This window comes from Cupressus sempervirens, chromosome 10, assembly GCF_028749045.1.
Source record: "Cupressus sempervirens isolate cs-2001-9-10 chromosome 10, ASM2874904v1, whole genome shotgun sequence".
Lineage (NCBI taxonomy): Eukaryota > Viridiplantae > Streptophyta > Pinopsida > Cupressales > Cupressaceae > Cupressus > Cupressus sempervirens.
In genome coordinates this window covers 223669983-223814161 of record NC_143127.1, presented here as the reverse complement: position 1 = coordinate 223814161, position 144179 = coordinate 223669983, and the positions used below count along the sequence as shown (strand labels likewise).

The window sequence follows — 144179 nt, the reverse complement described above, 5'->3', positions numbered from 1 at the left end:
GCGTTCCAATATACCCAGAGCTCCCAATGTAGAAACTAGGGCTCTGATACCAGATGTAACGCCCCGCCAAGGGATCCAAAAGAATTAACCTAAAGTTTCACTAAGTTTGCTGAACATTTTTTTTTTTTTTTTAAAGTAAGAAAGTATGACATACACATCAAACAAATAGTAGCGGAAGCAATAACATGTAATCATCGACAAACATACATTGCAAGTTACATTTCTTAAAGATCCCAAGACGTTGAGTCACGTTTAAATTTAATTAATTCTAAGTCTAACAACTATCACATACATATAAAAGAATAATCAGAAACTCCAATGTCCATAATATACATTTGTTCCGAATGCTCCTTGGCAAATTAATTCGGAATGCTCATTCATCCACTGTACATGTCATAGGGTATGAAACGCTTAAAAGAATATACATATGTAAAGATCAAGATACAACATCCTCAAATCCATGATACAAAGTACAGTAAAAATATATGAAACTATTCACCATACATGATACATCCATACATCCATAATGATAAAACATCTATCATAAAATCTAACCATCCATCATACTAATCCAAGAACATAGTTTAGGTAAATGCCAATCACGAAATCTCCAACCACGGTGACCACAGAACGGATCTCAATGGTAAGAGTAAAAGCACTACCACCCGACCGCGTGGAACCTAAATGGTCCACTCCCACCGCGCTGAGGAGATAGTCTCAAGTCCCAAATAGGATAACAAAACCTATAATCATAAATACTCTCTAAGTCCAGGAAATCCTATAAGTATGCTAACTCAAGGGTTCCTAAAAAGATCGACATCTAAATCCCAGAGGTACCACAAGACACATAGGAAACCTAATATGCAAGCGGGAAAGTGTCATCGCAAAAGTCATGTAGAAGTTACCCGAGCAATCCCTTAGGAATCCCGGGTCCCTACTGATCCTGCGGCCACTAGTATCCTCTCGTACTGACGAGGCATACTATGGAATGCAAGGTCGTAACCAAGCATCCTCTCTACCCCATCCTAGTCTGTACTAGCACTCATGGCATGGGAGAGAACATACAATTATCTTGTTAGGTTCATTTTCTCTCATTTAGTGTAAATGTTTTCACTTATTAAAAACGACTTACAATGTGTTTCTCAAGGCAGCCTCTTAGGGCTCCGACCCCCATTGCAAGCCACTTCTCGACTCTACACATAGATAACCTACCCTAGCTCATGAACTCGTAAAACAAAGAATCATAATAAAAACATCTTAGTCCTATACGAGCAACTGAAAAACATCATCAACAGATAATCCACAAATTATATCAGTTCTTCATGAGCAACAGATAACATCAAATAGTAATCATGTAATCACGACAGTCCTCTATCAGCAACTGAAGGCATCAATGATAAGTCACAAAATCCAATGGTTCTCTAATGAGCAATCCAGAAAGTAATACAAGTATAACTGATCGAGACTCAGAAATGGTTATTAAATATAACTGATCGAGACTCAAAAATGGTTAAGTTAGGTATTCTCAATTACATACACCTCAGCTTCACACAAGGAAACTGAAAAGCAATAACAAACAGTAAACACAATCATGTCATAGAGCACTTCATCACATTACCATGGTCAGGTTAAGAAAGATCGAGACCAAATCATCATGACATCACATTCACAACCCCGAGCCTCTGGTAACAACCTGAACTGGTCAACGCTAAACCAACCCCAAAAAAATTCAAAGTACAAAGACAACATCAAAGTCTCAGAAATTGGATCTGAAAGTATATTGTTTGAGTTAAGGTAAGGTTTATGTTTCAGTTTAATGTCAAATTCAAGTAACTAGGTTTTCTCAACTACCCTTTACGATTATCCCTTTTCTATAATAACTTTCATTAAATCAATATCCAAATTATAATTTAGTCAAATAAAATTCATTATTAATTAACTTAATTAAACTAATTTTAATTAAATTAATCAATAATCATTTGATCTAGTTACTTATTTTAAACTAACCATTAATTGTTAACTTATTAATATCTAAGCAAAATTATTAATAAGTTAAAATTTACAAACTATGTTAAATGCATTATTATTTAATTATAAAAAAAATATTAATAAAAATTAAATCTTTATTAATTTAAAAACATATATATATATATAATTTATTAATTAAAAATTGTATATAATAATAAAATTTGCTTTTATAAATTTTAAAAATTTTATAACAAAAAAAAAGGCAAGTTAGGTATACGTTTATAGCCCGTCGGCTGAGGAGACACTGCGGTCTGCCGCAGGCCTACGGTCGCAGTACCTGCGACGTAGGTACTGTCGGCCTGCCGACAGTGGGGGGCGGGTACGGGGTGATTCCCTCCCCCCCCACTAAATATTATTATATTTTTTTTTATATATATATATTTTTTTTAAAATTTCAAATATAATAAAATAAATCCAATTTTATTTTTAAAAAATTAGTTTTTATTTAATTTTCAATAAAACAATTTTTTTTTTTTTTTTTTTTTAAAGGATATATATATATAGAACTTTCAATTTCATTAAAACAAAACCCTTATTAAATTAAATCTTAATTTCTAAATCAAGAAAACAATGGTTCTAATTAATTCATCCAGTCTCCATGGATACAGAAATTATTGACGAACAATTAATAAATTCACAATATTGAAAGCTTAAAACTTTCATCACAGAGAATTCAGATCTACAAACCCCAGACACGAAGAAGGCAGGAAGGGATAATTGCATATTTAATGGATAATCAAAAACACAAGACCCTACCTGATCTTGATGCTATTATGCAATCTCCAGGAACTGTATGCGAATTCGCTCCTCTCAATAACCTTCCCCTCCAAGACTTTCTTCGTATCAGCCTTCTGAAATTTGCTTCCAAAAATTGTCTTCCAAAAATTCCCGTCCAAATTCGTCTCCCTCAAAAATGAACCCCCAAAGTTGTGTTAAGCAATTTCTCCTCAATTCGAGGCACTAATTGTGCGTTTACCCGAGAAGACTCTTTGCACAACTCAGTTAACTCCAATTTAACTTTTATTATCTTTTCTTATTCTTTTGCATTCAACTTTCATGCACATTAAGTTGAATTATTAAATAACTTTATTTAAAATTTCACTTGACTTCAATTCTTAATTAATTTATTACTTTAAATCTTATGTGCACTTTTAAGAAATTAAAATAACATTATTAATTTTTATAATATAATCTTTTAATTTAATTCTTATATTTAACTCATGTTTAGATCATGCGATCTAGAATTCTTAATAAATTAATATCTTTCAACTTTTTAATTTATTTTAGAACTTAATTGATAACATATTTAATTAATTTAAATAACAATAATATTTAGCATTTATTTAAAAATGAACTCCAAATATATTATTATTAAATTAAATAAATATTATCCTGTTCTAAATATATCTTGAACTTTAATTTCCAACTTTAATTCTTTTATTTAATTAATTAATTAATTAATTAAATATAAAGATATCATAATAATTCCTTATTAAATTAAATCATTAATTAGTCTTTTTAATTAGACTTAATTTATAGAAAATACACCAAGGACTCATAAAGCAACATACGAAAATCCATCATAGAAAAATACATACCAAATCAAACAAAAGGGTTATAATCACAAAATTACATCATTTGATGCATTCGGAGGGTACTTAACTCATATACTTGTCCTAATTATCAATTAGAACAATTGGTTAAAGGGTTTAGGATTTGGACTTAAGAGTTTATCTCCCCTCTCTTACCATTGAGACAATGCGATAGGGTACGCTCATCCTGACAATTCAGGGAAGTCGATACCCGGTACCTGCAACCTGCATAAAATCCACGCATGTACAAACACAATATTCTAAGCTAAACAGGCAATGGCAGGAAGTGGTGCATCGTGTAGATCCCGACTAGCAGGTGACTACGACTCCCTTCCTTAACCATATCAGGAACACCATACATAAATAAAACAACACGCACACCATACACATGCAGTATGGGGTAAGTATCCATAAGAGGCACATGAAATAATAAGCCATCTAACTAATCATCATCGATAACTAAAACCTTTGAATAATCATCATACATGCATGAAATATAGAGTACCAAGTAATCTCATCATTTAATAAACTGAGTGTAAACATCCTCTGATAATCTCTAAAATAATAATACTACTCATCAAACATAAATTGGCCTAAAAGAGTTTGGCAATCATATCATAAATGTAGCTCGAAAAATGTAAACTAGGGGCAGGCACTACACATGCCTTCCAAGACAACAATGATGTTGTCAAGAATATACCTAGATTTGATAAAGCCAGTTTGCTTTGTCCACACAATTAAAGGAAGGAGATGACAAATTTTAAGAGAAATTGCCTTAGCAGTGATCATGTAGCACACATTAAGCAGGGTAATGGGCTACCACTTACAAATATCCTCAGGATTGCCAACTCTAGGTATGAATTTGATGTTTCCTTTGTTGATAATATCTCCTAAGTTTTTTGAATGGTAGGCTTCAAGATAAACTTTGTGCAGGTCAGGACCGATATACTCCCAGAGGTGTTTATAAAATTCACAAGGAAACTCATCACACCTATGGGACTTGTCATCAACCATGGAGAAAATTGCCTCTTTAAGGTCTCGGATGGTGAGAAGTTGCTCATAGAAAGCACATTGCTGAACTGATACGCGGTTTGGACTAATGGAAATACACTTTTTGAGGGCTTCCTCCCGAATAACCGAATTTCCCTCTGAAGCAAACACGTTTTTATAATGGTGAACAAAAGCTTGTAGGATGTCAGAGAGACTGGAAAGAATAGAAGTGCCTTGTTTTATTTTTTAAATGCCAAAATTGGTATGATGAGCTTGAAGAGCCTAAAAAACCTCCTTCGAAGCCTTATTGCCAACCTCCAACCAATGGAGGTGAGCTTTGATTTGGGCCCCTTGAGTAACATAATTGTCCGCAACCTGTTTGTCATGGTGCAGTTTGGCAAGCTGAATTTGTAAATTTATTGATCTCATATTGGTTTTGATAAGTGAGTGTCTATACACTTAAGTCATTTACTTAGTTCATGTCGAACAAGTAGTACATGTCGATTACAACATGTATAAGATAGAGCATGCCAAGTCCACAGTGAGAGCCAAGTCACTCAAGTGTCAAGTAGACAATGTATGCCAAGTGATATAGAAGTAGAGCAAGCAGTGCATGCTGAGTCATTTAGATGTCGAGTAACAGTATAGAAAACAATATATGTCGAGCATCAGAGACTTTAGATGTCGAATAACACAATTTTGTCATAGTTGTTTGTAATGGCACAAACTACTATGTAAACCATTTTTGAGCCAACTTATAGATTGAATTACAATATTTTGATGATAAGGATGAATCTTAAGTTAGAATCCCTATGTATTGCATGCATCCAATCAGGTAAAGGGATGGTTTAAGCGGCAAAATGGATGAATCATAGTCATTGATTCATACCTAACCCTAAGTCACCTAGGTCTTCTTAAGGAGGACAAACCCTATAACCTCATACGTGTATAGAAGGAGTGAAGTAAGAAGTTTGCACACAAAAATAGAGTATTCATGGTGGCCAAGGAATTGCGAATTGAAATTGCATTGCAGAATCAGTTAAAGGAGAACAAAGGAAGGAAATAGTACACAACAAGAGAGAGAGAGAGAGAGAGAGAGAGAGAGAGAGAGAGAGAGAGAGAGAGAGATCTGATCAAGAAGGATCAAGAATACATCAATTTAGAGGTGATCCATCATCAAACAACAAAGTGCTAACCACAGGATCAATGCTAAGTCATTTTAATGGGTGAATCAGTTAAATCTCTTAACAAAGTAGTCCTAACAGGTTGTATTGGAATCCTCTAACAAGGTGCTTACTTTATTGTGAGTTGAAGTCCTTTAACAAGACACACTTTTAATAGGGTGTTGAAATCCTTTAACAGGGTAAGACCTAACAGTCTTTGTATGCCTTTAACAGGGCAGACCTTTCATAGGGTAGATCATGTCTCATGATCAAACATTGTAATTTTCATTAGATAAATTTTCATTAGATACACTTTATTACCGCAGTAGTGAAGATTTGTGGGTGTCATCCCCACCCCAGTTTTACCTTCTCATTGGAGGATTTCTAGGTAATCATATCTGGTGTCATATATGTGTGAATGTCTATTTGTTTACATGATTTAGATATACATACTTTACATGGTATTTCAGTTTACTTATTGAATGTATGAGATGGATGTATGATGAAAGTTTTATGGGTTAAAGTTTAAATGAATGATTCACACCCCCCCCCCCCAAAAAAAAAAAGTTTACCTTTCCTACTATAATTCCAACAATTTCTATCAGAGCCTAGTTCTCTAAAAAAGTAAGCTTTGCAGGTTTGAAGAAAGGTCTTGGAAATGGAAGTCTACAAGTTGGGAAAGATCATTGAGAATTAGGGAATGGAAATACAACTCATTCTACATCATCTGAATGAAGCAAGAGAAGAATTAAAGAAATATTTAAAGAGAAGGAAGGAAATTGCTATTGAGGAGAATGACACATAATACAGAGAAATGGACACTACTAAGCTATTTGCTAATAGATAATCCAATGAATTTGATGCAGTAGTTGCAGATCTAATGTAAAAGAATAGAGCCCAAGTTGAGGAAATCAGAAATCTCAAGTTAGAGCAAGAATCACAAGCCATACTACTATGTGAGGTGACTAAATACAAAAATAAAGCTATGGAAGACAAAGCCATGATTGAAGAAGACAAAAGATTTTTGACCAACAGACTGGAAGAGAAATTATCAAAGCTAACTAAGATTTCTAACATGCAATTGGATACTTTGAGTCAAATGATGAATGCCAACTATGAATTGAATATCAAATACATCGAGATAACAACATTGAAGTTACATAATGAGCAATTGAATAATGACCTAAAAAGGGAAAAGGAATTTGTTGAAAGTTTCAATAAACCAAGTGAAACTTTAAATACTTTGAGCAATTAATGAGATCCTCAAGGCCTGACAATGATACACCTGGATTGGGATACAAAAGTACTAAAGAAGGAGAGTCATCCAAAAGTGATGAAGAAAGGAACAACAAAGGTAAGAATTCCAAACCTACTTGTCATAATTGTGCTAAGAAAGGACATACTGCTAATATGTGTATGAGCAACAGTATAAATTAGAATGTCAAGCATAAGAGCATGGTTCATTGCCATAAGTGCAACAAACAAGGTCATCAGGCACATGAATGCAAAACTAAGACCATGCACACTCAAAGATTTGAAAGATATTTTTATAATTCTCGAAAGTACGAACATAGAGATTTTGAGTGCAAATCCAAACCCATGTGGTCATCAAAGATGCAAACAAAGGTAAAGAACAATGGCAACTCTTATAACTGGGATTATAATACAAGATATAGCTATCACTATTGTCAAGAGTATGGACATGTTCCTAAGAATTGCATTAGAACACACTTCATAAGTGACCACAAAAGGTGGTTGAGTCAAACCACATATTTTGGTTGTTTGAAGATTGGTCACATCAGTCGATATTGTCCAACAAGGTCAAAGGCACCAAGTTGTGAGTTCAATAAAGGGAAAGGCAAGGCAAATGTTTAAAATGTCAGAAATTATATGAACAAGATATGGAAGAAAAAGGAGGATTGCAACACATCAAGTGGAGAAGGGATCACTTCACCCAATGGGTCAGGTGAACACCTCATCAAACTAAGCAATCAAGAGGTCTATGGGATTGATATTCAAAATTTATATCATACATCAGTACCAAAGGATTTAGTACTAAAAAGTCTACATAATCATGAATAAATATGCAAGATGTTATTAGGAATCAAAGAAAAATATTTAAGTTTTTCATGTTATTGCCGAGCATGAAAAGTTTCTTATGATTTCCGAGTGAAATGCTAAAGGATGTTGAGCTAATAGACTGGCTAGCTGTTGTTGAGCTCATATTGATTGTCAAATGAATGAAAATACTAGTGGATGCCAAGTGAGCCTGAAATTAGTTGATGCCAAGCTTACAACTGTATAAGCACTCAACATTAATTACAGTGCTTCATAGAAGTATTTGATTGATTTCATCTCATTTTTACATCATTTCAAAATTGAGAAAGAGCAAGAAGAGCTAGAGGCGATTTGAAAATTCCATTCAAAGAATTTGTAGAAGATTTGAACAATAATTCAACACCATTTCATCAGATTTTGCAAGGTATTTATCGTGTGCCAAGCTACGTTGTTTCTTATTTCATAAACCTTAGTTTCATAAAATGACATCTAGTTCAAAGGGTGTAGAGGGTAAGGAGGTTTTGAATCTTCAAATTGGTTAGTAACAAAGTTAAAAAACCTATTTTCAAAGTCATACCAAACATTGCATACAAACAAGATCCCTCTAGTGCGTTATCCATGATACCGCCAAAAGTTTTAATGATTCAGGATGTCAGAAAGTGTTACAATTGTAAAATTGGAAGTATTGGAGATATGAAAATTAGAGAAGTGTATGGTAAATTATGTGGAAATAGAGTGTTAAGGGAAGAATTTAAGATTGTAGAGAAGAAAGGGTTAACTCGTGCCCTAGATTTCCCTAATTATTTCAAAGTTGAATGGATTAGGATTGTATTAAGTAGGATTCATGATAGTTCACTATGGTTTGACAATGGACCTATCAAAATCACCAAAAGAATAATCCATAGGGTAACCGGATATCCAACCCTAGATTGACCTAAGACTATGAGGAGTGAATCCAAAGAAGTTATTGAGAAGAATACAAGGGCTGTGTGGAATAAGAGGGGAATGACAATTAACACCATCATAGATCCTCTAATAAATTTTGTAGTAATGGTAATTGCACATAAGTTTTATCAATTAAGAAGATTGAACAGTGTGCCCTATATTGTAGTAGATGTGGGTTATAAGATTGTGAAGAAGGATCATACATATGATCTTGCCGAGCTACAACTACAACATTTTATTGAAAACCTAGGAGCAATAAGGAAAAGAAAGAATGCTCAGTGAAAATTTGGATCTATTTTGATATGTATCTTCTTTTATGTCCAAAACACATTTCCTACATTTGGCGCTATGCCATGGAAGACAAATAGGTCTATGGCAGTTCAAATAGGAGAGTTCATTGAATAGCTAGGCGATAATTTTGAGTCATTAATGAACAGTTACTTTGTGTAATGCCCCGCCAAGGGATCCAAAGAATTAACCTAGAATTTCACTAAGTTTAGTAGCAATTTTTTTTTTTGAAAGTAAACACCACGTATAACTTATGCACAATAACGGAAGCAATAGTAATGTCCATCTGAAACTAAACATAACATACATAACAGATTACATTCTTTAAAATCCCTTAATGTTGAATTACATACATAAATCCATCTAGTACAACATCCACATGAAATAATAATGATAAGTCCAATGTTTATACATTACATTTCAAATACTCAATCATCCACTGTACATGTCACAGGGTATGACAAGCTCAAAAGAATACACATACATGGAATAAGGTACATCATCCTATTCTAATCCATGATACATAAAAGTAAAGATAATCACATGATACACATGATACATCATCATAGAAGTCATATACATCCATCATAAAGATCAAACATAATAAACTAAGTGCACAGTTCCTCCCAACCGTTAATAGCATCATTAGACCATCATGGATCCTAGCCACCCCTTCGTGCGTAACATTCCAAATCATCGAAGAGATCATCGGTATTACATAGTAGGAATGTCACTCCTAACATATACAACATCATATGTAGAAAGTAATCTAACATGCAAATAAAAGCATAAGATAACATCATCTAACATATGCTAATCATCAATGAAAAGGATACATATCCACCATCATGAAGGACGCATTAGCCACGATGTCTCAATGAATCTCAAAATGATAAGAGTGGAAAATACACTACCACCCGACCGCGTGGTACCTACGTGGTCCACTCCAACCGTGCTGAGGAGATAATCTCGAGTCCCAAATAGGCTATCCATAACACATACACAAATCTCCATAAGTCCAGGAATCCTAAAAGTATACTAACTCAAAGGTTCCAAACACAAAATCTAACATCTAATCCCAGAGGCACACAATGACATGTAGGAACCTACTATGCAAGCGGAAAAGTGTCATCGCAATTATCATGTACAAGTTACCCTGGCAGTTAGCTAAACTCCACGGGTCCATACTGATTTCATGCGGCCACTAGTATCCTCTCATACTGACAAGGCATACTACGGAATGCAAGGTTGCAACCATGTGTCTCACTACTCCCATCCTAGCCTGTACAAGCACTCAAGGCATGGGCGAGAACAAAACTCTTATCTTTTTAGGTTCATTCAGTTAGTATTAGGTGTGAATGTTATCACTTATTAATCCAACTTACAATGAGTTACCTTGGCAGCCTCTTAGGGCCCTGGCCCCCATTGCAAGCCACTTCCCATCACAACATGCAGATATCCTACCCTAATGCTCATGGAACCATAAATCTCAAAATCACAAAAGATAAACCATAATAAAATCATCAAATATGCATAAAAGCAACAAATCTCCACGAGCAAACATCCATAGAAAATCATGAACACAACAGCTCTCTATTGGCAACTGAAGTATCACTGATAATCAAAGTATCCAATGGTTCTCAATAACCAAAATATATCTCAATCATACTGATCGAAGACTCCAAAAATGGTTTAGTCAAACATGTCTCAACATGACATCATCAAGAATAAATCCACATTTCAGTCCCATCATGGCGACTAGAAAATAATCAAGGATAATTGATCGATGACCAAAATAATGGTTAAGTCAAGTGTCTCACACATAAGAATCTCAACTATAACAATTAGTAATCACATCCAATACATAGAGCATTCCATCACATAACCATGGTTGGGTTTATAAAGATCGAGATTAAAACATCACCATGTCATCACAAACACATAATCCCCAAGCCTCTGGTAGATGTCCTATAGGTCAACACTAGTCAACCCAAAACCCAAAACAATAGCATAAAGAATACACAATGTAAACACATGTTTTGGTTTAGCTAAATTTACAACTTGAATTTAAATGTAGAGATCTCAGTTTATGTTTCCAAGTTTGGAGAATGAATGAAGGAACATTTTGTACAATTTTCCTAACTCATATATTATTTTGGATGGATAAAGGTTTTCCTATATAAGTCTAAAACCCTATTTTCCAATTATAATATTTTGTTGAAATCATTCCCCATCAAACTACCAACTAATTTCATATATATATATATTTTTTATAATTAAAGACTATTAATTAAACCTTAATATTATAAAATAATTCCTCATCATAAAAGATGAACCCTTAATTCTTTTATCAAATAATAATAATTCAAATTTATTAATAACATATTTACATGTTACATATATATATATATATATATATATATATATATATATATATATATATATATATATATATATATATATATATATATATATATATATATATATATAAATAATAATTATCGCATTTTATAAAATTGAATTAATAATTTTGATTTATATCATATAACATATGAAAATTTAATAACAATAAAAGTCGAATTTCATAGCTTACGTTCTTTCCTTTTAACAAAACGGAGCCGAATCATAAATGTCATCGTATCAACGACTGTCACCGAAGTGACATCCGCCGCGGGTACCCTGCTTACGCAAGTACCCTACGACTGTTGCCTTGATGGCACTGTCGCGGGTACGCTGTGTAGCAGGTACCCAGCGATCCATTAAAAGGCATGGGTACGGGGGGGTGCAATTCCGGCCCCACCCAATATGTAAATTTTATTATTATTATTTTTTTCTATAAACATTTAAAAACGTTTTCCCTCCGATGCGAATTCAGAATTTTTAGTAAAGTTTATTACTACAATTTGACAATCGACTTTTCCAATTTTATGTATGTATGTATGTATGTATGTATGTATGTATGTATGTATGCATGTATGTATGTATGTATGTATATATATATATATACAAATGTATGTATGTATATATGTGTGTGTGTGTGTGTGTGTTTAAATATATGCAGAATTTATACAGTATATATTCATATGCAAAAATGCAGATCTGAATTATATATATTTTTTCACAAAGAATATATATATAATTTTATGAGTTTTCTATAAATATTTACTTTCTAAATTTTCTCAATAATTTCCTAATGAATTTGGCTAAAATTCAACCCTAGCCCCTTATTCTTTTTAGATCTATGCATATAAAGATTCTCAAATAAATTTTAACTACTCATATTGAGCATGCATACAATTAAAATAGGAAAAAATCTCAGAAGACATATGGAAGACACGAAGAAGACAGGGAATGCAAGATGCAGAAATATCATAAGTAAAATCACAAGAATCTACCCAGATTCTGATGCTAATTCGCTCTTCCTCAGAAACTCGCAGAGCAAGCTCCTCCCTTCTTCAGAGTTCTCGAGTCCTCCAACGCTCCAATTTGCATTCCAACCGCTATCTCTAAGCTTCTATGAATGCCTGAATATAAAGAGCTTTCAGGAAACATCTAAAATGCTTCTAGAAACAACTGGAAGGTGTCACCAACTAAGCATGGGTCTTTTCCAACCTTCAAGATGAGCCATAGGGTTGTAGACACCATGTGCTTAATTGATGCACTAACCCCCGTGTTGTTGACACTTGAAAAATAGAAAAGTGCGTTAACTCTCATGCAAGCTTATAACTCCAATTCAATTTTTATATAATTTCCATTTAAATATTTATAACTTCCATTTTAATCTTCATAACTTTCATCTTAATTTTTATAACTTTTGTTTTAATTTTTATAACTTTTATTATTATTATTTATTTGTTACTTTATTATTATTTTATAATTATTATTAATTCTAATTTCTAATTTTCTTTTATTTAATTCTTTTTCCTCAATTAATTCTCATTTAATTAATTATAATCAAAATATTAAAGATTATGATATTTTATATTAATTTTCTCAAATAATTAATTTATTAATTAAATCTATTTATTAAGACTTAATTAATAGAAAATTCACCATAGATCTCCAAAATAAAATATGAAAACCCATCATAGAGCAAATCACTTAAAATCAGTCTAAAGGGTTAAAAATCACGAATCATGTCATCCAACACATTCGGTGGGTAAAATATCCTGATACTTGTCCTACCTCACTAGGACAATTGGCTTAAAGGTTTGGCATTTGGACCTGAGAATTTATCTCCCTTCTCTTATCATTGAGATAGTATAATAGGGTACGCTCATCCTGGCAATTCAGGAAAGTCGATACTCGGTACCTGCAACCTGCAGAAAAACCATGCATGTACATACAATATATAATGCTAAGCTAAACAGACAATGGCAGGAAGTGGTGCATCGTGTAGATCCCGACTAAGCAGGTAACTACGACTCCCTTCCTTAACCACATCAGAAATGTCATACAATAAGAAAAAAAGCACACCATACACATGCAAGTATGGGGTAAGTATCCATAATAAAACACATGAGATAATAAACCATCCAACTAATCATCAATAATAACTGAAAATAATATAATGATCATCACATAACCACTGAATCCATATCATAATGTCTGATAGTCTCAAAACAATACCACTAATCCATCAACATAAAACTAGTCCACCATAGTCTGATAATAATAGCAACAATATATCCAGAAAAGATGTGAACGAGGGTAGGCACTACATCCACCCCCCCTTGGGTTAGGCTTACTCCTGGAAGCCTACAAATAAGTAGGGATATAACTCCCTCAATCTAGTTGCATCCTCCCAAGTAGCTGAAGAATCATCAGTAGGGTCCCATTGGACCCTTACCTGCTCGATGGTTCGACCCCTGAGGGTCAACTCCCGCTCCTCCAAAATACGAACCGGCTCCAAAGCTAGCTGCCCGTCCTCTACCTACAACGCATTCCAATCAAGAACATGTACAATATCAGGTATATACTATCGAAGTACTGAAACATGGAAAACATCATGAATGCGAGATAGGCTAGGCTGTAGAGGAAGGCGGTAAGCAACCGGGCCAATCCTCTCTAAAATTTTGAATGGTCCCACAAAGCGAGGTGCTAGCTTAGAACCCTTTCCATATCGGATCAGACTCTTTCGCGGATGCACTCTCAAGAAAACCTTATCTCCCACAACAAACTGCTTATCAGTCCTATGAGCATCGACATACTTCTTCTACCTATCCTGTGCCATAGTCAAGTGCTCACGGATACGCACTACCTATTGCTCCATATCACGAAGCATCTCAGGACCCAATAGGATGCGATCCTCAAGACTGTCCCAACTCAATGGTGTACGACAAGGACGTCTGTATAATGCCTGAAATGGCGCCATGCCAATAGAACTATGATACCCATTGTTGTAAGCAAACTCCACCAGGTAGAGATAATCCTCCCAATGTGTCTGCCTATCCATCACATACATCTGTAACATATCCTCCAAAACCTGATTCACCCTCTCTGTCTAACCAGTCTCTGGATGATATGCCGAACTGAAGTTCAACTGCGCTCCAAGCTCATGTTGCAGCGATGTCCAGAATGCAGATGTGAATACAGGATCCCTGTCAGAAATGATCTTTCTAGGAATACCATGTAATCTCACAATATCACGCATAAAGACATTAGCTACAGAAGCTATTGTGTAGGAAGACCTAATCGGTGAAAAATGCGCCACCTTAGTCAACCGATCAACAGTGACCATGATAGCATCATGACGTCGAACAGTCATAGGTAATCCCACAATGAAGTCCATGGAGATAATATCCCATTTCTAAGAAGGAATGAGATTTGGCTGCAAAAGTCTAGCCGAGTGCTGATGTTCTGCCTTAACTCTCTTACACTTAAGGCACCTAGCCACAAAATCAACAATATCTCACTTCATCCCAGACCAAAAGAACAAACGTCTCAAATCAACATGCATCTTCTTGACACCTGGATGTGCTGAGTAAGGTGTACGATGGGCTTCTACCAGTATCAAGGTGCGAAGCTCATCTAAAAATGGCACATATATCCTCCCTAGATGTCTTAAAAGACCATTTGATTCTCGAACATAACCTGCAAACTTTCCTTCCAAAGATCTTCCCGAATCTATCTCTCTGCACACTTCCTAATACCAAGAATCCATAGGAAGTGCCTAAAGAATTTGACTCCTCAAATCCACACTAAGGTTCATCGAAGATACCACATGTCTCTTGCGACTCAAAGCATCCACCACCACATTCTCCTTACCCTAAATGTACTTAACCTCAAAATCATACTCGCATAGAAACTCCATCCATCGCCTCTGGCGAGCATTCAAATTAGGCTGAGTAGAAATGTACTGAAGACTACGATGATCGCTATGTAGCTCAAATCTGTGCCCCAACAAGAAATGTCTCCATCTAGTCAAAGCATGAACTACTGCTGCTAACTCAAGGTCATGCGTAGGATAATTTAACTCATGATCCTTGAGCTTGCGTGATTCATATGCAATCACCCGTCCATTCTGCATCAACACTGCCCCAATCCCTTCAAGCGAAGCATCTGTACATACCATGAAATCACCTTCTAGATCAGGTACAGCTAGAATCGGTGCACTGGTCAAAAGCTCCTTGAGCTTCTGAAAAGCTTGCTCACATTTCTCTATCCATAGGAACTTCTTTCCTTTCCTTTGAAGAGAAGTGATAGGATGTGCTATCCTAGAGAAGTTCTGGACAAATCTGCGATAATAACCAGCTAAACCCATGAAACTACGAATCTCTGACACATTAGTCGGTGTCGGCCAATCTATTATCACTTGAATTTTTGCAGAATCTACTAAAATACCATCACCTGAAATAACATGCCCTAAATACTAAATCTCCAATTTGAAGAATTCGCACTTAGCTGCATTGACATAAAGCTGATTGTCCCTCAAAAACTGCAAAACCAACCGCAGGTGTTCCTCATGCTCCTTCTGAGTCTTAGAATATATCAATATTTCATCAAGAAACATGAGTACAAACCTGTCCAGATAAGATCGGAACACACCATTCATCAAACTCATGAAAATCGATGGAGCATTAGTCAACCCAAAAGGTACCACTGTGAACTCATAATGCCCATAGCGGGTTTGAAAAGCGGTCTTGTGAATATCTGCTTCCTTAATGTGAAGCTGGTGGTATCCTGACTTAAGATCAATCTTGGAGAATATTGTAGCTCCCTTGATCTGATCGAATAAGTCATCAATCCTAGGTAAAGGATACCTGTTCTTAATAGTCACCTTATTCAACTGTCTGTAATCAATACAAAGGTGCAAAGAACCGTCTTTCTTCTTCACAAAGAGTATTGGATCTCCCCATGGTGATACACTAGGTTGAATGCTCCCTTTGGCCAAAAGTTCCTCTAGCTAAAGACGTAGCTTACCCAATTCCTGTGTCATCATGCGATAAGGAGCTTTAGAGATAGGCTCCACTCCAAGAATCATATCAATACTAAAATCAATGTCCCTCTTTGGAGGCATGCCTGGAATCTCACTTGGAAAAACATCTGCGTACTCCTACAAAATTGGGTGATCTAAAGTCCCCCTCATGGGATCTTCCTCATCAAGGTCATTTACAATGACAGCAAATATCTGACATCCCTTACGGAAACTTCGTTTCAATTGCATAGTAGAAATCATCTGCAGAGATATAGGCCTTGGTATCCCAACTATCTGCACATCATTCCCTTGGTCATCTTGGCATAAAATAATCTTCTTCGTACAATCTATACTGGCTCTATGAGATCCAAGCCAGTCCATGCCTAAAACCACGTCATAAGAACCAAGGGATATGACTTGAAGATCCACTGCCGTATCAAAGCTTCCTAAGCTAAGCCCACACTTATGAACTACAGAGTCTGTGGAGACCTTAATGCCCGAGGCTAGTTCCACTTGCCAACCACGATCTTGCTTCACTACATCCAGCTTACACTTAGAAACTATAGATGGTGAAATAAATGAATTTGTAGCTCCTGAATCAAACAATACTGAAAGAGATATACCTCTAATAGCACCTTTGGTCTCAACCACTATTCCTTGATGATCTGCCTGATGTTGATCAATTGCTACAAAAACTCTATGAGCTCTACCTGCATCACCAACTATAGGCTCTGAAACGGTAGGTCTAGGTCCAAAAAACTGAGGTGCTCACTGAGGACACTGAGCTGCATAATGTCCAATCTGACCACATGAAAAACATTCCATATTTCTGCCAGAACCTCTTCCCATAGGTGGTACATTTGATTGCTGACGACTGTTCCTGCTCACAAAAGACTGGCTACTCTGAGCTGGCTGATTAGACTGATTCTGTTTATTGCATTGAGCATTGCGGTTGTTCTTCGTGTTAGAACCCTTGCCACCGCCTTGAGCTTGAGAATTTAAGCCCTTCTGTTGCTGTGTCTGCTGAGACTACTGCTGATACTGTTTCCCCTTAGAGAAAGAAAACTTCCTGTTACCACCTAAATTGTAGTTGCTTTTAGATCCTGATGTTGCTGGTGCTCCTACAAAACCACCTTGACCAAGGTTGACACTTTGCTCAACAAGGATAGCTCGATGTACCGCATCCTTGAGGGTTTTTGGCTCAAATACCTTGACACCCCCAATTATACGGTTATTCAAACCCCTAATAAAATGTTGTGTCAACTGAGCTGAATTTTCACTGAACCCTGAAAAAGACATGAGCTCATAAAACTTACGCTCACACTCGGTCACTGACAAGGTATACTGTCTGAGATTATGAAATTCATCAGTCCTTTTCTATTTCCATTCCTTTGGTAGGAATCGATCACGAAAACTTTCTAGGAATAACTCCCATGTAACACTACTCATATCGATAACCAACTTCTTCTCCTCTATCATCCACCAAGTGGCCCCAAAATTCTCTAGATTAGTGATCACAAATCTTGCCTTAACATTGCTGTCGAACTCCTGCATGGAAAAAATCTTGTCGAGGGAAATAAGCCACTGCTCGGCCACATAACCAGAACCTTGCCCATTGAAAGGCTTAACCTTGGATCTTGAAAGATCCTTCATCTGAGTGGACACAATGGACTTCTGACAATCCTTTCGAGGACTTCTAGATCTGGGTCTATGCTCTTGTTTTGTCTGATGCACTTTGGGCTGTTCTTGAACAGGAGGTAAACGTTCTAGAATAGTCTGCATCATCTATCTCAAACCAACCTCTTCAAACTCAGCATGGTCCTCTCTACGGCTCTCTTCTTGCTGCCTGCTAGAGTGCTCTCCCCTGCTCTCTACATGAGCCAATCCCTCATGGGCAGACTCATGGACACTGCTAGCTCTGCCACGACCACGGCCTCTAACAGAAGACCTAGTCCCAGATACCATCCTACAACAGTACAAGGTACTAAGTTTAGTCCTATGTTTAGGTTTAAGTTAAAAATTTTAGTTTTGAAACTAAGTGTTGAAGTATGAAAAATATTCAAGTAACAATTTTCAAGTTCTGTTTCAGTTCACCTAGTTCAAGTTCGAAAAGTTACACTTAATAGTTCAAAGTTCTAGTTGTTCCAAAATACCCAGAGCTCCCAATGTAGAAACTAGGGCTCTGATACCAAATGTAATGCCCCGCTAAGGGATCCAAAGAATTAACCTAGAATTTCACTAAGTTTAGTAGCATTTTTTTTTTTTTTTTGAAAGTAAACACCACGTATAACTTATGCACAATAACGGAAACAATAGCAATGTCCATCTGAAATTAAACATAACATACATAACAAATTACATTCTTTAAAATCTCTTAACATTGAATTACATAAATAAATCCATCTAGTACAACATCTACATGAAATAATAATGATAAGTCCAATGTTTATACATTACATTTCAAATACTCAATCATCCACTGTACATGTCACAGGGTATGACAAGCTCAAAAGAATACAAATACATAGAATAAGGTACATCATCCTATTCTAATCCATGATACATCAAAGTAAAGATAATCACATGATACACATGATACATCATCATAGAAGTCATATAAATCCATCATAAAGATCAAACATAATAAACTAAGTGCACGGTTCCTCCCAACCATTAATAGCATCATTAGACCATCGTGGATCCTAGCCATCCCTCTGTGTGTAACATTCCAAATCACCGAAGAGATCATCGATATTACATAGTAGGAATGTCACTCCTAACATATACAACATCATATGTAGAAAGTAATCTAACATGCAAATAAAAGCATAAGATAACATCATCTAACATATGCTAATCATCAATGAAAAGGATACATATCCACCATCATGAAGGACGCATCAGCCACGATGTCTCAATGAATCTCAAAATGATAAGAGTGGAAAATACACTACCACCCGACCGCGTGGTACCTAAGTCGTCCACTCCCACCGTGCTGAGGAGATAATCTCGAGTCCCAAACAGGCTATCCATAACACATACACAAATCTCCATAAGACCAGGAATCCTAAAAGTATACTAACTCAAAGGTTCCAAACACAAAATCTGACATCTAATCCCAGAGGCACACAATGACATGTAGGAACCTACTATGCAAGCGAAAAAGTGTCATCGCAATTATCACGTACAAGTTACCCTGGCAATTAGCTAAACTCCACGGGTCCATACTGATTTCATGTGGCCACTAGTATCCTCTCATACTAACGAGGCATACTACGAAATGCAAGGTTGCAACCATGCATCTCACTACTCCCATCCTAGCCTGTACAAGCACTCAAGGCATGGGCGAGAACAAAACTCTTATCTTTTTAGGTTCATTCAGTTAGTATTAGGTGTGAATGTTATCACTTATTAATCCAACTTACAATGAGTTACCCTGGCAGCCTCTTAGGGCCCTGGCCCCCATTGCAAGCCACTTCCTGTCACTACATGCAGATATCCTACCCTAATGCTCATGGAACCATAAATCTCAAAATCACAAAAGATAAACCATAATAAAATCATCAAATATGCATAAAAGCATCAAATCTCCATGAGCAAACATCCATAGAAAATCATGAACACAATAGCTCTCTATTGGCAACTGAAGTATCATTGATAATCAAAGTATCCAATGGTTCTCAATAACCAAAATATATCTCAATCATACTGATCGAAGACTCCAAAAATGGGTGAGTCAAACATGTCTCAACATGACATCATCAAGAATAAATCCACATTTCAGTCCCATCATGGCGACTAGAAAATAATCAAGGATAACTAATCGATGACCAAAATAATGGTTAAGTCAAGTGTCTCACACATAAGAATCTCAACTATAACAATCAGTAATCACATCCAATACATAGAGCATTCCATCACATAACCATGGTTGGGTTTATAAAGATCGAGATTAAAACATCATCATGTCATCACAAACACATAATCCCCAAGCCTTTGGTAGATGTCCTATAGTGGTCAACACTAGTCAACCCAAAACCCAAAACAATAGCATAAAGAATACACAATGCAAACACATGTTTTGGTTTTGCTAAATTTACAACTTGAATTTAAATGTAGAGATCTCAGTTTATGTTTCCAAATTTGGAGAATGAATGAAGGAACATTTTATACAATTTTCCTAACTCATATATTATTTTGGATGGATAAAGGTTTTCCTTTATAACTCTAAAACCCTATTTTCCAATTATAATATTTTATTGAAATTGTTCCCCATCAAACTACCAACTAATTTCATATATATATTTTTTATAATTAAAGACTATTAGTTAAACTTTAATATTATAAAATAATTCTTCATCATAAAAGATGAACCCTTAATTCTTTTATCAAATAATAATAATTCAAATTTATTAATAACATATTTACATGTTATATATATATATACACATATATACATATATATACATATATATATATATATATATATATATATATATATATATATATATATATATATATATATATGTATGTGTGTATATATATATATATACACATACATATATATACATATATATATGTATATATATGTATATATATGTATATACATATATACATATATATACATATATATACATATATATATACATATATGTATGTATATATGTATATATATATACATATATATATGTATATATATGTATATATGTATATATATACATATATATACATATATACATATATATACATATATACATACATATATATATAAATATAAATATAAATATATATACATACATATATAAATATATAAATATATAAATATATGTATGTATATATATATACATATATATATGTATGTATATATATGTATGTATATATATGTATGTATGTATATGTATGTATGTATATATATACATACATACATACATATGTATGTATGTATGTATATATATACATACATACATACATATGTATGTATGTATGTATATATATACATACATACATATATATACATACATATATATGTATGTATATATATATATATGTATATATATATATGTATGTATATATGTATATATATGTATATATGTATATATATACATATATATGTATGTATGTATATATATGTATATATGTATATATGTATATATATATATATAAATATAAATATAAATATATATACATACATATATAAATATATAAATAATTATTATCGCATTTTATAAAATCGAATTAATAATTTTGATTTATATCATATAACATATGAAAATTTAATAACAATAAAAGTCGAATTTCATAGCTTACATTCTTTCTTTTTAACAAAACGGAGCCGAATCATAAATGTCATCGTATCAACGACTGTCACCAAAGTGACATCCGCCGTGGGTACCCTGCTTACGCAGGTACCCTACGACTGTTGCCTTGATGGCACTGTCGTGGGTACGCTGCGTAGCAGGTACCCAGCGATCCATTCAAAGGCACGGGTATGGGGGGGTGCAATTCCGGCCCCACTCAATATGTAAATTTTTTTTTAATTATTTTTTTCTATAAACGTTTAAAAACGTTTTCCCTCCGACACGAATTCAAAATTTTTAATAAAGTTTATTATTGCGATTTGACAATCGACTTTTCCAATTATATATATATATACATATGTATGTATATATGTATATATATGTGTGTGTTTATATATATGCAGAATTTATACAGTATATATTCATATGCGAAAATGCAGATCTGAATTATATATATATTTTTCATAAAGAATATATATATAATTTTATGAGTTTTCTATAAATATTTACTTTCTAAATTTTCTCAATAATTTTCTAATGAATTTGGCTAAAATTCAACCCTAGCCCCGTATTCTTTTCAGATCTATGCATATAAAGATTCTCAAATAAATTTTAACTACTCATATTGAGCATGCATACAATTAAAATAGGAAAAATTCTCAGAAGACATATGGAAGACACGAAGAAGATAGGGAATGCAAGATGCAAAAATATCATAAGTAAAATCACAAGAATCTACCCGGATTCTGATGCTAATTCGCTCTTCCTCAGAAACCTGTAGAGCAAGCTCCTCCCTTCTTCAGAGTTCTCGAGTCCTCCAACGCTCCAATTTGCACTCCAACCGCTATCTCTAAGCTTCTATGAATGCCTAAATATAAAGAGCTTTCAGGAAACATCTAAAATGCTTCTAGAAACAGCTGAAAGGTGTCACCAACTAAGCATGGGTCTTTTCCAACCTTCAAGATGAGCCATAGGGTTGTAGACACCATGTGCTTAATTGATGCACTAACCCCAGTGTTGTTGACACTTGAGAAAGAGAAAAGTGCGTTAACTCTCATGCAAGCTTATAACTCCAATTCACTTTTTATATAATTTCCATTTAAATATTTATAACTTCCATTTTAATCTTCATAACTTTCATCTTAATTTTTATAACTTTTGTTTTAATTTTTATAACTTTTATTATTATTATTTATTTGTTACTTTATTATTATTTTATAATTATTATTAATTCTAATTTCTAATTTTTGTTTATTTAATTCTTTTTCCTCAATTAATTCTCATTTAATTAATTATAATCAAAATATTAAAGATTATGATATTTTATATTAATTTTCTCAAATAATTAATTTATTAATTAAATCTATTTTCTCACATTGATTTTGATAACCTTGGAAAAGTTGAAAAGAATCAAGTGGAGGAAGCAATATATGCCATGATGGAAAATTTTAAGAAAGCTCCACTGGAAATTGCAAACTCTATGCCTTAAAGTTTATATGAAAGAGTGGAGTGGAAATGGCATTATTGTTTGAACATAGAAAGGAAAATTAGGGAAACATCACTTGCTCAAGTTATGCCTGAACTTAGCAAGGCACAAATTGCTAAAGCCATGAAGAAATGTGCTATTAGATTTGTACCCAAATATAGAGCCTTCAACATATTGCAGAACAATATTGAAGATGTTGTAAAGAAGATCACACAAATGTGGAAAATTACTTATGGGCTAGCTACAGTAAAAGGAGGAGAATAGGAGCCTATTGAGGTTAAGGATGATGAAGAAGATGACGACTATGAAGGCATAATTGAGGGAGGTACATAAATGAATATAGATGACCAATCAATAGATGAGGTAGAGCAACAACAATAACAAAGTGTACAAGATACACAATTGCCAAATGCCAACCCTCAACAAATAACAAGTGTAAATATTGAATCAGTTACAAAAAAGTATGTTTCTAATCTCACTACTTAGAACATCAATCCCCTAATAGAGGAAGATATGAAAAAGATACTTGATCAAACTACACTATAGGCTAAATTATGTGAAAACCCTATATTAGTGAGTGTAGATGAAATTCAAAAATCAATGACTGACATCACAAGGGAAGAGGTGAATACACAAGAACCACCTACCATCATCCCCCAAGTCACTAATATACAACCTTTAGACAAAGTACTAGAAGTTACATAAGAAAAGGTTGATACAGTTGGAGAAGATAAAGTGAAAACTCAAGGCACTACTGAAACATAGAGTCAAATAGGTCAGATAGACTTATCTGCACCTCCATCACAATTTCAAGGTGCAATTCAAGGCATTTTGGTAGAAAAGCACAAGCCTGAAAAGATTGAGTTGACACCAAAGCTAAAGGAGCAAGCAACAATTCAAGCCCTAGTAACTTTACCTGAATTTGGCACTCCTTCTAGTCACACTCTTCAGAAGTTGAGCATAGATGCAACACCTTTGTAATTTTTAGTGTCAGGTCCAAGTTCATCAAAGGCAGAAGAGGTAATATAATATGGAGATGTAAGCCTAGATGAAGAGATTGTTTTACCAAAATATGGTTATGCCACAATAACAATAGAGCAGATGGGCATACTACAAGAAGCCTTGGCCAGAAAGAAACATCAAGAACTGCTCAAAAGGGAGCATAGGCATAAGCATGCTTTGCTTGATATTAATGTAAGGAAACTTGGCAACAAAGAATATAACCGTTTCCACATAACCCATAATAGATCTTAAATAAACACGAATTTAAAATCCACATGCAAGAGAATAGACAACATACCCAGAAAATGTGACACAAGATATACCCTGGGAAACCCTCATTGAGGGAAAAACTCAGCCTCCAAAAGCATCCATCATCATGTATTATTCAGCAAAAAATACCATTGCCATACAACCATGGAAGCCTTCATGGGCATAGCCACAACCGAGCAAACTATGTGAACAAGCATGAATCCACACATCCCATGCCATGCTTTCAACTTTCACAAATGCTCCCTTGGCTAACCTATCAAGCCTTGTCTCGCTCGACTCTTGCCTTTTGTCTTCTCCTTGTCACTCTTACTCTCACTCTCTATAACAACTACCCTTGTGGCTGCTTATATAGTAGCAAGTCCAACAAACCACCAAGTGGTATTACATAAACCATGTGCTAATACCATGTGCTACCTAACCCACTAACCCCACATTTAATATTGGGCATTTAATTCTTTTCACCAATATTAAATAATTACATAAAATATTATCACAATGTTACAATACAACTCATCAAGAATATTCTATGGGAATCTTTACATGTTGCACATCCATCTAGGCACAACATTACATAATAAAATAAAATAATAAAATAACAATATTATGCAATGTGTGCAACACCCATTATCTCAACAATCTCCCACTTGTTGTATACATTGCATAGGGTTAATCTATAGCCACATAAATGAACAAGGGAACAATCCCTCCCAGCACATCCACCATCATGGATCAAAATACACCAAGTGCTCCATCCTGGTACCCACGACAAAATCAAAGTATCCAGCATCTCAAACATGAATGATCTCACCTCCTATTATGCCACTCCCATTGGACATACATAGAAGCCATCCAAAGAGAAAAACCACCCAACCTGTCGCATTAGAAGATCATAAAATCCTATACCAACTGAAATTCCAAGCACAAAAACCTGATCCAAAGGTAATCACATGTATCCGTAGTTGTCAAAATATCCATAGCTGAAATAGCACCCACAGCAAGTGCCAAAACCCATCCAACTATCCATACCTCAAAAGGTATAACAAGTGAATCTCATATCACTGACATATCCAATCTACAACCTGCAATCACAAGCTTCAAGAGCAATACCTGCCACATATATACCAAGAAGCTCCCACTGCAAAAGATAATGTCAAATCTATAACCAATCCACTCAACACATCTCAAAGAAGTGAATCCATGTAGTATCAAGGACATCCACAATACATAAACTAATATCCTGCAAGAACAACTCTCATAACAAGTCTCCAATGCTCTCCCAAGTTCACCACAACCAACAGAGGAAAGAGATAAAGTAATAACCATGTCATCTCTCACATGACATACATGAACACAAACCAGTGATCACAATCTCCAACCAATCTCAAATCCAATGTAGGCAAAACCAAACATCTAGGAAGATAACCAAGACCAGAGAAACCATGCAAATCATAACCTGTATCATGTCCTTCTACACACACCTCTAGGTGTAAACTGTGCAAGTATGATCTCCTCCATAAAACCCCAACAAGAAGCCTCAACAACACCCAAACCATACCATATAACTAATCATGGATGTAAGCCTCTCACAAGAAGATCAAACTCATAAAACCATTCCTAATCCAAGGAATATGCCCAATATAAAACCATCTCCCAAATTCAACCAGCACAACAACATATGCAAATGGAGATAACCAATGCTAAACCATCTCTCAAATGAACCCTCCAGAACTAACTCATGTACCATACCTCAAGATCCATATCCATGAAAGACAAGCATAAATATAATGCAATTGAGAGAAACAATGGGCTATACCTCTCAAGTAGCAAACCATCGAGTAGACCAAGAGTGAGGAATGAGAATGCTCATCAAGATACCCAAGTCTCCAACCAAGACTCATCTAAGAACAATCTCCTCTCAAGTCCATATCAGGTGACTGCCCCTCGGACTTCCTGCTGAAACCATCAACTATCCCAACAAATACTTCTCTAATCCAAGAGAAATCAGCGTCACCACCGTCTCTAAGTATCCATGAGCACCTATAACCAATCAATCCATGCCAACTCCAAATGCAACATAGCAATATCATGAAGTATCCAGCTTATGATCAGTGTACTCAATACCAAGAAACTAAATCAAGATCAATGTCAAAGTTCCAACCATGGCCTCAGGAACATAAACATAACAACATGATCTTACCATCTCAACTAAAGAGATAACATGCTCCATATGAACACACCATAACATGTCACAACTCTAAACGCGTATCAAGAGTATACCATGACATAATAATGAAATCATCCTCATACCAAGGATAACATGCCAAATAAAAATATAAACCACACCTTTGCCAAGAACCCTGTGAGTCCTCAAGATGCAACCATCTCCACATACCATGAAGAAAAACCATCTCCACATACTAGGAAGAACCATCTCCACATACCATGAAGATAACCAAGAACTCCATGAGTCCTCAAGATCTAACCATCTTCAAACACCATGAAGATAACAAGTGCACCAAGATGCTTCTGCAGCAACAGGATCTAAGACAAACCTCCAACATCTGCAAACACTCAATAAATATATCAATGCCAACAACTCCCACTCAACCGTGGTACCAAGTCACCTATGGCATCATAAAATCCATCCTCTCAAAATCAAGAAGATATAAACCAAACCAGGAACTAATCCTGCACTGTCACCTCATCACTATCACAAGCTCCCACTAAACTGTGTATCCAAGCTATCCATGACATCATGATAAAAAAAAAAATCATCTTCTAACCATGAGAATCAACCAAGGCATCAAACCACTAAAGAACTCAAAGTGCACATCATGAGCTCCTCAAAAGAAACCAAATAACCATGATCCTCAACCAAGAAGATATACCACCATAACTGAATCAGAAATCCAAGCTAATGAACATCAAGGATGTACTTGTATAACCAATCATGTCATGCCAAAAAATCCATGGCACCATGATCACATCCATGAACCGAGCATTTGGCTCTCAATATGTCCAACCTGTCAGCATAGTCAACCATAATCCTCTGCCATGACTGTACCTGGTAACAACATCTCATCCCTTCTACATGAAGATAAAATCATGTGACTTAGGGCATAGACAACCCAAATTCAATCCACCAATCTGAATATGCATCAATAATGAAAGATCAATGGGCAAAGACAACCCATAACCAAGCTATAAATGCAACATGTAAGTATAGACTACTTACAACACTACACAACTTGTAGATCCAAAAAGTTATCATGCATATCCAAATCCAAACACTGATAACCATATCATCATGAGACCAAACTTGAGTATACAATGACATCAAAACTTAAATCTCCAATGCCATAAACTCACAATGTTACCATAGTCAAAATATACTTATAAATTGTTCAGATCAATATATCACCAAATAAATCATGCCAAACCTGCACCAAATCTGAATCAATGTGTAGAGCTCTCCAAGAGCTTTCCGTTGACTACTCGAAGTCCAAAATCCGACTCCGTATGCCCAAGTTATGCCCCAATTCATGCTCAAAATAAATAACATCTGACTTTAGGGCTTTTAAAACTTGACAAAATTTCAAAATCATAGAACCAAACCTACACCATGTTGTAGTGCTCTGAATTAGCTTTCCAACGCCTGTAAGAACTCTAAAATCCGATATTTTGAGAGAAAGTTATGGCCGTTTTACTAAGAAAGTCTTTTTACTATTTTCAGTACGATTTTTCATTTTTAATTTTTTTTTCAGTGACAAAAATTTCGACGGGATTAAATTTGACGGCCATCATGGGCTAAAACCAAAAAACTCTTTCATTTCCTCTTAACATGGCCAAACTAGGGCATATTATATATCAAATTTTATGGAAATGTCGACCCGGATCCAATGGTGAGGTCTTTTTTTGCCCAAGAGGTCATTTCTGCATGCTACACCTTAAAACCCTCATTTAAATGAAACATCCGAAAAAACTCTTTTGTCCAACAATTTCACATGCCCAAATCTTTTAACATCCCATCATAACAGCAAATCAAAAACCCTTAGATCTGTAAGAAATCATTCATATATCTTGCCCTTTTCTTTTATCCTCTCATGCATTCCCATGGATTCAATCTAGGGTTACAATAATAAAACTACAGCTCTGATACCACTTGTAAGGAAACTTGGCAACAAAGAATGTAACCGTTTCCACATAACCCATAATAGATCTTAAATAAACACGAAATTAAAATCCACATGCAAGAGAATAGACAACATACCCAGAAAATGTGACACAAGATATACCCTGGGAAACCCTCATTGAGGGAAAAACCCAGCCTCCAAAAGCATCCATCATCATGTATTATTCAGCAAAAAATACCATTGCCATACACATGGAAGCCTTCATGGGCATAGCCACAACCGAGCAAACTATGTGAACAAGCATGAATCCACACATCCCATGCCATGCTTTCAACCTTCACAAATGCTCCCTTGGCTAACCTATCAAGCCTTGTCTCACTCGACTCTTGCCTTTTGTATTCTCCTTGTCACTCTTACTCTCACTCTCTATAACAACTACCCTTGTGGCTGCTTATATAGTAGCAAGTCCAACAAAACCACCAAGTGGTATTACATAAACCATGTGCTAATACCATGTGCTACCTAACCCACTGACCCCACATTTAATATTGGGCATTTAATTCTTTTCCCCAATATTAAATAATTACATAAAATATTATCACAATGTTACAATACAACTCATCAAAAATATTCCATGCGAATCTTTACATGTTGCACATCCATCTAGGCACAACATTACATAATAAAATAAAATAATAAAATAACAATATTATGCAATGTGTGCAACACCCATTATCTCAACAATTAAAGATATCTTCCTAGATGCATTTAATCCACCTACTCTAGATGAAACCAAGCCATTGATTAAACAATTGACAAATATAGTGGAAAAGGTACGTGATGCATACCTTGACACCAATGCAAAATTATTAGAATGGTTTGAAAATAAATTCCAAACTAAAGTGAATAAGAAAATATCTAGTGATATAGCACTTACACAAGGTGCATTGGCAACTAAGGTAGAAAGTGTGAAGAAGGTACTTGAGAACATTTTCTCACTATACACCAAATTGTGCAATCCCACACTCTTCACACAAGAGACAAGGAGTCACATTTTGAGTTTGGAAAGTCAAATTACTTCATTAGGTGCAAAATTGCCTATGACTCCAACTCAAAGTGAGAAGCATTTTAGAATTTTATTGCAAACCCAAAGTCAATTAGCAACATTATCTACCAAAGAAGCCAACATAAGAGCCAAATTGATTAGCATCCAAACAACATTGACTCCTCACATGGAGATTGTGCACAAGGAGTTAGGCTATGCAGAAAGTCTTATGAAGAAAGACCCCAATCTTTTTACATTAGATGGTTTAGTCCACCTTGCTGCGGAGCTGGCCATCCAAATTAAGTCTTTGGATGTAGCTTGTGAAAATTGGTATGTTGCTCTCAAAATTATTCTTGAGGTCCATAAATCTTTCTTGGACAAACACACTATCAGTGCATAGCCCATTGACATCAGTGTCAAAAAGGGGGAGAAAGTAAAAAAGGGGGAGAAAGAGTAGCCAAAGCCAAAGGGGGAGCCAAAGGAGGAGGAAGTTATCTTAAAAAAAGAGAGAGAAAGAGTTCTAAACTAAGACAGAGCAAGCGTATAATGGGGGAGCAAGCAAGGAACAATACAAAATATCTACTTAGCAGGAGGAACAATTTGAGCTCAGAATCAAATCTAACAACTCAGAGGGAGTTATCAAATTTTGAGGTCTAAGTTGTTGCAAAATTTTGAAATTTTGTACATAAGCCAAATAAGAGATATGTTATGCCCATAAGAATAAGGATATCAATGCATGACCAAGTGTTTTTGACACTCATGTCAAAGGGGGAGATTGTTGATCTCAGATTGGTTTTGACAGGTGAGTGTCTATACACTTAAGTCATTTATTTAGTTCATGTTGAACAAGTAGTACATGCCTAGCACAACATGTATAAGATAGAGCATGCTGAGTCCATAGTGAGTGCCAAGTCACTCAAGTGTCAAGTAGACAGTGTATGCTGAGTGATACAGAAGCCGAGTAAGCAATGCATGTCGAGTCATTTAGATGTTGAGTCACAATATAGAAATTAGTATATGCCAAGCATCAGAGACTTTAGATGCCGAGTACCATAGTTTTGTCATAGTTGTTTGTAATGGCACAAACTACTGTGTAAACCATTTTTTAGCCAACTTGCAGATTGAATTATGATATTTTGATGATAAGGATGAATCTTAAGTTGGAAACCCTATGCATTACATGCATCCAATCAGGTAAAGGGAAGGTTTAAGCGGCAAAATGGATGAATCATAGTCGTTGATTCATACCTAACCCTAAGTCACCTAGGTCTTCTTAAGGAGGATAAATCTTAAAACTTCATTTGTGTATGGAAGGAGCGAAGTGAGAAGTTTGCATGCGAAAATAGAGTATTCATAGTGGCTAAGGAATTGTGAATTGAAATTGCATTGCAGAATCAGTTAAAGGAGAACAAAGGAAGGAAATAGTATGCAACAGAGAGACATTTGATCAAGAAGGATCAAGTATACATCAGTTTAGAGGTGATCTGTCATCAAGCAATAAAGTCTTAACCGTAGGATCAATATTGAGTTATTCTAACAGGTGGATCAGTTAAATCTCTTAACAAAGTAGTCCTAACAGGCTGTATTGAAATCCTCTAACAAGGTGCTTACTTTATTGTGAGTTAAATTCCTTTGACAAGGCACACTTTTAATAGGGTGTTGAAATCTTTTAACAAGGTAAGACCTAACAACCTTTGTAAGCCTTTAATAGGGCGGACCTTTCATAGGGTAGATCATGTCTCATGATCAAACATTGTAACCTTCATTGGATATAATTTATTACTGCAGTAGTGAAGATTTGTGGGTGTCATCCCCACCTTGGTTTTATCTTCTCATTAGAGGGTTTCTGGGTAATCATATCTGGTGTTATATATGTGTGAATGTTTATTTGTTTACATGATTTAGATATACATTTTTTATATGGTATTTCAATTTACTTATTGAATGCATGAGATGGATGTATGGTAAAAGTTTTATGGGTCAAAGTTTAAACTACTGATTCACTCCTCCCAGAAGTTTACCTTTCCTATTGCAATTCCAACCTAAACCAACATCAAAATGGTTAAGGGTGAGAGCCTCATAAGCTTTCTCGAGAGCAGTGGTAGTGGACTCATAAGACCATCTTCTAAAAACTGCCAACTATCGCCCATAGATATGCAAAAATCGAGTGGTTTTGGTAATGACATCATTCCACCACTAAATCCACCCTGTTTGAGAATGTGGATGTGGCTCCAAATTCTAGATATGTAGGATATGAGAAATAGTGGAAGCACACATCAGCACTAACGTATTAAGGAAAAAACTAAGTCTTGACAACTCGTTGGACAACTATGTGCCACAAAATAGAAAAATAAATGGGATAGTGGTCTGATAACATCACATCTGGCAAGGGAATGAAAGGTAAATCTCGATCCTCAAAAAAAGAGAAAAAATATTGTTCAGTAATCATGGCACGATCGAGATGTTTTAAAATAAGGTCAGAGCCAACTCGAAAGTTGGACCAAGTGCGTCAAACCCCACTATGCTTGCGGTAGTTAGTATTGGGATCAAAAAGGCCCAATTTATTACGCATGTAGACTAGGATTCCCTTTCCCCAGTTGTCCAACGAAAAGACAAAATGCCATCTTTGTCAGAGGGCAACTCAACCATGTTGAAGTCACCACACATAACCCAAGTAGCCGGAGGCAAGTTGTTAGCCATCCAACCCCACAATTGAGATCTTTCCACAACATCATTGGAAGCATAAACATTAAGTACTCCAAAAGAATGATTATTGATAGAAAGCAAAAACCAAATGATTCTGTGGATGGGGTCAGAACCATGTGAAATAATAGTAGAATGAAGACAAGGTGACAGAAGAGTAACTACACCACCTTTGTAAGAATCGCGTTGAGAGGAAAACATAATGCCATTTGATCAAATGACACAACATGCAAAGGAAAGCATGAAACCAAAGATCTTAACTTCTTGCATACAAAAAAAATAAAAATTACCAAGTCTATGATGGGTATGCCTGACATGACACTAACTACTTTATATCATACTACAATCAATACATATGCTTTAGACAAATTTGCACCTTCTACATTGACAACTTAAACTATGTGCAATGAGGAAAGATATCCATACCAATATTTGAATTATAGAACTTGAGGAAGTGATGAAGCATTTGGAGTATCGCATTATATGTTTAAGCATGTTATGCATGCTACTAGAGAACCATAAGTAGTTGGAAAAACTCCTCCAACTATGTATTATAAGTGGGGCCCATTTGCCGTTGCACCAAAAGCCATGACTGTTAGTGAACATGGAACACCACATAATTAACCACCTGTGGGCAGGGGAGCGCGACGCATCACCCAACAATCTCCCCCTCGACGCGCATACTAGGTGCTTACGCGGGTCGGGAAGGCACCGAGGAGATTTGAACCCATGACCAGGCCAAAACCAAGCTCTGATACCAATAGTGGGGCCCATTTACCGTTGCACCAAAAGCCATGACTGTTAGTGAACATGGAACACCACATAATTAACCACCTGTGGGTAGGGGAGCGCGTCGCATCACCCAACATTATACTCATCTTGATTATCAAATGGAAGTCACACTATTTTTAATCATTAGATAGAGATAAATAGTAGTATAGAAAAATAACAACATAAACATATATGCAGAGGAAAAAAATGATAGATAATATAGAGGAGGAAGAGGAAGAGAGATAAAATAGTAAGATAGAGTGATACCAACATAAGTTGTGTGTGTGTGTGTGTGTGTGTGTGAGAGTGAGAGAGAGAGAGAGAGAGAGAGAGAGAGAGAGAGAGAGAGAGAGAGAGAGAGAGTTAATTATTTTTCTTAACAAAGCAAATAGTCAAGATAAAACCATGGTTATAATAAAAAATTAAAATATATTATATTTTAATTAATGAAACTAAGAATTAAATTTTTATATTAAAACTTAAGAAAAAATGAAATGTATTGAAATATAAAAATATTTTATAAGTAAAACTAATTGTTTAATTTTACATAATTAGAGAAGGTTTACTATTTAATGTTTTGTATTTTCAAAATTTTCATAAAATCAAGTAATTTTTAATTATGAAATAATATCTATATAATTTAATATGTACATTTGTAAATAATAAATATATGTAATATATATAAATTTGATGTTGATAAATAAATATAATGTAATAAATAAGAAATAGAATATAACTATTTAATTTTAATACATAGTTTATAAAAACTTAATAATAATTTATATATCTTATAGAATTGAATTATTTATTTTTTGTGGTTATTTCCTTTAGTGTGTGTTTTTGATGTAAAATATAATTATTAATTTAATATTAAAATATATATTTAAGTTTTAAATATATTTAAACTAGATGATGAATTGTTTAAATAAAAAATATTAATAATAATAAATGATATAATTTATAAATTGTAACACTTATCAATTATACATATTACAAACACTATTATAAAATATAATTAAAAATTAATATTATTTAATTTATTTTTATAAAAGTAAAATAATAGTAATAATTTAATTACTTTTATTAAAAAATTAAAGTAAATGATTCTGTGCATGGGGTCAGAATCATGTGAAATAATAGTAGAATGAAGACAAGGTGACATAAGAGTAACTACACCACCTCTGCTAGAATCGCGTTCAGAGGAAAACATAAAGCCATTCGGCCAAATGACACGACATGTAGAGGAAAGCGTGAAACCAGAGATCTTAACTTCTTGCATACATAGAAAATATAAATTACCAAGTCTATGGCGAGTATCCCTGACATACTACTTTCTAGAGAGGTTTGTAAGACCTCGCACATTCCATGATAAAAAAATTCATGAAAATTCTTCCATGTCTTCTTCGTCCTTGAGAGAGGAGTAGCTATTCTGTAAGAAAATTGAAACTTGGTTAAAGCCAGAAGGAAAATCCTCTAGATTGATGACTTGATGTTTCTCCCCTAGTTTCTCAGCACATCTGGGAGGACTGCGAGAACACTGCACATTCTAGGTTGTAATGGAGGAAGTAGCAAGAGGAGTGCGAATCACAACCGAGGTGTTAGCCCTGGCGACCACTTTGATCCCTTGTGAACTAGGGTTTGAAACCTGTCAAACACTAGGGTTTGGTTCCAAAAAAACTGCTTGCATTCCTACAATGGCTGGGGTTTGCGTTCCTGTTGAAATAGGAGGAACCGAAATAACATCTTCATATGACCATTTAGGAGCCAAGGGAGCCTTTCCCTTGCACCCAATAGTGGCCCATTCTTCTTTTTGCTTCCCTTCTGCTAGTTTGACAAAGGCCTCTTTAGGTGGGGGTTTAACCCTGGTTACAACCAAAGGGCAATCCCTAATCTTGTGTTCCGCTAACTGGCACTGATAACATGTGTTAGGCAGGTTCAAATAAAACACCTTTTGAGAGAAGGTTTGAGAACCAATCTATATCTCCATAGAATCCTTAAGATCCTTGGAGAGATCAACCTCAATGCATACATGTTTCTGAGGACAAGCATTGAATTTTTTTTCATGTTCCTTTGTAATAACTTTGCCAAGAGTATTAGGAATGGACTCAATAAAAGGCCAACATGGCAAGGGTAAACCCAGGAACTCTACCCACACAAGAACCCTAAGCTTTTTGTCGTTAGAGACAGTGAAATCTCTCGACCATCTTTGAAAAACTAGTAGGGAAGAACACACTGACCAAGGACCATTGCTAAAAGTCACGTCTACCCGTGACAGGTTGACAAAGCGAAAAAAAAAAAATTTGGTAAAGTTTTGCACAGCGTCAAGGCGGACTCCATGAGGAGTCTAGCTCTTGTTAACCCATTCTTAGAGCATAGCTTCAGGAGGAGTCCTACCCACAAAATACCCTATTAAGGTATGTTGTTTTAACTAATCACAAGCATCATCAAATTCTTGCAAAGATATTAGGATTACCTTGTGAAAAATCTTCGGGACAAATTTGCGAGGACATTTGTTCAGTAGATGCACCATGGCTTTCCTAAGCAGTAGCGTAAACACTAGTATTAACAATTGGGTCACCACTGGTCGGGGCCATTGTAAACTAGCTTAAAAACTCCTGCAATAAATGCGGTTTGAGAGGTGGAAAACACAAAAGGAAAGCTCAAACAAAGAGTCGTACGCAAAGAAACTCAAAGATTGCATGAAACCCTAACATAGTGGCAATTTTAGCCTCTAGCGTAACTTTTAAAGCATAGATACAAAATAAAATTTATAAATTGTCAAATCTATCATCTTTTTTTACAGAAAGGCAAGAGCTCTTGTTTAGAAATCAAAAGTACATTAACAATCATATTGTCATATGAACCTTTGCAAAGTGTTTTGTCATGTCCTCTCAATGTAATGCCAACTGTTAGTTGTTTTGTAGTGATTTGTTTTACATGATGAATCTCTCTTCCAACTACCTTGTGTAGCTATTATTCTTTGTAAGCTTGCTTTGTTTCAATAAAAAAACAAAAAAACAAAAAAACAAGAGCTCTTCGAGAGCTTTAGTCCCTGCCTTTTGGGGTTATAGGAAATCATCTTGGAATATTTATGTGGAAGCCTACTAGTGGAAGATTTTCAAATGACAATGACATATCATGAGTTTATCACAGTTGTTGCAAGTGATGCAGGTATATATTTCTTTAAGCAACAATCTTCAATTCTAGATGATGGAATCATGTAAGCTATAATGGTTGAAATTATTTTTTTACAAATATTATATAATTGTTTGAATTATGGGTATAGTTGCATTTAATGTTTTACATGCAAATTCATATAAAAAATTAAAAACACATTGTAATTATTATTTTTACAAATTAAAAAATGTCATGTTATGAAATTTATAAAGAAAATAGAAATTTTGTATCAAAGTGATCATAATCAATGACATTGAAGTTAAACATATTTATCATAATTTTACTATAATTTAATATTATTTTTATATTTTTAAAATTTTAAATAATAAAAAAAACTTAAATTAATGAATTACAAAAAATTTTTAATAATGAAAATGAAAATAATTGATTATTATTATTAGGACTATCCATCGTTCTTGCCGACCTTGTACCATTTCCAATTCTTGTTTTGTTTGGACCCCATTTCAGTAGAATCATGACTATTTTTATTATAATTTATTGTGTTGTAATTTTAGTTATTCATTTCATAAGTATAAATGTTTTGTGGGGTAATCTTAAATCCTTCTAAACAATTATAATCTTGCCCAAACTCCTCCGATAAAAGTCTTCTTACAAAATTAATTGTTATGTATGAAGTTTAAAATATATTAACAATACATCCATACAAGCATCAAATTCGATTTATTTGACCGTCACATTAGTTTAAGATCAACGATTAGTTTATTCGATGTCAAAATGTGAGAAATATTGTATGACAACTTAGCTTGATAATAGAGAGAAAGACACTTTCATAAATTGGAAAGTTAAAATTGACTAGAAAAACAAGATAAGCGAATGTACTAAAAAGAAAGCCAGCACCTCGTCTTCCAAATTAATAAAATATCAAATGAAATGTAATAAGAACATTAATTGCATTTTTATCTCTTAATTTTAGTTCTGACATGAGCATTAATTAGAATCTTATCTTTGCATTTTTTTCAATTTTTTTCAATTTAGAAAAATAGATTTTATCCCCAAGAAAATAGTTCTTAACCAATGAGAAAAAAGTTTTTTCTTCTGTTAGATGAATTTTAAAATATATAGTCTAAAACTTTAGAAAACTATAGTCTAAAACTTTGGAAAACTGATGTTTGGTTGAAAAAACAAATAGGAAGGGGCCAAACAAAAATAATAGTTCCCTGCCAAAAAAAATCATATTTAACAAGAGACACAATGTGTCATGGTTCCTGCCTAACACATAATGGTTGTAGAGTTGTAGATGATTGAGAACAAGGTTAAATAGTTCTAAATTAACATTGTAAATGCATTAATTTTTGCCAAGAAATGCACTTGTGACCTAATATGATGGCCCATATTTTGTTGTTAAATTCTCGTCCTAGAAATACACTTGTGATCTGATAGGATGAATCATATTTTATTGTTAAATTCTTGTGTTATATTATTATATCTCTAGGCATTTAAGCCCAATAATAAGAGGCCAAAGTCTCCAATATGGCATTAAGTACTTAATACCATACTACAATCAATACATATGCTTTAGACAAATTTGCACGTTCTATATTGACAACTTAAAATATGTGCAATGAGGAAAGACATCCATGCAAATATTTGAATTATAGAACTTGAAGAAGTGATGAAGCATTTGGAGCATCACATTATATGTTTAAGCATGTTATGTATGCTACTAGAGAACCATAAGTAGTTGGAAAAACTCCCCCAACTATGTATTATTCTCATCTTGATTATCAAATGGAACTCACACTATTTTCAATCATTAGCACTGGACAAAAACTACGATAGAGATATAGATAGAGATAAATAACAGTATAGAACAATAACAACATAAACATATATGCAGAGGAAAAAATGATATATAATATAGACGAGGAAGAGGAAGAGAGATAAAATAGTAAGATAGAGTGATACTGACATAAGTTTTGTGTGTGTGTGAGAGAGAATTAAATATAATTATTTTTCTTAATAAAACAAATAGTCAAAATAAAGGGCATGGTTATAATAAAAAATTAAAATATATTATATTTTAATTAATGAAACTAAGAATTTAATTTTTATATTAAAACTCACATTTGTATAAGAAAAAATGAAATGTATTGAAATATAAAAATATTTTATAAGTAAAACTAATTGTTTAATTTTACACAATTGAAAAAGGTTTACTATTTAATGTTTTGTATTTCCAAAATTTTCATAAAATTAAGTGATTTTTAATTATGAAATAATATCTATATAATTTAATATGTACATTTGTAAATAATAAATAAATGTAATACATATAAATTTCATGTTGATAAATAAATATGATGTAATAAATAAGAAATAGAATATAACTATTTAATTTTAGTACATAGTTTATAAAAACTTAATAATAATTTATATATCTTTTATAATTGAATTATTTCTTTTTTGTGATTTTCTTTTAGTATTTTTTTTGATATAAAATATAATTATTAATTTAATATTAAAATATATATTTAAGTTTTAAATATATTTAAACTAAATTATAAATTGTTTAAATAAAAAGTATTATTATTAATAAATGATATAATTTATAAATTGCAACACTTATCAATTATACATATTACAAACACTATTATAAAACATAATTTAAAAATAATATTATTTAATTTATTTTTATAAAAGTAAAATAATAGTAATAATTTAACTACTTTTATTAAAATAATAATTTTAAAAAAAATGCGAAATTCAAATACAAAGATATAATATATTGAAATTATATATATATATATATATATATATATATATATATATATATATAGTGAAGTATAATTTGAACTTTTGCATTATATGAAGTTTTAGGAACAAGTCATATCAAATAGTGAACAATAAACATCATTGTAAAATTAATAATAAATATATTTAAAATAAAAAATAAAAAATATTTAACTCTATATTTGAACTTGCTAAGAATAATAGATTGTGATAATTAATATTGATTAGAAATGTTGTGTGAGGTGGAAGATAAAATAGTTAAAAAAAAAAAATCTTATCAGCTTGTCCCAAATGTGGAAAAGATAAAGTTGTAATTAATGCATTCATTAATGCATGATGAAGTTGTTAGAAAATATTTGTATTTTTGTTGAAAAAAATTAATTTTCTCCCCACCAAAAATAATATGGACTAATAGAATGAATGAAAAATGTGATTTATAAAATAATTAAAAATTAGAAAAAGATAAGCATTTGAAGTTTCATATAATCTTTTAAATTCTTTCATTGTGTTAATGTCATATTAGCACTAACACGAATGCATGCATAAGTATTTTGCCAATGGTAGGCACAAATAACAAGAGACACAATGCGTTATAGTTCCTGCTTAACACATAATGGTTGTAGAGGTGTAAATGAGTGAGAATAAGGTTAAATAGTTCTTAATTAACATTGTGAATATATTAATTTTTTCCTAGAAATGCACTTGTGATCTGATAGGATGACCCATATTTTGTTGTTACATTCTCGACCTAGAAATGCAATTGTGATATGAAAGGATGGCTCATATTTTGTTGTTAAGTTCTCATGTTATATTATTATATGTTTTGGCATTTAAGCCCAATAATAAGAGGCCAAAGTCCCCAACTATGTATTATTCTCATCTTGATTATTAAATGGAAGTCACACTATTTTTAATCATTAGATAGAGATAAATAACAATATAGAACAATAACAACATAAACATATATGCAGAGGAAAAAATGATAGATAATATATAGGAGGAAGAGGAAGAGAGATAAAATAGTAAGATAAAGTGATACCAACATAAGTTATGTGAGAGAGAGAGAGAGAGAATTAAATATAATTATTTTTCTTAATAAAACAAATAGTCAAAATAAAATCATGGTTATAATAAAAAATTAAAATATATTATATTTTAATTAATGAAACTAAGAATTTAATTTTTATATTAAAACTCACATTTGTATAAGAGAAAATGAAATGTATTGAAATATAAAAATATTTTATAAATAAAACTAATTGTTTAATTTTACAGAGTTAGAGAAGGTTTACTATTTAATATTTTGTATTTCCAATTTTTTCATAAAATTAAGTAATTTTTAATTATGAAATAATATCTATATAATTTAATATGTACATTTGTAAATAATTAATAGATGTAATACATATAAATCTGATGTTAATGAATAAAAATGATGTAATAAATAAGAAATAGAATATAACTATTTAATTTTAATACATAGTTTATAAAAACTTAATAACAATTTACATATTTTTTAGAATTGAATTATTTCTTTTTTGTGGTTATTTCTTTTAGTATATTTGTTTATTGTAAAATATAATTATTAATTTAATATTAAAATATATATTTAAGTTTTAAATATATTTAAACTAAACAATAAATTGTTTAAATATAAAATATTAATAATAATAAATGATATAATTTACAAATTGTAACACTTATCAATTATACATATTAGAAACAATATTATAAAATATAATTAAAAAAAAATATTGTTTAATTTATTTTTACAAAAGTAAAATAATAGTAATAATTTAACTACTTTTATTAAAAAATCAAAGTTTAAATTTTTTTATAAATTCAAATACAAAGATATAACATATTGAAATTATATTGCTATTGAAAATGAATATTGATTAGACATGATTGTGAGGTGGAAGATAAAATGATTGAAAAAAAAAATCTTATCAACTTGTGTCTCAAAGATAAAGTTGTAATTAATGCATTCATTAATGAAAGATAAAGTTGTTAGAAAATATTTGTATTTTTGTTGAAGAAAATTAATTTTCTCTCTCACCAAAAATAGTATAGACCAATAGAATGAATCAAAAATGTAATTTATAAAATAATGAAAAATTAAAACAAGATATAAACATTTGAAGTTTCATAGAATCTTTTAAATTCTTTGATTTGATTGGTTAGTGTTAATGTAATATTAGAATGACTTGAATGCATACGTATTCCTGCCATGGCAGGAACTAATAATATGCACAATAATGAATATATTAAAAGTATTATTCGAGCTGGATAAAACCTTGGTTTTCTGTCGGAAGTAAGAAAAAATAGGAGGTTTGAACATTTATAGCGAAGAGAAACCCGTTGCTCCATTACGAAGCTTTTCGGATATTTATTCATTTCAATTCTGTCTTCTACCGTCGGCGCTCGGTAATTTCAACTGCAATGGCTCACGAAATCAAAGACGAGAAGAATGAAGAAGACCTGGTAAACTTTTATTTAGTTTTTGCGCTAATTAATCTACTTAGAACTAGGGGTAGGGTTTTGATTCATTTTCTTTATGCTTTCTCTCGAAATAGTCAGAGGAAGATTTGGCTTTGAAACACCAGTCAGAATTATTTGTCGAAAATGTTCAGAAGACGGCTTCCGAGAGTACGAGGTACGTTATGTCTTTACTTTTTGATTTTTTCGACCGTTGTGTTGTAGTTAAATCACTTTTTCAGATTGTCAATATTTATCTTTTTGTTTCTTTCAATATGCTAAAGGGTACTCTTCCCCCGGTAAAGATAAAAACAAGTATTCTGTAGGTGAGAGAAAATCCAATAGATTCAGATGAATTAAGGAATGCCAATTCGTCTTTTATGTTACAAGCCCTTGGAGGAGAGGGCATGCCAGTTTAGGTTAGAACTTATTTTATTGTAGCAACAGGTGTAGACACATGCGGCATTGCCCCCAGAGCACTACCTCCTGGGATAGTCAGTAGCAGTTGTTGCTTTGCAGAGGTGCTGTTGAGCTTCAGAACTCCCCAATTGCTAATTATGTTTGCACTGGAGTCTGAACTTTAGGTATAATAAACTGGCGAGGAGGCCGAAATTATTCTGAATCTCCTTTGTCATGCACCCTTTTGGCTATGCCAGTAACAAGCAAAAGGGATGGCAAAATTATATGATTGATATTTGAAGGGATGGGATAGGACAAGGGGAACGGGAGCAGTAAACCCTAGGGACGTGGATGTGATCCCGCGGAGCACATGTTTCAGTATATTTGGTACTTTGAAGTCCCTATTTGAACTTATTGCAGAGTCATGGATACATTAATACAGTTAAGTAATGAATTTCACAATATTTCAGAATATGTCAATAAATTTTGCAATGTGGACCCATGTTGATCTACAAGGATGTTGAAAATGCTTTAGAAAACAAAATGACGGTCAATAACACTTTGGAAAGACAAATTATAATTGATAAAATGCCAGTGCTGTGCTGGTTCTGATCATTAGAACTGAGTATTCCATTACTAAGATGATCTGATCTAAGGCGACAGATGCTGTAGCCAAATATAGGAATTGGATTACAGATCAAAATGCCAGATTCAAAATGTGAAAATTCATTACAGTTGAAAGCATATAAACTTTAAAGGCACACTTGTTTTTTTCTGTCAGGAAGGCAACCCACTATGATACATTCCTAATGTTGGGCAACTATGCATACGCGATTTTTGTACAATTCTCTAAACAGACATTTCAAGTCTGATAGATTATAAAAAGTGATTTCTCAGAGTTGAATTCCATGTGGCCTTGGTACGAGTATGTGGCATTGAGAATTGCAGTATTTCATCAACTGAGTTCTTTCAAGACATTTTCTATCAGATATGCCTGATACTATTAAGTAATGCAAATATACCAGGTATTGTCACTTTGGATATTATTTTCCATGAAGCTAGAGAAGAAATGGAAGGAAAAGTAATATAATGATTAGCTGTTGGTGATTTTACAACTTTAAAGCTCTCAATAAGTTGATAGGTCAATCAACATGTATATACTCCATTAAGAATTAATGGGAGATAATTGCTATAGTGAGCTTAGCTGTCTATTCGTGCTCCTAGATATTTGAAATCATTCATTAATCTTGGAGACTAAAAGGTCTGGAGTAATTAATTACTGATCAGTCTTTTGTCTATGGCATGTTAGTCTGAATTTAAAATTGCAAATGGAAAACGAGTTCCATCTCATGTGTATTTATAACAAAGAGATTTGTTTTGAACATTTCTTTGTGAATTAACTTTTTTCGTTATTGAACAAAAAAAGAGGGAATCTCATTTTGTACTTCTATATGCTGGTAATGCCAGTGTCTGGACCTTGGAGCTAATTGTGCAGAAGTACAGACTGGTTGAGTGGGAAAGCACACACACACATCTATAGGGAGATGAATATTCTTAGGATCTGTACTGGTACCATTATAGTGGGGGCCATCCGGTAATTAGAAAACTTGAGAATTTTATTGAATATACTATATTCAAAAGTATGAGTTTATAGATATTGTGATTTCAGTAGGAGCTATTCCATATATAGACACTATAAGAGCATGTGTCAAGAATTACATTTGGCTCCTTTACCAGAAAATAATGGCTCGGATTATAGGGCATGATCACTTCCCTATGGTATGATCATATTATCACAATGCTTACACAACAATGACAGAGGAAAGGTTTTTAAATTTTCTTGGTTACTGGATTCGCACCCTGCAGCCCGATTTAGGTCTGGGTTTGCACGGGTTCGGATTCAAGTCCCGGTTCGCTGCGGGCTCTGGTAGGGTCTGGGTTTTAGACTGTAGGTCCGTCCAGGTCCTTGTTGGCACAAACTTGGGTGAACTCGGGAGGACCTGAAGAAGTAGGGTTCAAAAAATGAAATAAAACAACTTAAAATAATGTTTTTTAAAATATATTTTTATGTAACTCTTAAAGGAGCCTAATATAAAACATTTCACTCATCTAATCTCTCATTTGCTCTCTCATTTTGGTGTGCCCATTTTGCAAGTTTTAAGTGAAGGTTGTAGAGATTGTTTGTTCCAATGATGAGGATCTAGATATTGTTGCAGCCTCAGATGAAGCCATTGATCCCTCATTGTTTGATGACCCATTTGACTCTTGAAGGGCATTTGATACTATGATCATTGATAACTATCAAACACTTGCCATTGATCATTACGTTTCAAACTTAATTATTTAATGAACTACTCTATGTTTTGAGATTTCATTTTGCAATTTAGTAATTTAATGTATGATTTTCTTTACAATCACGAACATAGATTAATGAGCGGGTATTTAATGTTTATCTTTGACATTTGGCATTGACCAATGATCAAGCAACATATATTCATATTATGAAATGACTAAGGTTTGCAATTATGCATGTTTCTCTTTTTTTTTGTACACACACACGAACCCACCCATGAACCCAAACGTTTTTTTTTTGCTTTTGCCTGAACCCACGAACCAGTCCTCAAACCCGAAGTAGTAGCTTGGGGCGTTTTTAATTACATGGATTAAATATGAGATGAAATCACCAAAAAACTCAAAAAATTAGAAACTATGTAGTAATAATAAAGTAGCAACAAAAAGATTGACGTTCATGCCAATTATGGTTCATGAACATCAATATAAAACAAAGAATATGCATTCGAAATGAAAATGATAACAGCTATGTTAATTTTTTTGGAATTAGGTCAAATTTCTCAATACCATTAAACACTACTTTACCCCTATTTTAAGTTTTTTGAAATTTCAATATCATTATCAATTTTTTGCTTTGTAGAAGTTAAGTGGCGTCAAGCTAAAGATGTACATAACAAAACAATCAGAGTAGGAGGCTTTAGTTATGAAGCCAAAGTTCTTGTATTTTTGTTATTCTTCATCGGATGTGAATTCCCTCATTTTAGGAAAAGAGTCCATCACATTGGGCATTACATTACAAGGTTATCCTATTTCAGATCAATTTGACAAAACTTATTGAGGCTACTTGATATTTAGGGTCTCAATGGAATAAAAGAGGAATTATTAATTTCATAAATTCCAATTTGATCAAAGACATCAAAATTTAGAATTGGTGACCAAGTTATAACTTCTAACCTCATAATTACAATCTAACCTCATAATTTTGTAATGTAGAATGGTGTATATGGTGGAAGAATGCCATATTGTTTGTCTCATCTAGCTCAATTAGTTGAGTTTTGTGGAGTTTATATGGCCAATCAAACTCCAAATAGCATTTAGAAGTGGAGGCATTATAGGTTTGGTTAGTGCCATTGCCAAAGAAGTCTTACTATTGACCATTAACCTATTGGTATGAATGTGGTTTTTTCCTATTCACATGGCTTAAGTTTACTGAGTTCTAGGCGACATTCTAGATTTTCTTATAATGGGTCTATATCTTATAATCAGATTTTAGTCACTTAGCATTTAATATTGTGCATAATCCATTAAGGTACATGTTCATTGTAACCATCAGATCGACTGCATCTCACCCATCAATCATGTAGAGCATATCTCAATCTCATTATGTACTCATTGGTGAGATAACTTCTCTGTGTTGCTCCTTTTTGAGTTGTGAAGGTTATTTGGTTTGTAGGATTTTATTTTTGGGTGACACTAACATGATATTAGAGCCAACAACCTTGCCTTGCTTTCCTTGTCGAGAATTTTCTGCTAGTATTCATTATTGAGGGCTTAGGAGGTTTCTTTGTAGGTGGATACACGAGTTTTCTGCTTTGTTAGCACCATTGTATTTGGCACACAAAGCACCAATTGCTTTGGTAGGGCATGTTTGCAGTTCGTGAGACTCATGCTTTTCTTTGCACAGAGTTTTCATTGCTCAATCAACATTTACTTTTGGATCGTCAAACTTTGGTTTGTAGTTGTTGTGTTTTGGTTATTGTTGGCTTGGCTTATAATGACATCTTGTTATTCTATGATAGTTGGCTTATTGGTAGTGGCAAGTACTTTACCTTATGCAAAGTTGGTCTTTGGTTCGTCTAATGGCATTGTGAAGTTTTTTGGCATGGGGGCAAATTGCCATGTTGATAACTTCCAGTTTTCATTCCTTTATCGACTTCATCTCTTAGTCACCATGCTTCGTCATGTAGGTTTGACTGTGATGACTTATACATGTTTTCACGGGCTCATCATTGTAGTGGATTAGTGTTTGCTTATTGAGGGGTTTTAGACCTCTCTTTCATAGTAACCTTCCATCCAATACCTGGGGTTTGCCTCACTTGTGATAAGTGTTTATTGTCTTGAGCTGGGGTGAATTCTATTGGTAGGCCATGACTTCTCTGTTTGCAAGGCTTGTATCTTGTCTTGAAGTACTCCCAGCCGTTTTAATCTAAGATCGAAGGCTTGATTGGAAGTAAATCATGGTGGCTTGTTTTATGCAAGGGAGCGGGGGGGAGGGGCTCAATCCTGGCCTTCATTGGCATTTATTTTTGCTTGATCACCTTAGCTCTTTGCTTGTCTAGGCCCATTCATCATACTCCTTTTTTGGTGTTGGGTCTTCCTTGGTATTTGCCCATAGGTTCAAAAACCCTAACTCACCTCTCAAAACCACTTGGCATGGGGCTGGTGCATTTTCAATTTGGTTATTGCTGACTTGTTTATTGCAAAGTTTGGATATATAAAGTAAAAAAAAAGATTTAAGACCTTTCTTAATACCTTTCATCTCCATTGAGTGATTGAATCAGGAAAGACCAAACATTAGCTGGTAAGGTAAATTGAATATTATGTTTGATGGTATTTTTATATTTTAGAATGGCTTTCATCTTATGCTTCCAAGTAGCATGTAGCTCACATATGACTTGTATATGTTTGAACATTTTCAATTTATTTTAGAGTACCTTGATAAATTTTAGGCGTATCATTTTTGTCTAACATTTCGACTATCCTACCAAATTCGGGGATGTATATAAATTTCATCAAGTTCTTTCATTTCTCCTTGTAGGATTTCCAAAAACCTGTTGTGAGACATATAAGAATTGTTTTTTCAAATCCACTTGTCATCTATACTTTAGTAGCTATTGATTATATACACCGAACTATCAATAAATTTTATTTTTGTGTCGGGGGCCTTATTATCGTTTTTACATGCACTATTTTTTGGGAATGCTTTCATATTAACAAGATAAAAACAAGATATGTTATAGATAGAGCATTTGCTATGACTGTGAGATGCAAAGACAGTAAGAGAATGAGGTAGTCCATATGCATAAAATATATTCATTCCAGCAAGAAAGAGATGAGTACAAGACTGTGAACACTTGATGGTATAAACACAATTATGATCACAATAATAAAATTGGGATGTGTGAAATGTTGATAAAATTGGAAACCCAGAAAACCGTTGCAGTTCGCATGGCCTTTTGAGGCCTCTACATTTGAATAAAAGAAAGTCCAACAATGGTCTTGACATTGTGGGAAGACCTAGAACTACTCTTGACATGGATCATATGTGGGTAAGATTGTTAACATTAACAATTAAATGTTGTAAATAATAAATACCGTGACAACAAATCACTTTTACAGCCACATCACAAGAATGGAAATTGAGACTATGAAATTCAATGTAGATGAAATCAGATGGAATGAACTCAAACATAGAAATTGGATGAAACAAAAGACAAACTTGAATTCTTAAAATGCTTTTGATGTAATGATGAGTTTAGATTTGCTTCATAAATCTACCGAATTCACTTGCAACACAAGGCAATGAAGAGGATACCTCTAGAATTGACTTTTTATCTGTTTTTTAATTCTCTAGATTATTGAATGATGCAAGAGAAGTGGATATTCATTGTTTCATAAAATACTAGATTTGTAATTCTAGATGTCTAGAGACACTAGCCAAAGGATCTCTACTACTTTGATACCATGTAAGATATGGTGAAAAAATGGCCTCCCAAGATCAACAAGGCTCAATACGAAGCACAAAGAGTGTAAAATATCCATATGATAAAATAAACTAAAGGATGCATGAGAATGGATTAAATGCAAGAGTACATGAGGCAGATACACATAGGCTACACCACTTAAAGGTGTGAGTGTACTACTAATGTGGAGTAAAAGAGATGTCATGTGTAATACAACTCCGACAGTCAAGGAAATTACAAGTCATAAGTGCAAATAGAAGCTAATTAAGCAAGCATTGCCTATCTTAGGTATACGAGTAACTAGAAAACAATGCTCCAAATAGTAGTTATAGATTCCTTATATAGGTGGTTTTTGTTGACCAAGGTTCCTTGATAAATCACTCTCTTCTCTCTTTTTTGGGGAGGGGGGACTTTTCATATAAGTTTTCTCCCCTTTATCTACCTTTTGAGAGAACATCTTGTGTATAGAGGTGTCTAGCAAGGCCTAGTTTCTAGGGCTGAGTGTCATTTTCATCATCACTACATTCCTAGGGTTTGTTGAGGGGAAGGGGATCAAGTGGCATAGCATATAATATCTATGCATATTTACTCAATTATGCCAAGCTTATTGTGCACATAGGATAAGCTTGCTTAGTTGTCCAGTTGTTGAAAACATCTTTTATTAGTAGTAAGTTGTTACTTAATTTCTACCACAATAGAATATTTGTCTTCAAAAAACGAGATCTTTATAATTTAATAGGTGATTGAATGCTCCACTTGCATGTGAATTCTCCTATATTTGATCCTTCTTGGTTTCAAAGAGCTTTGTGAAGCATCACATGTAATAAAATAAAAGGGAACCTTGAGTCATATTTTATTGTTTTCAGTGCCTGTTATTCAACTTATATTATGAGCTCTGACATATATCTTGCTGTTATACTACTGTTGTTGCTGTCAGTGCTGCCACGATTAATTTAATTGGTGTTGTACTGCTTTTATAATGTGGCCATGATATATTTAGCAGTCCTTTTTTATTATATGTATGATTTTCTTTAAAACATCATCAAAGACTACTTTGCTAACTGATGAAGGTATGCTCTGATACCACTTGATGAAGGTACACTCTGATACCACTTGATGAAGGTACGCCCACTTGATGGGGACACAACCCAAGACAAAAATGAACACAACAGGAAAAGGGGAATATTATTATTAGAAGTGATATGCTATTACTTCTAGTACAACAAAAATAGACTCCATGACATGCCTTATGGGCTTACAATGTTATCAGATTCTTGAGAAAACCCTTCTCACAGTACCTTCTCCCAAACTCCACCAAAAACGGCTTTTACAATGCCAGAAATGTCCTTAAGTAAACCAAATTAGATTTAGGATTAGGAATACATTTTAGAATATGCCATTTGGCATCCACCGCCAGAACAAAAGGTTCTAGAAAACACGTTAGTAGATGGTGTAAAAGTAGAAGAATCCAAAAATGGTAGTCCAAATTCCGAGTGGCATAATTTTTGATCAGGGACTTCGATTGACAAACCGTTTGCATTTCCAGAAGGCTCTCCAAGTGCTCATACGCAATGGACCAGCTTTGCTCTTCCCCCATTTCTCGGGCCCGTACGAGGCTGATTAGTGCCTCAAATTTGACTTTGAAGTGCTCTTAGGAGGTCTCCAGGCAACTTAAAACTGCAATAACTTTCAAACCGTAAAGCCATTTCGCTTGATTCTTTTTTTGGAGTGCTTTAAATTACAAGTATAATCATCCCTCCAACTTACACCCTCTAACTCATTATAATTATGACTCAATTACAAAATAACCTATCCCAAGGTGCTCAAAAACTCTAACCCAGAAAACCAATAGCGGAATTATGAGAGTTGGAATCTTTATTTGACCCAAATGGGTATCCAGAAATGAAAACACTTTAAACATAAACTAACACTAGTCATTATTTTGGGTGATACAGGATTGCCCTTACACCACTGGATGCTCCTGTATCACTAACAGCTACATCTGGCTGTCCCCAATAGGTCAGGGATGTCTATACTTTTGAAGTTATGAATGATTTTTAAAAAAATGTTATTGCAAAGTACTTTGCTAGCAAGGATGTTTCTTTTTTAAATTTTAATGTCATGGATGACTTTTTTTTTAACATCATAAAAAATACTTTGCTATCGAGGACATATGACTGGCCTTAGGGTGTCTGACCAACCTTAGGATGGTTGAGGGTATTAGAATATTATAATGTTTCTTTAATGGTCATCGTAGTTAGTCTTTAGTTATTAGGTAGTTTCTATTTTCGTCTTTATTTTCAATAGTCGAGTTAGTGGTAGGCTCTTATCTCTTGTTGCATAGCATTCTAAAGAAGGTTGGCAACCTTTTCCATTTGTATTTTCTGGATGGATTTTGGCTACTTGGTCATTCACATTTTGTAGATCTAGAGAGGGTTTGTCATTTACATTTTGTATGTCTAGAGAGGATCTCAATAACAACAAAATGTTTTGAAGAATTTGTGACCAAAAGATAATAGTTAGACAATGTCCATTAAGGGAGGGTATTAGAATATTATAATGTTTCTTTAATAGTCATCTTAGTCTTTAGTTTTTATTTTTTGTTTTTAGTTCACAAGATTCTTTTGGAAATATCTTTGTAAATCTATATAAGGAGTTTTGATCTCCTTTGTTTAATACAACTATAACAACATTGATTTACCATAACATTGTATCGGAGTAGGTTGATGGGATTTTATAAAATTTGGAATTGTTTAAAAGAAAAATTCAAACCTCTTTTGATCTGGAATATTTTCCAGAATTTTTTTTTTGATTTTTTTTTATAAATTAAAATTGTTAGAGATATTTTTTGAAAATTTTGGGGTTCGTCTTCAAAGATTTTTGCTGAAAATTGCAAGCCTGGTTGAGGGTTTTCATTGCACGATTTCTTGGTTTGGGCAGAAGTCTCTAATTTTTGAAGCTTACAAGTTGCTTGCATGTGCTGATTTACCATGCGAAGTCTCGTGTTTAACCGCATGAAGATTTTTCTTATGGGTTTTCATAGTTTTTTCCCTCAAAATATTTTCTGATTTTGTAATTTACAAAGTTGCGTGGGATTCCTCTGTGGGATTATAATTTTTACCTCAAAAATAATGTGTTGTGTTTTTACTGCATCTCCTAAAAAATGAAGCTTTGTAGTCTTTGATTTTGTTGTTTGGTTTTGATCTATTTTTCACCTAAAAAATTTTCTGGTTTTTTCGAATTTCCTCCTCAAGAAAGTGTGTCTTTTTGCAGTCCGTTTTGGGGCATCATGCTCATCTGCAAAATTTGGAGGGTTTGACGACTTCTCGACAAAATGGTGCTAGTTGTTCTCAATGCTAGTCTCTGTCTCCAAGTAAGAGCAACTTCATTATTCAACATTAGGTTGGATGTTTTTTGATGATTTTTGGTTAGATGTTTTGCTGATTCTGGGAGGGTTAGTGACATAGTTAAACCACCCTGGGGGACGGGGGGACGGCGGAACGAGAGGACAAGGGGACAGAAGGGCCTTAATTTGGGGATGGCTTGGGGGGGGGGGGGCAGGTGGCGGAGAAGAGGGTGTGTGTGTATATATGCATATGGTACTTTAATGCTAGCTATGAAAAGATGTATTGCAATATAAGATATAAGGATGTAAAAGAGTAAATAACATTGGATGAAATTGGAACATCAAACATTGAACATAAATAGTCGAACCAAAAAATAGTCAACGTCGGGACGTCCCCCATACTTGGCAGAGGTGGCGGAATCTAGTGGCGTTGCTAGGGATGGGTGGACGGAGTCCCCAAGTTCCCGGTGCTTCCAAGTCTTCGGGACGTGGGGCAAAAAAGGGGGGGGGGACACGTCCCCATGGTATTATGGTTAGTGACAAACCCATCTTAGTGGCAGAGTCAGTGGTAGGCTCTTGTCTCTTGTTGTAGAGTTTCAATTTTCTGGCTGGATTTTGGCTTCTTCGTCATTTACATTTTGCAAATTTAGAGAGGGTGTCAGCATCAACAAAATGTTTTGAAGAATTTGTGACCAAAAGACCACTGTTTGACAATGATCATTGAGGGAGGGTATTGGAATATTATAATGTTTCTTTAATGGTCATCTTAGTTAGTCTTTAGCTTATTAGTTAGTTTCTATTTTTGTGTTTAGTTCACAATTGTTTCTTTTAGAAAACATCGTCTTTGTAAATCTATATAAGGAGTTTTCATCTCCTTTGTTTAATACAACTATGACATTGATTTACCATAACAAAGGGATGTCTCAGATGCCTTTGCAGTGTTTCCTATTTTTGCAACACATTTCATAAACATTTAAAAGATTTGAAGATTTTTGAGGACAGCTAGGGGGATTTCCTCTATTGCCCCACTGTACTTGAAATGTCATTGGGTATAATGGCCTGGGACATGTCCCCATAGAACATAGGGAAGTTTGCATTTTGACCCAGATTTATTCTTATTCCTTGTATTAGATGTTAATGTAGGGTGTAAATTTGGAATTGATCCCTGATGGGTACTATAGGGGCCCTAGGTATATATTCATGGATATTTGCTCTCACATGACAGTAGTGATGTTCTGGCTACAAGGATTAATTACCTATTTCTTTCTTGTTTTGGATAGTAACTTCAACATCTGCAAATAAAGATTTCACTGTGCTTCTTTCATTAGGAGTTTAAATGATTTATTAGATCTCCAGCTTCTTTTTGAAAGAGAATGATAATTTTTTTTGCCATAGCTTCAATAAAGACATGACAATGGTCTGGGCCCTGAGGAGCTGGGTTGATTGGTTGGGCCAGGCATTGCCAAGCAGCTTATTATTATTTTGATCTTTTGACTGTTTGGCCAGCTTTTGGACTGAATTCTTCTTTGTTGATGATTACGATATGTTACTCATCACCAAACATGACAATAATTCCTATGCCTTCTATGTTGTACATATGCCTTCACAGTTAGGCCCATTCAAGTTGTACATTAAAAGCTAAGTTACCAATTCTCTCTAGGAATCAGTGGATGCTGTTGTGGATGTGTTCTTTCTTGGTTCTCCATGGATTCTCTGCGGATGCTCATGGAAGTGCTCCCGGGTCATTGGATGCTCGTTTTGAGTGCCTCCAAGAGTATCCACAGACCCGAGAACGCTTCCTGGTTTATTCCACAAAGCCTCTGTGGGTGCAATTTGTTTTGCGAGTTGATATTTGAAGTACCTCTGTTTTTTCAGCTCTAGGATTTTTTAAATTCTTTGACTGTTGACTAAGACTTATGGGATTTGGTGCCACCAAAAAATTTGAATCTTTCTTTGGCATGGTTCTTCAACCTTTGGATTTTAGTTGGTTGCATTATCACGTTCTTCTGGCTTGTCTATTGCTTATTTTATTCTTTATCTAGATTTCATGTAGTTAAATCCAAATATCAGCACAAAATTTGAAGCATCTTCCCTTCCTGGGCAGTGCTTCTTGGTTGCATCCTTTTTCTTTAGACTCTGTATTTTTCATTCAAATGTAATTGGAACTTACAACAGTTGGAGATAATGAGAATGTTGATTTTTTTGAGAATCCTTATGATTCTGAATGATTGATGTCTGAATTTGATTAGTGAATTTTGAGTCTTGACTCTTGATTGATCAACATTGAATTATGAACTAAGTCTTGATTATGTAATTCAAACTGCATTGAGATCTTGTACTTGACTAATTTACTAATTAGTTATTCCAAATTGTATATATGTGTTTGTGAAGTTTGAAGTTGAACTATCAATGGTGAAGTATCACACCATGAAAAAATAATTTGTGTATATTTCTTGCATTTCTTTGCGTGTGCGCGTGCACATAGACACACATGGATGCATCCAAAGTTTCATTTTTTCTTTTCATGTGTTTGATTCTCGCATCCACATCAGCATCAACATAGATTAGAAGAAATGTTCAACAAACATCATTCAGTGTTCACTCTTGTAAATCTCCCTACAAGACTTAATTATTTGAAAATGGGCTAGCTTAACTAAGAGGCCTATTTTGTCAAATTTAATTGTAATCGCCCTAACTAAATTGATCTCTCAATTATGGTAGTAATCCAATCAATTTGTGAGCATAATTCATCAAAAATTGATCAATTAATTATTCAACATAGTAACACGGGGACGCGTCCCCTTCCTTTTTGCCCAATGTCTCGGAGACTTCAATGCACTGGAGACTTGGGGACTCCGTCTCCCCGTCCCTAGCGGCGCCACCAGATTTTGCCACCTCCACCGAGGATGGGGGACATCCTAATATTCACTATTTGCAGATTCGACTGTTTATGTTTAATGTTCGATGTTCCAATTCAATGCAATGTTCAAGTATTCACTCTTTTACATCTTTATATCCTATATTGCAATACATATTTTCATAACTAGCATTTTTAAGGACCAAATGTATAGATATATTCACCCCTCCCGTCCCCCCGCCGCCGTCCCCCCGCCGTCCCCAAATTAAGGCCCCTCTAGCCCCCCGTCCTAGAAACTTGTCCCCCCGTTTCGCCGTCCCCCTGTCCCCCAGGGCGGTGTAACTATGTTATTCAAACATCAAATCTTAGTCAATGTGATCAAATCAAATAATTGATACTCTATGCCTATTTAATTAAATCAATCCTATTAAATTACATAGGCTAGTGTATAAATTAAATGAAATTATTAAATCCTCTAAAATCCATCTCATCAGAAGAGGGAAAATGACTTAATTCCCACCAGTCAAGAGATGCTCACATGGATCAACTTAAATTCAATCTCAACCACTCTTCATGTATGAATCTAAGCCATCCATTCGATTCTAAAATCTATAAAAGAGCTCCATTCTAAGCTCAAATTATTTAGTTAAGTGCATGCTTGCTTACATGCTGCTAATTTGATAACTCATAGTCATCTAGCTTATTGCATTCATAGCTTTTGTATGCAGAGCATAGTTAATTGATCATCTTAGTTCAATTGCAATGGATTTCATGTTGGGTTCTTAGTATAGATCATCTTAGTTGAGTGATAGTTGCATTTTTCATTTGAATCTATCATTATACGACAATTTGTTAGAATATTTGGAATAACTGAATGGGGGCGGGGGTGGAGGGGGGTGAATCAGTTATCCCCAGATCCAGATGTACAAATCAAACACTTTAAACTTCAGCACACTTAACCCAATAACTCACTAACTAAAATTGTTCCCTATAATCCAACTTTTTGATTCCATTTAGTTCTTTGTTCTATATGTACCGACTTGCAGAAACTTATCACAATCAACAATGAACTTGAACTTAAAAACAATAAGTAGCATAAACACATAACAAACATCCACACAATGTTTGACACCAATATTTAACTTGGAAACCCAATTTGGGAAAAACCACAAATAACATGTTACCACTTTTCACTCATCTGAAGTGAGCTCTTTTAGGAGCCAACCTTGTTAAAGGTTACAAAACACACTGGTAGGTGTGATCTTGTTAAAGGATTTAATCATCGTGTTAGGATTGGTTTTAGTAGAGGACTTGGGAACATTCCATTCAATGACACTTTGATTAAAAGATTTACAAATGACTGTTAGGTCAACCTTATCAAAACAATTTTTACTATTGTCACAATTGTTAGAAAGTAACAACAAAGTTTTGATCTGATAACATACAACTCACTTTGCAAATTCAGATCTCTGTTCATCTCAATTCTTGTTCATTGACTGGACTCCATCGTTTTCATCATCTCAGATCTGCATGGCAACTATTCAAGCAATCCTTCACCTTACAAACTTTGCACTTCTCCTTGCAAGTTTGTCCAACACTTGTCTTCGCAAATTTTTAGTCCAACAACCCTCTAAATCATATTAGGTACCTCCTTAAATATGTAGCTTTGATCTTTTGCCACTTAATCACAATCGTAGGTCTTAGGATTTACAATCAGATCCAAAACATTCAATGAATCTGTCCACCTTCTTGTTCTTCTTCTCTTCTCAACACTTTTAGAAACATCTTCTCAAATCTTAGCCTTTGATCAACTAATCCTTTCCTTGCATTAAATAATACAACTCATCAATCCTTATCGTCAAAATGTTTTGCTTATTCCAAGATTTCAACTATGTTAGCCACAAATCTTTATTCTTTCATAAACAGTTCTTTTGCTGTCACTCGGTCATCACTATTTCTTTTGCTTGGTCTTGATTGGATCACTTGGTCATCATTAAATAGTCTCGCTCGGTCATCACTGTTCAACTCGGTCAATACTGTCACTTGACAATCAATATCACTCGACCAACACAGATACTTGGCCAACACTATTTTGCTCGGCAGTGCTTAAGTTGTTTAATCTTTTGCTTCAACTCCTTTATTAACCATGCAACATTAATACTCCGTCAAGCTTATAGTAAAGCTTGCAATATCAATCTCCTTTGCTCTTCAATTGATCTTTTCTTCTTAATTAATAAACAACAGATTATCTTCTCAAGTACTAACTTATCAAGTGCCCATTGTAATTCCATCTTTCTTACTCATTTCAACTCAACCTTTCACTAAGTCATCTCATGATCTCTTCTTTTCAAATCCTTTTCATCAATCAATAGATATGGCACTCTACATTGTTAGTGAATGTCGCTCTAGTAGGTTTGACACTTGTCTTATCAATAGGTTTGACATTAATGACAATATAACAATTGTTCCAATCAGGCTCTCAACAAGTGTAGCTCCAACACAATCAAGTCACTGGTTTTACAATCAGACAGTGAAATTCTTTGAAGCCATACTCATCCTATCTAGAGAGCAATAAGTTAGATTTCTATTAGTTTTGTGCTTTCAATTGTATATTTTATGATAAACTAATAGAGCTTGTTGACTTAATGAAGTGTGTGATTGTAGATATCATGTGAGACACATGTAACATGCACACAAGTCACTTTTAGTTATGGGATAGGTTGCAAGGGAGTGTCTACCATGGAGTTGCTAATGGCTCTTACTGACATTGTTTTATATGTAGGAGTTTGGTTTTGTTGCTACTTGCAACATATACTTCAGATGATTCTATCTGATCTCATTGATCTTAACTATTAACATTGATTTCAATTCTTGTATTTGATGTAGAGCCGTTACACCTTTAAGGGACCAATTCAACTCAAGAGGTTCATAAAAATTCTGTCAACATCAGTCTTGTATCCTTCAAAAGCCCATCAAATTCATGCTTTCAAACATCCTTCAAAGCTTTGCTTACAAAGTTAGTCTCAAGCAACCATAAATGATTCTTTCATTATTATGATTGTGATTGACAGTTTGGATAGACCCGTACCCAGTCATCAACAACTTTTGTTCCAGGCATCAATTTTGAAATCGCTTTGGTCAGAATTTAGACAATTAGGGTTTCACAAATATATTCCAAATTCAGAAAAATCCAAAGGTGGAATTGAGAGATTACACCCCTTGTACAGAGGTCCATTTTTCTGTCACAAAACAAGAAAAAAAGTTGCTTATCCAATCCGCCTAGGGCATCAAATATCTTGCAAAATGCAAACCCATTTCAAGTACAACCAAAACCATCTGAAAGCCCTTTGAAACTACTTGGTAAAAGAAATTCTAGAGTCATATTTTTCCATTGGATACAAACATAGATATTATCTAACTCTTATCAGCAACTCTATTGAAGAGGTTTTGAAACCAGTTTTCACCAAAACTATGATAACTTCCACAAAATTTAACAAAAATGTACCAAATCAATTTCATTGGGAAGATAATTCATCTGTCTTTCCAGAAATATAAGTTTTATCCCATAAAACACTAATTACATTACTGTACACATCGCTGCAACATGACTATATTCAGAAAATCTGAAAATTACAATCCATGAAAGGTTCAAAACTCAGTCAGTTCTTCACCAAATTGATCCAGACCAGAACCAAAAGAAAGATTATTGACTAATCTGCCATTTGAAATTAATAATACACTATTTCCAGGCTGTACATGGCCATACAAGGCCTAGAAATAGAAGAAATTACTGTCTAGGAACTACAAAACAAGAGATTTGGATTACCAAACTTAAACAAAATGTATTCCTCCTCATTCTGATTTGGAATGACTACACATTGATTTTTGTAACATTTTCTTGATAGTTCTTCAAATACGCATGACCTTTCAACTTCCAATTGGGCAATATTGTAATTTTGGAAGTTTGCATTTTTTTTCTTCGACTTATAGCACTTTTACACAATTGACCTTGAAACCTTGTGTAGACACCTTTAACACATCACAAGGGATTATTTATGACCTTTTACAACTTATTGATTCTCTTCATGAGTACATTTACAAGATTTGACCATATTGAGCAATAACCCTTACAAGGACCTATTTGGACAATTTTGACAAGTTAGTGCAAATACATTATATATAGATTCAATATGACTCAAATACATCATAAATGATCCAAATAGATTTCAATTTCTCATATAATGACTCTTAACCTCAAGATGAATTATTTGATTATAATCTTGAACATCACTGAATATGCTTTTGAGCAATCTCACTATCCCAAATCCAATCTGCATATTTAATTACCCTCCTAACAATTGCTGATTATAGGCAAAATGGAAACATTGAACCATGTATGATGGGTTCCTCTACATAAGTTTTATCCCTCATCTAGAAATGGTTCAGTGTGGAGATGTTTATTATTCACATGATTTTCTGACTACCAACGTTAACCATTTTACTGAGCATTGGGTTGGTTTACTTGTGAAGTCAACCACAGTGCTAGGTTTTCTGTTAGGGTAGAGTCCATTAATGGCTTTTTTATGCAAACTGCTCAATCCTTCTAGGAGTTCAGTTTTGTTAACTTGCCATACATAGCATTTTATCATTACAATCATTATTGTGTTTGGAACAACTTTTTGGTGTTCATTGCTGATTTTTATGCATTTAAATTTGGTCATTGTCTTGTCTCTTACCATCTTCACATTCCATAGTTAGCGATTGCTTTATTTGTAACATGGCTTGTTTCAAACTCATTAAATTGGACATGTTACAAGCAAAGTAATGTGACTCAGACCCGGCTCGGACTCGGCAAGGGTAATTTGACTCGTGACTTGTCTCGGACTCGGAAATGACTCGGTGGTGACTCGACAAAGTGAAAAACCTCAAAATTTTGAGATTTTTTAGGATTTAAAGAACATTCCATGCACCCATTACTGAATAAAGCTTAAAGACACAATAACATCATTAAATAGAAGATAATTTGGTCAGAATGCACATACGTAAAGTTAAAAGTCAAACATACATCGATTACATAAGTACAATACTACAAAGGTAAATTGCTAAATACTATATTACTAGTAATTAAAGTTTAAACAGTAGCTAAAGGAAATATTATAAAAGTAAAACATAGAATCATATATAAAATGATAAATCCATGCAACCCATCAAAATGTATATGTATTATGTATAATGAAATCCAACACATCAAGATTCAATGAATCAATAGTCATCATCAAATGTTCCAAATTCTGATCATATATTAAGTTAAACAAAAAGTTAAAACAAGACTATAGCTATGGCTCCTAGTCATCGTCATCGTCATCCTCATCCTCATCCCCAACCTCAACCTCAACCTCAGGCTCAGTATAATCTATAAAATGCCTCTTAGTAAGGCGTCTAAGGTAGGTCCTGGATGACTGATTAGCCATAGCATCAGCGTATGAGGTGCCTCTAGGATCAACTGTATTCTCTGGCTTTGCCAATGCCTATGAGGTGCCACTAGGATCAACTGTAGTCTTTGGCTCTGCCAATGCTTGTGAGGTGCCACTAGGAACAACTGGAGCTCTCTGGTCCTCTGCTGCCATAGCCATAGCCTCAGCCTGGCCCTCTCTATCTGCTTGGTCAACTCACTGTAGGTCCTCATCATCAAAGACAGGATCAGTGGCCTCAGTGATCCACTCAGACTCTGGATCAACCTCCTCTAGAGTAATCGGAGAGGTGTCACTATCCAAAATCTCCTTGGTCCTAATGCGCAAGTTGTAATGCACAAAGACTAGCCTATTCATTTTCTCCACAGACAGCCTGTTACGCCTCTTCGAGTGGATGTGCTAGAACATGCTCCAGTTGCGCTCACATCCAGAAACACTACTTAGCTGGCTCAAAATGCGGATGGCGATTTGCTGAAGGTTTTTGGTTGAAGGCCCAAACTTTTGCCACCATCTATCTGAATTTTGAAAAAAAGAAAAGAAAAAAATATTAGTCTAATTTCAAAATTTGAACTTTAAAGTTTAAAGCTAGAAATTTAGAAACTAGATTGTATAAGGCTTAAGCTGCAATTTTTACCTGGCTGCAATTTTGTACGACCTGCTTTGCAAATTTGACTTGAAAAAATGGGACCTGATGCATTATTATAGGCATCCATCTCAACCAATATATCTATGGCATTAGTGGCCATCTTCGATATTACAGTGTATAGGCCACTAAGAACCTCCTCATTTGCCTTGAAATCTTCATGGAAACGGTATGCCGGATTGAGGTAATAGGCTACTGCGTGGATGGGCCTATGAAGCTGATTTTGCCATCTCCTATCAATTATTTCCCAAATAAGGCCATAGTTTTCCTCAACTCCTACATATTTGGCCTTAATAGCCTCCTTGACCCTATCCATGCCCTCATAAATGTAGCCCATAGAAGGTTTCTCGCCATTAGCAACTCGTAGGAGGGCTACAAGGGGCTCAGTGATCTACAAAACAATTAAATAAAAAAACAATTTAGTGAATGATGAAACTTTGCAAAGTTGCACAATGAAAATAAAACAAAAATATGTATGAGATAAATTAATTTATAAAATTTTAAGACTTGACCTTTTAAAATTTAAATTACCTCTACAATCTTCGAACATGGCTCCCAAAAACCTTCATCATCATAAATGCATTTTGTTGCATCTATCCTTGCAGGGCTGGTGGCAAAGGAGGAGGAACTCCATTCTGGACCAACAAACATGCACCTCAAAGCTAAACTCGAACTCAACAAGGATTTTAGTGTGATAAAATTAGAAGCAAATCTTGTGATACCAGGACAAGCCAACTCCTTTCCCTTCGTGTATTGCCTCATAGTGCTAAGGACCAAGGCATGATTATAGATGAACTTACAAAGATTTTTGGCCTTGTTAACACATGATTTCACTCATACAAGCTTGCCAATATCCTCTAACATGAGGTCGATGCAATGGGCCGCACATGGAGTCCAAAAGATTTTTGGGTCTCTCCATCAAAAGTTTTCATGCAGCAATTTTAAATTAGTTAGTAAACAATGAAAATTTTTGATGTATTAAAAAACTTTTAATTTTCCAAATTTAATGAAAAACTAAAACAAATTTTTTAGAAGTAGAACTTAGAAAGTTAGAAGTTAAAATTTTACCTGCAGCAACATAATTAGTTGCATTATCAGTCACCACTTGGACAACATTCTCTTTCTCCACGTCACCATAATTAGTTGCATTATCAGTCACCACTTGGACAACATTCTCTTCCTCCACGTCCCTTATGACCTCCTCAATAGCCTCACATAAGAATTTTGTATTTTTCACATGTGAGGAAGCATCTATAGACCTCAAAAATATGGTGGATGCTGAAAGTGAAAGTTAAACAAAATAATTATCATTCAAGAATCAATAGTCAATAAAATAAAATTTTCGTTATTCAATAATACATTAAATTTTAGACTTCAAGAAGTAGAGGATGATGAATTACCTCCGCTAGAAACAAGAAAATTTAGGAGGGTCCTATTCCTCCTATCTGTCCATCCATCTGTCATAATGGTACACCCCTTTTGGCTCCAAATCTTTTTATGGTCCTCCAACTCAAGTTTCATCTCCTCAAGCATGTCTAGTAAGAGGGGGCCACTCAACTCATCTTCAGTGGGGGCTTTGAACCCCGCATCACAGATGGAAACTGCATCTATCATCCCCTGCCAATAAGGAGTCCTGTTACATTTATAAAAGCATTTTAATTAGCGTATTTCAAATTTTCAACATCAAGTTAAAGTATAAAATTGAATTATAATTTTTAAACTTAAAAGTCTAAAACGTAAAACAATCAAATATAAATGAAGTTGAAGTACTTGGCTGCTATAAATGCAATGTTGCAGATAAACCAAAACTTGCAAATTGCTCTTTTTCCAGCTTCATGTATCTTCCTATTCTAGCCCAAGCTCTCAAATGAGGGTTGTGCACCAGGAGTGGAACGTGGTACAAAAAAATTGTCTAACCTAGATTTTCTGACTCTAGGACAAAAGGTAAAGCCAGTACTACTAGAAGGGGCAGCAGCTGCAGCACCACTAGCAGTGCAAGGAATAGATGTAGAAGAAGTACGACTAGCAGAAGCACTAGGGCGATAGGGGGGAAGGGAAGAACCTTCTCCAACACAACCTACTAACTCAGAAACATTTCTGGATTAGCGTGGAAGGGAATAAGAACCAATCTGAGTTAACTCTGCTAATTGTTTTTTTTTAATTCCTTTTCTTGTTCATATTTTTCCAAGGCTACATAACAAAAATGCTGAGCCTCAACAGTTGCAGCTCAACAAGGCTCAGTATCATGACCACGTATGCTAGCAATATGGTATTTCAATCTATTTCCCCCCCACTATTAATGGTTTTGCAAAATAGGCATTTTGTTTGAGTTCTAGTTCTACTCGGAAAGTCTATGGTGAATTTCCAACACTCATCTTTTTTATTGCCTTTAGAGAGCTTGGGTTTGAGCTATTATGAGTAAGGAAAAATGTAAAGGTTGCTGCTATAAGACATTTTAGACCAGATATTACCATTTAAGTATTGTATTTTATGAAGATGTAAAGTTAAAAAAAATTCATAAACAAACAAAAAAAATTTATCCAAAAAACCCATAAGTATAGAGAAAAAAATCATCAAAATCTAAAAAATCAACTCTTTACCTCTTTCAAATGCTTTGGGAAGTGTTGAGAAGAGCTCCTATAAACTCCTTGATGATCTAAATGCAAGCGCCAATGTCACAAACGCAAGCTTTTCTCCTCTTCCTTTCAGCTGGTTGCAAAACAAGGACACTCTATTTCTCTTCTACCTCTCTCTTTCTTCTTCTCACAATAGAGTGTTATGAAAGCCCTTTTAGGGTTATAAGAGTAAGAATGAAGAAAAATAAAAATAAAATTATGAGTTTTTTATGTTTTTTGGCCACCCGATTTCTTGTTGCTGCGGCCGGGTCAAGCTGCCCAAGTCAGGGGAGTCACAACGTAACTCGCGAGTCAGGCGAGTCATGCCACCTAACTCGCCGCTCGCGAGTCATGCCACCTAACTCGCCGGGTCATTATGACTCGGTTGCATGATCATGGCCCTCGGGCTTGCGTGACTCGCCCGACTTGTGACGAGTCACGTTACTCTGGTTACAAGAAGCCAAGAGATGTAGAAATTGGGGAGGTTTCCAACTAATGCAAATACTAAATGGATTGATACTTCAGTGTGTATAATTAAAATCTATTCAATTTGGATTTGAAAGATTTATGTTTTGTTACAACAAAGGATTTTTTGATGCCCTACAGGGAAATCTTGGAAGAATTTGATGAAGCATATAATTTTCCCAAATCTGGTTGGACCATTGACACCTCACACAAGAATGATTAGCCTGAAATACTATCAAGATATGATGAAACTCTAAAAGAAACCTAAAAATGTTTTCAGAGAGACAATTCATATGTAACTACTTGCTGGTCGGAAGTATAAGTGAAAGTCATTCTAATATGTATATAATTATTATATTGAAGTCATATTGTAATATTTAATTTATAATTGCCATTTAGTTTACTAAGTAACTTCCTATTTTTTGAGTTAGTCAGTTAGTTTTGGTAAGTTCTTGATTGTTTTCCTTATGGAAGGATCCTTTGTAAATGCTTATGCAATGAGTATTCCTAGACCATTTAGTAAGTTCTCGATTGTTTTCCTTATGGAAGGATCCTTTGTAAATGATCTGCATTGAGTATTCCTGAACTATTTAGTAAGTTCTTGATTGCTTTCGTTATGGAAGGATCTTTTGCAAATGGTTCTACAAGGAAGTATTCCTACCCTTTGTTAACAATATCAATTAATTATTATTTCATGGTATTAGAGCCATAAATTAGTTTATAAATTAGTTTTTGGTGAATTGTTCTAATAAAGTTCATGGTCCATTTACCTATAAATTTTAAGGGATTTTGTAGAAGTTTTCTTATCGTCTATTTAAAAAAAAAAAGAATTGTGGGGTTTGCCTAGAAATTTTGAGAATTTTTTAGAAATTTTTTGCCCAATTTCAATGTAAAATAAAATGAGGGTTTATGTTTTTGGCAGGTTTTTAAATAAATTTGTGAACGATCCTTGGAGCTTTTGTAGGTTTTTTGTTCACGTTTAAGTTTGGTTGGTTGTGATCTGATTATTTCATTTTTTGCGTCTTTTTGAACAAAAATTGCGGTTCTTACAGATTTTCTTTTAGTTCTGCAAGGGTTCTATGTTCTGAGATCAAAGGTTGCTGTTCACTGACTGAATTATCTCACAACAATTGTGGCTTGCTGCGATCAAGTTTTGAGATCTTGTTTCCCAAAAATTGTGGAGCTTTTTTGAATGATTTATCCCAAAATTTTTGCGGTTTCAACCTTTTTTTCCTACAAAATGAGGGGATTTGATGATTTTTTGACAAAATCATGTCTGATTTTTGCATTGTATCTAGGGTTTTACAAATTTTCCACAAAATCATTGCTGTTGTTTTACAGCAGCTTCTTTTGATAATTATTGGCAAAATTGTGATTTCTGAGATTTTTGCCTTTGAGTTTTATTTGAGAATCTTTTTTTTTTTTTGGGTTATGTGTCTCTGGATAACAGGAGGGATGGCTTGATTACTCAACAACATGTTGAAGGTACAACTTGTTCTTGTTCATGGTAATATGAGCAAGTTTTGCATAAAGTGGTTGGCTGATAAAAAATCAACAGGGAGGGTCTCAACATTGGGCTCATGTCATAGAGTGTTCAGAAGAGTGGTCAACTTTCTATGCATATATGGCCAAATGACCAGCAGATTATGTCAAGTCTTCTGTCGCAGAGCATTCAGGAAAGGAATCGGCCTTCTATGCATTCATGGAAAGTTAGTAGAATGACCATAAGGGAGGATATTAAACTAATATTATAATATTTAAGTAACAATTGTCATTTAAGTCATTTAAGTAGTCTACCTACTGACTTTTTATTTTATGTGTCTGTTAGTTTTAGTAACTTCCGTTTGTCTTTAGTTTTTGATCTTTTCTGTTGTGGAATGATCCTTTGTAAATGTTTATATAAGGAGTATTTTTCTCCTTTGTTAACAGCATCAATCAATTATCTTTTTAACATAGAAGTACATGAAATGTAATGCTAGATTTATCTTATAAGCTATCTTGAGCATTCCTTTTTCAATCATTGGGTGGAGCTGAGAGGGCATACTAAGGAAGGTTTATATATTTTTCTTACTTTATCATCCAAATCACCCTAAAAGATTAAAAGAAAATGCAAAAAGTTTTCTTGTAACAGCAAATTGAAATTTCATAATAAATAAATCAGTGAGGAGTAAAATTCAATAACATTTTTTGAAAAATACCTGCAGGTCTTAAAAACCGACCCAAATTTCCTCTTAAGGCATCTTAGTTTTAAAAAGCAGAATATCAATTTTGGGATCTGAGGTCTATTAATAATATTAATGATTACAATTACTTAAATGGTGGTTGTAACTTGTAATAGTACTGGTACCCCAAATATGGCTTTCTACTTTGGTTTTGCAATAGCTTCCTATGTGGACACGAATCAACTTGAGAAATAGGTAGTGGAGAAATATTGTTCATTAATTAGTTTAGATAAATAAATCTGAGATTTTTTATCACCATGGCCTATGACATTTGTTAGATTTCTATATTTCTAAGTCATAATTGATGCTATTGTTTTATGACCTGTGAACGGTAAATATGTCTGAATTATGTGTGAAGTTGTAGTGAAATCATTACATGCTCATGCTTTTGAGTTCCAACTGCTGGATTGTCGATTGGTCATAGAGTCCTATTATTTATTCAATGTAATAATACAGTAGCTTTGAACTGCAACACAACATAATATATTGATAACTTAATATGTCTGTTAAAATGTAAATCTGATGGAAGAGTACCGTCAATTATGACATAACTGAATTCTGCTTGTTTGACTTCATTTTCCTTTTGTTGATTGTGTACATTGGAACATTATGATCTGCTATTGAAATTATATTAATTCCATTTCTAAACTTATAACTTCTATTGGGACCAAGCAGTGAGAGTCTACGGTTAGCAACTCTGCTAGTTGAGATGAAGGAGGGACTTGATCTGGTCAGAAGTAAAGTGCAGCTACTAGTTCAGAAGGTAGGAAATGTGACAGAGTTGAATTTCATGGGGGAACTTTGAGAAGGAGAAAGAAATTCCTGCAGAAAGAGGACTGTTTGCACTAATTTATTTTCGTATAACTGTGACCTTGTTTAGGTGAAAGAAAACTATTATAGCACAAAAGATGGTATAAGCTACCTAGATGTGAAGTATCTGTTGCTTCTGAGCTATTGTCAATCTATTGTGTACTATTTGCTTCGGAAAGCAGAAGGCTCTTCCATTCAAGGACACCCAGTAACAAACTATCTTGTTGAAATCAGGTTATTCCTGGAGAAGGTTTGCTGTTTGGTTCTCCTCTTAACTTATTTTTGAAATTTTATATTTTTTGTTGATTGTTGTAATTCTAACAGATTTAATGTGTTTTTCTTTGTCATTGACTTGCATACATTTCTTGTTTTCTGTGCTGGAATAGATACGACCAATTGATAAAAAACATCAGTATCTAATTGAGAAGCTTTCAAGGGTGGATGCTAATGTTTCTGCACAAGTAACTGCTAGTAAAAATGAAGGCAATTTCAATATTCATCCAGAAGATGCATTAAAATATAGGCCAAATCCAGATATGCTTGTGTCTAAGCTGGAGTCAGTTGCTCAGGTAATTGTTAGTAGTAGCTGCTTGATTGAATGCAATTTGAATAATGAGCTATCTAACATTATTTCTATTGGCTCACATATTTCTGTTTTAACTTGTATTTCTATGATCCTATGATTAGGATGGTGAGGGTATCTATCGGCCTCCAATGTTTGCTCCAACAGCTATGGATGAGGAAAAAGATTCAAGAGATAAAAAATTACAAATTAGGAAGCAGAAGGAGATGCTACACAAAGCATCACGCAGTGCTTTTGTGAAAGAGCTTGCAAATAACCTAGAAGGAAAGCCAGACGAGGTATATAATATATAATTTTCTCTTCTTGATGTGAATTATGAATGTCCATTGTCGTAATTATATAATGCTTGGATAGGTAAGAGAAATTGTTGGAGCTGAAAGTAAAGAGATGCTAAGAGAACAGTCAAAGCTTGTTGAACGTGCTCGTCAAGAAGAGGAACTGTTTACACGTGTTCCACTTTCAAGGATTGAGAAGAAGAAGATTAAGCACCTTAAGCGGTCAAGGAATGGGTGGGTAACTGTAGCCTGAATATGTTTGAATTTTAATATAATCCATTGCTTTTTATTTTTCATAAATATTATATTGAAGGGACTTTGGTGTTATTTTTAGTAAGAAATGCATGTACTGTAATATGATGTTCTGATCACATTTTCAACAAACTATTTAATTTTACAGATTGTTGGGGCTTATGGATGACTTTAATGATGATATATCTGGTTTGATTGGAATGGAAAAAATTGACGGGAGTGACAATCATTCCCGTAGACAGAAAGAAGGGAGCAAAAAATTCAAAAAACGCAAGGTACATTTGCATTAAGGCACTTCTTGGATATGTCTAGTTCTTCCCTTTTTATAGTAAAATCAAAATGTTGTTGGTTTTGAACCCTAGGACCAAAACTGACGAGTGACAAATTTTAGGCTTTATTTTCGGATGACCTTTCAATTGTTTAGAGATATTGAAGTTATGTCTGTATATACTTTTTTGATGAGAATCATCAGTTTGGCTCCATTATATAAACTTTTTCCCACTCTGAAAGTGTTTTAACAACTGCTCTCTTTTATTACTATGCAGAACCATCTTATACACTAAAGGAATTTTTATAGAACTAACAAATTAAATAGAAAATTCTTGATTTTTTAACTAAATAAAGGAAACCATTTATCTTAATGACAACTAAACAACAAAGATTCGGCCAGAATATGCAACCTGGTAGTTCAAGAGGATTCCCAATCTGGTTTGGATAAAGGACTACCAAATGAAAAGTGGACTCCTGTTACACCCTTAATCTTACAGTGTGCATTGGGTGATAAGTAGTTGACTTGTGGCTACCTTAACTCTTAAATAAGTTTACAATCATCAATATAGTCATATATAGGTAGTTAATGTCAGCCTGAATACCATCCTAGGCATAGGTATTGTATAAATAGGAGGTAGCGGTCAGTTAAAGTCTTATGTAGGTAGTTAAGTCAATCTTGAATGGCATCCAAGGCATATTTGTAGCATTATTAGGAGGTAATAGTTAGTTAATAGGCATCATATTGTGTAGTGTGTTCTTTTTGGAGGCTTTTGGAGGCTAGCGACCTTGAAGTGGTTTATTATTGTCAGGTATCATCAAGTGCTTGCAACATATTTCATATTATATTCTTCTGTTTACAATTTGTTTCATTACAAGTGGTATCACGAGTGGTCTTGGCTTAGAGTATAAGAATTGGGACAATTTTTCTCTGTTCAAGAGGTACTAGGAAGAATCTCTCTCAAATTGGCTAAAATTTTCTTGAATTTTAAAAGTTTTTCAAGTTTGTGAAAGTGGCTGCAGTCCACTTTTGATGACATTTGGAACACATTTGTGTGAATATTTGAAAATTAGGGCCTCAACCAATTTCGCACCCAGGACTGCGAAGCAATGAATCCTTTTTGAATTCTGGAGGATTGAATAAGGGCACATCGAAACAACTGTAGTTTTGATCTGAAGGTGTATCGAGTCATTTGCAGTAAGTTATTGCAATTTGATGGTTATTCATTAATTCACTATATTGACTGCAATTGATGGAAAATTTCAGCTTTTTACATTTTTGAAGAGCTTGGAAAAAATCATATGGGGTGTACTCTTTGAAACTTAAGTTCAAAAATTCAAAAATTATCTGATTTAAAGTTTTTTACTAAAAAAGAAATGTTTCTTTTACTATATGGTTGAACCATAGTGTAGAGGCAAGGGCGAAAATTCCTACACTTTTGGTAAGACTTTTGAGAAAGGTGATTTATCGGTAGAGAAGATGAATACCATAGCCACAAAAGAAGGGAAGAGAAGAAACCAAGAAGATGGAGGAGGATATTCAACACATGCAAGAAAAAATGGATGCATACAAGGAGATATTAGGTATATCTATCATCCATAGCACAATGACAAATATCAATGCTTATATTTAGAACTAATCAGGCTCACAATTATATATTTTAAGCAATTGGGGTGGATTGTACAAGTCAGCGAGTATGGATCTCAATGCCAACACTTACAGGTTTTGGGAAGTCGATACGGAAGGTGGATATGTGCAAGTTTGATTACAAGCATCCATTGACTTGGATGAATTGGATGAAAGTTTTGTGAAGTGCATTGAATTCCAATTGTACAAAAAGTGACAACTTGGTATTGATGGTTAGGTGTGCAAAGGATGAAAAAGTTTCTCATTATCACATGTTTGGTCTTTATATAAGATTTATAGTCAGACCATAGCATTAGTGTGATAGAGAGCTACTTTAACTAGTTAGCTAAGCTACAACAATGAAGTTTAGTCAATGATTATGTTCATAATTCTTGATGCTATGCTTGAGAGTGGATAGAGCTTTAGAAGAGAAATTGAATGACTTCTTTGTAGGTGATCTCAAGTATCACATCCAACATGAGAGGTATGCATGTTTAGTAGTACTTGAATAATTGAGTATTATAGTCTAGCATTCTAGGTAGTAGATAAGGATTTTAATTCAAGAAGGCAAGTGTTCAAAGGGTAACAACCATGCTGTCAAGCCACTAGATTCACTCAACAAATTGAAGAAGAAAGGCATTCCCTATCATACATTTTCTTGCACTAGCACTCTAGAAACTCTTTAAATAGTAGGTTTTTTGAAGAAAGAGTAAGCAATAGTGTTGTTAAACTTGGGAATTACTACCAACTTGCCAAAAAAAGTCGGTTTTTCATTTGAATTGTTTTATTTATCCCACTCTAGATTTTCACGTCATGATTGTAGATGGGGGCATTATTTGTTGTTTGGAGAAATACAATAGCATTACATTGCCCATGTGAGAGGATAAGCTTGATTGCCTTAGGTTTGGTATCACTATGGGTGCAACAAATATTATATTAGGAGTTTATTGGCATGCTTTCACTTAAATGGGAAGGATAATAGGACTAAGAGGGTTGTGTTAATGTCCCCCTAGATGGTAAGCTCTTATCAAATGCAAAATAGGTTGAGTTGAGGGTAGATCAGTTTGTGCTCCAATACCTTTCGTGAGAAGCATAAGGCCTCTACTCTATTGGATATACAAGCAATTGTAGATAAGCTCTAGTTAGTTTTTGGTGAGATATTAAAAGGATGGCCTTATTATGAAGTAATTGGTAAATATTTGCTTGCTATTAACAGAGATTGGGAGGTCTATATATACAAAAGAATGAAATGATGTTTCCGTAGGAAATGATCGTAAAGAAAAAAAACTTTCTATTCTAGCTAAAAGAAAGCTAAAGAAAGCTAACAGATAACAACAAAACTAATATTAGAAACATTCTAATATATACAATAGATTACAAATAGATAACCATTAACTAATAATAGAAGTTATCCGTTATTGTAATACTCTCCCTTAATGGTTAATCTATCGACAACACCAAGCTGTCCTTTGAATTTGACGAACTTATCAGGACCAAGAGGCTTGGTGAGAATGTCTACACTCTGATCCATTGTAGGAACATACTGCAAGTCTATTGTCCCGTCTTCAACCAGCTGATGTATATAGTGACAATGAACATCCACATTCTTGGTTTGTTAATGGAAGATTGGATTCCGTGCTAATTTGATAACGCCTTTGTTATCAACAAACAAAGTGGTCAGTCCTACTAGTGACATTTGCATATCCCCAAGCATTTGACGAAGCCAAACAACTTCATGACTTGCCTTAACTGTCGCTTTGTATTCGGCCTCTATAGAGGAGAGAGAAACAACCTGTTGCTTCTTACTAGTTCATGTGACAACATTGTAAAGTTTTTGCAAATTCTTTGGACTGAATATGAATTGGAATCTACCTTCTTTATCTCCTTATGGCTTGCTGTGAATAACCTCCGATTATAGCCTTTAATTGGATTAGAGATGTAATTCAGAATTTTGTCTTTTGCTTCTACAATTTGTATCAAGGCAATAATGACTAAGGAGTAGACTTGTATTTTATCTTGTGTGTCCTTAGACTTCATCTTTACCCTCTATAAGTATAGGAGTCAAGGGACATGTCCTTTCCAAACATCATTTGCCTAACCTCTAGAAGTCAGTGACTTTCTAAGGATAATTAAATATTAATTACAAACACAAACAATGTTGTTAGATTAGTATTTAAACCGAACTGCTAAGGATAGACGCCGATCTTGCAAAGGTAATAAGGCAAATACTTAATCCCTTACTTATCATGCTATATCAGAGCTGATTGATTTGTTATCAGATTAGTATGATTAATAAGTTACAGATTTAACACTCCCTCTTAACTTGATAATCATACTGAGAGATATCATATCTAGCAACATCAATAAAGATGAACAAGCAAGAATTGATACTCTATATCTATCTGAATCTCCTTAGCATGTGGTATCATAGAACACATGATAACAATGTCATATTACTAATCTTGTAATATGACAAATCACTAATACTAGTGATAACAGTATTGCAAAGAATACAATGTACAGGGTAAATCTGAAGAGTATTTTAATTTCTTCATTTATCCAAGTTGTGACTCATAGATACTGATATTTCTATATCACAACATGATCCTGAGTTTAAGACCGACCAAAATACAGGATAAACCTAGAGAATAATAAAATTCTTCCTTTATCCAAATTGTGACTTATTGACATACCAATGTCAACATCACAATATGATCTCGAATTCATTTAGATCTTACAATAGAACTCTACTGTTTAGCAAATTATCTAAGAGATCGTCATCTCTCATAATGTCTTACAAGTGTTCATAATCTCGGAGATCGTCACCTCTTAAATAATTAATACAAATGGTGGAGCCCATAACAGTCAATAGCCCTGACAAATAAAATTATTTTGTTAATAATTAGAAGATTACAAATGGATTACAACTCAACCATACCAAGTCTTCTCCTAAAGTGGTCTATCTTCACTCCAAATAGAGGTTTGGTGAGTATGTCTGCTCTTTGATTTGTAGTGCAAATGTATTCTAATTTTACAAAATTCCTGTCTACCATATCTCTTACATAATGATAAGGAACTTCAATATGCTTCGACTTGTCATGAAAAAATGGATTCACTAAAAGCTTGATGGAACTCTGATTATCACAATGAATAATCGTAGGATTCATGGCTTGCCCAAATAATCCCACAATTAACTTCCTTAGCCAAACTACATCTCGAGAGGACATTGCTGCTGCAATGTATTCGACTTTTGTGGAGCTTTGAGCTACTGAAGACTGCTTTTTGCATATCCAAGATATCATTACTAATCCTAAATTGAAATAGCATTACTCTTAATCCTGAAGTACTTTTCCTGTCTTTAACACTTCCACCCCAACTTGAGTCAGTGAATCTATGTAAATCTAAGCTGACCTTCTCGCATTTGAGTCTAAAATTAAGAGTGCCTTCACGCAGGATCAAACTGTGGACCTTCAGGAGTTTTATCTCTAAGGTAAGAGTGCGGGCTTCTATTTTGAATATAGACGATAGTACAAGAGGCTTCTACCCAAAAATAATATTCTAGATTTTGATCAAATATCATAGCTCTAGCAGCTTCTACAATTGTTCTATTCTTTCTTTTTGCTACCCCGTTTTGTTCTAGATTATAAGGAAAAATGTACTCCCTCTTAATTCCTGATTCTTTACAAAACCTTTTAAACAAATCTGAGGTGTATTCCCCTTCGTTATCAGTTGTAAGAGTTTTAATTTTATGTCTTGATAAGTTCTCAATTAATGTTTTGAATTCTTTAAATCTCTTTAGGATTTCTTCTGATTCTTTACACTGTAAGAAGTAAATCCATGTTTTTCTAGAGAAGTCATCTATGAACAAAATATAATACCAGAATCCTCCAAGAGAAGGAATAGACATAGGTCCACATAAATCTGAATGAATTAATTCCAAAACATTATTTGTTTTTCTAGTGCTATCATGAAATGGACTTCTGGTGTTCTTACTCAGTTCGCACCCTTTGCATATGCTTGAGTGGTCTTTGTTGAGTTTAGGTAAACCAGTAACCATCTTCTCTATAGTTGATAAAGTTTTGAAGTTTAGATGCCCTAATCTTCTGTGCCAAATTTCATTTGTCTTCAGCTTCGTGAATTAAGGCTTGAATAGGTCGACTAGATTCTGAATTCAATTCATACAAATATCCTTTTCTTTGACCAATCAACTTTGCTTTCTTGATTGAGGAGTTCTTTGCCCAAGTTATTACTTTGCCGTCCACATATGCAACATTATGCCCATTATCTTCAAGTGCTGTAATTGAGATTAGATTTCTTTTAATTCGTGGTACATAGAGTACACCTTTGAGAAGAAGAGAATTTCCAGAGTTTAGCTTCAGTGTGCAATTTCCAATTCCTTCGATGAAATGTGCTGAATTATCACCAATGGTAACTTCGCCATTAATCTTTTCTGATAAAGAGTCTATTGCTTCTTTGTATCCTATTATATGTCTAGAAGATCCACTATCAATTACCCATGCTTTACTTGAGATTTCATTTGATAGTGACAAATACAATACACGATTCTCGGGATCGTAGTTATCTTCTTCCCTAGTAACATTTGTACTGTTTGCTTGCTGTTTAGAATTTTCAGGACAGTTAGATCTATAATGTCCAAACCTTTCACATCTGAAACATTTTATCTTGGATAGATCTTTCTTGGGTTTCCCATTCTTTTGATTTCTCTTTTTCTTCTTGAAATGCTTCTTCTTGCCCTTATAGGAGTTTGTATTAAGAACATGAAGTTCTTCAGCTTCTGTTTTTAGTTTCCCTCCATTCTTTAGTTTTTTGGATTCTTCTTGAAGACAATTGTTTTTAAGTTTGTTGATGTAATATCCCTTTCTGGATATTTTCCCCAAACCCTTGTTATTTAAGTGTAGATTCAAATCCGAACAATAAACCAATATTTAATCTAAATTCCAAAACATTAGTTGTTCATAAACAACAGATAAGCATACGAGAAAAATTCAGATAAAAAGTATATTTATTTCCTCCAATATTCAGAAGTACATATTAAAACCAGGAGTTTAACTCATATAACCAACAAATGCGTTATTGTATTATACAATAGCAATACAATAACATGCAAATATCCAATTGATCCAATCTTACAAACAGTAAAAACAATCAGATTGGCAAATGTAAAAAACCTGTAAGAAGGCTAGGTTTGTGTCCAACCTCCAAAGCTTCTTCAAGAGTTTGCGTCCTAGAAGAAATAACCAGCAATTGTTTCCAGCTTCCAGATTAATATTTGTTTTGAATATTATATTCTTCATGTCTTCCCATGTGGAGCTTGTTGTACCTTTATCACCTTTCCCAATGTGATGCACGTTCTTTCAAACAATGTGGGATAAATCACCTTTTTGTCCTTTAGTCACTTAAGTGAACATAGTACCTTTTTAAAAATAAAGTGACAAGTTAAATGACTTAAAAAGTCACTTAGCCAGTAAACCATATAATCATCAGGGATTAAAATAACTTACCAAATGAACTAAGATAAGTACGTGCAATAGCTCGTTGGAAAGCTCTTGGCGAGATGCTTCCAAACCAACATTGAGATATCAAGAATACTGAGCTCTGTTTACTTCCTAAAAATAGTAAGCATCCAGACAACTTGCCAAAAATTGCTCTGATGGGACTGAAATTGGAAATGTCTAGGTCAAATCTCGAATGGAACCCCATTAGGAACCTTCTCGCCCTCGAAACCTAGGCGAAGTGAGCTGACAATACTGAATTATAATGTCCCAGAAAAAAGGGGGCATTACAGTTGAAGTCAGGAAGATTATCTCTGGCACTTATTCCTTGTGCAAAAGTCTCCCATGAATCTGGTAATCCATCTATAGCCATTAGTGTTAATTCTGTGTCACTAATAATTGTTCCTATACTTGACAGTTCATCTCTAATGCCGGCAACTCTTAGGAAGTAAGAATTCATTGGTTCTCCTTTCTTTATCTGAATGTGATTTAGTTGCCTTTTAGTGCAAGAACTCTTGTTGCATTGTTGACCTCATATGCATTTTGTAATGCATTCATCATATCAAATGCAGTTTGATGTTTTGTAAGCATGGGTACGATATCATTTTTAACTCCATCTAATATGATTTGAATTGCTTTCCTATTTCCTTTGCTCCAGATGGATTTATGAGGTTCAATTGACAGTTGCTTGGATGCTATATCAATAAATTGTTTTACATTAGTCTCTTCTAGAATCATCATGATTTTGAATTTTCAGGCATCAAAGTGTTCTTTCCCATCAAACCTGTTCTCGGGTCTAATTGTATATGCGATTGAAAATAGGAGATAGTTGGTAGATATATATAAAGTCTGATTTACTGAATTTTGCAGAGCCTTGGTTCGACTCCCAGAGCTCTGATACCATGTAAAGTTTCTGCAAATTCTTTGGACTGAATATGAACTGGAATCTACCTTCTTTATCTCCTTATGGCTTGTTGTGAATAACTTCAGATTATAGCCTTTAATTGGATTAGAGATGTAATTCAGAATTCTGTTTTTTGCTTCTGCAATTTGTATGAAGGCAATAATGATTAAGGAGCTGACTTGTATTTTATCTTTTGTGTCTTTAGACTTCATCCTTACCCTCTATAAGTATAGGAGTCAAGGGACATTGTCCTTAGAAAGGACATATCTCTTCCAAACATCATTTGCCTAACCTCTAGAAGTTGACGACTTTGTAAGGATAATTAAATATTAATTACAAACACAAACAATGTTGTTAGATTAGTATTTAAACCAAACTCCTAAGGATAGATGCCGATCTTGCAAAGGTAATAAGGCAAATACTTAATCCCTTACCTATCATGCTATATCAGATCAGTATGATTAATAATTTACAGATTTAACAGGCATTGGGTTTCAAACTAAAAACATATCCAGAAGTCGACTTTCTATCGTCAACAGAGCGTGCCCAATCTGAATCTGTGAACCCATTGAGTTTAGAATTAGAACTTCGAGAGTAAGCAAGTCCAAAATTTGTAGTACCCTTCACATAACAAAGCACACGCTTTGCTTCCATCCAATGATCAACCTTAGGAGCTGTCATAAAACGTAAAATGTAACTGATTGCGAAGCTAATATCAGGCCTAGTAGTAGAGAGGTAGATGAGGCCGCCTAATAGTTGCTTGTATCCAATATCATCAACGGGAGGAGAATCAGACTTGGCTGATAACTTGAGATCTTTCTCCATGGGTGTAGATGCAGGCTTGCAATCTTGCATACAAAATTTGTCTAACAGAGCCCTGGCATATTTGGACTGAGAGATGAATATACCAGAAGACTGTTCCCAAACTTCAACAACTAGGGCATAATGCATGAGCCCACGGTCAGTTATATCAAAAGACTAGCATAAATTTTGTTTGAATCCTTGAATCAAAGATGCCGAATTGCTTGTGATGATTAGACCATCCACATAAATAACTAGAAGGATGATGTCACTGTCAATAGTCTTGATGTACAAATTTGAGTTTGAAGAACTCCTTTGGAAGCCTTCATGATTGAGGTACTTATCAATTTTCATGTACCATGCCCTAGGGGCCTGCTTTAAGCCATAGAGATCTTTCACCAATCTGAGAGACTAATGGTCTTTACCAGCAACCTTAAAACCAGGAGGCGGCGTCATGTAGACCTCTTCGTGGAGATCACCATTCACGAAAGCACTCTTGACGCTCATCTGATGGACCTTTGAGCCAAATTGTGCTGCCATGTCTAGGACTAATCTGATTGTGCTCATCTTTACAGCAGGAGCAAAGGTCTCCTCATAATCAACGCCTTGACGCTTTGAAAAGCCCTTTTCAACTAAATGAACTTTGTAATTATCCAAAGTACCATCATATTTGTATTTGATCTTGTAAACCCATTTGCAACCAATGGGCTTCTTCCTTGGTGGAAGATCAGAAAGGACCTAAGTGTTATTCTTCAGTAGGCTCTGGTGTTCAGATGTCATGGCCTGTTCCCACTTTGGAATTCCTTTAGCCTCGGAATAAGTTTGAGGTTCGAATACGCTGTGAATGTTGGCCATGAGAGCAAAGTTAACAGACTCTGTAGGTTTGCTCTTCTATTCCGATTAGTTCTCCCATCAATGAGCTCATCATCACAAAGATTAGCAAGTGTCTTAGCCTACAACATAGGCCGGAGAGGAGAATGACCAACATCTATATTAGGGGATGCACTATTATCAGGTTCCTCATTAGAAGAATCGGGATCAATCTGAGGTGAAGCATCTACAAGTCGAGATGATCTTGCAAGAGAAGTCGAAGGTGTTTGTACATATATCACTGGTATAACTGGAGCTGTAGGAGCTATTGTAGCCCTCCCATCAGGTGGACGTAACGGAAGCCAAACTCCCAAATCATGAGCCTTCATAGGCTGGTTTGTTGGATTAGGAACAGGAGAAATAGGCATGAAAGGTTCTCGTTGCTCGTCAAAGACTACATCACAGCTGTACAGGAGACAAGATGTCTTAGTGTCAATCAAGTGGTAGGCTTTTTGAAGATTACTGTATTCAGTAAGCACAAGTTTTCGACTCTTGTCATCCAACTTGGTGTGAGAGGCATCAGGGATCCAAACAAAAGCAAGAGAGCCAAAAACCTTCAAGTGATTGATTCTAGGCTTGCGAGCTGACCGGGCCTCTTCCAGAGTCTTACGTTTGACTGCTACTGTGGGTGACCGGTTCAAAAGATAAACTTCAGTCTTAAGTACTTTTGCCTAGAACTTCTTTAGAACATGTCTGTGTTCGAGCATGGATCGAGCCATCTCGGTGATTGTTCTGTTCTGACGTTCAACGACACTGTTCTGTTCTGGTGTGTGGGGTGTGGATAATTGCCGTTTGATGCCATGAGTAACCAAGAAGCTATAGAATTCATTAGAACAAAATCTGCCCCCCCTCCTCTGACCTAAGAGTAATAATAGATTTCCTGGACTCTTTTTCAACTAAAGGTTTAAACTTCTGAAATACACGAAATGCATCTGATTTCTTTTAAAGAAAATATACCCACATTTTCTACTGAGATCATCAACAAACAACAGAAAATACCTGGACCCAAGAACAAAGGGAGTGGCCATAGGGCCATAGAGGTTGGCATGAACAAGCTGAAGTACCTGAGAAGCTCAACCTGAATCACCACTTTTGAAAGGTGTGCGATGTTGCTTCCTAGCCTAGCATACATACAAACTCTAAGCTATTGAGTCTGAATCTTTTGCAAATTGAGGACAAGCTCTTCTCAAGCAAGCTTAGAGAGATAATGCACATTTAAGTGCCTATATCGTTGATGCCAAAGTGTGCTAATAGAAGACCACTGAGCAGCCATAGCTAAGTCCCTAGAATCACCAGAATCGGTAAGTCAGAAAAGATGCTGATCCTCAAGACCCACCGCAACAATAGATTTATTTGCCCTATTAGTGATGGAACATTGATGTAAACTAAAGGTGACATCCCATTGTGGAGAATGTTGTAGCAACTAACTGACTGAGAGTAGATTTAGTTCCATCCCTGGAATGTAGTATACATCGATGAAAATGAGATTCCTCTCCGCAGATTGAATTTGAATGTTGCCTTTACCGACAACGGTGTACTCTTCTTCGCCACCAAAAATAAGAAAATCTGAATAAGGCTAGTAGTTAGTGAACCAGTCTTTGTAGTGGGTGAAATGACGAGAGGCACTTGATTCAATGTACCAGGCAGACGATTTCACATGATCTATAGGTCTTTTAGCCATGAAGGTGTAAAAGGTAGACTTTGTCAACTCAGTGTGCTCTGCACTATGCGCTTTGGGCTACAAACTTGATTGCTTAGATTGGGCAGCTAATTGTTTTCGACATTTAACGAATTGAATGTTCTTTTGTGAACCCTCTGAAGTTGGAGCAGAAGACTTTTGTTGAGAACACTGCTGAGACTTGCCTTTATCCTTCTGAAAGGTTTTAACAACAAAGGTTTGCTCCGAGGAGGTGGAGTTGGAACTGGTACCAAACTGTTGTTTCAACTGAACTTGCTAAAGCAAGATTGTGCGAGATTTGTGAATTTTAGATCAACACCAGAAGAAGTAATGTCGAGTCTCGATAAAATGCTCATAGGACTTGGGTAAACTCTTGAGAGTGATGACCACAATGTTTTCTTCCTCCATCTTGCGACCAATGACAAGCAATTGATCATGGATTTCTTGAATCCTAATCAGGTGAGCCTAGAGTGATGTTTGCTCATCCATGATAATAGAAAATAGAGTGTTCTTCAAGAAGAAAGCTCTATTTTTGTTAGAAGTCTCATGAAGATTTTTGAGATGTGCCAATATATGAGCAGCTGTCTTGCTTGATGGAATTTGAGAGAGCTGATCATCAGCTATGGATAATTTGAGAAGCATCAAACTGTGTCTCGATTAGTCAGATCTCATATATCCTTATAAGTACCAGGGGCAGTTTGATGTTGTGGAACACCCAAAACAATCTAATCCGATATTCAAAAATTGCTATTATCCATTGCTTCCAAGTGCCATAATTTCGATCACTGAATTTTGAATTGCTCCTGAGCAAAATATTAGTAAGAGATGCCATAGCACGTTTTTCAATGAAAAAGTGTGAAAATTTGTGAAGGTATGTAATTCGAGGCAAAAAAATGAAAGACCCAACAAATTTGAAGGGGTACCCAAAAGAGAGCTCGATAAACCTAAAAAGAATATTTAGTTGATTTTCGGATCTGTTGGCTCAAAAGTTGAGGCACCCAAAAAAATCTGACAACCAGTTGATCTCTCGAAAAACCGACCAAGAATTTGTGATTAGGAAAAATTTTTGAGTATAAAAATTAGGGATTTCAAACAAAACCCTAGTTAGTGGCCATGGAGCAAAAAGTTGCAGGAAAAAATGACGATTGCAATCAGAAAGACCTCCGATTTTTTCATGAATAGAGGCGTTCTTGTTGAGACGACACAGATGTTGAAGAGTTGACACAAAAAAAAGAAGATTCGTCACCCTAAAATCGCGATTTTAGCAGATGTGTGACTTCAAGTAAAAAACTTCAATGGATGCTGCGATTTGTCAAAAAAATGAGCCCCAACATCTACAAACGCAAGCATTCATATTAGCTTTGGAAACCTGCGATGTTTGAGGATGTTTTTGAAGTTGCGAATTTGCATACAAAAAATTGCGATTTTCCAGTTAAAAAATTGTGAGTTGCAGAAGAAATTTTCCTGTTCCAAGCTAAAAAAACAAACGCGATTTTGTAAACACTTGTTCCTAATAACCCTAGTTGAAGCTAGGTAATTTGAAGTAGGTAAATTAGGAAAAAACTAATTTCGAAAGTAAAGATCTGAAAATTTCATTTAAGAAATTATTACTTTCGAAAAAGATTCAACCATGCTCTAATACCATATTACGAAGTAATTGGTGAATATTTGCTTGTTATGAACAGAGACCGAGAGGTCTATATATACAAAAGAATGAAACGATGTTTCCTTAGGAAATGATTGTAAAGAATAGAAACGATGTTTCCTTAGGAAACGATTGTAAAGAATAGAAACTTTCTATTCTAGCTAAAAGAAAGCTAACAGATAACTATAGACTAACTAATACTAGAATCAATCTAATATTTACAATAGATTACAAATAGATAACCATTAATTAAAAATAGAAGCTTATCTATTATCGTAATAGGCCTTCCTCCTAAAAGAGATCACGATCATGCCATTCGACTAGTATTGGGGAGCCAATTACCAAACACTAGACCTTATAGTATCTAAATGTATGGAAAAGTGACATAGAGAGGATCGTTCAAGAGATTCTAGAGGCAGGTATTGTCAAACACGATTAGAGTGCATACTCTTCATTGATAATGGTGTGAAAGAGAGATGGCATTTGGAGGATGTGCCCTGGTTAGAAAGAGCTCCAGAAGTACCCCATGAAATACAATTTTGCATTCCAATAATTATTGATTTGTTAGATGAACTTAATTATGTTGTTTATTTTACCAAACTTGATTTTCATCCAATTAGAATTAGAGAGGAGGATGCACATATGCCAATTTTGAAATCCCATGACGACCACTGTGAATTCCTTGTAATTAACTTTTGGTCTCACAAATTCACCATTTATTTCAATATTTGATGATCTTAAGTAGTTTCGTTGAAAATATTTATTGATATTTTTTAATGAAATCTTAATTTACAACAAAACATGGGAGGATAGTGTGCAACTTGTAAATTAAATTTTGGACATTCTTGAGTATATTATATTATATTTGAGTTGTTTAAGTGTGTGTTGAGTCATAGAGGTGGAATACTGATCATTATTTCTTATATCCTCACAAGATCAAGGCCATTATAGAATGTAATAAGCCTAAGACCCCTAACTTGGTATCATAACATCATCTTCATAGCCTTGAAGAAGGATTCCTTCTAGTGGAATGAGTTAGCTACATAGGCTTTTCATGTGCATAAATCCAATCCAAGATACTCTAGATTTCTCTAAGACAATCAACACGGAATTTGATGTTTCAAGAGGCGACATCAAAACAATACCGACACAAGAGCCCACAACATTTTAGTGCTACCAACTTGAGTTAAGCAACTGTTGAAGCTAGTTTATAAGAAGAAAATGTAGGCTATATTGCATGCAACCAAACAATGAAGACCTTTTAATGTGAACATAAATTATGACAAAGACTAAAGACACATCGTGATGGTCTTCATTTTTTTTTGGAATATTGGTCGTTATTTAAAGAACAACAAAAAGTGGTCACCAAGATGTTGGGATATGATTTGGAGATCATATAAAAAAGGCAAGGAGAATGTTGCAAGTAATGCTCTATCTAGGAGTGATGAACTTACATTGTCACTATTGTAGACATTTTCATATTGCAAGTAGATTGGGTAAATGAGGCATTGGAGGTGGACGGTCAAACTCCTATGGAGAAATTTAGATAGGGTTTAAGTTTTTCTGATATAGAGTGGAAAGGCAACGCTTTATAGTAAGGACATGTATCTATGCAGGAATTCATCCCTTAAATTAAAGTGTTGTTTAGAACATAATTTTCTACTAGTTGGGCACTTCGATTTTTTGAAGGCTTTGTTGGTAGTGAGCCAAAATCCCTCATGAGGTTCGTGACATAGCTTAACTTCCTCTTGTGGTTCTATAAGACTATTAGTTGTATCGAGCATTCAAAAGTCGATCTTTTGGGGCAACAACAGCCTTGATCGTTTTAACAAGTGGCATTGGAGCTTGGTCATAGGTTTGAGTCCACGTAGGCCCATGATGAGTGAGGTTGGGAGGGGGGTTGTTGGTACTAGGCTAGTGTCCCTCATGGGATTCAGGATATGGTTTATCCACCTCCTATGGTTCTATAAGACTGTTCGTTGTATTGGACATTGACATGTCAATCTTTTGGTGCAATGGCAACCTTGATCATTATAACAGGCTTATCTTAGAATTAAGCAAGATGTCTTTTAGGAGGTGTTGAAACAAGATGTTTAAAATATATAATATAATGCATGGTATGTCAACAAAATAAAGAGGAGAAAATCAAGACTCTAAGGTAGAGGTGGGAGGAGATATCTATGGACTTCATCACATGTTTGCCCAATTTTGAAGAAAAAATCATGGTTGTTGCAAATCACTGGACCAAACATGTACACTTCTGTACTTTGGCACACCCTTTTGTAGCAAGCAATGCATCAACCTGCATAAATACTATTAAAAAACTACATGGGACTCCAAAACTTATAGTAATTGGTCATGATCCTTTATTAACAAGTAATTTTTGAATTGAGTTATTTTCATCTTTGGGCACTCAACTTGCTCATAGCTCATTTTATCATCCCCAGGAAATGGGCAAATTTTGGTGGTCAATAAATGCTGTAATGTCCCTTTTCTATTCTTCTCTAGAACTTTGCCCTAGATCACGTTACACAAGATTAGGGTTAGTGTTGACCATGTATAGGATTTTCTTCAATTGCGTAATCCATAATTTGAAACCTTGCTATATTGTTGGTATTCATTTATAATCATAATGCCATAGATATTTTTAAATTAGAAATAACCATCTATGAGAAATGTAAATTGGGTCAAATGATTGCTAGAATTAACTTCATTCTGATTCAACCATATAGAGATAAAGTGAGAGGGTTCAATGAGGTGTCCTAGAAACCTCCTACCATAGGCCCAAGAGCAGATACATTGTTCCCCCTTAGCCTCATGTGACATGCATATGAGTTGGGCTACCTAGTGTGCGGTCTTATCACCATTTCTCTCCATCTAGACAACCTTAACCCGTCTCCCCCAATTGATGGTCCACTTCCCATGATAGGGATTGTGAGGGTTCTTCACAATAGGGTTTCCCAAAAGTCTACTCTTCCTAAGCTCAAAGGTAGTCCACCTTGTCTCTCGTTGGCCCCATTGATGTGTGTTTTGTTCCACAACAACATGCATAATTGAATATTTAGTATTCTAGGATGAAACACCATATACCCAACACTTTCTTGACTACATTTGCTCATATGGTAAACAGTGTAAATGGATTGTGTTATCAAACAAAACAACCTCGAGTTTCTTTGTTATTGTGGACATTCATGCAACTCTTTTGATGTAATATGGTGGTTATCACAAAGTGACTTACACTATTCATTCAATGGATATCAACTACTTCAACTTCTTTCAACAACAAACTGCTAAGGGAAAGGGTTTGGAATGGTAATCTACTCCTAGAATGCAAGAAGCTGTGGATGTCTTTGTGACTCTACTAGGCTTAGTTTAGCCATCGACATCAATTAAGCTAGTGCAAATCCCTAAGGTAAATGAAAGATGCTCAAATTGCCACCGTTCCATTGACACCATCCATCAATGCATATCAATGTGAAGCAATAATTGATTTTAAGTCCATCAATATGCCATTCGACCAAGCAAGGCAAACATATAGTCAACAAGCAACTAGTGGTTTAGTCTAATTAGCTAGTTCATCAAAGATGCATCCAAAATATCTTTCATTCAACTAAACACCACTTCTAATCAACATGAAATAAAACTCTATACTAAATGAAGAAATGTAGAAACCATGTAATATTTCAAAGCAACACAAATAATCCACCATGAAGACAAACGATGAATTAGCAACTATTTTTATAGCATTATGGCAACAATTTCAACAAGTCTCCTCCTACTCCACTCTAAAATTAATCTAATCTTAATGAGTTACAGATGACAAGGCCTTGGTCTTTTATAGTTGTTCAATTACAATGTAAGGGCCAAGATTATGCCAACACTACCCTAATCTACATAATTGCTACAACCATTGAATGCTCATCTAAGTACATGAAGGCACCACCCGCGCCAACAAGAAAATTACAACACTTTTGAGATCCAATGAGAATAGATTAGCTAGAGGCATAACGTGGACTCCACACGTACATTTGGCATAATATGATTGAATGCATTTGAACATGTAATTGGAGCTTTCCGGTTGGTTGAAGACAAGGTGAGTGCCACCTCAACATTCTTATCCCATAGACGTGATCAATTCTTTGCTGATGAAAAACTACCTCTTGATACTGAACATTATAAAAAATCTTCAATTGTGATGGTATATTCCCAAATTGCTTCATCTTCTCTATTTTTTTTCCATCTTTTGAGAATTTCTCATTGCCACCATTTTAAACTTGTGATGGTACTCCATTTACTTGAATCTCAAACTTCTTGAAGTGATGATGCTTTTCATCTAGCTGGATCTTCAAAGTGAACCTGGATTTTTGGAGGAAATTCAAGTTGGTGATGATTTTCTTTTACTTGTAGACTTTGTTTTTTCTTGTGCCAAATTTGGTCTTTGAATTCCACTTTGATAACCAGACCTTGAACTACCTTCTTGTTTGTAGGTTTGAGACTGATCTTCCTTGATGGAAGGCTGGCAATTCGTGAATTCTTTCTTGAAGTCCGTAAGTTTTTTCTTTAGTTCTTCAAGGATCTCCTTGTTCAAAAATTACCTTGCAAAACAAAGGAGTTGCAAAAATCATAAGCAAAACAGAATTAAGGTACTTCCGTGACAAATTTAACTTGATTATTGGAGTTGGTACCCATGTAAGTACTGCATGAAAATCTAGCAACTCCATAAATAACCTAATTTATATTCTGTTTGTTCCTTAGTTTCTGAATTTTTAGTCCATTTCAGATCCGATTTTCATGGAATAGTAGCTTAGTTAGAATTCAAAATGGCCAAATTTGTGAAAGGAAGCATCATGGAGTGTATATCTATCCAGGAACAAAGGGTGGAAATCAAGGAGTTGTTGAGATTGGAAATCTTGACAAGGGAGTGGATTCCGCCTGTGTCAAGCTTGTAACTTTCTTCACCTCATTCATTTCATTTGATTTGCATTCAAGAGGAGGGGGTGACAACCTATTTTAAACATCCAAAACATACCACATCATAATGCTAAGGTGGAGATTTGATCCATGTCAATATTGTGAATCCTGACAAGAGGTCAGAATCTGAACCTATGTCAGGATTATCTCTGAGTTTATTTTGACTTTCTAACTGCCTCCGTAGCCTTTCTAATCTTCATTTCATGCTTCCAATTTGTTGCAAAGTTTGATTTTGGTGGTTTTTGAGTTGCGATTTGTATTTGTTACTGATTGAAGCCCACTTCCTATTTGATTTTAATCCATTTCTCGCTCTAAAACTCGATCTTCTCTCCTCAATACTGTAAGATCTTTGCCCAGAAAAATGAAGATAAACAGCAATATGGAAGAACTAAAATAGATACAATAAACACTAAAGATTACACTCGGAAAACCATTCTCCAAAATAAAGGGAAAAACCCAACCACATAACAAAAGATCACAATATAGATAAGAAAAATATTCAAGTGTACAATGTTCTTTGCTTAAAGTGATATAGGTATAACAAGTAGAGAGATTCTTCATGCTACAAGGTCTCTTCAATTCCTCAAAACATGACTCTTTATTTCCATGCCTCAACGCATGTTGTATGGCACAAGTCTTAATATTTTATATTACAATTTATCATAAATGTCCTTTTGAGCTGAAGGTGACCATAACGATATTAATGTCCTTATTATTAGAGATAAAGATCTCTATCGCAGCTACAATCTCCAACACTCCCTCTTAGCGAGGTAGAGATGTAGTCACACATGCAACCAAAAATGTCAATGATAAATTCTGATCACATAGATCCAAAATATAGTTCATGGAATCAACATGAAAAGCTTGCAAAAATCACTTTCAACTTTCATTAGGGTGACGCAGCGATGGAATTTTGTGATGTCCCCTTTTCTGGGACATTAGAAACGTTAAAGACATTATATATAATATTAAAATTGACTTGGAGAGCATGGGCTCAAAATATAAAAGGTCAATTTAATATTATAAAGTGGACTAAAAAGGACAAGGAGAGATAAGATGAAAGGCTAGGAGGGGAGTCGAAGAGTTGCAGTTGTGAGGATAAAAGGAGGAGAGACTCTTTCATGCTTGATTTATTATTCAGATTTCAGTTTCTCTTGTGAGAGTATTCGGAAAGCTTCAACTTTCAGCCAGTGTGAGGATGTAGCCCCTCGTGCTGGCAGACAGTGGGCGCAAACCCATTGTCCGTGGAGACGTCACTTCAGGTGTCTCATATACGCTTACAGGTTCTTATCTTAGTGTTCCAATCTGACTGTAAATTTTGTGTTTAAGATTGGATTTTGAATGCTGGTTATTGTAATGTTTATTATGAAGTAATTGGTAAAATACTTGCTTGTTATTAACAGAGACCGAGAGGTCATTATATACAAAAGAAAAAACGATATTTCCTTAGGAAATAGTTGTAAAGAATAGAAACATTCTATTCTAACAGAGAAAGCTAAAAAAGCGAAAGCTAACTAAAGCTAACTAGATGTTTACAGTAGATCACCATTAACTAATAATAGACAACTATCTATTATCGTAATACCCTCCCTTAATGGTTAATCTATCTAGAACACCAAGTTGTCCTCTGAATTTGACAAACTTATCAAGACAGAGAGGCTTGATGAGAATGTCTATAGTCTGATCTGTGCTAGGAACATACTGCAAATCTATATTCTCGTCTTCAACCAGCTATCGTATCTAATGACAATGAACATCCACATGCTTGGTTTGTTCATGGAAGATTGGATTTTGTGCTAACTTGATAACACCTTCGTTATCAACAAACAAAGTAGTTGGTCCTGCTGGTGACATCTGCATATCCTCAATCATCCGACGAAGCCAAACAACTTGACATCTTGCCTTAATAGGGCCTCTATATTCGACCTCTGTAGAGGAGAGAGAAACTGCTTGCTGCTTCTTATTGGTTCATGTGATTGCACCGGATCCCAAATTGAACACATATCCAGACTTTGACTTTTTATCATCAACAAAGCCTGCCCAATCTGAATCTATGAACCCACTGAGTTTAGGAATAGAACTTCGAGAGTACAAAAGTCCATAATCTGAAGTGCCCTTCACATAACAAAGCATACACTTTTCTGCCATCCAATGATCAGCCTTAGGAGCTGTCATAAAACGTGAAATATAGCTGATTGCGAAGCTGATATTAGGCATAGTAGCAGAGAGGTAGAGGAGGTTGCCAACTAGTTGCCTGTATGTAGTATCATCAACGGAAGGAGAATTAGACTTTGCGGATAACTTGAGACCTTTCTCCGTAGGTGTAGATACAGGCTTGCAATCGTGCATACATAATTTTTCTAATAGGGCCCTCACATATTTGGACTAAGAGATGAATATACCAAAAGACTGTTGCCAAACTTCAACACCTAGGTAATAATGCATGAGCCCAAGGTTAGTCATATCAAAAGACTGGCATAAATTTTGTTTGATTCCCTGAATCAAAGATGTCGAACTGCCAGTGATGATCAAATCATCCACGCAAATAACTAGAAGGATGATGTTACCGTCAATTTTCTTGGTGTATAGATTTGAGTCCGAAGAACTCCTTTTGAAGCCTTGATCACTGAGGTACTTATCAATTTTAATGTACCATCCCCGAGGGGCCTGCTTCAAGTCATAGAGAGCTTTTACCAATCTGAGAACCTGATGGTCTTTACCAGCAACCTTGAAACCAGGAGGCTGTGTCATGTAGACATCTTCATGGAGATCACCATTCAAGAAAGCACTCTTGATGTCCATCTGATGGACCTTCTAGCCAAACTATGCTGCCATGGCTGGGAATAATTTGATGGTGCTCATCTTTGCAGTAGGAGCAAAGGCCTCCTCATAATCAATGCCCTGACGCTGAGAAAAGCCCTTCGCCGCTAAATGAGCTTTGCACTTGTCCAAAGTACCATCCGATTTGTATTTGATTTTGTAAACCCATTTGTAGCCAATGGGTTTCTGCCCTGGTGGAAGATCAGAAAGGACCCAAGTGTTGTTGTTCAGCAGGCTCTGGTTTTTAGATTGCATGGCCTGTTCTCACTTTGGAATTCCTTTAGCCTCGGAATATGTTTGAGGTTCAAACACACTGTGAATGTTGGCCATGAGAGCAAAGTTAACAAAATTTATAGTTTTGCTATTTTTTCGAGCAGTTCTCCCAACAATGAGCTCATCATCACGAAGATTGGCAAGTGTCATAGCCCACCACTTAGGCTGAATAGCAGAATGACCAACATTAGTATCAGGAGATGCTTGGTGATCAGGGTCCTCATCAGAAGAATCAGGATCAATTTGAGGTGAAGCATCTACAAATTGAGGTGATCCTGTAGGAGAAGTCGGAGGTGTCTGTACATGTATCACTAGTATAATTGGAGCTGTAGGAGCTATTGTGGCCCTCCCATTAGGTGGACGTAAGGGAAGCCAAACTCCCAAATCATGAGCCTTCATAGGTTGGTCTGCTGGATCAGGAACAGGAGAAACAAGCATGAAAGGTCCTCATTGCTTATCAAAGACTACATCACGACTGTAGATGAGATGACATGTCTCAACATCGATCAGGCGGTAGGCTTTGTGAAGACTGTTGTATCTAGCAAGCATGAGTTTCTGACTCTTGGCATCCAACTTGGTGCGCGATGCATTAGAGATCCAAACAAAAGCAAGGGAGCCAAGAACCTTCAGGTGACTAATTTTGGGCTTGCGACCTGAACCAAAGCCTCTTCCAGAGTTTTACCTTTGACTGCCAGTGTGGGTGACTGGTTCAATAGATAAATTGCAGTGCTAACTGCTTCTGCCCAAAACTTCTTCCGAACATGTATGTGTTCGAGCATGGATTGAGCCATCTCGGTGATTGTCTTATTCCGATGTTCAACTACACTTTTCTGTTGTGGCACGTGGGGTGTTGTTAACTGGCATTTGATGCCATGTGTATCTAGGAAGCTGGAGAAAACATTAGAACAAAATTCCGCCCCATTGTCTGATCTAAGAGTAATAATAAATTTCCCAGAATCTTTTTGAACTTAAGGTTTAAACTTCTGAAATATAGGAAATGCATCTGATTTCCTTTTAAGGAAATACACTTACATTTTTCTATTGAGTTTTTCAACAAATAACAAAAAATTCCTGGACCCAAGAACAGAAGCAGTGGCCATAGGGCCGTAGATATTGACATGAACAAGTTGAAGTACCTGAGAAGCTTGCCATGAATCGCCACTGGTGAAATGTGTGCGATGTTGCTTCCCAGCCTAACATGCATCACAAACTCTAAGTTGTTGAGTCTGAATTTCTGGCAATCTAAGAACAAGTTCATCCTGAGCAAGCTGTGAGAGATAATGCACATTTAAGTGCCCATATTGCTGATGCCAAAGTGTGTTGACAGAAGACTGCCGAGCAGCCATAGCTAAGTCCTGAGAATCACTAGAATCAATAAGTCTATAAAGACCATGATCCTCAAGACCCACTGCAGCAGTAGACTGAGTCCAATCAGTGATGGTGCACTGATGTGAATTGAAGGTGACATCCAAGTGTGGAGAATGCTGCAGCAATTGACTAACTGAGAGTAGATTTAGTTCCATCCTTGGAGCGTGTTACACATCAAGGAATATGAGATTCCTCCTAGTAGACTGGATCTAAATGTTGCCTTTGCCGACAACTGTGTACTATTCTCTGCCACCAAAAATAACAGTGTCTGAATAAGGCTGGTAGTCAGTAAACCAGCCTCTGCAGTGAGTGAAATGACAAGAGGCACCTGAATCAATGTACCAAGCAGATGACTTGACATGATCTTCATGTTTTTTAACCATGAAGACATAAAAGGCAAATTTCGCTTGCTCAGTGTGCTCTGCACTGTTCGCTTTGGGCTGTGAACTTGATTGCTTAGATTGTACAACTAAGCGTTTCCTACATTCAACCTTCATGTGTCCAAACTTGTGGTAGTAGTTGCATTGAATGTTCTTCTTTCGAGAACCATCTGATGCTGGAGCAGAAGGCTTCTGCTGAGATGGCTACGGAAACTTGCCTTTATCCTTCTGAAATGATTTTGTAGCAAAGGCTTGCTCTGTGGAGGTGGAATTGGAGTTGCTACCGAATTGTTGTTTTCATCGATCTTGCTGAAGCAGCAGGGTGCAAAGATCAGTGAACTTCAAATCAACACTAGAAGATGTGATGTTGAGAGTCTCGATAAAATGCTCATAGGACTTTGGTAAACTCCGTAGAGTGATAAACACAATATTCTCTTCCTCCATCTTGCGACTGATGGCAAGTAATTGATCAGGGAGCGAGGTTTACTCATCCATGACGATATAAAACAAAGTGTTTTTCAGAAAGAAGGTTGTACTTTTGTCAGAAGTCTCATGAAGACCTTCGAGATGTGTCCAGATCTCAACAACTGTCTTGTCGGATGGAATTTGAGAAAGCTGATCATCAGCTACAGATAATTTGAGAAGCATCACCGCCTCTCAATTATTATCCTATGTATCCTAATCAGAACTAGGAGCAGTCGTACATTTCATAACACTCGGAACAGGTTGATCGATGTTTTGATATTCAAAAATTGTGATGATTCGCTTCTTTCAGGTGCCATAATTTCGACCATTGACTTTGGAGTTGTGCTTGAGTAGAATGTTTGTCAGAGATGCCATGGCACATTTTTCAATAAGAAATTGTGAAAATCTGTGAAGGCACGTTCTTCGAGGCAACAAAAAAGACCCTGAAAAATCAGAGTGACCTAGAAGAGAGCTCGAAAAACCCAGAAGGAATATGTTGTCATTTTTTTGGATCCGCAGGCTTCAAAATTGAGAGACCCAATAAAACAAACAACCCAGTTGATCTCTTGAAAAACCCACCAAATCTATGATCAAATTTTTTCCGAGTCCAAATATTAGGGTTTCGAGCAATAAAGTAGGTCGGTGCCCATGAATGGTCGAAATGGCGAAAAATGGTGTTTGTAGGCAAAAATGTTGGGTATTTTTCTTTTAAAAACAGGTTGTGGAAGGACAAAGTTGCAGAATAGGGCACAACCAACACCAATGAAAGATGTAACAGGCGTGCGATATTGGAGAATGATTGTAGGAAAATTGTTTCTAAAAACCACACAGAAAACGAGCTCGTGTAAACACCCAATGATCAGACCATGACTCGTGTTTGAATCCCTATAAATCGCACAAAGAGGCATTGAAAAATCACACACGAAATGACTGGAAATCGCATTCAACAAAAACGTGGAAATAGGGCAGAAAATCGTGCTTGGAGAAACACGGATGTATGGAAAAAAAAGCCCTAAACCCAGGTCGTGATTTACATTCATATCTCTTCCGAATAAAAAACCCCATTTGAAGCAAAATATCTCAATCAAATAATTTCGAAAAATAGCTATTGATAATTTCCAAAAAGAATTTATTATTTTCGAAAAAATTTAAAAACCTTGTTCTGATACCATATCACGAAGTAATTGGAAAAATACTTGCTTTTTATTAATAGAGACTGAAAGGTCATTATATACAAAAGAAAAGAATGATGTTTCCTTACGTAACGATTGTAAAGAATAGAAACATTCTATTCTTACGGAGAAAGCTAAAAAAATGAAAGCTAACTAAAGCTAACTAGATATTTACAATAGATTACCATTAACTAATCATAGACGACTATGTATTATCGTAATATTGCTGTGGTATAATGCAATAAAATGTTTGAGGAATGAGAAATTTCTTGTTTTATATTGTGGGTTTGTAATGCATTTTTATATGCTTGAATCCTGAGTATCATTTTGAGGAAGAACGATTTAATATCTGTTGGAGTTTCTGTTAGTTTCTATTGTGTTTTGTTATACATTTGCATATGTTTAGTTTTGAATATATTTTTAAGGAAAAATCGAGTAGATATTTGGTTTGGGATATTTTAGTGGTATCAGAGCTTTTAAATTTGCCATCCTGGTGGGTATATTCAAAGTTTTGAATCAGAGCTTAGTTGCAAATATCCAAATAGAGTAATGGATAAATTGATATATATCAGGGTGATTTATTTTGGAGCGCATATTCAACAAAGGATTGCAAAAACTGTACATATTGATTTTGAAAAGGGTGGTGCCCATCTTTGTAAAAAGAAGCTGGAACGAGTAAATGAGCTCAATAGACCTACCTTGAGCATGGAGACGTCAATGTCATGTAAGTATGTTTGCATATTTGGTTATAACAGTTGGAGAAAACGTGTGAACAAATATCCTCTACATTCGAAGTTGTATTGAATGAATGCGTAGAGTAGCAGTAATAACTGACAGCGATAATCGGATCACCTTGAAGGAAACTATGAGAGTTTGGGGATAGCCTTTGCCAGATAGATATCGGCACTAGACTAGGCACGACATGTCCATTTTCTGTTAGGTATCCTATTAACACTTACAATAGCGTTCAGATAGTTGGGAGGAGCTCTGGTTTGATAACGCGATCAACTAGGTGTCGAGACGAAGAGAATATAGATTATTGACGGAGACTGGAGTATTAATAGGTTGCCGGAGCTCTTTGTAAATACAGAGATGAGTTTTCTTATTGGACGCAAACTACAGTTGGGGCATTAATTTGTGGCAAGGACTTGAAATATTGGTGCTGATTTGCATCTTGTTTTGCTGAACCTAAAGCCATCTGAATAGAGCTTAGTTGTGCGTCATCTCTAATATCAATGCAATGATTATTGAAATCTAAGGTTGTTAGGACCAACCATTGTATGAAGAGATGCAAGTAGATTGCTCGAGTGTTGGAAGGAGTGGTAATTCCAAGAGTTAGCATTGGCGTTATTATCTATATAGGTGTATCATTGCTTTTAATAACCGTTGGAGGAATAGTAGATGGGTTGTGAATAAAATTTTGTGGTTACGACAATTGGAGGCTTTCAACTATTGACTGGAAATGGAGAATCGAGTGGCACATTTACGATAAGGAAATATGTGGCAGTAAATAGCTTTGCATAATTTGTTTGCGCTTATAACGACATCCACTGAGAATCCCAATTTGTTGTTATTTTTAGGGTGCTATAATAATTCCGATAGTTAGAAAAGAGTATGCGTAGAAGAATTCAAAGAGTGGTGCTTAAAATGTTAATTGAGCCTTAGAGGAAAGAACACACAGGTGGAGACAACATAGAAGAAATTTTATTACAAGTGGAAACTGTTAAGAGGCATTTTTCTCTGACCTCGTGTACGTGGACACCATATTGCGGGCACATTCCAATGAAAGCTCGTATTGTGGAATTCATATTTAAGCTTTGCACAGTTTCTATAGTTATTAACCGCAAACTTAACATTATTTGAAAAATATTTATGAACGAATAAAGTTAGAAAACAAACTGCGGGTCTGAAAGACGTAAGCATACGAGATTTGTATTGAATCACCCCAATATATTTTACAAATATTGTTTTCCAAGACTTTGGAATATTATTTAATTTGTTAAAGTTTAATGGAGAGAATCAAAAGTTTATGATAATGCAAAAGTGGTATTCACCAATTGTGATTGTGTTTCGGGAATCCCTCCAGAGGCATTGCTTTTTGAAGTAAGTGCAAGTACAAGTTGCATATATCTTTATATGTGTATTACCGAGAAGGATTCAAGACCAAGAAAACTTGAGCTGAACTTTTGGCCTAAGGATTTTGAGTCTTCTATGACTGTAGATGCATTGGGCAAGAGTTCATTTCCGAAGTGTTGAATTACGAGCTCAACTCACAGAGAAATTGTCCTTATGTTCATCAAGGAGTGGAATGGATGCTCGAATGCTAAAATTGTGCTTGGAGCTGTTGGAAAGGCTGTAAGAGTGGAGCATTGTGAAAGAGCAAATGTGATAGTTGCTACAATATAGGTTTTCATCTCAAATTGTCATGAAAGCATTTTCTTCTTAGGTGTGAATAAATGACCGGTCATTTCAGGCAACAATCAGTAACCGAGAGTTGAATTGTATACCTTTGTGGCCTTGCTATTATGAAGGAAGAAGAGTTGTGGGGGCATTAGTAGTGTGGTGTGGGTTCTTCAGGACTATGATTAGGTGAATGTGGCAGAGCAATGAGTAACCGAGTGCCATAGAATCAATATAAGCACTCTAAACACACACATGGAGATGAATGGAATAGTAGGTATAGGATTGGTTGGGTTGAGGAAGTCGAGTAAATTTGGGGAGAATAGGCCGTTGATAGTCTTATGAAGTCATCACCAGCAAATAGTTTTGAAGCTACCAGAAGCAGCTAGCATCGTTGAGAACACCATGCCGTATGGAAACACATAATGCTATTGTGGAAGCCCATGAATAGGTGTTGAATACTCGACACTATTGAGGAAGGGCAAGCGAGGATCCCGTTTGTAATGTAATGGTGGAAAATATTGACAAAGTGCTAGAGAGGGTGATAGGTCGGAATTGCTTGTTGATAAGACAACAAACATACAAGGGACTCTTTCAGCGTCACTATCTTGATTGGAGTTCTATCATAGAATAGGTGCTTACATCTGGGTCACGTCTGCTAAGAGCTAGGAGTTGTAGAGTAGTAGAGAATTCCATTCACTGTTAATTGGAGTAACTTAGCTCGAACACTAAAGACATTCCTTTGATAAAGTATTCTCCAGAATTCTGCAGCAGCATTGTTAAAGATCTCTACACACCGGTTTTCTACATCTTGAAGGTCATTTGGGATAATATAGGGCTAGGATAAAATCATAAAAAATATTATGAAGCGACAAGAGTAGTTTGCCCAGAATTTTGAATCCGATATAAGAGCAGAAATACTTGACATTTATGGAGAGTATAAAGAACTTCCTACTTGAATTTAGAATGATTTATCATTCAAGGATTACATGGATTTTTATCTAGAGCAGCAAAATAAGACTGATATGGCCAAAAGAAAGTATTTGGATTTGGTTTAGGATCTCCTTGTGAAAGACCAGTGCAAAGGTGTGTGAAGAATTTTTGGCAGACCAAAATCATCGAATAGAAGGTCTTGAAAAAGAAGAGTAGTCAATTACCATTGATTTACAGCCTTCTCGTGATCGCAGAGAAGATGTTATGCAGGGTGCAAGTTTCTACTTTGGTGAATTGAAGGTTAACTTTGATAAGAAGGTTGATTGGGGTCTTCGTATGATGAGCCTTTGTATACAAATGATAACATGGCAACACTTTGGTCTTTGCATACAAATCAAGAGAATGGGGGAAAGAAGGCCTATAATTTTGAGAGGTGTGATAAACCATATATCTCTTATGCCGATGACATGTATTCAGAGAAACAATCCAAGATGACACATCAAGACGATGAACCGCTTCAACATGACAACAATGAAATGCATACCTTAAACAACCAACTAAAGGTTAGTGAAGACATGGTTGTGGCATTTGTGGTACGTTATGACAACACTCACAAGATGGTTGAGGATCTCTATAAGAAGGCTCGAAGGGAAGTGGAAGGAGATTAGCTTGTTACTGATTTGTGGGTGGTCAAAACAACTTTCGACACTATGAAATCAGATTATTTATATTTGCTGTCCGACAGGGATTATATTCTTAAGGTTGCTGAAATATATGCTGATTAGTCAAATAGAGAAAAGAATGAGATTAAGGCGCTCAACAAGGAGCTTAAGTATGCTCGTGAGGCATTGGATGAAACTTGATTTTCTCTGCAGGAAGAAGAAAATCAAAATAGGGTCACGAATCACGCTTGGGAACATGGCGGTAAAGTGAGGCAGGAGTTTTTCCAAGAAGTCATTGTTGAGCTTGATAGCATTCAGCAAACTTATGACTTGGACAGTTGTCCTAAAAGACCAAGTACCAAAGTTTCAGATCACATTCAGCTTATCAACAACCCCATGTTTGAAGTGGATGCTGATTGGATTTCCGATAATCCCCTTTTTGAGATAAACGAGGACACTCCTTTTGATTATCATGAAAAAGATGAGTCGATTTCAGGATATGGAATCCTGGTACGATTCCTAGCAATGAATATGGGTCACAGGATGGGTGTAGTGATTTGACTACTATCGCTGGTCATTGGATCAGTCCAAATATGGTTTCCTATTTCACCCCATACAGGAGCTAGATGGATTCCCTACATCGGCCTTTGGATAGATCTTGGTGGAGTATTGATGAGAATTATGTTTCAATCACAAGGAACGGTTTTCAGCTTCATTCTTATTCATAGTACCTATGTACTCAGGAGTTCTCCAGATTGATGACAACAATATGGTATTTGATGCGCCCATGGTGTTATTTTCAGATTTTGAGCGACTTGTTTCTTACGTCATCTATTTAGGTCGGGTTGTCACCATCTACTGGGTTATGCATAGTTCATTGATACATTTCTACCTTGTCATATCAGCTGGTTATGACAACAGGGTTTGGGATCTGGGTGTTGACAGTATGCATCTATGGCTTATTGAGGAGTTGGTTATTGTTCTACTCAGTTTGAGACTGGATGCGAGGATAGTCAGAGTTGTATAGTCTTCAGGTACAGTGATATTTCATAGATTTATATGGCATCCAGAGATTTGGTTGATGGATGGGTTGTAGAGTGACACCATGCTTCAGATTGGGCTACAAGGGGCTACCTCCAGATTCATATGGGATCCTGGTATTGATTGCTTGAGGACAAGCAATTTCAAGGAGGGGAGATTTGTAATGTCCCCTTTTCTGGGACATTAGAAACGTTAAAGACATATTATATATAATATTAAAATTGACTTGGCGAGTGTGGACTCAAAATATAAAAGGTCAATTTAATACTATGAAGTGTACTAAAAAGGACAAGGAGAAATAAGATGAAAGCCCAGGAGGGGAGTCGAAGAGTCACAACTGTGAGGATAAAAGGAGAAGAGACTCTTTCATTTGGCATGCTTGATTTCTTATTCAGATTTCAGTTTCTCTCTTGCGAGAATATTCAGAAAGCTTCAGCTTTCAGCCAGTGTGAGGACATAGCCCCTTGTGCCAACAGACAATGGACACAAACCCAGTGTCCATGGACATGTCACTCAGGTGTCTCGTATGCGCTTACAAGTTCTTATCTTAGTGTTCCAATCTGACTGTAAATTCTGTGTTTAAGATTGAATTTTGAATGATGGTTATTGTATTGCTGTGGTATAATGCAATAACATGTTTGAGGAATTTTATGAGAAATTTCTGGTTTTATATTGTGGTTTTGTAATGCATTTTTATATGATTGAATCGTGAGTATCATTTTGAGGAAGAACGATTTAATATCTATTGGAGTTTCTGCTGGTTTCTATTGTGTTTTGTTATACATTTGCATATGTTTAGTTCTGAATATATTTTAAAGGAAAAATTGAGTAGATATTTGGTTTGGGATATTTCAAATTTCTCAACATGACAAGGTAGTAAGTTTACAATCAGTGTTTTAGCACAAACTCTCTCAACATGATATAGTCATAGACTCTCTCAACATGACTTCCAACTCCCATCACAAAATCTCTCAACGTGATGATATCATGGACTCTCTACATGATGTTCACTATGAATCTCTCATAAGTCAAAGAGTTATCAGGTTATCCTTACAACTTATTATTTCACATGAATAATAACTCATAAAATCACAGTTAGAAACTCTATTCCACTTAGTTACCGAATTCTTGCCCTAGAGGCTGGATCCGTGCCTGGATTCGTCCAGATTCTTCCAGATTTTTTTTTTCCCGCGATTATGTTCTTATAATCATAACAACTTTGATCCATAGATTCATGCCAGAATCAAAAATTCATACTATGAAATGATTTAGTTTTAGAATTATGTATATTTCTCACTTTTTAGTATATATAATGCATATACCTTTATATTTTTATATATATACACACACGAATCCTCCACGTATCATAAGTGGGGAAAAAAATCATGAATCGACGGATCCAATTCACGTGTCCAAATCGGATTCGTTTCATGAATCGGTAACTAAGCTTTTCCAACAAGAGTCTCAAAATCTAACAAGAAAGGAAATCATAGCTGAAACTCTTTTCCAACAAGAGTCTCAAATTTTACAAGTACCCACAAGCATTAAAAGCACGTAAAAGAAAAGCAAGGATGCTATAAAAACTCCCTCTCAACCAAAAATCAGCTCCCTCTGAAGTTGAACATCTCCCTCTAAAGATCATTGTTGTTGCATCTTGCAACCAATAGGGAGTAAAGTAATATCAACTTGTTATATAATCAAGTACTACTTTGATCAATGCAATATGATTGTGATAGTATCTTTCTTCTTAATGTTAGCATTGTGTCTATTTTCACACTTTGCATGACTTTTACATATAATCATCCCATCGCTTCCTAATATCTAATCTAATGACTTGAAACAAATGTGGCATGAGAACTGTAGCCAACAATATCGACCCTTGATCCATGGAGCTCAATAATACAATCAACCTTATTCAAGGCATCTTCCACAAGAAATCCTCGTCCTTCATGAACCCATGCAACAACATCATTTTTCAAGATCTCTAGATGATCAAATCAGTCCTAAGCAATATTCCCATATGCATATAATGTCCTGTAATCATGAGAGAGCTCACAAATATCAATGCCAAGACAATTACTATTTATAACCAATTTTCAAGAGGTTGTAGTCTAATCACAACATTTTCAACAGTATTCATAATCAGGAAATACTTCTCTTTTTCCTAGAAAACCTTAGCATGCACAAAGACATGAAATACTGAGATCTGGAGAGACATTCCATGTACCGATGCCAAATGTAATGTTGTGTTGTGAAAACAATCATGTTCCTAGCTTACCATTTCCCCTTTTTTTAATATTTTATTTTATTGCTCTCCAAAACAATAAGCTCTCCAACTTGACGCATCTCTACCTGTGGAACAATAGGTTCTCCGACTCACAAATCAATAACAAGGCTCTACTTCCTGGGTATCTCCGACAACCATCTACCGGAAGAAATTTGGGCCTCAATAGTAATAGACTAACCAGAGATATACCCCGTCAGTTTTTGAATCTCATGCCTTTGTCTACATTCAGTGATGCATAATTTACTCTTAGGCTGAATTCCCAAAGAAGTGTCAGTCATTCTCGTAACATAGCCAAAGCAGGTGCTGAAAATATGTGATTCTAATTCTTGTCAAAAATTAAAGAACAAGCAGCAAAAAATACTGGAGAATCTAACAAGGGAAGATGTGCAAGACAAGCTTTGAACTTCAGCCATATTTCAGCATGTCCATCTGCAAACCATACTCCATAGACGTGAAAGATCTCCAAAATTGACGATACTTTCTTCATTAAAGAAAACAAAGATAAGTGTAGTTAGTTACAAAGCACCGTCCATATACACATGGCAAACATACTAATCAATATCACAACTCAAGACGACTTTAAGAGACTCAATATATGTTGCTAGGCAAATACAAAAGAATGGCCTTGAATCTCCTGATCACTTGGTTAAATTGCACTCATAACATGACAAACACAGAGAAATTCCTTATTAAGAAGTGGCTCGCCTTCACCCTTCTGCTGTCATATATTGAATCCATAGAGTTTAATCTTCATACAAACGACACTCACGATTGTCCTTTCAATAGGACTCCAGGGATCCTCATTTTGAGTACGCCGTCGAAAATGAGCCTTTGCTTGGCTGACCTCCCACTTCATCCAATGCCACTTTACATACATTAGAATGCTCAAGAACACGAGCAACACTTTGCTTGACCATAAAACAAGTCGACCAACTACAACAAGTCAAACAACACCAATAAAAATCGACACTAGCAAGAAAAGACAATTAAGAATTGAAGAAGGAATAGGAAAAGATCCAACGTCATGAACCAACAAAATAAGATGGAGCCTGACATATAGAGATCGCAGCTTTCTTGATGTTCGCCAACCAAAGGAATAACTATTTTATTCTCCAAGCCACAAAACAACCATGGTGAATGATTTTTTTGCGTAGGAGTATTACCAGTGAGATTGATATTCCCACAATCCTTCCCATCAGTCGTCGACTCCTAGTGGCTTTCTAATGACAACTAAACAAAAGAGACAACATTGCACAACTGCTCAATACTCAAGAATAAATATGTACTAGAAAGAATGATGAAGACACATATCATGGATACCATGTTAGATTTTTGTCTAGATAAATGAAGATAATCAGCAATAAACACTAGAGATTACCCTTGGAAATCCTTGCTCCTAAATGATGAGAAAAGCCCAACCACACAAGAAAATATGACTTTATTGATAATAAAATTATTCAACTGTGCAATATTCTTCGCTTGAAGCGATGTAGATAACAAGTAGAGAGAGACTTCACATTACAACCAAACGTCTCTTCAATTTCCCACAACATGACTCTATTTTCAAATACAACTCTTTGTATTTTCATGCCTCAACGCATGCTATATGACACGTCTTAATATTTAATATTACAATTTATCATAAATGTCCTTTTCAGCTGAAGTTGACCATAACGATAATAATGCCCATATTTCTAGAGATGAAGATCTCTATCGCAGCTAAAATCTCCAACACTCCCTCTTAGCGAGAGAGATTTTTAGCTAAATAGTCACACATGGAACCAAAAAATGTCAATGATAAATTATGATCACACATATCCAAAACATAGTTTATGGAATCGCTCAACATGAAAAAATTGCAAAACTCATATTCAACTTTCATCATGGACTCACTCAATGTAATGTTGTCATGGAATCTCTCAATATGAGAGACCTGCAACAATCACATTCAACTTTCATCACGGACTCACTCAATGTGTTGCTGTCATGAAATATCTCAACATGGCAAGATAGTAAGTCTTACAACCAACATTTTATTACCGACTCTCTCAATGTGATACAACCATGGACTCTCTCAACATGACTTCCAACTCCCATCAGAGAATCTCTCAATGTGATGACATCATGAACTCTCTCTACATGATGTTCACAATGAATCTCTCATAAGTGAAAGAGTTATCAGGTTGTCCTTACAATTTATTATTTTACATGAATAATAACCCATAAGATCACAGTTTGAAACTCTTTTCCAACAAGGAGTCTCAAAATCTAACAAGAAAGAACATCACAGCTGAAACTCATTTCTAACAAGAGTATCAAAATCTAACAAGAAAGGAAATCGCAGCTGAAACTCTTTTCCAACAAGAGTCTCAAATTTTACAAATACCACAGGCATTAAAAGCATCTATAGATAAGATAAGATAAGATAATGATATTAATGTCCAACAAGAGACCAACAAGGGTCTAAGGGACTGAAAGATACAACTAGGAAGAAGAACAACCCAACGGGAGCACCAAATGGTGTTGGAAAAAGAACGAACAGGAAAACAAAGAAAGAAAACAAGCAACACAAAAGAGAAGGACTAGAAATCCTTTCTCGGTAAAAAGAAGTCCTTCACAGAAGGAGAAGGCCCTGAGTGGCCAGAGGTCCAGGCCGGTCTTTGAATAGAACTGGAAGTAGGGTGTTGCAGTTAGCTAAGTCCGCAATGAGGTCTAACTGATCTAGTATGTCCGGAGTTGGGCGTAACAAGTGGTCGCTTCATGCCCCTGGAGGGTGAAATGGGCTGGAAAAAGGCAGTAATAAGCTGATCGGAGGACTGGCTTTGAGGAAGTAGAAGCTGTAAAGTGTGGTCGCGGAGCTGTGAAGTCTCCCGGAGGTAGAGTGCTAAGCACTGCTGGCCAGGGTAGCTGAAGAAGTCTGATAGAGATCTGCAGTCTTTGAATAGACAGTGGAACCTGCCTCTGATCTCATAGTAAATAGGGCATCTGAAAATGAAGTGGATCTCAGTCTCCGTCTTTGACAAAGTGCAAAGCTGGCAAATCTGGTCATCTTTAGTCAAATGGTGGTCCGTCTAGCACCGAAGTCAATGTGAACCGACTCTAAAAGACCCCAGGGATATGCAAAGTGTGTAACTCCAACACCAACTCAAGTATAAGGGACGTAAAATAATCCCATCATAGATCTGTAAGAAGTGCTCTGAGTAAAAGGCCATCCGTGGGTGCAAACCCCCGTGAGGGTTAGTCCAGGTCGTGGTGATGTACTGTTTGTAAATGTCGAGCCTGACATGCTCATTCAACTCCTGTTGTGAGGGGAGGAGGTGGGCGGGGGCATCCAATGAGAACTGGTAAGGTGGGAGACGATCTATGTCAATCCCGACCAAGCTCAATAAGGCAGTGGCCTGGGAATACCAACAACGAGCTTTGGTCGTCAAGTCGGAGCTTGCAATAGCAACGGAGGAATAATATGCGAGATAGGAGTACCTGTGGTGACCACTAGTTGAGTCTGAGAAGCCCCTGAGGCGATGGAGGAACCAGATCAAATTGAAGATGACACTAAGCCTGAAAGGGTGAGCACCAAACTCGGCCAAGATAATACTGTGAGGAGTGTACCGATGACATCTGATAATCCCACAGAGGAGAAGGGTCTGAACCATCTCGACTGAAGCCCAATCAAAATCAAGAAGAGAAGGCCCCCAAACTATAGAACCATATAAATTGTCGGTCTGACCAGAGAGTCTAATAGAGATAACTTGGACTCAGTGTCCTAAAAGTGGTGTCTGAAACACTGTCTCTCCAAAAGAGCAAGGGAACCCAAACCCTTGGCCACCCTAGGTAGGTGGGCAGGTCTCATGCTGAAGCGAGGACTAGAGAACTTAGCCCCGAGGTAAGTGTATGAGGAGACAATTTCGATCGCCTGGCCCTGGAAATTGAAGTGGAGATGTGAGGTCTTCAGACAGCTGAAGACCATTCACCCAAGTCTTCACAATCTGCATGACTTTTGCATATAATCATCCTATTGCTTCCTAATATCTAATCTAATGACTTGAAACAAATGTGGCATGAGAACTGGAGCTGACAGTATCAGCCCTTGATCCGTGGCGCTCAATAATATAATTAACCTTCTTATTCAGGGCATCTTCCACAAGAATTCCTCGTCCTTCATGAACAAATGCAACAATATTATTTTTCAAGATCTCTGGATCATCAAATCAGTCCTAAGCAGTATTCCCATGCATTTAATGTCCTGTAATCATGAGAGATAACTCACAAATATCAATGCCAAGACAAACACTATTTATAAGTTATAACCAATATTCAAGAGGTTGTAGTCTAATCACAACATGTTCACAAGTATTCATAATCAAGAAATACTTGATGCCAAATGTAATGCTGTGTTGTGAACACTGAAAACAGGGATACTATAAAGACCCCCTCTCAACCAAAAAACAATCTTCCTCTGAAGTTGAACAACTCCCTCTAAAGGTCATTGTTGTTGCATCCTGCAATCAATAGAGATTAAATTAATGTCAACTTATCATAAAATCAAGAACTACTTTGATCAATGCAATAAGATTATGATAGTATCCTCCCTCTCAATATCAGCATTCACGTGTCCATTTTCACAGTCTGCATGACTTTTGCATATAATCATCCCATTTGCTTCCTAATATCTAATCTAATGACTTGAAAGTTGAAACAAATGTGGCGTGAGAACTGGAGCTGACAGTATCAGCCCTTGATCTGTGGCACTCAATAATATAATCAACCTTCTTATTCAGGGCATCTTCCACAAGAATTCCTCGTCCTTCATGAACCAATACAACAATATTATTTTTCAAGATCTCTGGATCATCAAATCAGTCCTAAGCAATATTCCCATGCATTTAATGTCCTGTAATCATGAGAGATAACTCACAAATATCAATGACAAGACAAACACTATTTATAACCAACATTCAAGAGGTTGTAGTCTAATCACAACATGTTCACAAGTATTCATAATCAAGAAATACTTCTCTTTTTCTCAAAAAATCTTTAGCATGCAGAGAGGCATGAAATTCTGAGATCTGGAGAGACATTCCATGTAACGATGCCAAATGTAATGCTGTGTTGTGAACACTGAAAACAATCAAGTTCCCAGCTTACCATTTCCCTTTTTTTTAATATATTCTATTTTTACTGCTCTGCAGAACAATAAGCTCTCCAACCTGATGCATCTGTACCGGCGGAACAATAAGTTCTCCAGCTCACAAATCAATTAGAAGTCTATGCTTCCTGGATATCTCCCTCAACTATCTACCAGAAGAAATCTGGGCCTCAATAATAATAGACTAACTGGAGATATACCCCGACAGTTTCTGAATCTCACACATCTGTTAACTTTGAACCTGACACATAATTTTCTCTCAGGTCGAATTCCCAAGGAAGTGTCGATCATTCTCGTTATGCAGCCAAAGCAGGTGCTGAGATTGAACCCGTCGCTCAAACCCATCCCCAAACAAGCAGAAAATATGTCAAATAAAGAATGTCAAAAATTAACGAACAACAAGCAGAAAACATTGGAGAAACTGGCAACGAGGGAATACGTGAAAGACAAGCTTTGAACATCAACCATCTTTCAACAATGAACAAATAGCATTTTCATTTCCAAATCATACTCCATTGATGTGAGAGATCAAAACTGACGATACTTTCTTCATTAAATAAAAGAGAGACAGGTGTAGTCAGCTACAAAGCACCGTCCATATACACATGGCAAATATACTAATGAATATCACAATTCACTACGACTTTAATAGACTCAATATACTTTGCCAGACAAATACAAAAGAATGGTCTTGACTCTTCTGATCACCTGGGTAAACTGTATTAAGATAATATCTTTAATATCTTTATTAAGATATTATCTCCTCAGTTAAATACTTTCTATAATGGTCAACTACTTGTCTCTAGTCCATCTTTCAGTCTAGATAGGAATGTTTCCTATCCTGTCTCTTTTGTCTTCAGTCCAGATAGGAATGTTTCCTATCCTGTCTTCAGTTTTGTTTCTAATTTCGTCTTCAGTCTAAACAACGTCTTTGTAATTCTTTATAAGGAACACATTTGTTCCTTTGTTAACCAATCAATCATCCGGAAATCGGTTAATCTGCCAATTCTTGAATCTTGTAACGCACATATAACATGACAAATATGGAGAAATTCCTTATTAAGAAGTGGCTTGCTTTCACCCTTCCACTGCAATATATTGAATCTGCAGAGTTTAGTCTTCATACAAACGGCACTCAGGATTGTCCTTTCAATATGACTCCAGGGGATCCTCATTATGTGCATGCTTTCGAAAGTGGGCCTTTGCTTGGCTGACCACCTCCACATCATCCCATGCCACTTTACACACATCCGAATGCTCAAGAACACAAGCAACACTTTGCTCGACCATAAAACAAGTCAAACAGCTACAGCAAGTGGAACAACATAAAATAAAAATCGAGACTAGCAAAAAAAGACAATTAAGAACTGATGGAGGAATAGGAAAAGATCCTACATCATGAACCAACAGAATAAGATGGAGCCTGACATATATAGATCACAATTGTCTTGATGGTCACCAACCACAGGCTTAATTACTTTATTCCCCAAGCCACATAAAACCATGGTGAACAATTTTTGTGCATAGGAGTATTTTACCAGAATTGCAATATGTTTTTATTAATAATATATGCTAAATGTGTAGATGCATAACAGAAATGCAGGCTTTAAACATGAACAAGAAGATGATAAATCATATAGCAATGACATATTGCAAATGATAAACTTCTGACTTGAACAGTGATAAAAGTTTATTGTTAATCAACATTGTATCAAAGTTTCAAACTGATTTAAGTATTGAATTAAACCAGTGTAATCCCAGTACTAAGGTATGTCGGGACGGTGGGATGTTGGGACAAGTTTTCGAGACTGGGGAAAATGGGCCTCATTTTCGGGACGGTGGGGGGATGGCCAGGGGACAGCGGCAAGTGGTGGACAGGGCAGGGAGGGGTCTTGCATAGTATACATATAGAACTTGAACTGCTAGTTATGAAATGATGTTTCAGCAGAACATACCAAATTAAAGTACTCAAATATAGCATAATTGCAACATGAACTAGAACCATTGAAAATTCAACATAGTAACATATTACATACCCAATAGTAACATTCAAAAATCAAAATTCAAATAGAAATTCAAGTACTCATCCCAGCGGTGGCATGGTTGCGGAATGGCAGAGGTACCCAAGTACCCTGTGCGGGGACATCTTGGTGACGGGTACTTCGAGGTTTGGTAGGGGGATGCAAGTACCTGTGTCACACTGAATTAACTTGATAAACAACAAGCTGACATGCTAACCAAAAACTGAAACAAAAATTAAAAATCTTAATCAAGGTCTTCAGCTACAATGCTCTCCACTGAGCACCTGGTGCTTGGGTATATGGATACGCGTACCCATGCTACATAGTATATCTGTATCACTCACTCTATTTGAGTGCCAATTTGTTGCATCACCAAATTGAGAGTGTACTGTGCATGGTGTCCAAAAAATGTGGTCATATTTGTACTTAACCAATGCACCCGCATCCTTACAATTTTTTGCATTGTCAGTATTACTTGGACCACATTCTCACTACCCTCCATCTCTATGAACTTAAAGAAATTTGGAAATGAACTGTGCATCTTTCACTACCCCTTCACAATCAACTGCCCTAGAAAACATTGCCCCTTTGGTGGACACTACAATAACTTTAATCAATGAACAGTTTCTGATATCTTTCCATCCATTGGACACAATAGAAAAACCCAAAGTCATCCAAGAATCTCTAATTGGTTGAAGAAATCTTTCTATAGAAATCCTCTCTTTGTAGTATGCTGGTACCCACCTTTTCATTACCCAGGACTTGTGTAATCAGCGGGCGCATTATGGATGGCCATCACCATCTCTTTCCAGTATGGTGATCTCACCAAGTTGAAATGAAGATCATTGGCATAGAGGCGTCGTTCAATGGCTTGATCAACAATGTTTCTTGCCCCCATTTTAAATGCTGTGTCTAGTGGACCTCTTTTGCGGATGTTAATTTCTACTTCATCTTCCACTTCTGGCACAAATAAGAAAGGAGGAATTTTTGCGGTTGCAACTGTTACGGAAGGTAACTCTGTTTTTTCCTTCCTGATGGACCAAAGAACTTTGTTTTGATCTTTTAACCAATCTATCAACCTCTTCTTGTTCTTTTACATAGCTTTCTATTTGTGCAGTAGACATCCCCTTCCTTGCTTTGCCTATGCACATTCCCAATCCTTTGCCAGCAGAGGGCCCATATAGTGAAAGTTTAACTTGAGAATATGAGCTATCAAACAGTTTACTATCACATATGACCCACCTCCTGCAACTTGTGAAATTCTTGTGGCATGTCTCCATAAAGGAGATCCTATATCAATTTTGTATTTATCGGCTCCTTGCCTTCCCATAGAACTTACGCTACTGTTCATTCTTGCAATCTGATTTTTTTCTATTTATTATAAGAAATTAAATAAATTTTAATTATAAAAAAACTAAGAAATTCAATCATATAGGTATGAAAAATGATATAAAAATCTTAAAATAGTTAGCTAAACTTGTTTCTTTATTTCGTTAAAAAAATGAACAAAATTTGAAAAATTTAATCACAAACTTGAAAAATCTTAAAAAAACAAAAAGTGACAAAAAACAAACTCATTAAAAGACTCAAGAATAGGATCAAATGCTTACTTTTAGACACTTAAATCTCCTTTGTGGAAGCTATATGGCACTTGGATCCCTTCGAAAATAATCACCTGCCCTTCAAAATGCCAAAATGGAGTCCAAATGGGAAGAGAGCAAAATTGCAAACAAAATGCTATGCTAAAACAATGAATGGCCTCTTTAAGGGCCGTTTTAGGGTTTAGAGGAAAAAATAATAATAAAAATGTGCTTTTAGCACATGTTTTAAGTGAAAATACAAAAGAAAAACATTGCTTTTGGACATTTTATTTTATCCTGGGCGTCTGTATGCACTGAGATGCTCTCTGATGCCCACTGGGAGCATTACAGCTCCCTGTGCACGTCAGAGTGCACCGGGATCAGCACCCGCATTTGAATGCATCCGGAGCTGGATCTGGGGCCTCTTGGATAGCATCGTGTAACTTAGCCTAAAATAAATAAACTTTGAAGGCATTAATTTTTATTAATTAGAAGCTATTCTGATTGCGTATAGAAGTATATGTTGATTGAATGAGTACAGAAGTAGATTTAAGTTGAAGGAATATACTTCTTGAGTATATAAATAGTCTTAAGTGTTTCAGGTGCACAATATTAATTGATTATGTTATCCATGGCATCAAAAACAAAAAGCACAACACGAAGGGAGGAGTTTATCACATAATTCAGCATCACTAGCTTTTTTTGGGTGCCTACATTTAGTATCTTGGACAAGTATACAAATGTTGCTTCAAACACGGGAGCATTATTTAGGATAGGGATTGACTTGGCAAACCAAAAATATTCTATTCCATGAGCATTCTACCATCCTGATGATGATTACAATGTGTGATCCAAAATGTTGATACAAAAATATTTACACAATCAAAATCATCAGTGGCAACACCAAATTAATATAATTCCCCTTGGGGTCTCTCTGTGGGGAATATCCTGGGAGACATCCCTCTTGCTGAGGGCCCATTGGTGGTATGCTCACGAGAACAGGAAAAGGGGGATATTCCCATCCCTCCATTCTCAGTTTGTTGGATCTATTTACTTTATGGAAGGTATGGGGATATGAAGTGGTCTGCTTAGAATAGTTTCACTGTAGATGTCACTATAAAGATTAGGTGGGATGACTTCTTGTGTGACTTTTGTCTTTTGCCTCTCACCTTTGTCTTGTTTTCCTGCATAGGAGGATTTGTGTTTTTACCAAGTTGCTGTTGGTATAAAGCCCGTTTTTGTTGCATCTACTTTATTATTGCATTTCAATTTGTTTGCTTGGATAGATGGAGTTTTCTTTTGAAAATTGAGGAATTTTGAGATCTGAAATAAAACGTGTTTTTCTCTTGTTTTGTTTAAGAGAAATAATTATGACCCTACACCGTACTGCATTTTGAAGTCACATACATCTGTTTGTCGTGCAAAATTCATTCTTGAAAATTCTTAATATCCAGTTAGCAGTGCCATGTTTTCTTTCCAATTCTTAGTTCTACCAATCTGGCTTTCTCACTGTGTGCACACTGTCAATTGTATATTGAGGTTGATTATTGTGAATGTAGCTTGAAGTTCTTAGATCTTAGTGATTTGTAATTTTGAGAGTTAAGCTTCTTCATTGCACTTTTCTCATGTCAAATAATTATCAATTAGATTGGATCACCGAATTTAAGCATTTTTCTTTCCAACAATGTGAATGTTCAGTTAATGCTATAAGATGGTCAAATTTTTTGAAGAGGTTTAGAATTCTATTAAAATAGGGTGTGTGATATCCCAGCTCTTTGTCTGGATAGGAATTATACGATGCTGTTCAACATAGAGCAGAAGAAAAGACTTACAACAAACAATAGTCAAAGGCTATACAAAGTATGGCAGACGACTGTCACTTAAGAACCAATGTAGAATTATTCTAGGAGTTTGGTACAATCTTGTAAATTAAGACTAGAAAATTTGGCCTTGAAGCATAGTTATATATATATTGAACTAATAGTTTCTAACATCTGTTATTCTGGTATCTAAATGGCAAGTTCTTGTGTTTTTACAGGGGAAGCATTGAAATAGTTTTTGGTCCATATTAATGGTATTGACAGTGGAGAGCAGTTTTGAGTAGAAAGGTTTGGTACAAATTACTTGTAGAGCTCACTATATTTTGGTAGAGAGCAGAGGGTCCATATTAATGGTATAGACAGTGGAGAGCAGTTTTGAGTAGAAAGGTTAGGTACAAATTACTTGTAGAGCTCGCTCTATTTTGGTAGAGAGCAGAGAGCCTCGGCTGGCTTGATTTAATATTTTTTTCCTCCATCTATGGTGTTTTAAAGTTACATACGATTCAAGCACTGAAATTGTCACTGGGCATTCAAAATGTAATTTGGTATTATGGCAGTCTTTTTCTTCAATAAGAGATAAGAGCAATTCTTTGATGTTTTGTTTAGTTCATCCAATAGATGCTTTTATTTTAGTTTTCTGTTCCGCAGTTATGATTATAGAGAAACAATTCTACTTGTATAATGTAGTATATTAGTGCAATAAGACTTCTTAGCTGGCTTAGTGCACAATATTTAGTGCAAAAAGCCTCTAGCTGGCTTGGATTAATATAGTGTGTTTCTATCACGGGCTTCTTTAGTATTGCTGACAACTAAAGCTCTTTAAATGTCTAGGCATTGAAAATTTAATTGGATATTACAGTAAACCAAATTTTCAACGTAGGTCTTCATGTTTTACTAATTTGTTCGTCCAATAATATTTTGGCTTTTATGGTTAGTTTTTTATCTACTTTTTTCCCTCTTTCTTTCTCTATCATTCCACACGTTCTTGTCAAATATATCTAGCTGTAGTATAACACTTTTATATGGGTGTGGAAAAATAGTCAATCATTAGTATGGATAATATTTAGCTGTAGTTTAACCCTTATATGGGTGTGATAAAAAATAGTCAATCATTAGTATGGATATGGAGGCTATTTGTTGCACAAGGCGCGCACAAAATTGTAACAACCATCTAAACTATCCTAATAAAGTAAGAATTTAAATTTTTTTCATTGTGAGGGAAATAATATGCTATAATAAGACAACTGAAATGACTCTCATCATTTTTCTATGAACATGAAAAGGAATTCCATTAAGCATCTTAAAAGAAGTTACTAGCTAAATTCGCTTGAAGCAGAGCTTAGCTAAATTCATTGTAAATAATAAATGAATCTTTTTACTTCCAAAAGAAAGTATTTAAACATTATTTCATTGTAAAATGAAATACCAGAATTAACTATGAAGACCAAGGTATATTTAAAAAAACTTGTACTTGCTGTCTCAATTCTGCTGAACTTTCTTTAGCTTCTGACTTCAAGGGCAAAAATAATAATTAGGGGTTTTTACCACCCAACCTATGACCTTATAATCATGGTATGACTGTTTTACAACTTTCTAAAGTGGGGCAAGGCTTCTTAGGAACATGCAATTACATTTTCCATTTTCTTGCCATTTGAGACTTAGTGTAGAACCCACAGTTATAGACATATATGTCTACCAAGTGACCTCCATAGCTATACATTGCACTACTGGTTCAAGTGATTGACTGAAACTACTCATAGTATAGTACCGCATTGGCTAGGGTTTTTGAAGTTCAAGTACAAATCCTTACGGAATCAATGTCACCACAAGACTCGTTAGTCACAACCTGTTAATTAGTTATCCGCACCTTGATAGCCTCACTGTACATAAGAAATCATGATTATTTTGAAACCTTAACGATTTCACATTTTCTATCCAATGATTAACCAACTCCTCTAAAATTGAAGTGTACAATATTCAATTGGTAGAACTATTGTCCCAAGGTGTTATGCAAACCCAATTTTCTAGAAATAGTCTAAGTCTAAAGGTCAATATGCATGACAAGTTTCCTTGGCAATTTTTTCCCACAAAAGATTATAAAATACCTCATAGGACAAACGATTTCCTATTCCACACATTTTCATGCACAAACAAAAGTCATGGAAAAACAATTGCATCTTTATTGCAATAATGCTTCTTTGAAACGGGTGACCTATTCCTTAGATTGGTATTTTTTTTTTGATTGGTAAATGGATGAAGCCTTTTGATTATATTAACTTAATAAAAAATACATCAAAGTATCTCTGTTCAAACAGGCACTAGTAGGGAAGAACGAAGAAAAAAACCTCTAGTCTTGCCTGAGACTGTAGTCCTTTATTAGGGACATACCCTAGCTACTAACTTTCAATTTTAGTTTTAGGATATATTATCAATGCTTGATTTCCTTTAAAGTTACACTACAATATCATGATCCTGGTTTGCTATTCATTATCAGGGATAGGGATAACAAAATCATCTTGATCTTTGTAACCTTGCAACATACTCTTTTGTCTTATTGGATAAATCAGTAATTCCTGGCTTACCTGCTGATCAGAAAAGCATCTTGAAAGTAATATTAGTGTTGTTAGTAAGAAAATTTCAATGATTATAACCCTTGATACCTAGCTAGATGCCCTTAAGATTCTTTTGTTCCTCTTAGTTGAAATAATATCTAATGACAGATTAAATTATAATAGGGATACAACGGAACCAAGGGATAAAGATAGGACCCAGGATAGCCTAAAAGCAACCTTTTAACAACAATATACAGAGAAAATAACACAAGATCGAAAGCAGAGAGCCTATAATTCGCAAAATTACATGACATAGAAGACCTTGACCCTAATCGGGGAGCCAAGAGAGACATATACTAAATAAGCAACCCTACCAAAAGACCAAACAAAAAAACTAAGAGGCATAATGGCAACAAGAAGCTCCAAAAATCCAAAAAACCAACTCTGACAGGCCAAGAACCCAATCTAGGCTCCTCCTTCTAGAATACCATGATGATTTCAACCGCTTCCTTTAGGTCTTTAGCCCTGGAACCTGGAGGAAATTCAAGTGTGTTTCTAGCTCTGCTTGATTTGTCTAAATTCAGGAGATAGAACTCCACAGCTTCAATATCTATGAAATCCACTCCCTGATGAATGTAAGCATTGAAGGAATGAAGGTAATGCAGAAGCCAATCCTTGGAAGGATCCTCCACGATACCTCTTCATCGGAGGAGGAAATGTATGTTGGCTACCATCTGCGACCGTTCTTGGAAAAAGAGGATATTATCCCAGATGACCAACGTAGGGTGTCTAGGCACAATTGCTAACTCAAAACTCCTCGGAGTGTAAGACATGTAAGCTTTCGGTAGAGGAATCTTGAGTTTTTCATCGATACTGAATACCACTTGTTCTAACCCTACTAGCCAAACAGGGTCAAAGACATTGTAGCAGAGCCAGATAATATCCCATTTCCCCACTTTGGCTTTGGCTAGACACCCAATCCATGCTCCTACTATGTCGTTGTGTTCTCTAGGGAAAATCATAGTTGAAGACACCTACCCCTAACACTTGGTTAATGGCAACCCTACTCATGTCATCTACGAGGTTGAGCAGTCAGGTCCATCTCTCAGGATTCACGTTACCTCAAAAAGCCATAGTGCGGACCTCAATAGCATGACACAAGCTAATGTTAGTATCCATACTGAAACCTACCTAGACCAAAAAGCTAGAAATCTCAGAAAGAACACAAAGATACAAAGACACAATGCCAATTTATAAGAACTAACTAGGATGTCAAGAAAGATCTAGAAAGAAAAAAAAGCGATGACAAAATCTTATAACATTCTGGGAAAGATCAAGGTAATGATTATAATACAATTTGTAACTATCATGAGTTTTTAGAGTGATGAGTGCTGTATGATACTTAAGTATGCATAATATGAATTAATCATGTATCGTAGTTTGAAAGGCGAAAGCTTTCAAAAGGCCAAAGTTTCATGATTACTTGAAAAAAATTGATTATTATCAACTAGATGAATATTCTCCCCGTCCGATCCTTTGTTAGCCAATAGGTCTGCTTCTATATTCCCTTCGTTGTATATTTGTTTAAGTCTTCTTCAAATTTGTCCAAAAGATTGATAGTTTTTTCTAATTTTGAACTCAAAATCCAAGTGGGAGTTTTCTTTTTCCTAAGTGCATTTAGTATGATCTAAGTTTCCTTCTATAATAATCTTCTTGATTTTTAATTTAATACTCTGTTTTAGTCATTCATTTATTACTTCGAATTCCACAATATTGTTCGAAATTATGCCCATTGGTTTAGTTAATTTCATGATCCAAATTCTATTTTCATCCTTGATTATGCATCCAATTCCTGCTACCTTCGAGTTTCCTCTTGAGGCTCCATCAAAATTAAGTTCCTTACATCCTTTAGGTGGGGGTTCCCATCTGCATTCTCTTTTGGTTGTGTTATTTTTATTTTTTTAATATATGAGAGGTGGATTAATTAGATGTTGCCAATTCTTTTTCATTTCTACATTCCATTCTGAAAAAGAACCTTCTTCTGTTGTCGTTTTTCTATGGTTGCCGTTTATAATTTCTATAATGCTAGCTTCAATTTTGTTAAATAGAGATGCATGTTTGAGTTTCTCATTATTGAAGATCAACCTATTTCTTTCCTTCCATATCTCCCATACTAGGATTGATGGGGTGATATTTCAGAGTTTTCCGTATACTTTGCGATTGGTCCCTTTAGACCACCTTGTCAGGTGGTCTTGCCACATTCCCGGAAGTGGGGCAATCCAATTCAGTTTTAGCTTAATCCACTCCCAACACTCCTTAGCATATTTACATTGATAAAAGAGATGTTCTGCAGCTTCCGAGTCTTCTTTGCATAGGGTGCATCTAGATGGGCCTTCAAAACCCATTTTCCTGAATCTATTTGCAATTAGAATACGATTTTGAGAAGCTGCCCATAAGAAAATACCTTCTTTTGGTAGCCCTGTTGGGTTTCAGCAGAGGTTTAATGGCATATTTATTGCTTCCCATCTTCATGAGTTGATTATTAGGTTATAGCCGTCCTTCACCTTATATACTTCGTCTTTGGAAGCTGCCCAAATGAGCTTATCTTCCCTATTTTAGTAGTTGATTGAGTGCTTTCAAAGAATAGATACTAATTTCCTCTAGTTTGCAAGTGTTAATCCCATATTGTCTAGGGACTTCCATCTTCGTGGTGCTTCCTTATTAGAGGGGTCATATAGGATATAATCTACAACCTTGGTTCCCCATGTTGAACTAAGTAAAATTTTAGCATTGACAGAGATGTTTGATAGATCAAGGGGGGGTGCCCATTCCATGAATCTTCCTAGAATATGGCTTTGTCACCTCTACCTATATCCCAAGTTATGAATTTAGAAATCAGAGAGTGATACTTTAACATGAAATTCCATGCTACTGATCCTTTGGGAGGATTCCTAGTTCTCAATAATGATGTGCTATTTGCTACGTTTAGATATTTATTATACATTATTCTTGCCCATTTGTTGTCTCTTTCTTGGTACATTTGTCATACTTGTTTTTCTCCCAATGCTTCATTCTGTCAATCTAGATTTTTAATTCTTAGTCCCCTTGCTTCTTTAGGTTTGCAAATTTTTTCCCATTGTACTAGAGCTACCTGCTTTTTATCTTCGGTGCCTTTCCAAAATAAATCTCTCAGTTTTGTTTCTATCTTTTTATTGATATTCTTGGGTAGTTGAAGACATGATGGTTAAGTAGGTATTGTTGATAGTACCACTTTAATTTTCGTTGATCTCCCAACTTTGGTTAACCATTTTCCTTTCCATGGTTTCATGTGATTATCTATTCTTTCCAGTATTTGCTCCCAACCTTGATTCCTTTTAGCTCCTTTTTCTAGATATATTCCTAAATACTTGCACGGGAAGGTTCCTTTCTTATATCCTAGTTCATTGTAGTTATAGTCTTCTCTTTCTGATGGTGTATTAAGGAAGAAAATTTCTGATTTTTCTGCATTGATTTTTTGCCCTGATGCTTTTGTGTAGTTGTTTAAGATTTTATTAAAGTTATCTACTTCTTTTTTAGAGCTTGATCCAATTAGTATTGTGTCATCTGCAAATTGTTGATGTGTAGTATTTGCAACATTCTCGGTTACCTTGATTCTCTTAATTTTTCTTTCAGTTTGAGCTATTTTTATTGTTCTCCCAAAGGTTTCAACCATAATGATGAAGAGGAAGGGTGAAATGGGGTCACCTTGACGGGTCCCCCTTGAAATACTAAAGAAACCTTTTGAGGTTCCATTTATTATGAGTGATATTTCCGGGGTAGATATACATTGATAAATGAAGTTAATCCATGTTTTTGAGAATCCAAATGCTTTGAGGGTTTTGCAAAGGAATCTCTAGTCCACCTTATCATATGCTTTTTGTATGTCTAGTTTTAACAACATGCATGCCTCCTTATTCTTTGAAGCCGAGTGAATTGTTTCTTGAATAATTGAGATGCCATCTAGAATGGATCACCTAGGAACAAACCCTATTTGCTATTCTGATATGAGTCTAGGAAGAAATTCTTTTAGTCGGTTTGCTAAAGCTTTAGGTTAAATTTTATAAATCATGTTGCAAAGAGCTATTGGTCTAAAGTCTTCTACTTCTTCAGCCTTACTCTTTTTTGGGATTAATGTTAGGAATGTGTGATTAATTTCTGTTAATAATGTCCCTCCATTTGGTTTTGCTTCAATTACTTTCCATAGATCTTCCCCTATGATTTCCCAACATTTTTGGAAAAAGAATGCTTGGAACCCATCTGGTCCTGGTGATTTATCTGGATTAATGTTAAAAAATGTTGTTTTAATTTCACGTAGAGAGAAAGGTTTATTGAGAGATTTATTATCTTCTTCTGTAATAATCTCAGGGATTGCTTTCAACATCTCCTCTTGTGCTATTCGATTAGAGGATTCATAATTGTTTAGAATATCTTTAAAGTAATCTACAAACATCTTTGTGATTTTAGCCGGATTATCTTCTAAATTTCCCTCTTTATTTTTAATTTTTGTTACTTTATTAATTTCTCTATGTTGTATGGTACTTGTATGAAAGTATTTAGTATTTTGATCTCCTTATACCACCCATTTCTTCCTAGATTTTTGTTTCCAAAATACTTCTTTAGTTAGAATATCTTCTTGTTTGGATAGGAGTTCTTGTTCTTAAGTGTATTTTTCATTATTCATTCTATTTTTAATAACTTCTTTATTTATTTTTTCTAACTTTTCTTTTATATTAGGTTTTTCTTTAAATATGTTATTGAATTGTGATTTGTTCCATTTTAGAATTTTTTCTTTGACCACATTTAGTTTAGACACAAAGCAAAACATTTTTGATCCTTGGACTTGTCCTTCTTGCCACAGGTTTTTTATGTTATCCATGAAACTTCTATCTAGGACCCACATTTTTTCACATTTAAACGGATTTCTAATTGGTTTAGATGCTTCTTTAACATTTATTTTTACTGGAAAGTGATCTGAACCTGCTAATGGTAGTATCTTTGCTTTGATCTTCCTGTCTATGCTGCTTAGATCTCCTTTGAAGAAGAATCTGTCCAACCTTTTTGCTATATAGCTGAAGTCTTTCCTTCTACTATTCCATGTATATATTCCATTTTTCATTGGAATGTCTATTAATGAATTTTTTCTCGCCGATTCTCTGAAGTCTACTGTCGCTCTTGAAGTTGCTTGTATGCCCCCATATTTTTCTTCTCTTTTTAATGTTGCATTGAAATCTCCTCCAATGATAAAGTTATCATTCTAATGACCTTCTATAAAGGTGCTAATCTCATTCCAAACTGCTAATTTATCTGCTGTTTGAGTAGGCCCATAAAAAAATATCACTATGATCTGCAGGTTATTTCTAAGACTTGAAACTCTGCATCTCATCCAATTTGAGTTTGAAGCTATTATGCTTAGTTCAATCTTGCAAGGATTCCATAATATTTCTAGTCCACTTGAGGCTCCATTTGATTCTTTAAATTCTGTTTTCCATAGTCCTAACTTGGTTCCTTCTTCTTCTTTTAATTTAGTTTCTTGGATTATTATTATTTTTGATTCAAATAATGTAAGGATACACTTTAGCAAGCATTTTTTGCTAGGGGCGTTTAGGCCCCTAGCATTCCATGTTGTTATTCTCATTGGTTTGTTCCTTATCTTGCCCTGTTGCCTCCCTTAGTTATTTTAGTGATTTTTGTCCTCTTTTTAGTTTTAGTTTTCCACAATTTGGTGTTTTCAGACCTTCTTGATTCATGAATATTCCCAGGTTCTCCGGATTTGTCTGATCTCTGACCTTGACTAGGTCTTCAGGTGCTTCTTCCTTATGTTCTTCCCCTGTTAAAAGCTCTCTAATCATTAGATTTCTTATTGTATTATCTTCTTCTTCTACATTCTTACCTTCCTCCCCATTTCCTAAGTTTTCTTCTCCTTCATCCCTAAGGATTTTTTTTCCTCCAGCATTCCAAATTCTTCCCAATTTGTGTTGCTCCCTTGCTGATTTTCTTGATCTTCTTTTTGAGTGCTTGGTTGGCTGTTATTCTATTCTTGATGGGGACACAACCCAAGCACAGAATGGACACAACAAGAAAGGGAAAATTTTATTCACTGTGTAAATATGCTAATACATTTAGTACAGAGAAAATAGACTTCAAAACATGCCCTAAGGGCTTACAACAGTATAAGTCTAGAGATAATTTCTCCTTTTAGTACCTCCTCTCAAACTCCACTCCGAACTACCTTTTACAATGCCAGAAATGTTCTTAAATAGACCCCGGAGGTTTAAGGATTAGGAATACATTCTAGAAAGTTCTAGTAGGCATCCACCGACCAAATAGAAGGCTCTAGAAGTTGCATTAGAAGTTGGTGCAAAATTAGAAGAATCCAGAAACGGTAACCAAACTTTCGGGAGGCATAACTTTTGAACCGTAGCTCCGATTGACGAACTGTTTACATTTCCAGAAAGCTCTCAAAGCGCTCTATAGCCCTATGGACCAGCTTCGTTCATCCCCCATTTTTTTGGCCCTTTTCAAGGTTATTTAATGCCCCTAACCTAACTTTGAAGCATTCTTAGGATGTCTCCAGAAATCGAAAAACCGCGATAACTTTCAAACCGTGGGGCCTTTTGACCTGATTCTTTTTTTGGAATGCTCTAAATTATAATTACATTCATCTGGCCAATTTACACCGTCTTGTTCACCAAAATGATGGCTCAATTACATACTCCTATTTTTTTGACATTTACACGTATCCCAAGGTGTTCAAATACTCTATCCTAGAACACTGATAGTGGAACTGTGAGAGTTGGAACCTTTATTTGACCCAAATGGGTATCTAGAAATGAAAACACATGAAACAAAAACTAAGTCTAAGTACATTTTTTTGGTTGACACAGGATTGCCCTTATACCTCTGGATGCCCTTGCATCAATTCTACTTCTTTAAGGACTATTTCTATCTCCACTGTACCAGAGGTTCTATAGAAATCATTTTCTCCATTCTGGTTTCTTCTTCCTTATCCAAGTCAAATATATCCTTTCCATTGATCGATGTTTGCCAGAATTTGCAGCTCTTTTACTTTTGTTTTTTCCAGATAGTCACGTTGCTCCATTGAGTTGAATTTGTTGCCAGTATAATTGGGCTCTATATTTGATTTTTTGTTTTACCTCATCCATGTCTTCTAAGCTCTTTTCTTTAGTCATATATTTCTCTGGTTCCCCAATATTACTCTTAGCTATTTCTCTCTCCATCTTGCTTTCCTTGTTCCGTGTTTCTCTTCTTCTGATTTTTTTATTGCTATTTCATTTTCTTTTTTTGTGCTCTTTTCTGATGCTAATCCCTTAACTGTCTTTCCTTTGTGCTCTGTGTGGTTAAATTATGCTATGATAAATTGATCTTCCAGATCATTTTGTAAGAATAAGATCTCATGAGTGAGCATGTTCATTTTTTTCATATTGAGTTCTATTTCTTCTAGACTTTCCTTTTCTTGTCTGCAATCTTCACATATTTTGTATTTTGCTAGTGTGAACTAGTTTTCCATGCTTTTCTTCATCTTTCTTTGTGGATCCTCTATTTTCCTTATATTTATCCTCTACTATTCTTTCTCAAACTCGTTTTCCCTCCTTGCTCAAATATTTGGACTCTCTCTATCATTTGTATTTCTTTTTTCCTTGCTGTCATCTACCTTCTTCTCCCATTTTTTGATATTTCTTAGGGATTCTTTCAGATTGTTTTTTGTGTTTTCCTTTCTGAAGTTTGCTCCAATTATTTCGTTAATTTCTCCTTCATAGTGAGTGAAGGTTAATTTGTAAATTGATCTATTTGTTATGATTTTTTTTTGATTTTAAGTTTAGTTTGTTATGCTTCTGTAGTAACTAAGAATATGATCTTACTTGAATTATTATGGTTTGCTTCAAATCCTATGAGATTTCCTAGGGATTTCCCTATTTTTCTTATTATGTTTATCTCATTTAATTCTGGAGGAAAATTTGCAAATTCCATCCATTTTGGTATTTGTAATTTCTGATTGTTGTTAGCATTATAATTAGGTTTCCATGCTATGAGTTTGATTGGGTGATCTTTATAATAACAATTAGATATTTCTAACAATTCATTCTTGATTCTATGATTTTGACATTGCATATACAACAAATGTTTATTAAAAGAGGTGATGTTACTTAGCTTTGCATCACAAATCTTCACTAAATTCCTTACCAATTTAGCTTTGTATCTTTCCGGGCCATTCCAAATCCCATATGCTCCTAGATCAAAGCATTCCTTCCATTTTGCTTCACTGTTTTCATTGCTAATACTAATCGCATCTCTTCATTTAGCTTGGTTAATTTCTTTGGGGTGAGGGTTCCTAGTTTCATTTTGCTTGTTCAGGATAAGTTGTTTCTGCTTATGTGGGTGAATGCATACAGTGGCTTTGGGGACATCTGCTATTTTTTTAATCAACCTATCTATTTGGTTTATGAGTAGAGGGGGGTTTGGTTGCTTACTTCCTAGTTCAGTACTATTTGCATCTAATACCTTTGTAGGTCGAAAGATGGTTTGTGAGGGCAAAGAAGAATTTCAAAGACCATCTGCATTGTCCTTTTTTGCCAGGGTTTCTCTAGATTTTGTGTACTTGGTCTGTTTGAAGAAAACTTCTTAGATCTTTAGGCGCTCATCTTCCACTTTTTTTATTGATACTTGGAGTAGAAGTATGTCTGACAGACCCAAATTTCTTACTACTTCAGCTTGTTACCTTCTGCCATTTGCCTTTGTTCCGTGTTTCATCATTAGGTAGCTTGATGGCAATGATTGCGTTACGAATTTTATGAAGCCAAACTAGGGCTTCGAAACTGCTAGTTTTTGTTGAAGGAATATTATATTTTCGTGCCATTGGTTCTAGAGCTAGAGTGTCATATCTGTTTTGCATTTTGACATTGCTTACTATCTTTTCTCTCTTCAATCTTGGTTTTAGTGTCTATTTAGGGCAAAATCTGTGTCCAAAAATATTCACCTAGAAATGAGATTTAGGGATTTTGCTTAGTTCTGCTCTTCGCAAATGGATTAATTTTTTCGCGTACTCCGTCATTTTTACTTTTTTTTTGAAACTTTTAGATTGGTATTTATTTATTGTATAAGAAACATTGAGTATTTCCTACCTAAGAGTATCTAAAAAAAGGTTCTATAATACTTTTTTCATGAGTGCTATCTTGGGGTAAAAGTACAAAGCTATGTTTCACTTACAAAAAACTTATCAATTTAATTGAATTGGAGAATTTCTAGAACAAAAAAATTATTTTAATCACACATAATGATTAGTCAAATTCATTCTAGCTAAGTTAGCTATTTGTATTAACTTTTTCAATTGAAAATGTGTATTAATTGCATGTTTTATAATAATTTGGATCTAATTACTAAAAAAGTTAAGTTATTTAGAGAATATCATTTTACCATAAATACTTTTTTTTTTTTGGAGATCCATAAGTCAAATTTTATAAAAATATGTCATTGACTATTTTAATTTATTTTTGTAGTTATATTTTATTTTTATTGAATGGAATTATCAAAACATAAATATAAAGTTGATTATGTTGTAAAGAAAAAATAGTCAAATTTATTTAAAATTTGAAAAATTATAATGCAGTAGAGGAAATAATAACTTATGTCAAGATGATATAATTTATTTCTATTTTGGATGAATAGTTAAGACAAACGGTAAGAGATATTTTAGCACATGAAAATTTTCAACTATTTATTTAAATATACATTTACAAAAATAGCGAAATAATATATTTAGGTATTGAGCTTATCTATAAACAAAAATGATGAATAAAAAAAGAAAAAAATTATTAAATAAAAGGTGGTGGGAGTATGCAACTCCAATTTCAACATTTTATCAATAATTTAATTTTAGTTTTTATTTAATAAAGAGTTAAATTCAATTTAGTTTTTTAATTTTTTTAAATTGCAAACATAGAATAAAATATTTTTAAAGTAATTTACGCCATTTTAATTTTTTCAAAGTATATGTTACTTTTTAGTAATTCATTTTAAAAACTTAAATCAACATTGAACACTTCCTTTATACAAGTGTGACACAATTTTGTATTTTTACCCATTGATATGCTTTATAATAGAGTAATAAATTCCACACATTGTATGCACTGAACTTTATGATTAACAAAAATAAATATAAAAGTTCATTGGAATCTTCTCACCATTGACAAAATGTAAATAAGTATATAAAAATAGATCAAATAATCCACATTGATGTGGCAAACAAAATGACATTTGAGGGTCAAATTGATCCACATTCCTATAATTAGTATGATAATAAACCTAGATCAATCAATCCTCATTGATATGGCTTATGAAATGATAATTCAAGTTTCAAAATCTTCCACATTGATAAAAGCGACAAAGATAAATTAATTTATAAGAGTTTGCAAATTTTCACAATCCATACAAATATGAAACTAGTGCTTGGAGATTATGATTATGTAAGAATTGTGTAAAAAATTCTTACATAATCAAAATCTAGAAACACTAGCTTAAAAAATTCATTGGATCAAGTGATCAACATTCTTGTAGACAAAGATAGTGTATTAACTATCAATACAAGGGATTAAGAAAAAGCATGAGTTCCTTGTTAAAAAATTAGTGTGATGGCTACACAGTTTTTACTACAACAATATCAAAAAAATAAGATTCATCCTTGGAAAACTAGTCGACACCTTGCAAAGATTTCATAAACAATAAAACTACTGAATGCAATAAAATAGATTTTCCTCCCAATGTTACCTAATGGTACTATAATAATGTCTAAAAATGAAAGAATGATCACCCCAATATGATATTGCTAAGTACAAACTTCATTTATCCACTTTTTGCTTGAACAAGAATCACTATTCAATGCGAGAACTTTCCCTCCTAATGAGGCCAATGTGCAAGGAGTAATTCCTTGCCCATAGTGGCAAGAGGAGTCACTCTTGCCACCTTGTTTGATCCTTCTACAATTTAAACAAGACGAGTCGAAGAAATAATAAAACATCCTACACCATAGTACTATTGATAACAATTACTCAATTATATATTGTCATTGATGTCACACAAATGTTACATTCCATCTGAGCACTACTAGTTTTAATGAAATGTCCCTTTTCTGATTTTATATGATATTTTAAGCCTCTAATCAGATCTTCAAGATCAAACAACCAATCTTTCAAAGATCCACCAATTTCTCAATAAACCCCAAATTGGGTATGCCGAAAATAGTGCCAAAAACTTCACAGCTTCACATATTATTAGTAAATATGGAAGTGGACATTTTTATAGAAATTTAAGCAGCATAATAGCCTACAAAATGAAAATTTCAGATCTGTATAACATTTACACAACAGCTCCCAAACGGAGGATAAAAATAATGCTCATCGGGCTCTCGAAAACAACATAGAATAGCCCGGAAACACCACAAAAACACTAATAATCTATCACATAAGTATAATCATGACCAAATACATATATACAGCTCTATTTTAACATCTAAAAGTCTAAAATACAGCAGCAACCCAAACTGATATGAAATACTCAACTGGAAACACCAAACTCTTACAAAAAACACACCCGAAAACCCACAAATCTGCACTGTTCAACACAAAGGCAAACTCTGTATGAGCATGCACATGGAATGGCTTCAAACTCCCATCCTTATCTTTCCTAGAAACCTAAAAACTCCCGTTCTTGGGTCTCCTTCTCCACAGGTTTGGCAGCCTCTGAAGAACAACAAAGCAATGTGCAAAAATCAAGTTCTGGAATTAGCCCAAAATGCCTCCAAACCCCTTAAAAGAGGGCATAACCCTAACTCACGTCCAAGAGAGGTTAATGAAACATATTTTAATAATAATTTTTATTTATTAGTCCAACAGTTTCCAAAGATTAACCCCCTTTTTTCGAAACTTCACCTTCTTGGGCCTGCTTGCCTTGACAAAAATTATTATTTTTAATTATTTGAAAAGGGACATGACATTTAAGCAAGCTCAAAAAAATCCAGTATTAGTCAAGTAGAGGTTCAGCGAAGAAGACAAGTTCAACAATCAAGTATAAACCAAGCTAGGTCAATAATCGAAGGGATTCTAGTGCAAACTGAGTTAGGTCGGTCACCAAAGGAGTTCAATGTAAATCGAATCAGGTCAGTTACCAAGGAACTCAGTAGTAACTGAGTGACCCAGTTTCAGTGCAAGCTGACCTGCATCTATATAACTTTATTTATCATTTGGTTTATGCAAGTTGCCTTAGTGGATGTTATTTATTTATTTGTAAAGGTATTCAAGTCAACTTGACATTGGATTTCATATAAATGAAAGGTATAAGAATTTGGTATAGCTCTGATACCATGTAAGAATTTGCCTAATGCAATAATTCAACACCAAGATCAAGAAGCTCAATAGATAGCACAAGAGAGACTAATGATGATCAAATGAGAATCTCAATAATGATCAAAATGATAGTGGATATCAGATAATTGGATAATTGGATGAATACACACTAGAAGTTCCTTGTATATAAAGGAAACTAGAATGACTAGGAGTTAGCAAAGAGATAAGGATTACAACTCAACACATGTCCACCAAGAGTGGATTCTCCTCCATTGAGCACAGGAGTTTGTGCAATGATGAGAGGATAAGTTTACATAAGTGTATCTCATAAAGAGATGTTATAGACACCATGTGCTCAAATAAGTTGCTAACTCCTGTGTTGTCAACAAGACAACTCATATGTTTATGCATATTCCTACGTGTCTACATGACAACTAATATAAAAATGAATTATCCTAAGAAAACTTAAGTAAAGTGTAATAATAATTAATTATTTACACTAACGCCCTCCCCTTAAGTGCAACTTAGGGGAATGCACTTAAGCTCACAAGCTAAATGCAAGATGCAATGTGGGTCCCAACTACTAGGCCATGTTAGGTACCCATGTACAAATGCAATGCTCTACATACAATGCTATGCAATGCAATGCAATCTCTTTGAAAATAGAGATAGAGGGAAAACCTCATGGGAAAAACCTCCTCCAAAAAGAGATATGAAGAAATACAAGATGCATGCAAGGATGGAGTAATCAAGACTCCTCTAGTATGACATACATCATGTATGTACAAGCATATATCCTCCATAAGAAAAAATACATGGTGGTTTCCCCCCATATTGAATAATCTCCTACAAGGATGTCATGAAGACAAAAAAGTATCCAATACCTACAAATGACATTTCTCCCTTTAGGAAGAAGATACACCAAGTATAGGTGCAAGTATACTTCCCATTGTGGATAGGAAGATGGATAAGGAATCCATATGTAGTATGCTATGGATGCTACCTCTGAAGTCTGCTCATATGTTGAAAAGTCCTTGATGAATGTAGATGCCACAAGCCAATCTGGTGGATGCCCAAAAGAAGGTGGCAAACAAGGTAACATGTCCATGTATGAAAGTGAATCAAACTCCAAAGACAAGGTATCATCCTTATAGGAAGACATGGGAAGAGAAGTAATGTAGCCTCCCCTCAATGATGAATGCACACCCATAAAAGGAGCTCCTTGATGACTGAAGAAGCTACACTATGAAAATTGAATGATGTTCCTCCTTGTAGAAAGAAGTGGTGCCATAGGTACAATAGAGAATTCTCCCCAACTAGCAGGAAGAATCCTCAAAAGATATGATGTTTGAGGAAATTGGAATACAATCTCCAAAGACTAATATGTCTCCTTTGAAGTAAAAGAGTCCTACTGAAAAGAAGTGTCCAAAATCATGTCAGTCTCAAAAGAAAGATCAAGTGGTTGAGGGTCAGAGTGTCCCCTCATAACAAGTGAAGAAGAATTCTCTTCAACAAAGAGAAGATGGATGCCATCAATAATGTCTCCCACATCTTCAATGTAAGACTCTGCAAACAACACTGCAATATCTGGAAGAAAGTCATCCCATGAAGCTGAAATAGGAAGACATGGTGTTTCCTACTACACTCAATCAAGAGCATCTAAGAATGGAACTGGATCAATAGAAGCAATAGGATCATTAGGAGGTATGGTCTCAACTGGAGTGATTGGAGGTAGAATGTCCTCTGGTAATGGAGGGACTCGTGGATCTCCATATGCTTCCCAAAGACACATCCAAACGTCATGAGGACTATTTGCCTTACTAAGAGGAGAAAAAGATTCCTTACTCATACTATTATACATAAAGAAAAGAAGAAGAGAAAGATGTCCCCAATTAGTATTAGGTAGAAATTGTTAGAGTAATTATTTGTCTACACTTATTAATTAAATCACCTTGATTTAATTAACTAAGTTGCCTATTAATCTAGTTTTCTTAAGCTATCTCTTAGGTGCATATAATTAATATTTTATATTAATTATATTGTACAACCTAGATTTTTTAGGCTTTAGGGCTTTCGTTCACCTTTAAGGTTGAACTCTTGTAATTCTTTTTTCAATCAATTAATCTTGGAATATAGTTTTTCTCTCATCTTGTTGAGTTTTCCCAAGCTCTGCTTTTTTCCTTCTTTTTTGGTTTCTCTTCAGTAGGTTATTTGCATGCAAGTGATCTTGGAAATCTATGAAGTTGGTTTTCACAACTTCTACATGGTATCAGAGCTAGATCTGCAGTAGCTTGTTCAGAATTTGGAGAAAAAGGGAGAACAAGGGTTTGGCGGATCAGAACTGGTGTTTTTTAGGCTTTTTCTAAGAAAATAGGGGGTCACTAATTTTTGAAGTAGTTTGAGGCCAAATAGACCTCACAGATGGATTCAAAAGGTGTCAAAACCCCTATTTTGATATAAAATTTGTCCAATTTGGACAACGTTGGTCTGGGAGGCAAAATTTTTTTGCTCGCTGGGCTGTAAGGCCCCTTGCACATGTTACGAGGTGGAAAATATTAAAAAAAAAATCACAAAAAAAGAAGGTTCTACAGGTTTTTAACCCCTGGCAGTTAGTTAACCACTGTAGTTGTTGCTGTGGTTTTCGCTGGCGGTTATCGCTTAGTGGCCCACTTAGCGGCCATTGCTATCGGCTCTGTCGGCAGCTCCTCCTACCGTTCTGCGGCGGCTCCACCGAAGTGGACCACGTCCTGCCCACCATCGAAGTCGCGGCTCTGCCACCCATGTGCCGCTCCATCATCACCCTAGCAATGGCGCCTTTTTAAAAAATTTATTATTATTATTATGTTTTATTATTAAATTTTTTTTCTTCATGCATTCAGGAGGCCTTGGAGGTTTTTTCATCGTAACTTGAGCATACAGACATATTTTTTTGATTTGAAAAATGTGTTGGGAAACTGGTTCCGAGACGAAGATGATGGTATAGGTGTTTTTGGGTTTTGATGCAATTTGGTTGCCTATTTTGGTAGTCAAACCTGGATGTTTTGTTTAGCACTCTGGGAGGCATATCTTGAGCATCCGATCTCCATTTTTGGACTTCTTTATATCAGTGGAAAGATCTTTCTGTGCTCTTTCTAGTGATGCTAGTTGTTGTTCCAGATTCTATTCCAGGCACATCCTATTCAGTCTTTTGCATTTTAGCATTCTAGTGGATATCCTGTTTGCTTCAAGTCTGAGGATCGATTTTGTTGCTTGAGATACTTCATTTTGGGCTCTTTCTTTTGTTGTATCAGCCTTATGATTTTTTTGATCATTGTTGATATTCATTGTAAGCATCTTTATGCAATGTACTGAGATAAAGTTCCACTCTTGCGTTTCAGGATCCTTTTCATCATTGTGATTCGTTGTACTCGCAATATTTTATAAAGTGCCATGGGGGGGATAGTTGTTTGCCTCTTATAGGCCCTCTTTCTCTTTTGCCTCATGCAGTGTCGATGACACGTGCCTTTATGGGTGTCTGTACCTCACTCTCGATGTGTCTGGTTCCTGTGTTGTAGGAGATTTTTTGGCCCACCTTTTCAGCTGCGTATCACCTCATCTACCTTAAGGGGGGGGGGGGGTTATATTATTTTTCTATGCTTCCTTGGTTGATGGTTCATTAGTGTGAGCTATGTATTTAGTACTTGATCCTACATACTAGGCGATTATAGTGGCTGGCTACCTATGCATTTCGGTGAGATGGATCATCTACCATATAGACACGCTCAGTTTATGCCTTCTATTTCCATGGCGATTCTACAGATCAACATTTTCGATAGATTTTTGCGACTTCTCTTGCTTCATTGGCTCTCTTTATGATCTCTCTTTGTTTCTTCTTCTGAAAAATTCTTTGCTATCTTTTTTTGGAGTAGGGTTTTTCCCATGTGGTTTTCTCTATTTCTCCTTTTCATAGAGATTTTGTTGTATTGGGTACCTGATCATGCCTTGTTGCTGGGACCCATTTTTCTACTTTCGTAGTTGTGCTAGGTTAGCTTACATCTTGAGCTTTGCTTAAGGGGGGGTGTTAGAGTAATTATTTTTTTACACTTATTAATTAAATCACCTTGATTTAATTAAATAAGTTGCCTATTACTCTAGATTTCTTAAGCTATCTCTTAGGTGCTTATAATTAATATTTTATATTAATTATATTGTGCAACCTAGCTTTTTTAGGCTTTAGGGCTTTCATTCACCTTTAAGGTTGAACTCTTGTAATTCTTTTTTCAATCAATTAATCTTGGAATACAATTTTTCTCTCATCTTGTTGAGTTTTTCCAAGCTCTACGTTTTCCTTCTTTTTCGATTTCTCTTCATCAGGTTATTTGCATGTAGGTGATCTTGGCAATCTATGAAGTTGGTTTTCACAACTTCTATAGAAATATCTTTGAATATAGATAAGGAAACACTTCCTTATGTTTTGTTAAATGACCAATCATCAAAGCACTCCATTTTTGATAGTTCCTTTTTGTCAATTTGAATCTTAAACCAAAGTGACACTTTTGACATGACTCCATGACTTCAAATAATGAATGCACCCTCAAAATGCAAAAAAAATCAAAGAAACCCCCCCTAATGCATGATTTGGCACTTTATATTTAGTGCAATTACAATGGCCACTTTCCAATTTAGGGCATAAGTGGACTGCTAATTTTGATGGTTACAACAACAAATATGAAGCTATATCAAACTCAACAAGATAAGACACAAGACCTCTCAAGGATCTTAATTAATTAAAAGTACCAATAAGCCAAAATGAGACCAAAATTTGAAAGTACTATGTCTACTCAAAATTTCTCCAAATTGATACCAGATTTGGAAAGTAGACAAAAAATCATGCACTTTCAAAAAAAATAGCACCTGAATATGTGTCCATATGAGACCGAACTAAGCCTTTGAAGTTGCAAAAATCAGGATTTGCAATTTATAGACAAATTTAGGAACAAAGATCTCGTGTTGGGGCAAAATGAATCCCTCAAACCTTCTTAATGTGATACCAATATCTAATTTGCACCACCAAGCTCCAATCTTGACTTGTAAAAAAATCTCTCCAATGGCTATGCAAGGAAGCTCCCGTGGCTCTGATACCATTCAAGAATTTGGTATAGCTTTGATACCATGTAAGAATTTTCCTAAGGCAATAATTCAACACCAAGATCAAGAAGCTCAATAGATAGCACAAGAGAGACTAATGATGATCAAATGAGAATCTCAATAATGATCAAAATGATAATGGATATCAGATAATTGGACAATTGGATGAATACACACTAGAAGTGCTTTGTATATAAAGGCAACTAGAATGACTAGGAGTCAACAAAGAGATAAGGATTGCAACTCAGCACATGTCCACCAAGAGTGGATTATCCTCCATTGAGCATAGGAGTTTGTGTGATAATGAGAGGATAAGTTTACATAGGTGTATCTTATAAAGAGATGTTGTAGACACCATGTGCTCAAATAAGTTGCTAACACCTATGTTGTCAACAAGACAACTCATATGTCTATGCATATTCCTAAGTGTCTACATGACAACTAATATAAAAATGCATTATCCTAAGTAAATTTAAGTAAAGTGTAATAATAATTAATTATTTACACTAACAAAAGGTCAAGTTGTGGATTAAAATATGAAAGGTGTGGAAAGAGAACAATATGTGAATAAAGAAGGAAATCTGATTAAGGGAAGAACATCCAAGGAGCTACAAAGAATATTTTGATAAGGAAGGATCCAAAGGATAAACCATAATAGTTGTATGAATTTTGCAATCCAGTTACTTTGTCAATCAGGTCAATCATTTTTACTCACTATGATATCCCCAATTTCAGATTGATTTTTAATAGGAAATAAGGATTAAATACCAATATTAGATTATTAAATTATTATTATCTATTTTTTGGAAAATATAAAATTATTGTTTATAATAAATAAGATAAATAATATTGAATATCTTTAATATATATTATTGCATATATTTAGGTTAAATATAAATTATAATAACGTATCATTAAAGACACATACATATTGAAATAATAATAATAATAATAATAAATTATTATGATAATACAAATATTAATTATAACAAAAAAGATAAATGATATTAAATATATGTGATATACATATATTAGAAATATCTCAAATATGTATAATAATATATAATTCTTTAATATAATAATCTGATGGTATGTTTAATATAAGATTACATAATATTATTTAAATTAATAATATAGTCTTATTAATATTGATAATAATTAATATAATAATATAATATATAATCATTGAAAATGATTAATAATTACCTTATTAATATAATTAATATGAAAAGACACAACTCTATGAATACAATCATATATATATATATATATATATATCAACGCGCATAGAGGGGATCATCAGATAGAAATATTATAAAAGGATATAAATAAATTTAAAAAAAAAAGGTAAATAAATGAATGTCTAAGAAGGGACATTACAAATGGTATCATATCAGAGCATGATCCTGCCAGCCTGAAAAATAAAAATAAAAGAAAATTAGAATCAATAACTCAAAGTTTCCTATAACTGGATACAACAAATATATGCGTTTCAAAATTCAGTTTCTATTACAACATAAAGCCATCGTTATGTAAATTATTAAAGTTCAAAATCAATTTAATGAATGGAATCACAGATACTGTGACCAACATTCAGTTAGATTTGTAGCTTGCTGTGATAAATGATATCCCATAAAAAAAAGTACTAAAAATAGAGAAGGTCGACTAATTTTCTTACTTCAACTTCCAAGAATAGAAAAACATCATACACATTAATTGGAAACAACATCAAAAATAACATATCACAGAAGACTTCTACTGGAAAGCCCAATAGTAGAAGAAAATTGAGAAGAGTAAGGCAGTTTGCGTCCATAATAGATGAAGCAGACAAGAATGGGAGTTATGTAGCCATAATAATTCAAAATGTGACAGTAACATTAAAAAAGAGAAGCAAAAACTTTCAATTAAATAAAAGACAATACAGGCAGCGAAAGAAATAAAACAACAAATGAAATGAACAAGTTAACAAGAGTAATCTGTAGGCACATGACAAAAAGAACAAAAAAAAAAGAATAGATAGCGTGAAGAACAACAATAAGATAAAAAAGTAAGAGATTATAAACATCATGAACAGTGAAGTTGCAAACTCCTACCCAAGATATGCAAAATTTGTTCCATTAGTTTTGGTTGTGATCAGCTGACTAGTCAGAGGGGCAAGCTTAGAATATACATAATACCTTGAATACACTTTTGTTACAATCTTTTCAAAGGGAACAAACACGTTGAAGCAGGCTAAACTTGGGATCAACACATCAGAGATTTCTAAAAAACCACTTGCACAACATTGAACTTAGATAACGAGAAATGGAATAGAAGAGATTTCTAAAAAACCACATTACACAACATTGATAAAGTGAGCAACACCAAAGGAACATAGAGACACCGTTCAAACATCAAGTATTTTTTCTAGAACAACAAGAGAATGGGTCAGATAGTTGTTTGATTTGTCTGGTAAATGAGCAACCTATTACAAGCATATCAGTTGACGTTAAGAATTATTAAATAATTGAAGTATGTTTTTTAATACATGGGTCAGATATGATGTCCATTCTTCTTTCTAATGCTCACGAGTTCACAAACATCAAGTGCAACTCTAAAATAGACTTCAAAAATATCCACACATCAATAATGCTTCACTAGTAGTTCAACAATTCAATAACATCTCCATTTGCTTTGCCCAAAAAATGATCAACAATGCACACCTAATAACTTGTCTTTTCAAAAGAATGCCAACCCTAAGAATTACTTCATCGATGCTAAAGGTATTGTTCTAGTAAGTTAAATAAAGGTGATCTAGCCAAGGATGAGACTGATTAATACACAATATGGATTCCATTGAGGTATGTTATAATGTTTTATTATTTATTAAACTTTTGAATATAAAATCATGAGTAGAAAAATTATATATGAAAGCAATAAGTACCTTATCAAGTTATGTTTGTATAAGGTACAACTAGATATAGTATAGTCGTTGGATAGATATCATAAACAAGACAAGATTATTGATGTTTTAAAAAGGATATTTGAAATCTTTATGATTATAGATTTATATAAGTATTTATCTTTTCACTATGAATATGTTATTTAACTAAATATTGGTTAGAAATCGGTTGGGATAATATATATGAGCATTGAATATATGTGATAGCTATTCAATTTATGGAATCATATTATGGGGGAATTATTATTGAAAATAGGAGGAGTATCAATAATATTGTGTAACATATCAATATAAGTAAACTTAAGAGATAAAAAATATTAATGTTTTAATGTTATTAGTTAATTGGATATGAATCCTTTATGTTGCATTACATGATGGATAGTGAGTGTGCACTGGGGGAGGAGTAAATTGGTCGCATTGGGGCCTAGAAATCCCAATATGGACTAAAGGGAGCCCCAAGCTGAGCATGTCCAAACTAAGAGCCACAGTAAATCTTCCATTCATCATGGGACCCACTGCAAGGGAAACAATTATAAAAATTTACCATCCACATCAAAATTAAACATTTTCCTAGTGGGTAGGGAGTGTGCATAGGGAGAGGAGTAAATTGGTCATGTTGGGGCAAAATGAATCCCAATATGGACTAAGGTTTGAGGGAGCCCCAAGTTGAGCGTGTCCAAACTCAGAGCCACAATAAATCTACCATCCACTATGGAATTATACACCCTATCATAGTACTAGCTATAGAAAATATGCATCTTCAATCTAACTTTTTATTTCAAGACAAGGGAAAGGAGCACGACATTCACGATCAAAGGGGTAAAACATTTCCTTACCCTTTTCTTATTTCAATTTGTAAGTTAGACTCTAACATGTATACTATGTGTCTACATTGTGTCTTCATGCATTAATGTGTTTGCTTCGTGACTTCTTCGTGTCTTCATGCATTTGTGTGTCTGCCTTGTGTTTGCATTGCGTCTTCATGCATTAATGTGTCTACTTTGTGTTTTCATTCACATGTTCTTGTACATGCTATTATTTACTAACATGTCTACTATACAAGTGCCTAACACATATGAAGGAAAGAGAATGAATCTAGATTATGAATTAATAAGGATCAAATTAATTGCTTGAGGACAAGCAATTTCGAGAGGGGAGGACTATGATATCCCCAAGTTTAGATTGATTTTTAATAGGAAATAAGGATTAAATACCAATATTGGATTATTAAATTATTATTATTATCTATTTAAAAATAAAATAAAATAATTATTTATAATAAATAAGATAAATAATATTAAATATCTTTAATATATATTATTGGATATATTTAGGTTGAATACAAATTATAATAACGTATCATTATAGACATATACATATTGAAATGATAATAATAATAATAATAATAATATTAAATTATTATGATAATACAAATATTAATTATAAAAAAAGAGATAAAAGATATTAAATATATGTGATATACATATATTAGAAATATCTCAAATATGTATAATAATATATAATTCTTTAATATAATAATCTGATGGTATGTTTAATATAAGATTACATGATATTATTTAAATTAATAATATAGTCTTATTAATATTAATAATAATTTATATAATTAATATAATAATATAATATATAATCATATAATATATAATCATTGAAAATAATTAATAATTACCTTATTAATATAATTAATATGAAAAGACACAACTCTATGAATACAATCATATATATATAATATATCAGCGCGCATTGAGGGGATCATCGGAGAGAAATATTATAAAAGGATATTAATAAATTAAAAAAAAAGATAAATAAATGAATGTCCAGGAAGGGACATTACACTCTAACAATTATAGCAGTGAAGAAATCTCTTAATAGAGTTAACAATTATTATGTAAATCCTAACAAGGTTGCATTTGTAGATTAAAGTGTCTTAAGACCTCTAACAAGGCCACTCCTAATAGGGTGATTTAAATCCTTTAACAGGGTCACACCTAACAATGTGTTTTGTAACCTTTAATAGGGTTGGCTCCTAATAGGGCTCACTTCAAAAGAGTGAAAAGTTGTAACTAGTTGCATTGGTGGTTTTTCCACATTGGGTTTCCACATTAAATCTTGGCGTCTCATGTGTTCATGTTGTTTTCTTATTTCTTTATTTTTCTATAACTAAGTTACTAAAGGTTAATACACATTAATATTTCAAGATTGCTTTGTTAACCGAGTTACAATGGATTTCTAGTTCTAACCGAGCTATGCGTTAAAAGGAAGTTTGTATTTACATATAAGGGATTTGGAATTATTTTAGTGGTAATTGATTCACCCCTCCCCTCTCAGTTACTCCTCTTAAATTTCCAAGAATTGGTATCAGAGTGTTTGGTGATTACAGAAAAGGTTTCAAGGACCTAATCTAAAGATCAAGATCTCTTACTGAAGAGAGATTCCTAAGTTGAACAGAGATAACTTCAAAACATGGTAGGAACTCATGAAGTTGCATTTGGGAACCACTGGAGATACATGCCTAAAATTTCTAGAGAACCAATATGTGGGACCTCTTGATCCTTTGACTGTGGATCAAATGGTGGACAAGAAGAATCACAACACAATGATGATTGACATTTCTTTTGCTCTCAATTATTTTGAATGTGATGAAGTCAAAGATTGTCCTATTGCTTATGAAATGTGGAACAAGCTACAAAAGATCTATGGAGGAGATGAAAATGTGAGAAGAGTCAAAGAAGAAAGTCTAAGAGGCCAATTTGATCAGATGAAGATGAGAGAAGATGAAAACATTGCAAAATATAGTGAAAGAATCAAAGCAATTGTGAGTGCAATTAGAGCATTAGGAGGAAAAAATAAATGATGTGACAGTAGTTAGAAAAGTATCAAGAACTCTTCTTTGTATTTATGTAATTAGAGTTTCAACTATTCAAGAGATGAGACGTGATCCTAAAAATAATATAAATTTGGATGCACTAGTGGGGAGGTTAACAACTTTTGAGTTGGATAATTTTGATAACTATCTTCTTAGCTTTCAGAATTTAGAATCTGCATTCAAAGCAAAACTACTCTTGGTAGAAAGGCATGAAACTCAAAAGGAAAATAGTCTGATAGTGAAGAAGAAGAGGAATCTGATGATGACCTTGAAGCTATTGAAGCCCTACTTGCAAGAAGGTTACCAAAAGGAAAAAGTAAAAATAAAGGCAAAATTCCATTGATTTGTTTCTCTTGTGAAGAAGTTGGTCACATTTTTGAAAGGTGTCCAAACAAGGAAAGAAAAGATGATAGAAAATCCAACAAGTTCAAAGTAAAGAAAGATTTCAAAAGCTACAAAGGCTACAAAGTCACAGGTAATAAATTTTGTTATATTGCTAAAGATTCTGATAGTGATAATGAAGATGAAATGGTATATATTGCTATTAAAGATGAACCATATGATGAGGATAATGAAAAGATGGCACTTAGTTCACATGTTAGCAAGAATGTCACAAGGATAATAGACAATGGCTATTCTCATCACATGGCTGGTGATAAAACCAAGTTTGAACACTTGGAACACTATGATGGTGGAAGAATTAAATTTGGGAACAATGAACCATGTTATGTGAAGGGAAAAGGTTGGAAAAGGTTTCATTGCATTAATTGATGAACTCAAATGTGACAATGCTTACTGGTTTGAAGGACTGAGAGACAATCTTCTAAGTGTGGCACAAATGAACAATAATGGATTCAAGGTAGAATTCATGAATGGGAAGGCTAGGCTTCTAGATGGTAAAGGAAACCTAGTTGCAACTAGCATTTAGACAAAAGGTAATCTATTCTATCTTGATCCCATTGAAAGTTCATGCTTTTTGGCACAAGTAGAGGAAAGTTGGCTACAACATAAAAGAATGTGTCATGTAAACTTTGGTAATCTGGTTACTATAAGTAATAACATAAGAGTAAGAGGTATTCCAAATCTAAAGAAACCTAAAATGTCCATATGCAAACAATTTTAGATTGGAAAAATGGGTAAAACTAGCTTCAAAAGTAAGAATTTCAATACTAAAGAAGTCTTGGAACTAGTTCATATAGATCTTTGTGGACCAATAGTTATAGAGAGCTACATTAGAGACAAATTTTTCATTTTGTTTTTTGATGATTATTCTAGGACGATGATAGTAATGTACTTAAAAGATAAATCTGAAGCTTTCCAACAGTTCAAGTGGTATTTGGCTAGAGTTGAGAAAGAAATACGAAGGAAGTTAAAATGTCTAAGATCAGATAGAGGAGGAGAGTTCATCTTTAATAAATTCAATGAATTCTACAATGTAAGAGGAATTAGAAGACAAGTATCTACACTTGGTACACCTTAGCAGAATTGCATAGAAGAAAGAAGGAATAGATCCATCATGGATTGTGTAAGGACACTGATGATAGAGAAAAATGTTGCAACCAAATAATGGAAGGAAGCAATCAACACAACAGTTCATACCTTAAACAAAGTTGAGCTGAAGAAATGTACAAATCAAGCACCTTATGAATTATGGTATGGCTATAAACCTAATGTTTGTTATTTCAAAGTATTTGGAAGAAAATGTTATATCTTCATAGAGACAAAGAAAGTAAAGTTTGATGTGAAAAGTGATGAAGACATATTCCTAGGGTACTCCAACAAGATAAAATCATATAAATGTTTGAATCTTGCTACTCATAAGGTTATCGAAAGTGTACATGTAAAAATTGACGAGTTCACAAAAAAGAGTGAAAAACTAAGCAACAAGGATCTTGAAGACTACATAAACTTTGTTTACTTTGAGCTTGATACTTTACCTAGAATTTAAGAAAATGCAATTGGAAATCAACAAACTTCACCACCTGAGTCCCCTAAATCTCTAGTTCAACCTGAGTTGCAACCTATGCAACCCAAGTCATAGTTTGAAGGATCTGAGTCTTAGACAGAAGAACCCAAGTCTCAGTCAGAGGAACTTGAGTCACAGATAGTGGGACTCAAGCATAAATCAAAATTTCACAAAACCTTTGAGCATGGTGAACCAAGTGAATCAAGTCAAGAATCTAGAAAGAAGGAACCTATACTTGCTAGATATGCCAGAAGACATCATGCACCTAAGATAATTATTGGAGATCAGACATGAGGCACAATGATAAGGAAAAAACTAAAAGGTACATGTTTTCTTACTAAGTTTGAATCTAGAACTGTTAAAGATGCATTAAACAATAAAATTTGGATTGAGGCAATGAATGAAGAGATTGAACAAATTGAAAGGGATTGTTAGTGTAAATAATTAATTATTATTACACTTTACTTAAGTTTACTTAGGATAATGCATTTTTATATTAGTTTTTATGTAGACACTTAGGAATATACATATTCATATGAATTAACTTGTTGACAACACATGAGTTAGCAACTTATTTGAGCACATGGTGTCTACAACATCTTTTTACGATATACACCTATGTAAACTTATCCTCTCATCATCACACAAACTCCTGTGCTCAGTGGAAGATAATCTAGTCTTGGTGGACATGTGCTTAGTTGTAATCCTTATCTCTTTGCTGAATCCTAGTCATTCTAGTTGCCTTTATATACAAGTCACTTCTAGTGTGTATTCATCAAATATCTAATTATCTCATATCCAATCATCTGATATCCATTATTATTTGATCATCATTAGTCTCTCTTGTGCTATCTATTGAGCTTCTTGATCATGGTGTTGATTTATTGCCTTAGGAAAATTATTATATGGTATCAGAGCTATACCAAATTCTTACATGGTATCAGAGCCATGGGAGCTTCATTGCATAGCCATTGGAGAGATATTTTCTTTTGTAGGTCAAGATTGGAGCTTGCTGGTGTAAATAAGATATTGGTATCACATTTAGATGGTCAAAAAACCCCCAAATTGACTTTTGGTTTATCAAAATTGGACATCCGAGGTGAAATCTAGAGTCATTTGATTTTTGGAGTGTGACGAAAATGATTTAGGAAAAATAATTATAGAGTGATTTTCAAACAACGATATCTCCCTCATATGGACTCCTTTTTTTGAGCAATTTTTTTTTTGGTTTTGGGGTAGAATTTTGTGATCTACACATTGGTGCAAGTTGTTTGAGATCTCTATTCCTATTTTTTTTGGAAAATTGTCAATTCCAATTTTTGCAACTTCAAAGGCTTTGTTCGGGCTCATCTAGATACATATTTAGGTGCTTTTTTTTGAGAGTGCATGATTTTTTGTCTAATTTCTAGATCTGGTATCAATTTGGAGTAATTTAGAGTAGACATAGTACTTTCAAATTTTGGTTTCATTTTGGCCTATTGGCACTTGTAATTAATTATATCCTTCAGAGGTCTTGTGTCTTATCTTGTTGAGTCTGATATAGCTTCATATTTGTTATTGTAATCATCAAAATTAAAAGTCCACTTTGGTTCATTTGAACAAGTGGCCCATTGTAATCACACTAAATATAAAGTCCCAAATTATGCATTAGGGGGGGTTTCTTTGATTTTTTTCATTTTTCATTTTGGGGGTGCATACATTATTTGATCTCATGGAGTCACGTCAAAAGTGTCACTTTGGTTTAAGATTCAAATTGACAAAAAAGAACTATTAGAAATGGAGTGCTTTGATGATTGATCATCTAAGAGAACATAAGGAAGTGTTTCCTTATCTATATTCAAAGATATTTCCACCTAATACTAATTGGGGACATCTTTCTCTTCTTCTTCACTTTATGTATAATAGTATGAGTAAGGAATCTTTTGCTCCTCTTAGTAAGGCAAGTAGTCCTCATGACATTTGGATGTGTCTTTAGGAAGCATATGGAGATCCACGAGTCCCTCCATTACCAGAGGACATTCTACCTCTAGTCACTCTAGTTGTGGTACCTACAACTCCAGTTGAGGTAAGACCTCTTGATGCTCCTGTTGCTTCTACTGATCTAGTTCCAGTCATAGATGCTCTTGATTGAGTGCAACAAGAAACATCATGTCTTCCTATTTCAACTTCATGGGATGACTTCCTTTCAGATATTGTAGTGTTGTTTGTGGAGTCTTACATTGAAGATGTGGGAGACTTTATTGATGACATCCATCTTCTCTTTGTTGAGGAGAATTCTTCTTCACTTTTTGTGAGGGAACACTTTGACTCTCAACCACTTGATCTTTCTTTTAAGATTGACATGATTGTGGAAACTTCTTTTTAGTAGTTGGAGGAGGACCCTTTTACATCAAAGGAGACATATCAGTCTATGGAGATTGTATTCCATATTTTTTAGACATCATATCTTTTGAGGATTCTTCCTACTAGTTGGGGAGAATTCTCTACTATAGCTATGACAACACTTCTTCCTACAGGGAGGAACATCATTTAGTTTTCATGGTGCAACTTCTTCAATCATGAAGGAGCTTCTTTCATGGGTGTGCGTTTCTCATTGAGGGGAGGCTACATTGCTTCTCTTTCCATATCTTCCTATAAGGATGATTCCTTGTCTTTGGAGTTTCATTCACTTTCATACATGGACATTTTACTTTGTTTGCCACCTTCTTTTGGGCATCCACCAGATTGGCTTGTGGCATCTACATTCATCAAGGACTTGTCAACATATGAGCAGACTTCAGAGGTAGCATCCATAACATACTACATATGGATTCCTTATCCATCTTCCTATCCACAATGGGAAGTATACTTGCACCGATACTTGGTGTATCTTCTTCCTAAAGGGAGAAATGTCATTTGTAGGCATTGGATACTTTTTTGTCTTCATGACATCCTTGTAGGAGATTATTCAATATGGGGGGAAACCACCATGTATTTTTTCTTATGGGGGATATATTAAGATGAAGTTTACATTGATCAACTTGAAGGTTTAATTGATCCAAAGAAAAGAGACATGATATGGTCTAAAGCAAGCTCCTAGAGCATGGTATGAGAGATTACATGGATATCTAGTAAAGATTGGTTTTCAAAGAACAAATGATAGTAGTAGTATGTATATCAAAAAAGGACCACAAAACAAATTTTTGTTAGTAGAAATATTTGTGGATGATATTCTATTCATAGGTCATAATGACTTATGCAAGTCATTCTCTAAGGAAATAAGGAAAGAATTTGAAATGTCAATGTTTAGAGAAATAAAATTCTTTGTTGGTTTGCAAGTTCATCAAATGAAGGATGGCATTTATTTTACTCAGTCAAAATATATGAAGGAGATATTGAAGACCTTTGGAATGGAATATTCTAAACTAGTTGGAACACCTATGTCTACTGGACACAAATTATCCAAGTATGATGATTTAAATGAGATAAATTAGAAAACCTACATATGTATGATTGGGAAACTTTAGTATGTTGATTACACAAGACTTGATATTGCATTAGCAGTTGGTATAGTTGCAATATTTTTTGCAAATCCTAGAGAAAATCATATGATGGAAATCAAAATAATCATGAGATATCTAAAAGGCACTCAAGACTATGGTCTATGGTACAAAAAAGGAAAAAAAATTGAGTGGAAATCCTTTACTGATGCTAATTGGGTTGGAAGCATCGATGAAAATAAGAGCACTAGTGGAGGAGTATTCTTTCTTGGAAAGAGGTTAGTATCGTAGACAAGCATAAAGTAGAATTGTATCTCTCAGTCTACATCAGAAGTAGAATATGTTGTAGTAGCAGTTAATTGTTCCAACATAATGTGGTTCAAGCAACTATTGTTAGGAATGAAGGAAGAAAATGAGGATCTAGTGGTTATCTATCATGATAACACAAGTGCAATCAACATATCCAAAAATCTAGTGATGCACACCAAGACAAAACATATTGCAATCAAGTATCATTTTCTGAGAGAATTAGTTCAAAATAAAGAGGCCAGATTAGAATTTGTGAACACAAAGGAGTAGGTTGCTGAAATATTTACCAAATTACCTAAGGATGCATTTTTGTATTTAAGAGGAAAGATAGGGGTCACTCCCCTATTTGATGCTCACTAGAGTACATATTAGTGATGCATCAACCAAACTATATTAAAAAATCTATGAAGTTGATGCAACATAGTCAAAGATCATTGCATATGAATCATTACATTATAAAAACATTGTATCAAGTCTTTGGAATTTGATGTCAAAGAGGGAGAGATTGATCATGTCATATATTCATTGAGAAAGAGATTGATGTAATCAAAGAATAATTTGAGGAAGTGATCTATATATCTGAAAGAGGGAAAACTTGGTCTGATGGAGTTTGAAGATAAGATGGCAGAGGGAGAATCTCAGAAGGAGTTCTCATTGTTGAAGAATCAAAATCAAATTGAGGATATTTTCTCCAAAGATTTCTTTTCCTATGACATGTGTTTCCATCAATGCCAAAGAGGGAGATTGTTGATAACAATTATTCAATTGTATATTGTCATTAGTGTCACACAAATTTTACATTCTAACTAAGCATTGCCAATTGTAACTGAGATCAAAAGACTCTAGTATCAATTGAAAAAAAGTTTAGTGAAGAAGAAAAGTTCAATGATTAAGTGTAAATTGAACTAGGTTGGTCATTGAAAGGATTCTAGTGCAAACCAAGTCAGGTTAGCCACCGAAGGAGTTTAGGTAAACTGAGTCATGTTGGTTACCAAGGAACTCAGTAGTAACTGAGTGACCTAGTTTCAGTGCAAGCCGACTTACATCATAATAAATTTATTTATTATTTGGTTTATGCAAGCTGACTTATTGGATGTTATTTATTTATTTGTAAAGGTATTCAAGACAACTTAACATTGGATTTCATATAAATGAAAGGTCAAGTTGTGGATTAAAATATGGAAGGTGTGGAAAGAGAATAAAATGCGAATAAAGAAGGATATTTGATTAAGGGAAGAACTTCCAAGGAGCTACAAAGAATATTCTAATTAGGAAGGATCCAAAGGATAAACCAGAATAGTAATTTGAATCTGCAATCTAGTTGCTTCGTCAATCACGGCAATCACTATTACTCTCTAACAATTGTAGTAGTGAACAAATCTCTTAACAAAGTTGACTTAACATTCATTTTTTAAATTATTTAAAAAGGTGGAATTTATAGATTGAAGTGTCTTAAGACCTCTAGCAAGGCCACTCTTAACATGGTGATTTAAATCCTTTAATAGAGTCACACCTAACAATGTGTTTCGTAACCTTTAACAGGGTTGGCTCCTAACAAGGCTCCCTTTAGAAGAGTGAAAAGTTGTAACTAGTTGCATTGGTGGTTTTTCCAAATTAGGTTTCCACAATAAATCTTGGTGTCTTATGTGTTCATGTTGTTTTCTTATTTCTTTATCTTTATACAACTAAGTTACTAAAGGTTAATACACATCAATATCTCAAGATTTCTTTGTTAACCAAGTTATAGTGGATTTCTACTTCTAACCAAGCTTTAAGTTAAAAGGAAGTTTGTATTTACATACATACATACATAGCTTATATTTGAACTTTAACTAAATGTGTAGGGGAAAGGACCCAATACTTGAACGTGTTCCAATGGTTGTGATAGGAATTATTGATTTGATGCCTATACTTATTGATTTAATGTCCAATTCTTTTGACAAAATTGTACTAGTGGTTGTGAGCTTAAATTTGTTAGTATAATGATGACTACCCATTATTGAATGAAATGTACCCTTAGTTGTAAAAAGTAAACAATGATATGATGCCACATCAGCTGTGCAAGTATGAGTACTCATTTTGTACAACTATTTATCTCACTTTTTATTTGGGTTGTTTTGGACAACTTGAAACAAAACACATTGGTGTGGTATAATAAATAATGATTTAGACTCTAAATCTTAGTTATAAGTAGACGACTTATCAAGTTAGATGCTGTACAAAATTGCGAGTGATTTGAAATTTCTATATAGAATTGTGATAAGTGTGAAGTTAGGGTGCTCAAGTACTAGGTCCTCTCTCCTGGATCTATGAAA

General features: G+C 34.8%; 1 protein-coding gene across 4 annotated transcripts; it reads left to right on the top strand.

The window, feature by feature from the left end:
* Positions 1–41391: 41391 nt before the first annotated feature.
* Positions 41392–110805, top strand: LOC149533437 (Sas10/Utp3/C1D family). 4 transcript variants are annotated; one of them, XM_089805242.1, is made up of 10 exons: positions 41418–41600; positions 41693–41772; positions 66323–66410; positions 66528–66707; positions 66844–67026; positions 67145–67318; positions 67395–67549; positions 67716–67842; positions 110179–110251; positions 110430–110805. In XM_089805242.1, exons 1-9 carry the CDS (start codon positions 41559–41561, stop codon positions 110233–110235), a joined length of 1086 nt encoding a protein of 361 aa, XP_089661368.1. In that variant the 5' UTR covers positions 41418–41558; the 3' UTR covers positions 110236–110251; positions 110430–110805. The 4 variants fall into 4 exon arrangements, with proteins under 4 accessions (XP_089661369.1, XP_089661368.1, XP_089661370.1 ...); XM_089805244.1 differs by having other exon boundaries at positions 41480–41600; positions 41697–41772; XM_089805243.1 differs by lacking the exon at positions 110179–110251 and having other exon boundaries at positions 41392–41600.
* Positions 110806–144179: the final 33374 nt, after the last annotated feature.

Excerpts from the sequence above, each read along its gene's own strand:
- LOC149533437 (XM_089805242.1), top strand. The coding sequence starts at position 41,559 with ATGGCTCACGAAATCAAAGACGAGAAGAATGAAGAAGACCTG. Across the intron at positions 66,708-66,843 it reads TCAGGTTATTCCTGGAGAAG|ATACGACCAATTGATAAAAA; the intron begins GTTTGCTGTTTG and ends GTGCTGGAATAG. Across the intron at positions 67,027-67,144 it reads AGCTGGAGTCAGTTGCTCAG|GATGGTGAGGGTATCTATCG; the intron begins GTAATTGTTAGT and ends TCCTATGATTAG.